This window comes from Scyliorhinus canicula, chromosome 7, assembly GCF_902713615.1.
Source record: "Scyliorhinus canicula chromosome 7, sScyCan1.1, whole genome shotgun sequence".
Lineage (NCBI taxonomy): Eukaryota > Metazoa > Chordata > Chondrichthyes > Carcharhiniformes > Scyliorhinidae > Scyliorhinus > Scyliorhinus canicula.
Window position 1 is genome coordinate 18,877,055 of NC_052152.1, and position 132,399 is coordinate 19,009,453.

Below are 132,399 nucleotides of genomic sequence, written 5' to 3' on the forward strand. Positions count from 1 at the left end.
TTGCGGGGCTCTGGCAGATAGAAAAAGTGGGAATATCAATGACTGAGGTATTCTCCTTCAGTGGGTAATGCTGAAGAATTACCAAACAAGGAGTCCGATGAATAAAGACGCATTAGTGGTCATCTTCCGGGGTTCTATAGACTCTGGGACTGTCCCGGCAGATTGGAGGGTAGCTCACGTCACTCCGATATTCAAAAAGGTAGAGAGAAAGCAAGGGAATTATAGACCAGTAAGCCTAACATCAGTAGTGGGGTAAATGCTTGAATCCATTATCAAGGACCTTACAGCGGAACATTTAGAAAGCAGTGGCAGGATCAGCCAGAGTCAGCATGGATTTATGAAGGAAAAATCATGTTTGATAAATCTGTTGGAACTCTTTGAAGATGGAACCAGTACAGTTGACAAGGGGGAGCCAGTCGATGTGGTATAATTGGACTTACAGAAGGCGTTTGACAAAGTCCCGCACCAGAGATTATTGTACAAAATTAAAGCACATGGGATTGGAGGAAATGTATTGAGGTAGATAGAAAACTGGTTGGTAGCGAGGAAACAAAGGGTCGGGAATAATGGGTCCTTTTCAAATTGGGAGGCAGTAACTAGTGGGATACCACAGGGATCGATGCTGGGATCTCAGCTATTCGCAATCTATATTAATGATTTGGATGAGGGAATAAAATATAACATCTCAAAGTTTGCAGATTATATCAAGTTAGGCGGGAGGGTGAATTGTAATGAGGATGCAGGGATCCTGCAGCATGATCTGGACAGGTTGGGCGAGTGGGAAAATCAATGGCAGATGCAGTATAATTTGGATAAGTGTGAGGTTGTAAATTGGGAGAGGGGAGTGTGCAGCGTGACCACGCGTGCCCGATTGGCGGAGGTTCTCTGGGGACCGGGATTCTCTGTGGGAGCAGCGTCGGACCCAATCGCGGGTCTGACGCCCATTCTCCGCCCTTGTGTCAAGCGCGATTTTGGTGCGGAGGCTCGGGGAATCCCGGCCCGTGTCTTTAAAGCAGGTATTCCTCTGTGCCATTGGTATTTAAGGTGGATTGAGAGCTGAGATGTTTTGTTTTCTTGTTGTTTAAGTGGGAATAAAGATAGCAATTAAGGGTATTATATTCACTGTATTGAGTAGCATTGTTTAAGGGGTTATTGTAAGTTTTTTTCTGGTGTTATTTTTTTTTATAAATTTAGATTACCCAATTATTTTTTCCAATTAAGGGGCAATTTTAGCGTGGCCAATCCACCTACTCTGCACATTTTTGGGTTGTGGGGGCGAAACCCACGCAGACACGGGGAGAATGTGCAAACTCCACACGGACAGTGACCCAGAGCCGGGATCGAACCTGGGACCTCAGCGCCGTGAGGCGGTTGTGCGAACCACTAGGCCACCGTGCTGCCCCTGGTGTTATGTTAAAGACTTTAATACAATGTTAGGAATGAAGTTTGTTCTAACATACCATATCCTTATTTCTTCATGTGTTTGCTCCTGGAGTGAAGTATCCTTTCCTCAGTCTTACAGAATTAATATAAACTATTGGGGGATCCGAGCCACTGTTGCTGACTAATCTGGGACCACAATAGTAGTCAACATGGACCTGGATTCCTGGGCGGCCTGCCCATTCCTAAAGGTGAAGTGTGGCGGATGGAGGCAAGGACTGCTGCATTTGGAAAGGGTGGCACTGTAGCACCAATTCTTCAATGGCTTTATCTATGCCAGGCCACCAGCCGTAGCTGTGGGCCGGCATCTTCACCATTGTCTGCCCTGGGTGGGCTATTATGTAGCACTTGGAGGAGGAGCCCCTTGGCTGGAGGTAGAATGATTACTCATGATCCCTACAGAATTACACCATCCTCAAAGGCCAACTTGGCCTGGCGGGGGAACTATGGCCTTAGTTGCTAACCATCTCTCATTTTTATGTGTGATAAACTGCCCCTATACGATTATTTGATGCATCACATGACGGCACAATTGTTTTTTTTCCAGTCAAAGTATACCAACAGACAACAGAAGACAATAGAACATTACAGCGCAGTACAGGCCCTTCGGCCCTCGATGTTGCGCCGATCTGTGAAACCAATCTAAAGCCCGTCTACACTATTCCATTATCATCCATATGTTTATCCAATGACCATTCAAATGCACTTACTGTTGGCGAGTTCACTACTGTTGCAGGCAGGGTATTCCACACCCTTACTGCTCTCTGAGTAAAGAACCTACCTCTGACATCTGTCCTATATCTATCTCCCCTCAATTTAAAGCTATGTCCCCTCGTGCTAGCCATCACTATCTGAGGAAAAAGGCTCTCACTGTCCACCCTATCTAACCCTCTGATCCTCTAATATGTCTCAATTAAGTCACCTTTTAACCTTCTCTCTAACGAATACAGCCTTAAGTCTCTCCGCCTTTCCTCTTAAGATCTTCCTTCCATACCGGACAGCATCCTGGTAAATCTCCTCTGCGCCCTTTCCAATGCTTCCACATCCTTCCTATAATGCGGCGACCAGAACTGCATGCAATACTCCAAATGCGGCCGCACCAGAGTTTTGTACAGCTGCAACATGACCTCATGGCTCCGAAACTCAATCCCTCTACCAATAAAAGCTAACACACTGTACGTCTTCTTAACAACCTTATCAACCTAGGTGGCAACTTTCAGGGGTCTATGTACATGGACACCGAGATCTCTCTGCTCATCCACACTAGAACAAAGAACAAAGAACAAAGAAAAGTACAGCACAGGAACATCCCGTGCCTACCATGCTGCCCGTCTGAACTAAAATCTTCTATGCTTTCTGGGTCCGTATCCCTCCATTCCCATCCTATTCATGTATTTGTCAAGATGTCCCTTAAATGTCGCTATCGTCCCTGCTTCCACCCCCTCCTCTGGCAGCGAGTTCCAAGCACCCACTACCCTCTGTGTAAAAAACTTGCCTCGTACATCTCTTCTAAACCTTGCCCCTCACACCTTAAACCTATGCCCCTTAGTAATTGACCCCTCTACCCTGGGGAAAAGCCTCTGACTATCCACTCTGTCTATGCCCCTCATAATTTTGTAGACCTCTATCAGGTCGCCCCTCAACCTCCGTCGTTCCAGTGAGAACAAACCGAGTTTATTCAACCGCTCCTTATAGCTAATGCCCTCCATACCAGGCAACACCCTGGTAAATCTCTTCTGCACCCTCTCTAAAGCCTCCACATCCTTCTGGTAGTGTGGCGATCAGAATTGAACACTATACTCCAATTGTGGCCTAACTAAGGTTCTATACAGCTGCAACATGACTTGCCAATTTTTATACTCAATGCCCCAGCCAATGAAGGCAGGCATGCCGTATGCCTTCTTAACTACCTTCTCCACCTGTGTTGCCCCTTTCAGTGACCTGTGGACCTGTACACCACAGGATCTCCTATCTGTCCAACTAACTATGGAGTCCCCAATGACTAATGCTCTACTCCTCTCCCTCCTTCTCTTCTGAGAAAGTGACAGACTCTGTGCCAGAGACCTGTACCCCATGGCTTACCCCTGGTAAGTCATTCCCCCCCACCAGTATCCAAAGCGGTATACTTGTTACTAAGGGGAACGACCACAGGCGATCCCTGCACTGACTGCTTCCTCCCAGCTCCTCCCACCGTCACCCATCTGTCTTCATTCTTCGGAGTACCTACATCCCTGAAGCTTCTATCTGTGACCAGCTCTGCCTCCGGAATGATCCAAAGTTCATCCAGCTCCAGCTCCAGTTCCCTAACGTGGTTTCTGAGGAGCTGGAGATGGGTGCACTTTCCACAGGTGAAATCAGCAGGGACACTGACGGTGTCACTCACCTCAAATATTCTGCAGGAGGAACATTGCACTGCCTTCCCTGCCATCCCCTCTAGATAACTGGCAGATAAAACAAGAAAAAGATAGAGTTTACCTGATATTCACTCAACCCCTTAGGTTAGAGAAGGTGGCTCCTCTCCCGCTTTTAAATCTCCGGCTCCTCTCCCGCTTTTAAATCTCCGGCTCCTCTCCCGCTTTTAAATCTCCGGCTCCTCTCCCGCTTTTAAATATCCGGCTCCTCTCCCACTTTTAAATCTCAGGCTCCTCTTCCGCTTTTAAATCTCCGGCTCCTCTCCCAAAAGGTTTGAAGACCGCAATGCTTGCTTCACAACTCGGAAGGTTTCCTCGTCTGGCTCCCCCATTGCCGCCGTTGATGCTTCTGGAGTAGCTGGTCTAATGGTGCCAATGCTGTGGTTGAATTCAGAATGAAGCTTCCATGATAATTTACCATACCAAGGAAGGGTTTGAGCTCACTGACATTTTTGGGTGCAGGGAATTTGTGCCTTGACCTTTCTCCCAGGGGATGCAATCCCGTCGCATCAATGCAAAGTCCTAGATACGTTATTTCTGGGGCCTGGAAAGTGCAGTTTTCGCATTTGAGGTGGGCCCCGCATCCTGAAATGTCTTTATCACTTCCTCCAGGCTCGGCATGTGTTCCGCAGGGGTAGTGCTGGTGACAAGAATGCCAAGGCAGATCACCACCTTGGAGGAAATTTCCCAGTGTACACCCAGGCTGAAGCGATGCTGAAAGGTGGTTTTGTGCACTGAAAGAAGCTGATGTGTGTATTTATTGTGGCAAGCTTCTGAGCCTCATGGTCAAATTTTAGTTGCAGGTAGGTGTGAATGAGGTCCAATTTTGAATAGGTAAGGTCCCCCACCAGCTTAGTGTAGAGTGTCCTTGATCCGGGGTATCAGTTACCTATCAACCGGGGCCGCCTGATTTATGGTTAATGTACTTATCCCCCTGCTATACTCCCTATAGTTTGGCTCCAACTCGAACTACAAGTTTGCTCATGACATGACCATAGTGGGTTTGGATCTCGAACAACGACGAGTCAGCGTACAGGAGGGAGACAGAGAATCTAGTGGCATGGTGCAACAACAATCTCTCCCTCAGCGCCAGCAAAACTAAGCAGCTAGTTATTGACTTCAGGAAACAAAGTATCGGCTGGAGATTCAGCTTCGATTGAAATGGGAGCAGAGGCCTGGGTGGAGGCTCGATTCGGGGTTGTTGGCAGATTGAGGGTTTTGCAATAGATTGTGGGCTGTGATTAAAGATTGTGTAGAATTGAACCAAAATGGGACGGTGTCAGCGGCCACATTTTGGGAAGCACTAAAAGCGGTGGTCCGGGGTGATGTCATCTTGTGCATGGCACATATGGATAGGGAAAGGAGGGAGGAATATGAATGACGAATGAACGAGAGAGTTGAGATAAATAGGGAGTGCTTGACGGTGCCCACCACGGAGGGATTGGAGAGGAGGAAACAATTTCAGGGGCAATTCAATAGGTTGACAATGGAGAGGGCAGCAAGACAGGCGGTGTAGGGCAAGGGGGGGGTGCACTATGAATACGGGGAGAAGGCGAATCGAATGTTAGCGCATCAGCTATGAAGGCAAGCCTTGTCCAGGGAAATATTGAAGGGAACGACTGAGGCAGGGGATGCGGTGTCGGAGCCAAGAAAGATAAGCAAAGCATTTCGGGATTATTATAAGGAGCTGTACAGGGCGGCCATGGGGGGTGAAGAGGGGGGTCATAGGAAAGTTTTTAGATGAACTGGAGTTTCCACAGTTGGAAGAAGAGAAGAGGCAGTTACTAGAGGAGCCCCTGGGGCTGAGGGAGGTATTGGACAGAATAAGGGGTATGAAGTCGGGGAAGGCCCCGGGGCCTGATGGTTACCCGGTGGAATTCTAACGGGAGTTTGTGACGCACCTGACACCACATCTCTTGCGGGTATTTAATGAGGTGTTGCACAAGGAGGAGCTGCCGGAGACAATGATGCAGGCAACAATCACATTGATACCAAAGAAGGGAAACGGCCTGTTGGAATGTGGGTCGATTAGGCCCATATCTCTGCTGTGAAAGTGCTAGCTAAAGTTGGTGGCGGGAAGGATGGAAGGTTGTGTCCCGGGGGTGGTCGTGGGGGCCAGACAGGTTTTGTAAAGTGCAGGCAGCTTTCTAGTAATATAATGAGGTTGTTAACCATGATCGTGACCCTGTTGGGAGCCCAGATACCAGAAGTAGTGGTGTCCATGGATGCGGAGAAGGCACTTGACCGGGTGGAATGGTGATATCGCCACTCCATCCGGTCAAATGGGCCAAAGTTTGTGGCCTGGGTACGCTTGTTATATGTGGCACCAATGGCGAGTGTGCGGACCAACGACATGGGCTCACAAAACGTTGAACTGCACAGGGGAACAAGGCAGGGGTGCCCGCTGTCGCCGCTGTTGTTTGCGCTAGAGATAGAGCCTCTGGCAATGACTCTTAGGGCGTCAACAGAGGGGTGAGGGATTACGAGGGGATGAAGAAGCATTGGGTATCGCTATACACGGACGACCAACTATTGTATGTTTCGGACCTGCTGCAGACATGGAGAGCACCATGGGCAAGTTGGGGAAGTTTGGGGCGTTCTCGGGATAAAAGCCAACTGCCAGGAAAAGTGACGTGCTCCCAGTAAACGAGTTGGGTCGGCGAGCCAATCTCGGGGGAGTTGCCATTCAAGGATACCAGAGGCAGGTTTAGATACCTGGGGATTCACGTCGCGAGGGAATGGGTGAAGCTACATAAATGGAATCTAACGAAGCTGGTGGAGGAGGCCAGGGAGGATCTGAAGAGGTGGGACACGCTGCACTTGACTGGCAGGGAAGGTCCAAGTGGTGAAGATGAACATTCTGCCGAAAGTTCCTGTTCATATTCCAGACATTCCCGATCTTTCTACCGAAGGCCTCCTTTCAAAACTGGATATGATTATCTCAGACTTTGTGTGGGCAGGGAAGGTGCCAAGGGTTAAGAGGACCCTGTTACAGAGACAGAGGCAGCAGGAAGGGTTGGCATTGCCGAACCTGTGGCATTATTATTGGGCGGCGAGCGTGGAGAAGGTGAGGCGGTGGTGGGAAGGAGAGTGGGCAGAATAGGTTAGGGTGGAGGAAGAATCCTGTAGGGGGTCCAGCTTGAACATTATGGTGTAGGGGGCATTGCCAAGATATTACGTGGAAAGCCCGAAGCTTCCCAGGTGCAGTCCACAGTAAAGGTCTGGAAGCTGAGCAGGTATTTCAGGATAGAGGGGATGTCGGTGTTGGCGCTGCTTTGCGAAATCCATGGTTTCGAGCTGGGGGGATAGATGGTATGGATAGGAAGTGTAGAGAAGTGGTTATGGTTAAGGTGAGGGATCTGTACCTGGAAGAGGGGTTTTCCAGTATCGAGGAACTGAGGAAGAGCGTAGAGCTCCCTAGAGGAAGTGAGTTTAGGCACCTGCAGGTAAGGGACTTCGCACGGAAGGTTTGGAAAGAGTTCCCCAGGTTGCCGAGGTACACCCTGTTGGAGTGACTGCTGCTTCCGGATGTGGAAGGGGATTGGAGATATATACGGGTGGTTAGGAGAGCAGAGAGGTGAGCAGGTGGTGAAGATTAAGGAGAAGTGGGAAGGGGAGGTGGGAGGGGAGATTAACTGGGGAGTATGGAGTGAGGCGCTACGAAGGGTAAATGCAACCTCCTTGTGCGCAAGGATGAGCCTGATACAGTTCAAGGTGGTACACAGGGTACACATGACTCGGGCAAGAATGAGTGGGTTCTTCCAGGGAGTGACAGGCGAGTGTGAGCAGTGTGGGCGGGGGCCAGCGAATCACGCATATATGTTCTGGGGCTGCGAAGAGTTGGAGAGATTCTGGGCGGGTGTGTTCGTGGCGCTAACAAGGATAGTGGGGGAGGAGGTTGACCCGGACCCTTTTGTGGCGATATTTGGGATATCGGAGAGGCCGGAGCTGGAGGGGAGGAAGGCCGACGTTGTGGCCTTTGCCTCTCTGATTGCCCGGCGAAGCATTCTGTTGGAGTGGCTGCCTGGCTGGGGGATTTACATGCCTTTCTTTGCTGGAAAAGATCAATTACGAATTAAGGGGTTCAGCAGAGGTTTCAAGGCAAGGTGGAGTTGCTCGTGGTCATGATTGAGGAGCTGTTCATCGTGGGGCGGGGGGGGCAGGGAGGAGGGGGGATGAAAAAGGGAAAACTTTGTACAAACTGTATAGTTGTGTGTTGGGGAGTTTGCTCTCTGAATTGTTTATGTTTGGTAACTTTTTATATAAGTTTGGAATAAAACTAATTTTTTAAAAAAGGAAGCAAAGTATCGTACACACACCCCTGTCTACACCCATGGGTGGAGATGGTCGACAGTTTTAAATTCCTAAGTGTGCACATCACCAAAAATCTGTCCTGATCCACCCATGTCGAAGCTACGACCAAGAAAGCACAATAGCATCGATACTTCCTCATGAAATAAGGAGTTCGGCATGCGCACATTGACTCTTACCAATTTTTACAAGTACACCATAGAAAGCAACCTATCTGGCTACATCACAGCCTGGTATGGCAACTGTTTGGCCCAAGACTGTAAGGAACTACAGAGAATCGTGAACACAGCCCAGTCTATCACCACTTCCTATCCATTGACTCTGTCTAAACCTCCCGCTGTCTTGGGAAAGCGGGCAGCATAATCAAAGACCCCTCCCACCTGAGTTATTCTCTCTTCCAACCTCTTCCATTGGGCAGAAGATACAAAAGGCTGAGAACACGCACTAACAGGTTCAAAAACAGCTTCTTCCCCGCTGTTACCAGACTCCTGAATGGCCTTATGGACTGAACTGATCTCTTCACACATCTTCTCTACTGAGCAGTACTACATATGCTTCACCCAATGCCTGTGTCGATGTATTTGCATTGTGTATCTATCGTAAGTCCTATGTTATTTTTTTCATGTATGGAACAGTCTGTCTAGACTGTACATAGAACAAGACTTTTCCCTGTAACTCGGTACACATGACAATAAATCAAATCCATCCAATGAATGCTAACATTGCATTTGCCTTCCTAAATGCCGACTGAACAAAGAACAAAGAAAAGTACAGCACAGGAACAGGCCCTTCGGCCCTCCAAGCCTGCGCCGACCATGCTGCCTGTCTCAACTAAGATCTTCTACACTTCCGGGGTCCATATCCTTCTATTCTCATCCTATACATGTATTTGTCAAGATGCCCCTGAAATGTCACTATTGTCCCTGCTTCCACCACTTCGTCCGGCAGCGAGTTCCAGGCACCCACTACCCTCTGTGTGAAAAACTTACCTCGTACATCTCCTCTAAAATTTGCCCCTCGCACCTTAAACCTAGTAATTGACCCCTCTACCCTGGGAGAAAAGCCTCTAACGATCCACTCTGTCTATGCTCCTCATAATTTTGTAGACGTCCATCAGGCAAGCCCTCAACCACCGTCGTTCCAGTGAGAACAAACCAAGTTTATTCAACCTCTCCACATAGCTAATGCCCTCCATACCAGGCAACATCCCAGTAAATCTCTTCTGCACCCTCTCTAAAGCCACCACATCCCTCTGGTAGTGTGGCGACCAGAATTGAACACTATACTCCAAGTGTGGCCTAACTAAGGTTCTATACAGCTGCAACATGACTTGCCAATTTTTATACTCAATGCCCCGGCCAATGAAGGCAAGCATGCCTTATGTCTTCTTGACTACCTTCTCCACCTGTGTTGCCACTTTCAATGACCTGTGGACCTGTACACCAAGATCTCTCTGACTGCCAATACTCTTGAGGGTTCTACCATTCACTGTATATTCCCTACCTGTATTTGACCTTCCAAAATGCATTACTTCTCATGTTAACCTGCATGTTGAAGAGAATCTTGAAATAGGACTCCTATTTGTACTTCTGATTTCTGAAGCATTTCCCCATTTAGAAAATAGTTTATGCCTCTATTTCATAGAATAGAATTTACAGTGCAGAAGGAGGCCATTCGGCCCATCTGAAATGCACCGGCCCTTGGAAAGAGCACCTCACTCCAGCCCATGCCTCCTCAACCCCATCCCCTTAACCCAGTAGCCCCAATTAAACTTTTTGGACACTGAGGGAAATTTAGCACAGCCAATCCACCTAACCCGCACATCTTTGGACTGTGGGAGAAAACCGGAGTACCCGGAGGAAACCCACGCACTCACGGGGAGAACGTGCAGGCTCCACATAGACAGTGACCCAAACCGGGAATCGAACCTGGAACCCTGGAGCTATGAAGCAACTGTGCTAACCACTATGCTACTGTGCTGCCCCAAAGTGCACAACTTCGCATTTTTCCACATTGTATTCCATCTGCCACTTTTTTGCCCACTCTCCTAACCTGTCCAGGTAATTCTGCAGCCTCTCTGCTTCTTCAACACAACCTATCTCTCCACATATCTTTTTACCATCTGCAAACCGAGCAACAATGCCCTCAGTTCCTTCTTCCAGATCATTAATGTATGTCATGAATAGCTATGGCCCCAAAACTGACCCCTGTGTAACACCACTAGTCACCGGCTACCATCCTGAAAAGGACGTCTTTATCCCCACTCTCTGCTTCTGCTGGTCAACCAACCCTCTATCCATGCCAGTAGCTTGCCCCGGACACCATGGGCTCTCATCTTATTTAGCAGCCTCCTGTACGGCACCTTGTCAAAGGCCTTCTGGAAATCCAAATATATCACGTCCATTACTTTGTCTAACTTCCTCGTTACCTCCTCAAAGAACTCTAACAGATTTGTCAAACATGACCTCCCCTTGACGAAGACGTGCTGACACAGTCCTATTTTACCATGCACTTCTGAGTACTCCACAATCTCATCCTTAATAATGGACTCTAAAATCTTACCAATGACCAAAGTCAGGCTCACCGGCCTAGAATTTTATGTCTTCTGCCTTCCTCGCTTGTTAAACAACGGCTAATCCATTTTCCAATCCTCTGGGACCCTCCCTGCCTCCAGTGATTCCTGAAAGATCACCACCAATGCCTCAACAATCTCCTCAGCTATCTCTTTTAGAACCCTGGGGTGTAGTCCATCTGGTCCGGGTGATTTATCCACCTTCAGACCTTTCAGTTTCCCAGCATCTTCTCCTTAGTGATGGCCACTACACTTACCTCTGCCCCCTGACTCTCTTGAAGTTCTGGTTTGCCACTGGCATCTTCTACTGTGAAGACTAATGCAAAGTACCTATTCAATTCCTGTGCCATTTCTTTGTTCCCTATTACTATTACTCCAGTCTCACTGTCCAGTGGTCCAATGTCCATTGTTGTCTCTCTCTTACCTTTAATATATTGAAAAAAAAACTCTTGCAATCTTCTTTTTTATCACTAGCTAACACCACCTTCAGATTTCTACAAAGAGAGGTTAGATAAACTCGGTCTGTTCTCACTGGAACGACGGAGGTTGAGAGGTGACCTGATAGAGGTCTACAAGATTATGAGTGACATAGACAGAGTGGATAGTCAGATGCTCTTTCCTAGGGTAGGAGTGTCAAGTACTAGGGGATATGGGTTTAAAGTGCGTGGGGAGAAGCTTAGAACAGATGTGCGAGGCAAGTTTTTTACACCAAGGGTGGTAAATATATGGAACGCGCTGCCTGTGGAGGTGGTGGGAGCAGGTACTATAGCGGCATTTAAGGGACATCTAGACAAATATATGAGTAGGGTGAGAATGGAAGGATACGGACTCCGTAAGTGCAGATAGTTTTAGTTTAGGCAGGTACCATGGTCAGCACGGGCTTGGAGGGACAAAGGGCCTGTTCCTGTGCTGCATTGTTCTTTGTTCTTTGTAATGTGGAAGGTGAAACCACCTCGCTCCTATTGAATTCAATTTACTCTCTGATGGCGGAGGATATACGCTCACAGAAACCCTTGTCCGCCAGCAACGTGTGTCCAATCTCCACAGGGGTTGCTGAAAGGGGCCCGACTCCAACATCACTTCTACAAACTGGGAACATGATCCGAGCCAACAACCGCTCCCTTCAACCCTGGAAGAAGACACCTGCCCATCATAAAGACGTCAATCCGGGAGTAGACCCGATCGATGTGGAGTGTCGCTCAGAGTTGCGATTGAAACGATCTAAAATGAGTGCGAGCTCCAGACTCTGACCTCAGGACAGCAGCAGATTGGAGCAGCCAGTCAGTAAAAGCTGAAGCTGACACAGCCCAATGATAAAGCTGCCAACGCCTCTCCTGCAGCAGCAAGGACTGTGCCTACCGAGCTGCCTCTCCCATCACAGGGCTGGCTGGCTGGTTTGCGTGTGGTCAACCCGGGAAATAACTGCATTTCACAGGAAACTGAATCTTTGACTCGGTTCTGTTTTGTCCTGAATTGAAACTGAAAGTAAACCAGGCTGCAGCCACTGGCTCCTGTGAGAGAAAGTCACCCCTTGGTGACTATTTTGGGTTTATGGGACTGTCGGTGCTAGAGGATTACCGGAAGGAGGTTTTTAGGGTAATTTCTAAAGTAGTGCACGTGAAACTGGACCCGGGCCTCCAAGTGGCCATATTCGGGGTGTCGGACCAGCCATATTTGGAAACGGATGGGGAGGCAGATGTTGGAGCCTTCGCCTCGTTGATCGCCTAAAGGCGGATCCTGGTGGGATGGAGAGCAGCCTCTCCGCCCTGTGCCCTGGTGTGGGGGTGAAGGTGGGCGCCTTTGCCTTCACCTCGTCAATAGCCCGGAGGGGAGTTCTGCTCGGGAGGAGGTCCCTGGTACCTCCCAGTGACTCGGCCAGGCTGGGTGACCTGATGGGGTTTTTGTATCTTGAGAAGTTCCAAGTTCACCATGACGGGGGTCAGTGGAAGGTTTGTCCACGAGGTGGCAGCCTTTCAGGGAATTAGTCAGTTGTTAGGGGAAGGTTTGATTTTTGTTGTAAGTATTGTTTGTTCATGGGGGCGAGCTTATTTTGCAATGGTTTTGTTTTATTTTACAATGTTATCATGAAAACTTTTCTGAATAAAAATATATATATATTTTTTAAATTGCGATTGTTGTCATGGTCACCATTTACTGAGAGAAGAGTATATTGCACAGCCGACCGTTTCCAGGGAGTTCCAGAAACTTTTTCCAGATGGATACTGCTGCCAAAAAACTTTCTCTCACAGGAGCCACTGGCTGCAGCCTGGTTTACTTTCAGTTTCAATTCAGGACAAAACAGAACCGAGTCAAGGATTCAGTTTCCTGTGAAAAGCAGTTATTTCCCGGGTTGACTACACGCCAGCCAGCCCTGTGATGGGAGAGGCAGCCCGGTAGGCACAGTCCTTGCTGCTGCAGGAGAGGCGTTGGCAGCTTTATCATTGGGCTGTGTGTCAGCTTCAGCTTTTACTGACTGGCTGCTCCAATCTGCTGCTGTCCTGAGGTCAGAGTCTGGAGTTCGCACTCATTTTAGATCGTTTCAATCGCAACTCTGAGCGACACTCCACATTCACTGGACAGATCGAGGCATCTCTTTCTATTCGTCAGGTATGTTGGTCTTAAACCCGACTGAACTGATTCATTTCGATGTGCTTTGTTGTGCAAAACATTCATAATCATTTCAATCCTCTCCCCCACCCCCACCCCCAACTCTGTAAACCCTGTTTTCCGAATGTGAATGTTTACATTTTCATGTCACCTTATTTCCACTCTCTTGTTCCCTTTTAAAACTTTTTTAAAATGTATTTTTTATTCCTTGTCACATTTTCTCCCAAATTTACACCCACCAACAACAAACAATAATCAGTAACAAATATGTCAATCCCCATATCAATAACAATGATCCCACCCTCCCACCAAACCCCAAGCATTAGCCCGCATGTTCACATAAACAAATGACAAAAAGGAATCAGGAATCAGCCACAGTCACCATCAACGCACCCCACCCCCCCCCAACCCCCCAAACTAATGCTCAATGTTATCCAGTTCTTGAAAGTGCATGATGAATAATGCCCATGAATTGTAGAACCCCTCCATCCTTCCCCTCAGTTCAAACTTCACCTTCTCAAGAGTCAAGTATTCCAACAGATCCCCCTGCCACGCCAGGGCACAGGGTGGAGAGGCTGCTCTCCATTCCATCAGGATCCACCTTTGGGCGATCAACGAGGCGAAGGCTACAACAGCAGCAGGGTAGCATGGTGGTTAGCATAAATGCTTCACAGCTCCAGAGTCCCAGGTTCGATTCCCGGCTGGGTCACTGTCTGTGTGGAGTCTGCACGTCCTCCCCCTGTGTGCGTGGGTTTCCTCCGGGTGCTCCGGTTTCCTCCCACAGTCCAAAGATGTGCGGGTTAGGTGGATTGGCCATGCTAAATTGCCCGTAGTGTCCTAAAAAAGTAAGGTTAATGGGGGGGGGGGGTTGTTGGGTTACGGGTATAGGGTGGATACGTGGGTTTGAGTAGGGTGATCATGGCTCGGCACAACATTGAGGGCCGAAGGGCCTGTTCTGTGCTGTACTGTTCTATGTTCTATCTGCCTCTGCACCCGTTTCCAACCCTGGCTGGTCCGACACCCCGAATATGCCCCCCCCCCCCCCCTCGGGGTCCTGGGTCCAGCTCCACGTGCACCACTTTAGAAATTACCCGAAAAACCTCCTTCCAGTAATCCTCCAGCTTTGGACAGGACCGAAACATATGAACGAGATTAGCCCCCCCCCCCCCCCCCCCCCGGGCCAGGTTCACACACATAATCGGCTCATCCTGGCCCTCGTGAGGTGTGCTCTGTATACCACCTTCAGCTGTATCAGCCCCAACCCCGCGCATGAGGTGGAGGCATTCACTCTCCCGAGCACCTCACACCAGAACCCCTCCTCCATACCCTCTCCCAGCTCTTCCTCCCACTTTGCTTTGTTCGCTTCCAGTGGTTCCTTCTCCTCTTCCAAAATAGCTCCGTAAACCACTGACACTACCCCCTTCTCCAGTCCCCCTGTCGTCAGCACCTCCTCCAGCAATGTGGAAGCCGGCTCCACCGGGAAGCTCTGTATCTACTTTCTGGCAAAATCTCGAACCTGCATGTTCCTAAACATTTCCCCCTGCTCCAGCCCATACTTCGCTTCCAGCTCCTTCAGCCCTGCAAACCGACCCCGAAGAAACAAATCTTTTAGTGTCTAAATCCCCCCCACCTCCCATTTCCGAAAATTTCCATCCCACCTCCCTGGCTCAAATCTGTGGTTCCCCCGAATCGGCATTTCCCTTGGCCCTGCCCCCAACCGGAAGTGCTGGTGAAACTGCCTCCAAATTCTCAATGAAGCTATTATTACCTGACTACCTGAGTACTTCCTATCGGGACCGGCGCTGTTGCTAGTGCTTTCAATCCCGACCCCTGCACAAACTCTCCTCCATTCTGGCTCACTGGGAATCAACCCCTCTGACCCAGCACCGCACCTTCTCCACATTCGCCGCCCAGTAGTAGTACATCAGGTTCGGGAGACCCAAACCCCCTACCTGCCTTCCCCTCTGTAGCAGCACCTTTTTAACTCTGGCCACCGTCTCTCCCCATATGAACGACGTAATCCTTCCCTCAATCTCTCTGAAAAAAGCCTTTGGCAGGAAAATCAGCAGGCATTGAAAAATAAACAGAAATCGCGGCAGTACGTTCCTTTTAACCGCCTGTACCCGACCCGCCAGTGACGGAGAGAGACCATCCCACCTTGCCAGCTCAGCTTTCACTCTCCCCACCAAACTAGAAATGTTGTACCTGCGGAGCCTCCCCCACCACTCCCGGGCAACCTGCACCCCCAGGTATCTAAAGTGAGTCCCTGCCCTTTGGAATGGCAGCCCCCCACCCCTGCCCCCACCCCCAGCTGTGACACCACAAAATACTCACTCTTGTCTAGATTTAGTTTGTACCCCGAGAAAGACCCAAACACTCGAAGCAGCTCCAGTATTCCCCCTATCGACACACTCGGTTCCGACACGTATAACAGCAAATCCTCGGCATATAAGGACACCCTATGCTCTATCCCCCCCTGCACTATTCCTTTCCATTCCCCCAAACTTCTTAATGCGATGGCCAACGGCTCAATCGCGAGTGCAAACAGCAGGGGGGACATAGGCCATCCCTGCCTCGTCCCATGGTGGAGAGAAAAGTATCTCGAGCTGATGTTGTCTGTGCGGACACTCGCCCTCGGCTCCTTATATAGTAGCTTTACCCAGTTCACAAATCTTGGTCCAATCCTAAACCGCTCCAGATCTGCCATCAAGTACCCCCATTCTACCCGGTCAAACACTTTCTCAGCATCCAATGCCACAACCACCTCTGTTTCCTTCCCCTCTGCCGGTGCCATAACGACGTTCAATACCCTTCTAACGTTTGAAAAGAGCTGCCTCCCTCTCACGAACCCCGTCTGATCTTCACCTATCACCTTCGGGAGGCACTCCTCCAGCCTACCCACCAGTACCTTCGCCAATACCTTTGCGTCTACATTCAGAAGTGATATGGGCCAATACCACCCACACTCTTTACCTTTTTTTAGCAAATCAATGGAAATCGATGCCTACCGCAAAGTTTGTGGCAACACTCCCTTCCCTATCGCCTCTTCAAATATCCCCACCATCAGGGGTGTCAGTTTATCCTTGAATTTTTTATAATATTCCACTGGAAACCCATCCGGCCCTACCACCTTCCCCGACTGCATCCTTCCAATTGCATCCTTTATCTCCTGCTCCACTATTGCTCCTTCTAATGTAGCCCTGTCCCCCTCCCCTAACCTCGGGTACTCCAACCCATCGAGAAATTCCTGCATCTCACGGTCGCGCCCAGGTGGCTCTGACCTGTATAACCTCTCATAAAATTCCTCAAAAACCTTGTTAATCAGATCCGAGCCACCACCAACTTCCCTGCCCTATCCCTCACTTGCACAATTTCCCTTGCTGCTGCTTCCTTCCTGAGCTGACCTGCTAACATACCTTATCTCTATGTTCGTAAACTGCACCCCTTGCTCGCCTCAGTTGGTGCACCGCCTTCCTGGTAGATAGCCGGTCAAAGCTCGCCTGTAGTTCCTTTCTCTTTTCCAGCTTTGCTGGGTCCCCACCTTCTGCATAACTCCTATCTACCTCCAACATCTCGTCTATTACCCTCTGCTGCTCCAATCTCTCCTCTTTGCCCACCCTGGCCTTAAACAAAATCAGCGCACCCCTCAGCACCCAACCCTTTTAAAACTTGGGTCATTTTCAGGAAAAGTTGTTGTTGACCTTGTTGCTGTTTGACCTGTTGTTCCTGTGAGATCCTGGTGTCCCAGCAGGTCAGTGAGTGCATTTGGTTAATATTGGTTGACATTGAGGGCTCTGTCTTATCTGTCGGTTTTTGACAACGTCGAGATGCCTGTTCAGCTTCCTGCTGCTGGTCAGGATGAGAATTTGAAACCTGAGCCAGAAGCCAATGTGGATCATTGGGGCTGGAAGCTGAATGGAAACCTGGTGGGTGTGTGGACCCGGGCAGCAGAGTTTCAGATGGGTGTCGAATTTAGAAGGTGTGGACTGTGGGAGGATGGCCAGGAGGGCATTGGGACAGTTAAATCTAGAGGTAGCCAGTGTTTGTGAAGCTCTCCACAGCACATGAGCAGAGGGAGGGACCGGTTCCTGTAATGTTACAGAGGTGAAAATAAATAATCTCAGTTGTTTTTTTATATACTGTTTTTACATTTCATGTTACATATCTCAGTTTGGATATTGACCGAGCATAGTATCATAAAAAAGCAATCAGGGTGAAATTAGAATAACAAAAGAGAGATAACACTAAAGAGCAAGAAACACAAAACATGACATGGACATGTCACCAAGGTTGTGAGCAATCATGTCCAGCCTGAGATAGTTGCTGGGAAGATGGCTGGAGTCAGTACAAGGGAATAGAAGCCGTGCTTTAGGTACACAACCCCCGGTTGTCTGCACATGGATTATTATGGGCGGTTCTGGGCACCATGCCTTAAGAAAGTGGTTATCTCGGCTTGGGAGAGAGTAGATTTACCAGGATGATGCCTGGATTCCAAGTGTTAAATTCTGTGGGGCGATACGGGTCTGGGTTCTCCGTCGCGGGTCCACCCCGCTGCCGCCGCTAGCGAGGACGGAAAATCTGGCCGCGCCGTTCTCTGGCAGCGGGATTCTCTACTCCTGCCGCTTGTCAATGAGAATTCCCATGAAAACCACCCCACACTGCCGGGATGCACTGCCACTGTGACCAGAGAATCCCGTCCCCAGCAAATGGCCAGAGAATTCCGGCCATATAAACTGGGGATACATGCCCCTGAACATGACCGGTTAAGGTGTGATTTCATCCAAATTTCCAAGTTATTAAAGGCGAGCAGAAAAGGTAGATAATCAAAGGTATTAATAGGGAGCATGGAGTTTAGGTGTTCCTGTCCCGCAGTGGGGAGTGTTCTGCCTCTGAGCGGGACGCTCCCAGTTCAAACCCAACTCCAGGACTTGGTGGCCATGGAAGGTGAGTTCATCATGTGACCAAACAGGTTGAATTGGTAAATATTCCTCACATGAACCAATGGCAGGCAGTGAAGTCAGTCATGTGATGGAAAATCTAACATCACTATCCATATAGCTCCAGGTTACAACATGCATTTTACAGATGATGTTGCCGTAGCAACTCAGACCCCCTGTGGGAAGGGGAGTCAGTTGTCTGGATCGTCGGCGTGGATTGATGTGTCATCAACGCAGGGTTCAATCCACGTTCCCACTGGGGTGGATTCAGAACCTGTGTCCTTGCCTGGCGGCGATGGAGGTTGTGTGGATTGGACCTGCCTTTGGGCAGAGATCCCAGAAGGAGTACGGAGTCAGGTAACAGGTTGTGATTTATTTAGAAGGACAGAACAGGTTTGCTGAGCGATAATGCACCCACCATGTATCATATATATCAGATGTTCCTACAAATCATTGAAAGGTAAGAAGATCTCCCGGTGCGCTGGTCATAATTTATTCTGTAACCTGGGGGAATGAAACCACCTGGGTCGCTCTGCAGAAAGCTGGCATGGACTTGAGAGTCCAAATAACTTCCTTCTGTGTCCTACGGGCTGCATTTTACAGAGTGCCGCAGACCCCTCACCGCTGGGTAAAAGGTTGGGAGGGAGTCTGTCAACACTTGGAATGGCCGCCCTGCATCAGTTAAGTGGCCAGTGGATTGAGGCTGGACTTTCATTCCTCGGGAACAGGAGGCTCCACCTGGGAGAGCGGCTGCCAATCAGAGGGTGACAGCTCTCTGGTACAAACAGAGACACTCTGAGCAGTGGAAAGTTCAGCTCCTGCGCCGGGGCCTTGATGAGCCATTCAGCACGAGAACAGGACTTGGTGGCTAATTTATGTGTTGTAGCGAGGGGGGGTGCGGTTGGAGAATGAGTGGGTTGGTCGAGGTTAGGGAGGGGGGTCAGGGTTTGATAGACTGTGGGGGTTAGTGGTAGCTCGGGAAACTCAGGATTTGACGGAGCTCTCCAATGGGCACAAGGAAACGTGACAGGCTGGGCACTTGGTGTTGACCTCTGGCCACTGGATAAACCCCAGCGGTGGTGACACAAAGCCGTTAAGTAGGCAGCAGTTATCTGCTTAAGAGCTTCAGTTGCCTGCCTGGTGGCTGGGCAGCCCAACAATCACCCCCGCCTCAGGTAGAATTGTGTGTGGGACGGGCCACTGCTGGACTTAACCTGCTGCCCCGCCTTCAAATCCACCAGCAAAGAGCACGATGTCATACCCTGTGACTCTATAATCAAACCATCAACTTGGAGGAATACATTTCTTGTTCTGTGGAAATCTGTTTTTTAAAACTAATTTTATTGGTTTTTCATTTAATTGTAGCAACATTGCAACATAAAGAAAACACAGTTAAAAGAGAATGAAAAAAGGAAAAACAAAGTAATCAGGAATAAAAACATAGGAACCATATATACAGATATGAGAAATGTTAACATTGGGTCTCCAGTAATCGGTTACCACAGACGTACTGTTTAACTATTTACATGTGGCCCCATTGTATTAAAACATACCAGGGGCTTGTTTGAGGCAACCCTGGTCCGTCCTCTTGTTGTTGCCATGGTCGCCCCCAGGGTTCTCATCCCTTTGGTACCCTTTGGTTCCTCTGCCCTGCTTCCTCTGTGCTCTGGGTGGTGTCTTCCTTCCTCCCTTCTCCTATCCCCCAGCCCCCTCCCCCATTCTCTTCCTCCTTTGTCTGTTTCGATCCCCCCTCCTTGCTCCCCCCTCTTATTGGGTGTTGATCATGAACAGATCCTCAAACAGGTTGGTGAGTTGCTCCCCTGTATTACGGAAGCCTTTCTCCGATCCTCTGATGGTGAACTTTATCTTTTCCAATTGGAGGAATTCCGCTGAATCGACCAGCCAGTCTGCGACCTTGGGTGGCGTCACCGCTGGTCTCCAGCCAAACAGGAGTCTCCGGCGCACGATCAGGGAGGCAAAGGTCAGGGCATCTGCCCCTCTCCCCATAAAGAGTTCTGGCTGCCACTCGCGGGTATGGCTCCACCCTTGCCCCCAAAATCTTGTTCACGGCCTCGAAAAAGGCGGTCCAGTACCTGACAACTCTGGGGCAAGACCAGAACATGTGGGTGTCGTTGGCCGGGCCTCCGTGGCACTGTTCACACCTCCGGAAAGAACCCGCTTCTGGTGACACGCGTCCTGTGCTCACCACCTTTAGCTCCATTAAGCTCTGCCCCTGCGCATGAGGAGGTGGAGTTCGCCCTAAGCAGTGCTTCGATCTGACTCCTCCCCCATCTCCGTGCCCAGTTCTTTCTCCCACTTTTCCCGTGTCTTGCCCAGTGGTGCCCTGACCTCCTCTAGCAGTCGTCCATACATGGCGGCACAGTTGCCTTCCCCCAGCTCGCCTGCTGTCAGCAGTCTGTCCAGTCGGGCATTTCCAGGTCGCTGGGGGAACGTCGCGGTCTTGCAGAGGAAGTTCCCAAGTTGCATGTATCGGAGCTCGTTCCCCTCCCAGGATCTGGAGCTTGTCTGTTAGTTCTCCCAGGACCGCTACTCTGCTGCCTACATAGGGTCCCCCACCGTCAGTACCCTCTCACCCTGCCTCCACGTTTTAAAGGAGGCATCTATCTATTGTTGCTGGGGTGAAATTATTGTTTTTGTGTATGAACACTCTCGTTTAAGAGTTCCTAATTGTCCATTATTGCTGTCTTCCCAGCCCGTTTTTCTGGACTAACTAATTCACGTCCTCCGACGTGTTAAAATAGTGTTCTATGTTGCCGCAGGTTACCCAAAATCTCGCCGGGTACAGTGTGCCAAAATGTTTTTAAATAAAGCTGCCTTGGCCCCATTAAACTCTGCCCAGTGATTGGCCAGGTCGCCTTCAGTGCCCTGCCAGATGCGGATTGTATGTCCCTCCTACCTACATGATCGCTTGCTCCTCACCCCAATCAGCACCTTCTCTTTATCTTGGACCTTATTGAGTTTTGCTATCATCCCTACAGTGCAGAAGGAGGCCATTCACCCATCGAGTCTGCACCGACCCTCTGAAAGAGCACTCCACCCAAGCGTACTTCCCCATCCTCTCCCACTAACCCTTTAACTGTTCCTGGACACTGAGGGCAATTTATCATAGCCAATCCATCTAATCTGCTCTGTGTTGTTGTCAACCTTGCCACCTTGGCCTTGCGCGAGTGGGGCGGTCATTTTGGTCAGTGGCTGCTTTCTTCAGATCCCGCCCCGTCGCTTCCTGCCTCTCCAGTCTCCTCTCCATTCTCTCCGACGCCTCTGATGGGGGCCAGAGCGTTTTAGATGGGCGGCCTCATTGCCGACATGAGGTAGATTCTCGAGTCCCTGTGCTTCATCCACTGCTCCCATCGGCAGGTGGGCTGACATTTGCAATAGCGATCCTGCTTGGTCCGCCGTGCTCTGCTTCCCCCCTTCGCTCTGCGTGTCTCGCTCTGAGGTTTAGTCCTCCACCCCCGACTTTTACTATTACTACTATTGTTCTGCCTCTGGGGCTAGTTCACAGGCATTTCCTTGGATGGTTGTTAGCTTGAGGTGAGGGAGGTGTTGGGGGGGGGGGGGTTGGCATGGCCCCACTGGAAGTATGTGGAAATCTGTTTTCAGTAAATTTTCTAGCAAAACAACAGTGACTATAACTCAAATAAATAATAAGCAGCTGGTTGTTATGAAAGATATAACATGCAAATCCTTCCCCTTGTCTGAGCAGCCGCTGCTGCCAAGTGCTAACATTCTTGCCCTTTGTGCCATGTGTCATGCAGTGAAAGTTTCATTGAAAGGGGAAAAAAAGAAATCCTTCAACACTTGGTTTTAACACGCATGCCGCAATAGCAGAGGAACCTGTCGGCTTGTCAGGGCGAGGCAGCACCACGCCCCGCAGATTTAATTGGGGTTTAATTTGGTGACGTTTAGACCCCAGTGATACAGATGTATGAATACATAGAGGTGCTGTGTTATCAATAGGTCAGTTCCTACCACTTTCGCCTCTGAGTCTGAAGGTTTTAGTTTCAGATGCCACCCCTGAGATTTAATGACAAGAAATCTGAGGTGATTTTCCAGCCCGGTGAGCAATGAGAGGGTGCTGCACTGCCAGACTTACTGGGCTGGATTCTCCGATTTGAAGACTCTGACCCTGGCGTGGAAGCAGTGGCGTTTTACGCCAGGAAAAGCGGCATAAAAGCTGCATCGACCCTCCCGCCTGGTGGGGGCTAGCAGGCACGCAGTGTAAAGCCCTTTGTGTTACCTGCGGACACAGCCGGAGAATTGCCGGATCCCTGGCTGTGCACGGCAGCGGCCGCGCATGCAACATGGTACCGGCCGCGCGTGGACGCAGCCTGCCTAAAACTGCCCCCCTGTAATCAGCCTCGCCACCCCCGGAACACCCCCCACCAGTGCCCTAGCCCCTGCCAAAGCACCCGCTCGCGGAACGGCTCTCCCCCCCCCCCCCCCACCTGTGGCGGCTCTGGACTCAGTCTGCAGCCACCACGCCAGATTCACGAAAATAAAAAGGACAAGTGTACCACGCCGTCGGGAACTCGGCCCATCGGGGGCGGAGCATTGGGGAAGGGCCTCAGGTGACGTCCTGAGGCCGACCCGACAGCACGCGGTTCGAGTACACCATTTTCGAGGGGGGCGGAGCATTGCAAAAGCACCTCCGCCCCCGATTTCGGCACAAACGGGGATTCTCCGGCCGATCGCTGAACGCGATTTTGGCGTCCGCAACCGGAGAATTCCGCCCACTGCCTTTCACCCTGTCTGCCCTCTGTCTGCCCTCTCAGGTGGATGTAAAAGATGAATCTTCCACAGGGTGACAGTCTGTCATTTTGGATTGCTACTTCGTTCACAATGAGAGAGCATTTTTTGCCTGGTGCTCGGTGGCCCTTTTGACAGTAGATTTGCATTTGGATTTGTTTATTGTCACGTGTACTGAGGTATAGTGAAAAGTATTGTTCTGTGTACACTCCGGACAGATCATTTCATACATGGAAAAAAACATAGGGCTTACATAAATACACAATGTAAAAACGCAGACGCAGGCATTGGGTGAAGCATATAAGAATGTAGTGCTACTCAGTGGAGAGGATGTATGGAGAGACCAGATCAGTCCATAAGAGGGTCCTTCAGGAGTCTGGTAACAGCGGGGAAGAAGCTGTTTTGAATTTGTTGGTGGATTTTCTCAGATTTTTGTATCTCCTGCCCAATGGAAGAAGTTGGAAGAGTGAGTAAGCCGGGTGGGAGGGGTCTTTGATTATGATACCCACTTTCCCCAGGCAGTGCAGTGTCAATGGATAGGAGGCGGGTTCGCATGATGGACTGGGCTGTGTTTACGACTCTCTGCAGTTTCTTACGGTCTTGGACTGAGCAGTTGCCATACCAGGCTGAGAGCCACCAGATAGGATGCTTTCTATGGTGCATCTGTAAAAGTTGGTAAGAGTCAATGTGGACATGTCGAATTTCCTTAGTTTCCTCAGGAAAGATAGTCGCTGTTGTGCTTTCTTGGTTGTGGCATTGACGTGGGTGGACCAGGACAGATTTTTGGTGATGTGCACACCTAGGAATTTGAAGCAGTCAACCATCTCCACCTCGGCCCTGTTGATGCAGACAAGGGTGTGTACAGTACTCTGCTTCCTGAAGTCAATTACCAGCTCTTTAGTTTTGCTGACATTGAGGGAGAGATTCTTGTTGTTACACCACCCCACTAGGTTCTCTATCTCCCTCCTGTATTCTGACTCATCGTTGTTCAAGAACTGACCCATTACGGTCGTGTCATCAGCAAACTTGTAGTTGGAGTTGGAAACGTGGAGATGGAGTGCTTGATGCGTGTTATTTAAGTCTTCATTCACTAATACTGAAAAGCTTTGGCACATTGCTTTATTTAATAATAATCTTTATTAGTGTCACAAGTAGACTTACATTAACACCACAATGAAGTTACTGTGAAAATCCCCTAGTCGCCACACTCCGGCGCCTGTTCGGGTAAACAGAGGGAGAATTCAGAATGTCCAATTCACCTAACAAGCACGTCTTTCTGGATTAGTGGGAGGAAACCGGAGCACCCGGAGGAAACCCATGCAGACACGAGGAGAAGTGACCCACTGTGACTATGACCCAAGCCTGGAATTGAACCCGGGTCCCTGGCACTTTGAGGCAGCAGTGCTAATCACACGTGCCGCCTTGCCAGTGTGTTAGTAGATGTGTGTGAGGTAACAGGGTAGATGGCTGGGTGGTAGGTGGCAGAATGAATATGTTGGGGGAGGGGGGGGCGGGGGGGGGTGGGAAAGGGTTGTCAGTGGAGAGCTGGAGGAGATAGAACATAGAACATAGAACAGTACAGCACAGAACAGGCCGTTCGGCCCTCAATGTTGTGCCGAGCCATGATCACCCTATTCAAACCCACGTATCCACCCTATACCCGTAACCCAACAACCCCCCCCCCCCCTTAACCTTACTTTTTTATTAGGACACTACGGGCAATTTAGCATGGCCAATCCACCTAACCCGCACATCTTTGGACTGTGGATGATTCCAGATGCAAGGGAATTTCCCAATGGAAGTTTAAGCTGGATGAGCAATTTCCATTATGCTGGGAGCTCTGATAACGTATATTCTCCAGTGACCTGGAGAGCGGATCTTCTAGAATTCCTGCCATGCAGAAGGCGAACCTTTGGCACATCGGGTCTACGCGACCCTCTGAAAGAGCACCTTACGTAAGCCCACTCCCACGCCCTATCCCTGTAACCCCACCCAACCTGCATATCTTTTGGAGCACTAAGCGGCAATTTATCACGGCCAATCCACCTAACCTGCATGTCATTGGATTGTGGGAGGAAACCGGAGGAAACCCATGCAGACACGGGGAGAACGTGCAGACTCCGCACAGTCACCCGAGGCTGGAATTGAACCCAGGTTCCTGGCGCTGTGCTAACCACTGGGGCACGGTGTTATCATGAAGAACAGCAGCAGAGTGTTCTTCCTGCTGTCCTGGTCAATGTTTCACCGTCAATCCGCATCAGTAAAATGGTTTGCCTGGTGATTATCATATTGCCTATCGCCTGCGAAAGCTTGTTCTGTGTCAATTAGCTGTAAAGTTTGCCATGCTACAGTTGTTAATATTAAAAAGCACTTGATTGGCTGTGAAGGGCTTTGGAGCATCTTGAAGTTGCGAAAGGCGCGCTATAACCCGGGGAGGGAAAAGGGGAGGGAAAAGGGGAGGGAAAAGGGGGGGGGGCCGACAATGACTATGTTTGTTTATTTAATTTTAATATTTTTAAAGTTCTTTTGTTGTTCATTGGGGTTGGGGGGGTGGGGGGATGTGATACATGCGCCGATACGGTCTGGGGGTGTCACAGTTATTATGGGTTATTTTGTTGCATTTCATTGTTTGTCGTTATGTTTTATATTTTCTGTAAAAAATTCCAATAAAAATTATATTAAAAAAAAATATATACTTAACTTCAAGCTGTATTGAATGTAATCTCCAAAGTAATTTCAATCAAGCGAGTGTTTTCGAGAGAGGGAGCCCCAGTCCACTTCCACACCAGCTGAGGCCTGCCAGCGGATCCTGTTGATCACCAGTGGTCAGTGTCTCTGTCTTCGCTATATCTGAGAGCAGCCAATTTAGCACAACATCAGTTGGTAGCATCCCAATCACCGACAGCGAACACTTCGGTATGAACACAGTTTCCCTGCTTTATACATGATAACCTCTGTAACAACACTTCACAAAATGTTCCTGAAAGAGTGATGCTTTTAGTGCCTGAATAATGCAGTGGTATGATTATCCTGTAATCTTTGTCAGACATAATGCCAGCTGAACATAAGTGCACGAAATACAAATAAATAATTTAATTTATATAGCGCACTTCATGACCCCCGGACATCCCAAAATGCTTTTCAACACTTGAGTGCAATCACTGTTCTAATAGAGGAAAGGCGACAGCCAATTTGCACGCAGTAAACTCCCACAGAAAACAGTGTGATAATGACCAGATAATCTGGTTTTTTCTGATGTTGGTTGAGGGATGAATATTGGCCAGGGAACCAGACGTAACTCCCCTGCTCTCTTTCAAAATAGCGCAGTCAGATAAGGCTTCAGTTCAAGATTGCATTCAAAAGATTCACCTTCAACACTGCTCAGTACTGCAATGGAGAGCCAAGCTTGATTTTGACACTCAAATGAGCCTTGAACCCAGGGATTCAAAGGGCTGAGTGCGACCAACTAAGTCATCGTTGCCTCAGAGGCAAAAGACAGCCAAAGCTGACATTGAAGATATGCTGCTTGTGGAGGATACTTCAAACAGCATTACCGGTCCTCCAAGACATAGCTTCATTCTGAGCTGGGTTCATCAGCATGTCACACAGTAATATTGTTCACAACGTTGTAATACCATTCCAGGCAGCAAGGATGATTGTTTATTGGAACATAGGAACGTGAGCCCCTCGCGCCTGTTCTACCATTCAATGAGGCCATTCATGACTGAGTCTTATCTTCGTGTGGGCTCCATGTCATTGTATAAATAGTTACGCGACCCCCGAGCTTTTTTGAGGAATAAAGGGATTAAGGGTTATGGTGTTTGGGCCGGAAAGTGGAGCTGAGTCCACAAAAGATCAGCGATGATCTCATTGAATGGCGGAGCAGGCTCGAGGGGCCAGATAGCCCACTCCTGCTCCTAGTTCTTATGTATATCCTTGTGTGGAAAAAATCGATTATTCTCGGTGTTACGACCCCCCCTACAGGGACAGAGCAGTATAACATACGCTTCCCCTCCGAGAAAATATTGTGAGTTTATTAACAACTCAAGTTTACAAAAGAATCGGGCAGCACGGTGGCCTAGTGGTTAGCACAACCGCCTCACGGCGCTGAGGTCCCAGGTTCGATCCCGGCTCTGGGTCACTGTCCGTGCGGAGTTTGCACATTCTCCCCGTGTCTGCGTGGGTTTCGCCCCCACAACCCAAAAATGTGCAGAGTAGGTGGATTGGCCAGGCTAAATTGCCCCTTAATTGGAAAAAATAATTGGGTAATCTAAATTTAAAAAAAAAAAAAGTTTACAAAAGAATCAGCAACATACCAAAAACAGTCATGGAAATCAGTCAAATGCTAAAAGCATTTACAAGACACCAAAGAAAACCACCAGCTCTCAAGCCAGCACGCACCCAGTACCAGCCCATCAGTCTTTGCATGTTTGCCACCATCCGAACAGATCTTCAGCCACTAGAGCTTGCGAGACGGGGCGCCGACTGGCCACGTATACCAGGGAGCCCTTAGAAATAAAGGGCACCGCCCATGTGCCTGTGGCATACGGAGACCAGTCCGTGTGCCTACCATTGGTGGTAATACAGGGTAATGGGCCCCACCCAATGGGGTGTGATTGGATGGATCACCTACGTTTGGATAGGCAATGCGTGTGCCAGATGTATCCCCGTGGAACGGATGGAGTGCTGTCCACACTTCCTTTTGATTTTCACTGACGGCCTCGGGACCCTCCGCCTGAAGGCATGGGCATTTCATCTGACAATCAGCTACTCAGGTGACTAGGGGGCGGAGCTCCCTCCTAATTGGACGAGCTCCCCACAATATATAAACCCTGTCCTGGAGGCAGTTCGGGGAAGGAGACCCTGCGGGGAGTGTGGAGAGGAGAGTGTAGAGGAGTGACTATGGTGACTAGTATGGAATTAAGTGAGTTGTATCTGTCAGCCTGGTCTCTCATGGGCATCTTTGCCCCTGTCTACAACACTCAGGTTAAAAACCCCGACTGATTGGGCAGCGCGGTAGCACAGTGGGTAGCTCTGTTGCTTCACAGCGCCAGGGTCGCAGATTCAATTGACGCTTGGGGTCACTGTCTGTGTGGATTCTGCACGTTCTCCCCATGTCTGCCTGGGTTTCCTCCGGGTGCTCCGGTTTCCTCCCACAAGTCCCGAAAGTCGTGCTGTTAGATAATTTGGACATTCTGAATTCTCCCTCTGTGTTCCCGAACAGGCGCTGGAATGTGGTGACCAGGGGATTTTCACAGTAACTTCACTGCAGTGTTAATGTCAGCCTACTTGTGACAATAAAGATTAGAATATATAATCCACTACTTTTCGTGGGGAGTGTTCCACACTTTGCACAAAGTAGTGTTTCCTAACTTCTCTTTCTGAATGGCTTGACCCCTTGTCCAAGAGTATTCCACCCACAGGAAGGTTTTCTCACTATCTGCTCCATCAATTCCTATCAGGGGCGCAATTCTCCCCTACCCGGCGGGGCAGGGGGTCCCAGCGTAGCGGAGTGGCACCAACCACTCCGGCGTCAGGCCTCCCCATATGTGCAGAATTCTCCGCACCTTTAGGGGCTAGGCCCGCGCCGGAGTGGTTTCCGCCACACTGACTGGCGCCAAAACCGGTGCCAACGGCATTTGGCACCCGGCGTCGGGGCTGGCCGAAAGGCCTTCACCGTCCCGCGCATGCGCTGGTGCATCAGCGGCCGCTGACGTCACCACCGGTGCATGCGCGGTGGAGGGGGTCTTTTCCGCCTCCGCCATGGTGGAGGCCGTGGCGGTGGCGGAAGAAAAAGAGTGCCCCCACGGCACAGGCCCACCCGCTGATCGGTGGGCCCGATCGCGGGCCAGGCCACCTGGGGGAACCCCCCAGGGTCCGATTGCCCCGCGCTCCTCCCAGGACCCTGGGGGCCCGCTCACGCCGCCAATCCCGCCGCCACCAGAGGTGGTTGAAACCACGTCGGCGGGAGAGGCCTGACAGCAGCGGGACTTCAGCCCATCGCGGGCCGGAGAATCGCCGCGGTGGGCACGCCGATCGGCGGGGCGTGATTCCCGCTCCCGCCGATTACCGGGTGGCGGAGAATTCCGGCCACGGCGGGGGTGGGATTTACGCCGTCCTCGGGCGATTCCCCGACCCTGCAGGGGGTCGGAGAATTCCGCCCCTGAGTCTTAAAACTTTCAATCAGATCACCCCTTACTTTTCTATATGATTTTTAAAAAATACATTGAGTGTACCCAATTCATTTATCCAATTAAGGAGCTATTTAGCATGTTCAATCCACCTACCCTGTACATCTTTGGGTTGTGGGGGCGAAATCCATGCAAACACAGGGGGAATGTGCAAACTCTACACGGACAGTGACCCAGAGCCGGGATCAAACCTGGGACCTCAGCGCCGTGAGACTGCAGTGCTAACCACTGAGCCACCGTGCTGCCATTCCCTTTCTATACCATGATGTTCAATGCAAAATCAACGCTGGACTCTTTGACAACCCCATAAATAATATCTTCTCCACTCTTACCTGCAGTGGTATATTTTCGGTTTTCAATTGACTGTTTAAGTTTGACTATTGAACCAAGTAAATGTCTTGTGAGCTTCTTACCCATTTGGTGATGGTCTTCTGCCACTAAAAACTAATACTGGAACAGAAACCTCCAATAATGTTCACAGATTAACTGCAAGACTTCCATAGAGACTGGAATTTGGTGCCAAGCATGAACTCAACGAAACTCCGGAATAGGAAGTCCCATTCATCAAGACAAAGTGTGGTGACCCCCCAGGTACTGCATACGCAAGAGTGTAAAAGAGAAATTATATTTGGGTACTAATGCTAAACAGACAGGATCACCCTGGCTGCCTGTTACACCCCATCATTACACTCCCCACCTGTTACACTTCCAACCTTAAACTATCTCCACATTCCACGCTCTGTCCGTTACACTCCCCTCCCATTACAATCCCTTCCCATTGCACTCCCTTCCCATTACACCCCCACATGTTACACTGTCTGCTCGGTACATGTAATAAGTAGGAAGTGCAGTGGGCAAGGAGTGTAACAGGGAAGAAACAGTACTGTCCGTTCTGCTCAATGGCGCAAGGTGAATCTTTTCCCGCCATTGTTGGTATTGTTCAAACTTGCTTAATGGCCATTAAAGATCAGGGTAGAATTTTTCAGATTTAAAAAAATCTATGTATTGCAGTGACCTCTGCTGTCTTGTTTTATTTTCCCATTACTGGAATGGTGGCTGGAATCCTCTGCAAAATAAACCCGGAGGTAGGCAGGAAGTTTGGCGTGATTCCCGCTGGTGATGGGACGGCTGAATACGCGCGATCTTCTGCTCCTCAGCTCCTCAGTCGTGCATCAGCGAAGAGCTTGGTTAATTTTATGGTGGGGCAGGAAGGAAGTGGCCGCACCACCATGACCTCAGGGGTCCGAGGTCCTGCCCCTATATTTAAATGGCACCCGGACAGCCATTCGCTCACTGCAGGCCAGGAGCACTGGATAACTCATCCAGGATAGTCCCAAAACACATTCAATCTTCAGCCCTCTGATTAAGCAAATCCTGCCTGCGGATTCTCCTTCAGGCCATCCAGGATTGGTGGAAGGTCCTCTTTCTGATGGATGGGAACAGGAGGCCGCTCCGCCTGAACACACCTGCCTGAGAGGACGTCGCTGGGGTGTATATCACCCATGGGGCCCAAAGATAGACCACCCTGAGGTGCAAGAAGTGGATAAATGATCTGCTGTGCTCTCCCTGGGTAAGAGCACTGGCGTTTCACTGCAACCTCACACTCTCATAAAGGCATCAGGTAGTTTAAGGGTTAGAGTCCATACCGATGTCATATATGACCGGTAGACAGGACATCAGCACCTAATGTGTGGCAGGCACTTTAAGCTCACCATCTCATTGACAAACGGCTTCTTAATCACTTACCAGGGAGAGGGATTAGCAGCTACAATAGGCATTCATGCTGCGGAACTGCACATTCACCCATTGGGATCGCAGTTAATACCTCTCTCTGCAGAACAAGGTTGCCCATAACTAGAGAGAGCGTGAGCAAGGTGAAACCCCAGCAATCTGGACCTTCTCCAGTTTGGAGGAACAGGCCACAGAGCAGACTGGGGATGAGAGAGATCGAGACTGCTTCGGAGATGAGGTCAACCTCCCCAACAACCGAGTGAGGATGCAACCGGTATCCATTGGTAAGATCAGGCTGTTGACTTTCGGTGTCCTTTCATGTAGCCGACTTAGTCAGTCACAAAATCTCTCTTTTCTCTATTGCAGATACTAGTAAGAAAAAGGGCGGGATGTCATTCTGCGCACGCCACAGCCCCAGCCACCATGACACCTCTGGTGCGGAAGCCACCGTATACTCAGCGGATGCTGCGTTTACCCACACCTGCCACTGACACAGATACATGTGCCTCGGTGGGATGGAATTCTGGAGTAGGCTCGGCTTCACAATCTTGTTGACCTCTGACAGACAGGGGTCCACAGCCCAAGGAGGCAGTGACAGCCGGGGCCTCTGCCAATCGCAGGACTGCTGGAGACCAGGTCCTTGCTGAGTCTGAGTCCGCCAACGAGCCTTGGCTCTAACAGACATGTTAGAGATGCAGAGACCGGCAAGGGAATATCAGGCAGAGTTTGTCAGAGGCTGTTCCCAGACAGGACCAATGGATGGAGAAGTCCATCTACGTTCTGTCTGCTGTTGTTGTTCCATTGAAGTCTCCATTAGAAAAGCGCCATTCTCCTCGGAGACTCCGGTCCAGCGGTTTCTGCCGGATCTGTACTCTGACCTGCACGCCATTGCTCCCAGGCTGTATTTCAGCAGTGGCTGGGTGAGAGGGAGAGACAGGGCACCCTGACTTCCCTCCAGGTGGCCTTTCCACTCAAGGAGTCAGTGAGGAGTCACCAATTACCCAAAGGGAGGAGGAATGCCAGCCGGGCAACATGGTACTGAACCAGGCAAGTAAGGATCCAATGGGCATCTTAACTTGATAGCAAGAGGAGCTGGAATGTGATATAGATCATAGAACATAGAACTGTACAGCACAGTACAGGCCCTTTGGCCCACAATGTTGTGCCCAACTAGTCTGAAACTAAGAACAAATCAACCCACTCCCAATCACTCCATATGCCTATCCAATAACCGCTTGAAAGATCCTAAAGTGTCCGACTCCACTACCAGAGCTGGGAGTGCGTTCCGCACCCCAACCACTCTCTGAGTAAAGAACCTACCTCTGACATCCTTCCTATATCTTCCACCATGAACCTTATAGTTATGCCCCCTTGTAACAGCTACATCCACCCGAGGAAAAAGTCGCTGAACTTCCATTCGATCTATCCCTCATCATCTTATACACCTCAATTAAGTCGCATCTCATCCTCCTTCACGCCAATGAGAAAAGCCCTAGCTCCCTCAACCTTTCCTCATAAGACCTATCCTCCAATCCAGGCAGAATCCTGGTAAATCTCCTTTGCACCCTTTCCAATGCTTCCACATCCTTCCTATAATGAGGTGACCTGTGGTCTAACCAAGGTCTTGTACAGTTGCAGAATAACCTCACGGCTCTTAAACTCAATTCCCCTGTTAATAAATGCTGACACACTACAGGCTTTCTTCACGGCTCTATCCACTTGGGTGGCAACTTTCAGAGATCTATGGACATGAACCCCGAGATCTCTCTGCTCCTCCACATTCTTCAGAACCCTGCCATTAACCCTGTAATCCGCAATCAAATTTGTCCTACCAAAATGAATTACCTCACACTTATCATGGTTAAACTCCATCTGCCACTTTTCAGCCCAGCTCTGCATCCTATCAATGTCTCTTTGCAGCCTACACAGCCCTCCACATTATCCACTACTCCACCAATCTTGGTGTCATCAGCAAATTTACTAACCCAACCTTCAACTCCATCATCCAATTCATTGATAAAAATCACAAATAGCAGAGGACCCAGCACTGATCCCTGTGGTACACCGCTGGTGACTGGGCTCCAGGATGAAAATTTACCATCTACCACCACCCTCTGTCTTCTATGTGATCGCCAGTTACTGATCCAATCGGCTAAATTTCCCTCTATGCCACACCTCCTTACTTTCTGCATGAGCCGACCATGGGGCACCTTATCAAACGCCTTACTAAAATCCATGTATACGACAGCAACTGCTCTACCTTCATCTATGTACTTAGTTACCTCCTCAAAGAAAGGACAGCACGGTAGCATAGTGGTTAGCACAGTTGCTTCACAGCTCCAGGGTCCCAGGTTCAAATCCCTGCTTGGGTCACTGTCTGTGTGGAGTCTGCACGTTCTCCCCGTGTGTGCGTGGGTTTCGTCCGGGTGCTCCGGTTTCCTCCCACAGTCCAAAAATGTGCAGGTTAGGTGGATTGGCCATGCTAAATTACCCTTAGGGTCCAAATTGCCCTTAGTGTTGGGTGGGGATAGGGTGGAGGTATGGGCTTGGGTAGGGTACTCTTTCCAAGAGCCAGTGCAGACTTGATGGGCCGAATGGCCTCCTTCTGCACTGTAAATTCTATGAAATACAATCAAACTTGTGAGGCAAGACTTACCCCTCACAAATCCTTACTGACTATCCTGGATTAAGCTGTATCTTTCCAAATGATCAGAAATCCTATCCCTCAGGACCCTTTCCAATAATTTACCTATGTAAGACGTGTGTGTTCATTTTGATGAAGCCTTTTCCTTACCTCCCGGGATCTTTATTTGGATCTATATGGTTCCTTTGCAAGACTTTATGTGCTCCCTGAGTAAAGGCAAAGCAGTCAACTTCATTGCCTGACAGGGCTATCATTGACATTGGATATATAGACAAGGATGGCTTTGGTGAACTGTACGATCTTGAGGGCTGTGCTGCTATAAATACGATGCAAATGCATCTTAAGGTCTTGGCAGAGTCCACGAAGAAAAGAATTACTGGTCAAGGTTTTGCCCTAATATCAAGGTCGTCAAAGACAAAGACTTGTCCGGCTTTCTATGATTGCAGGCTCCAGAGTGGTTGCAATTCACCAAACCATGATCCCGGTGAGGCACTCTCTGTGAGGACAACAGAACCTCAAAACGTTAGTGCATCATCCAGATGTTAACGGATGCTGCTTCCGGATGTGCAAATGGTGACTGAGGGGGTAGTAGCAAGATGTGGCCTCAACACTCTGCATTGAGGTGAGCTGCTGATGGGGTATGCTGCTCCCATGATGCAACTCCCTGTTGCGCCTTCCATCGGTCAATGCCTGGAAGAGGATTATGTGTGGCCTTATTGAGCAGGTGTCAGGCTGATGTGAATCCAGCTGCTTCTAAGCTGCCATGCACTCTGCGTTGGTGAAGAGATGGGTAAAAGTGTGATAATAGGTGGAGTGGTTAAAGGACATGTGAGAAGGGAGTGCTGTTCAGGTTCCATAGCGGCCACATGTTGCCAAGGCTACTCCGTTAACCATGATTTAAGCCCTTCCAAAGATGATCCTATTATTCGGACGTACGATGTGTACTGATATTTCCACAATCATACTGAGAGTATTGACCTCTCGGGAGACTTTCTCGCTGAGATTGAAGGTGATGGGTGTTCCATGCTGCAATGGCTACATAAACTAACAACTGGGAGAATTTCTTTGCAGTTCATTCCTAATGGAATCTTGTAGCTATCAGGTTATCACAGGCACATCTTCTGAGTTTATTAATGATTTAGATGTGGGACACCCAGGTGTTGTTGCACATTCCCCTCTCCCAATCTATAGTCATTCAAAGAATACCCTGCCTTCCCATTTTGCTACAAAAGTGGATAGCCTCACATTTATCCAAATTGCACTGCATCTGCCATGCATTTGCCCACGCACTCAACTGGTCCAAATTACACTAAAGTATCTCTGTATCCTCAGCACAGTTCATCCTCACATCCAGCTTTGTATCATCTGTCATTGCCTCTCCCTTGGATCTATGCTATCTCTAATTTCCGTTGTAAGCCACGGTTTGGCAACCTTTTCCATTTCATTTTTGCGTGAGACAGGAATAAACAATTTATGCAGTTCACCCATGCACTCTTTGAATGTTTCCAATTGCTGATCGGCCGTCATATCTTTAAGTAATATTTCCCAATCCATCATAACCAACTCACGCCATCGTAGTTTCCTTTATTAAGATTCAGGACCCTAGTCTCAAAATCAACTACATCACTCTCCATCTTGATAAAGAATTCTAACATGTTATGGTCGCTCATCCCCAAAGGGGCCTTGTACAACTAGATTGTCAATGATTCTGCTCTCATTACTTAATACCCGGTCTAAGACGGCCTGTTCTCCAGTTGGTTCCTCAACGTATTGGTCCAGAAAACCATCTCGTTATACACTCCAGGAATTCCTCTGCGGTATTGTGACTAATTTGATGTGCCCAATTTATATACAGAATAAAGTCACCCATAATTACAGATGTTCCTTCACCTCATGTATCTCTAATTTCCTGTTTAATGCCATTCCCAACACCATCACTACAGTTTGGGGGTCTATGTGCAAACCACGATTAACATTTCTTTGCCCTTTGGTATTTGTCAACTGGACCCACGCAGATTCCACATTGTCGGAGCTAATATCCTTCCTCACTATTGCATTAATTTCCTCTTTAATCAGCAATGTAATCCCACCGCCCTTTCCTTTTTGTCTGTCCTTTCTAGATACTGAATACCCCTGAATGTCCAGTTCTCATTCCTGGTCACCCTGCAGCCATGTCTCCATAATCCCGACTATATCATACTCGGTTACATCTATTAATTCATCCACTTTACTGCGACTGTTCCATACATTGAGGCACAAAGCCTTAAGGCTTGACATTTTGATATTCCTTATCCTGTTCCCATTATTTTTCACTATGGCCCTGTTAGAATCGGGCCTTTGATTCCTCTGCCTATCGCTTTTCTTATTCCCCTTTCTGTCTTTTTTCCTTAGCCTTGTTTCCACCTCTTCTGACTCCGTGCATGGGTTCCCATCCCCCATTTTAGTTTAAATCTTCCTCAAACCACTCGAGCAAATATTCCCCCTGGGACATTAGTCCCGGTCCTGCCCAGTGTAACAGATCCAGTTTGTACTGGTCCCACCTCCCCCAGATCCGGTCCCAATGTCCCAGGATTCTTAAATCCTCTCCTCCTTGAACCATTTCTTCAGTCACGCATTCATCTGATTTATCCTGCTATTTCTGTTCTGACTAGCATATTGCATTGATAGTAATCCTGAAATCAGTATCTTTGAGGCCCAACTTTTTAACTTACTTCTAATTCCCTCTATTCTGCTTTTAGGACCTCATACTTTTTTCAGATTAAGTCTAAGTGTGAGAAGAAAAAAACAAAACAAAACTCAGAACATGTAGCGCAGAATCCACTCTGGTGAGCCTAGGAATGATTTCTAGAGAACTAATCAGGAGCCAATTTGGAAGTCTGACCTCTGCAGAAGGTTCACCTGGCACTCAATTTAAACACTTAACGGTCGCTAGACTCCGCCCTTCGGACATTGCTCCCATGATTCCCGGCTGCTCCTGGGGTTCCTGTAAAGGTAGGTTCCCGAGCGAGACTAGGCCCAAATCCACACCATGCTCAATTTAAACACTTAACGGTCGCTAGACTCCGCCCTCCGGACATTGCTCCCATGATTCCCGGCTGCTCCTGGGGTTCCTGTAAAGGTAGGCTCCCGAGCGAGACTAGGCCCAAATCCACACCATGCTCAATTTAAACACGTACCAGTCGCTAGACTCTGGCCTCTGGACACTGCTCCCGCGATTCCCGGCTGCTCCTGGGGGTCTTGTAAAGGTAAGTTCCCAAGCGAGACTTGGAGTAGAGTTGAGAGAGAAATCAGGAGGCAAAAAGGGGACGTGAGATTGCTTTGGCAGATAAGGCAAAGGAGAATTCAAAGAGCTTCTACAAATACGTTAAGGGCAAAAGAGTAACAAGGGAGAAGTAGGGCTTCTTAAAGATCTACAAGGTCATCTTTGTGCGCATTCGCAAGAGATGGGTGAGATCCTAAATGAATATTTCTCAGCTGAGAATATTTCTCATGCTGGCTGAGAAAGGCATGGATATTAGGGAACTTGGGGACATAAATAGTGATGTCTTGAGGAGTGTACACATTACAGAGAAGGAGGTGCTGGAAGTCTTAAAGCGCGTCAAGGTAGATAAATCCCCGGGGCTTGATGAAATGCATCCCAGGACGTTGTGCGAGGCTGGGGAGGAAATTACGGGTCCCTGAGCAGAGATATTTGAATCGTCGGCAGCCATACATGCGATGCCTGAAGATTGGAGTGGAGCAAATGTTGTGCTTTTGTTTAAGAAGGGTTGCAGGGAAAAGCCTGGGAACTACAGACCAGTGGTGGGTAAGGTGTTAGACGGTATTCTGAGAGACAGGACCTACAGGCATTTAGAGAGGCAAGGACTGATTGGGGACTGTCAGCATGGCTTTGTGAGTGGAAAATCATGTCTCACAAATTTTGAAGGGGTAACCAAGAAGGTAGATGAGTGCAGTTGACGTTGTCTACATGAACTTTGATGTGGACATTCACCTGAGGAAGGAACAATACTCTGAAAGCTAGTGATTCAAAACAAACCTGTTGGACTTTAACCTGGTGTTGTAAGACTTCTTACTGTACATGGACTTTAGCAAGGCCTTTGACAAGGTACTGCATGCTTGGTTGTTCTATAAGGTTAAATCTCACGGGATCCAGGGTGAGGTAGCGAATTGGATACAAAATTGCCTTGACGACAGAAGACAAAGGGTGGTTGTAGAGAGTTGTTTTTCAAACTGGAGGCCTGTGACCAGCGGTGTGCCTCAGGGAGTGGTGCTGGGTCCACTGTTACTTATTATTTATATTAATGATTTGGATGAGAAGTAGGAGGCATGGTTAGTAAGTTTGCAGATGACTCCAAGATTGTTGGCATAGTGGACAGTGAAGGTTATCTAGGGTTGCAACAGGATCATGGCCAATTGGGCCAGTGGGCCGATGAATGGCAGATGGAGTTTAATTTAGATAAATGTGAGGTGGTACGTCGAATCGGGGCAGGACCTACTAGGTTAATGGTAGGGAGTTGGGGAGAGTTATAGAACAAAGAGATCATGGGGTACAGGTTCATAGCTCCTTGAAAGTGGAGTCACAGGTTGACAGGATGGTGAAGGAGGCAATTGGCATGCTTGGTTTCATTGGTCAGAACATTGTTGGCACGTCTTGCTGAAGTTGTACAAGACATTGATAATTCCACACTTGGAATATTGTATACAGTTCTGGCCACCCTATTATAGGAAGGATATTGTTAAACTAGAAAGTGTGCAGAAGAGATTTACGAGGATGCTACCAGGACTTGATGGTTTGAGTTATAAGGAGAGGTGGATAGGCTGGGACTTTTTTCCCTGGAGCGTAGGAGGCTTAGGGGTGATCTTATAGAGGTCTATAAAATAATGAGGTAGATAGTCAACATCTTTTCCCAAAGTTAGGGGAGTCTAAAACTAGAGGGCATAGGTTTAAGGTAAGAGGGGAGAGATACAAAAGGGTCCGGAGGGGGAATTTCTTCACACAGAGGGTGGTGAGTGTCTGGAATGAGCTGCCAGAGGCAGTAGTAGAGGCGGGTACAATTTTGTCTTTTAAAAAGCATTTAGACAGTTATATGGGAAAGCTGGGGAGAGGGTGATGTGCCAAATGCAGGCAGTTGGGACTAGCTTAGTGGCTAAAACTGGACGGCATGGACGAGTTGGGCCGGAGGGCCTCTTTCTATGCTATAAACATCTATGACTCCATTAGGGAATGCACCTGATTTACATTCAATCTTTTGCACCACATTTTCCTCTTTCTGTGCTACCCAGATTCAGGAGCGGGAAATGTTGGTTCTGTTCCTGCTGGATGGAGGGGGTGAGTGGGATGTGACTTTGCGGATGCCAGTGGCAGACAGCAGTCAGAACAACATCACGTAAATTTGGACTGGATATTTGGGCTGAGGTTTGCTTGATAATCTGTTGGAATGATGACTATTGATGTAGAGCTTTAAAAAAGCTACTTTCTTTCCTCTCCAAGGTGTTTAGAGATATGCTGCAGCCAAACGGTCCAATTCAACCATTCTTGGCACCGGTTGGAACACCTGAAGCCAGTACTGTGATGGAAGCACCGGTTGTTAATGGAGATGATGGTAACTCCAAGGCGTTTGCCTGTCCGAATGGTGTCTGGCTGACCACATTTGGTGCTCTGGAGGAAGAACAGAGAAAAATCTCAGTTAAGGCAAGTGACTTTGTATTGTGAAAGCAATGCAGAAGCTTCAGCCTCCTGCAACCTATCCACCCACCCTGCATCCCCCCCAAGTATCCCCATTCAGCTCTTCGGGTTTAGATTTGAATGAAGATGGTTCCTTGTGGCTTTCTGGTACTCTGCTCAAGTGGGCAGGAAAGAAATGAACGGACGTGCGTTTATATAGCGCCTTTCACAGCGTCAGGATGTCCCAAAGTGCTTTACAGCCAATGAAGAATCCGCAACAACCAATTTGCAGACAGCAAGCTCTGCAGACAGCAATGGAATAACCAGCTAATCAGTTTTTAAATGATTTTGCTTGAGGGATACATAGTGGCTCGCAATCTCCAGTTGGCGGCACGGTAGCACAGTGGTTAGCTCTGTTGCTTCACAGCGCCAAGGACCCAGGTTTGATTCCCGGTTTGGGTCACTGTCTGTGCAGAGTCTGCACGTTCTCCCCGTCTCTGCGTGGGTTTCCTCTGGGCGCTCCGGTTTCCTCCCTCAAGTCCCGAAAGAGGTGCTTGTTAGGTGAATTGGGCATTCTGAATTCTCCCTCAGTGTACCCGAACAGGCGCCTGAGTGTGGCGACCAGGAGATTTTCACAGTAACTTCATTGCAGTGTTAATGGAAACCTACTTGTGACAATAATAAAAGATTATTATTAAGTACTGAGAGAGCAGGCATCTCTTCACGTGGGCAAAGGTAATGGCCGGGATTTTCTGGCACCATGTGGTGGGTCTCGCTGACGGAGATTCAGTGGCCCAGCCAAAGGTCCATTGATTTTGGGTGGCTCCAGACAGTCCCAATGGTGGGCGGAGTCGGTAAACCCTGCCCAAGGTCTAGTTTTCACTTAACACCGAACTGCGGTCAGTTTCATAATGCGACAACAGATTTTTGTTGTTGCAAGCCATCAGACATGAGGGAGGGAGCTGCTTGGACAGGAGCAGATAAAATAATTGGGCTGGGCTCAGAACATCACATCCATCCTTAGACAGCTACTGGTGATCTTCAAGAGAAATACTGACAATGTACTCTCTGGAACACGGAGGTCTTGTGGTAGCATCCCTGCCTCTGAGCCAGAAGCTCCGAGTTCAAGTCCCACCCCAGGGCTTGATGATCAAGGAGGGTGCGTCCATAACGTGGTCAAACAGGTTGAGTGTGTCCCTCCTACAAATCCCTCCGATAAGCCAATGGCACGGGCCAAGAGTGGGAAAGACTCTTGGACAGCCATGCTTGCTGCAGAGTAGGGAGCTTCAAGCTATAAGTCTCTGGTGTCAGATTACCGACCTGTTCTAGGCATAACTAACTATGGAAACAGACAGAATTCTGTCATTGTGCACCACTAAGTGCGGGAAGGAAATTTGAACTCTGTAGCACTGTGGTTCCAGTCTTTGTATTAATGAACGTGTGGACTTGCAATATCTTATTCCTCCTCTGGGAACTCAGTTAAAATTACACTTTGAAAAATATTTTGCATTTATTTATTTGATAGTGTCCTCTCTTTCAGTCAATGGATACTGCGTTTTTCAATGAATACGAAAGTAAGGTGCGACCTTGCATTGATCTCATTGATTCACTGAGAGCACATGGCGTGGAGAAGGACCTGGGGCTTCCCGCCATCGCAGTGATTGGAGACCAGAGTTCCGGGAAGAGCTCAGTCTTGGAGGCACTGTCAGGGGTGTCACTCCCACGGGGCAGCGGTAAGAGAACTTTGTAATCATTGTAACATTATGTAGAATGTCCAGTATATAAAGGGTTAATGTAATATCATAATTGACCACTAGATGAAACTGGGAACAGACCTACATAAAGGACTGACTCTCAGGCTTCTGGGGGAGAATGTAGGAGAGAGAATCGGAGAAAGGAGAGTACAGTTTAAGACAGAGTGAATGGGACAAGTATTAGTGTAGTGTAGATTGTAGTCTAATAGATTATTGCTTGCTAGAGGAGTAAGTGGTATATTAAGTAGTGTAATAAATATTAGCTTTGTTAATGAACTTCTTGTGTGGTCTTTGTGAACACTACGACATCCATCCTGAGTATAAGAAACACAGAAATCACCCCAATCATTACCTGCCCATCCTGCTCACTCTATATCTTTCTTAGTGTATTTTCTTTTCGCCCAATCATCTCTCTATCCTACGATACCATCAAATCAAACACTACCTGTCCATTTTGCAGTGTAGTTTGACAAGATTAGTAAACTAAACCAAGAATCGTGTTTATCCTGTTAATTGGTCCAAATACCCAACACATTACAATTGGGAAGTTAGGACTAAGTCAGTGAACCTTCATCACCCAAATGGGAATAGATTTATAGAACAGTAACGAGGGAAGGCCTTGCTGCAGCCAGAATAGATCACAGAATAGAATCATAGAATGGTTGGAGCATAAAAGAGGCTATTTAGCCCACCATGTTCATGCTGGGTCTCTGCAAGAGCAACTCAGCTCGTCCAACTCTCCCGGCCTTTCCCCATCATTTTCTTTCTCTTCGAGTTATTTTGGATTTCATTTTGAAACCAGGACTTAATCTGCTTCCACCACACTCTCGGGCAAAACATTCCAGATCCTAACCCTTCACTTTTCACTGTACTCGGTACACGTGACAACAAATAAATCCAATCCACTGGGAAAAAATGATAAGACCATAAGACATAGGAGCAGAATTAGGCCACTCGACCTATCGAACTGCTCCGCCATTCAATCATGGCTGATATTTTCTCATCCCCAAATGTTGCAATCCCCGTAGAGACCGCTAACTTAATAAAGAAAAAATAGAACTGCTATTACTGCTGAAATTAGCAAATGTAACTCATCTATTCAAGAAAGGAAGGAGATAGAAAATCGGCCAGATGGCCTAACATCTGCTGGAATCTATTGTTGAGGAGGTTAGAGCAGGGCACCTAGAAAATCTTCATGCAATTAGGCAGAGTCGATGTGCTTTTCGAAAGAGACATCATGGGCGGGATTGTCCTGTCTCGTCCATGACGGGACCCAATACGAATGAGGACAGAAAATTTGGCATTCCAGCCGAAACGCTATTCATTTTCAGTGGCACCAGAAAGTCCCAGCCACAAACGAGGATGGACGATTTCGACCTTAGTGTGATTAATTTATTGAGTTCTATGAGAAAGTAACAAGTAACATGAAAAAGGGGAACCTGTAGATGTGGATTTCCGAAAGACATTTGGTCAGGTTTCACATCAAAGGTTGCAGTGCAAAGTAAGAGCTCACGTCATGGGTACAGGATCGGTTCGCTAACAGGAAGCAGAGTTAATTTTTTTCAAATTGAAAGTACCCGAATCTTTTCTCTTTTAATTAAGGGGCAACTTTAGCGTGGCCACTCCACCTACCCTGCACATCTTTGGGTTGTAGGGGTGAGACCTACGCAGACACGGGGAGAATGTGCAGAGCGATTAGAATTTTTTGAGGTGGTAACGAACAGGGTAGATAAAGGGATGGGCAGCACGGTAGCATGGTGGTTAGCATAAATGCTTCACAGCTCCAGGGTCCCAGGTTCGATTCCCGGCTGGGTCACTGTCTGTGCGGAGTCTGCACGTCCTCCCCGTGTGTGCGTGGGTTTCCTCCGGGTGCTCCGGTTTCCTCCCACAATCCAAAGATGTGCGGGTTAGGTGGATTGGCCATGCTAAATTGCCCGTAGTGTCCTAAAAAGTAAGGTTAAGGGAGGGGTTGTTGGGTTACGGGTATAGGGTGGATACATGGGTTTGAGTAGGGTGATCATGGCTCGGCACAACATCGAGGGCCGAAGGGCCTGTTCTGTGCTGTACTGTTCTATGTTCTATGTTCTATATATTTGGATTTCCAAAAAGTGCTCAATAAGGAAACGCACAAAAGGCTGCTTCATAAGATAAGAGCCCAGGTTGCTGGGGGCAGTATATTAACATAGATAGAGGATTGGATAATTAATACAAAACAGAGACTTGGGATAAGAGGGACGCTTTCAGGAAGGCAACCAGTAACTAGTGGAGTGTCACAGGGATCACTGCTGGGGCCACCATTATTTGCAATAACTATGAATGACTTGGACGAGGGAAGTGAATGTACTATTGCCAAGTTTGTGGAGGACACAAAAATAGGTGGGAAGGCAGATGGTGAGGATGACACCAACAGTCTACAGAGAGATATAGACAGGTTAAGTGAGTGGACAAAAACTTGGCAGATGGAATATAATGTAGGGTTATGCACTTTGTTGGAAGGATTGAGGAGTTGAATATTATAGAAATGGAGAAAGACTGCAGAAAGCTGCAGCACAGAGGGACTGGGGAGTCCTTGTGCATAAATCACAAAAACCTAGCCTGTAAGTTCATCAGGTCATGGGTAAGGCTAATGGAATGTTGGCCTTTATTTCAAAGGGAGTGGAGTACAAAAATCGAGCAGTCTTGCTAAAACTATTCAAGGCGCTTGTTCGACCACACCTGGAATTCTGTGAGCAGTTTTGGCCTCTATATCCAAGGAAAGATATACCAGCATTAGAGACAGTCGAGAGAAGGTTCACGAGGTTGATCCCGGGAATGGAGGCATTTTCTTATGAGAGGTTAAGTAGGTTGGACCTGTAGTCATTGGAGTTTAGAAGAATGAGCGCCGATCTTATTGAGAGATATAGAACTCTCAGGGGGCTTGTCACGGAATGTGTGGGCAGGTTGTTCCTTTTGTGGGAGAGTCTAGGACTAGAGGGCGTAATCTCAGAGTAATAGGTCGCCCATTGAAAGCAGAGATGAGGAGGGATTTCTCCTCTCAGAGAGTAGTGAATCTCTGGAATTCTTTACTGCAGAGGGCTGGAGAGGCTGGATCATTGAGTATGTTCAAGGCTGAGATATACTGATATTAATCAGTAAGGGAATCAAAGGTTATGGGGATAAGGCGGGAATGTGGATTTAAGGATTATAATATCAGATCAGTCATGATCTTATTGAGGTGGAGTAGACTCGATGGGTCGAATGGCCTACTTCTGGTCCTGTGGCTTATGGTCTCATAGTCGGGATAAATAGGTGAATTTCTGGTTAATGAGCAGAGAAACAGTTCAGAGAAGGTTCACTCAACTACTTTCTGGGATGAGGGAGTTATCTTCTGAGGAAGGGGCGTTAAATTGGACCGATACCCATTGGAGTTTAGAGGAATGAGAGGTGATCTTATTGAACCATGTGAGACCCTAAGGGGACTTGACAGGGGGGATGCTGAGAGCATGGGCGGGATTCTCCGACCCCCCGTCGGGTCGGAGAATTGCCAGGGGTCGGCGTGAATCCCGTCCCCGCCGTCCTCCGAATTCTCGGCGGGACCAGACGGCGCGAGTGTCCTCCGCGGTTCTTGGGGGGTGCACGGGGTGATCTGCCCCTGGGAGGTGCCCCCACGGGTGGCCTGGCCCGCGATCGGGGCCACCGATCCGCCGGCGGGCCTGTGCCGGGGAGACACTCTATCCTTCTGCATTGGTGGCTGTAGCGGTCCGCATTTGCCGGTACGGAAATGAAGCCCTCTGCGCATGCGCAGGGATGATGGCAGCACACGCTGGCGCTACTCAGCATGCGCCAACTCGCACCGGCTGGCGGAAGCCCTTTGCCGCCGGTTGCCGTGGCGCCAAGCCCCTTTCCCGCCGGCCGGCGGGGCGCAAACCACTACGGGGCGGGCCCAGCCCCTGAAGGTGCAGAGGATTCCACACCTTTGGGGCGGCCCAACGTCGGAGTGGTTCACGCCATTCCTCGGCGCCGGGGCCCCCCGCCCCACCGGGTAGAGGAGAATCCCGCCCCACGTTTCCACTTGTGGAAGAGACCAGAACCAGAGACCATTTAAAAATAAGGGATTTCCCATTTGAGATGGAGTTGAGGAGATTGATTTTCTCTCGGAGGTGTATTAAACTGTGGGATTTTCTTCCTCAGAGAGCATTGAATATTTCCAGACTGAGTTAGGTAGATTCTTGGTTTACAAGGGAGTCAAAGGAGATAGGAAGGAGTGTGGAGTTGAGGCCACCATGTGATCAGCCATGATCTTATTGAATAGCGGAGCAGGCCTGAGGGGCCGAATGACTTACCTCTGCCCTTAATTTGTATGTTTGTATAGTATAGTATAGTATAGTACTCTGAATATAGTAAACACCATTGTTGCAGGCAACCTGTACTTTAAACTGCAGAACAGAACTTTTTATTTTACTGATCACACAACTAAAAAGCCCACATCACAGCTATACCTTACACTACCTCTCAATCCACTCGTGTTTACAGACCCAGTCCAAAATGATACTTAGTTCCTGAAGGTTTATTTCTATTCTCTTTGCTTCCCAGCCTTGTAACATTTATCCCCAGAATAGTCTTTTCCGAGTGGGGAGGTTCCAGGTGATACTCCCTCGAGCACAAGTGAGGTAAATCTTCCAGCCCCATTTCAAAGCCTCAGTAGTTTGGATCAGAATTTTCCAGCTCCCACCCCTGCAGCAGGTTTGCTTGCGGCGGAGGCAGCTCAGCATTGGCTGTCAGGGGATCTTCCGGTCTCACCGAAGTGTCTTACCCACTATGCCGCCCTGGAAATCCGCGGCAGGGATCAAGTTTGATGGGACAGGACGATCCTGCCAGTGCGTTCCAATCGAGTGCAAGCTTCCTTCAACATTCCTGCGTGGGGAATCAGAGAGAGTTTCTCCCTTCTCTCCCAGATCCAGTTCGATTAACTTTTCTGTGAGGTTTAACATCATCGTAGAAACTCTTTCCCTCAGATAGCCCATTTCCATGGCAACATGAATCCCATGAGCCTTTTATCTAGGTATAAATGCTGATTAGCTATACTTGAGACTCCAAATCTCATTAATCTTGGACAGTTTAAAGTATAACTGTTTGCAAACCAAAATTCTCAAACCTTCCTGGGACTTTGAAAACTATCAGTCTTATCACTGTAATCACATCTGCTACTGCCATTGTCTCCAAATCTGAACATTGTCCAGTCCTTTCCAGCAAAACAACCCACGCCCCCCTTTAATCTTTAACAACCCTGTCTCCCAGGCCTGTTCTTGGGCAGACTTCAGAACTGGTCATATGACACCCTCCTTCATTTCACTCCAAATTAAAGAGACAACCCCAAAAGATAACAATTTTATATGTCTCATATTTGTAACATAAGGGACGGGATTCTCAGACCCGGCGGGGTGTCGGAGAATCACCGGGGGCTGGCGTGAATCCCGCTCCCGCCGTCTCCCGAAGTCTCCGGCACCAGAGATTCGGCGGGGGCAGGAATCGCATCACGCCTATCGCCCCCCCCCCCCCCCCCCCCCCCCCCGGCGATTCTCCGGCCCGCGATGGGCCGAAATCCTGCTGCTGTCATGTCGGTCCTGCTGGCGGGAATCAAACCACCTCCCTTACCGGCGGGACCAGGCGGCGCAGGCGGGCTCCGGGTCCTGGGGGGGGGGGGGGGAGGGGGGAGGGGGGACGGGGTGATCTGGCCCCCGGGGGTGCCCCCACGGTGGCCTGGCCCACGATCGGGGCCCACCGATCGGTGGGCGGGCCTGTGCCATGGGGGCACTCTTTTCCTTCTGCCTTCGCCATAGTCTTCACGATGGCGGAGGCGGAAGTGACCCCATCTCCTGCGCATGCGCGGGGCTGACGTCAGCAACCCCTATCGCTCCGGTGCATGCGCGGACTTCCACCGGCCGGCGAAGTCCCTTCGGCATCGGCTGGCATTGCGCCAAAGGCCGTTCCCGCCGGCCGGCGGGGCGCCAACCACTCCGGCGCGGGCCTAGCCCCTCAATGTTAGGGCTTGGCCCCTAAACTTCGCACCTTTGGTGCGGCCCGACGCCGGAGTGGTTCACGCCACTCCATCCCACCGGGACCCCCCGCCCCGCCGGGTAGGGGAGAATCCCGCCCCATATTTCTCATGTCACCTTTGTTTTTTTCACCCTTGACTTTGAATGCTTTCGTTCTTGAACCTTCGACCAATGGCAACCGTTTCTTGCTATCTTCTCTCTCCAGATTTTACTCACCTCTATTGAATCAACTCTCACCTTTCTCTTTTCTAAAGAGAACAGCCTGAGCTTTTACAGTCCATCTGCATAACTGAAGCCCCTCACTGAGACCAGAACCATTCTTTTCTGCATCCTTTCCAATGCCGTCACATTCTTCTGAAGATGCAGGGCACAATAATCCAGTTGTGACCAAACCAGTGTTTTATTAAGGTTCACTATAAATTCCTTGCTTTTGTACTCCATGCTGTATTCATAAATTCCACAAACCCTATGCCTGATTAACCACTTTCTCAACTGTCAGCTTCAATGATTTCAACTCACCGTCCTGCTCTCATTTCCACATGTCCGTCCTTGGCCTGCTGCAATGTTCCAGTGAAGCCCAGCGCAAACTGGAGGAACAACACCTCATCTTCTGATTCAGCGCGTCACAGCCTTACGGATATAACATTGAGTTCAATAACTTCAGACTGAACTCTCTCCTCCACCTTCACCCCATTTTTATTTCTATCGATTTATTTTCATTTCTTCCATTGATCTGTTTTTCCCTCAATATTGTCCCCTCTCCCTCCCCCACCCCATTTCGGCCATTTGTTCCTAGTTGTCCTTAGACACAATGCTCGCCTTTGTTCCACCATTCACACATTCTAATCTCCTCATGTGTCACTATCAGCACCCCTCTTACCCTTAATCACCCCCATTTACATTCCCTTTGCCTCTTTCTCCACGACATCTTTGTCAATCTCCAGCTATCGCTGGCCCCCAGTGCACTTGGCACCCCCCACAACAGTATAAACCTGACCCTATTATCAGTTCTTTCATCATCCAGGCAGTTCTGGCTTTGATTGTTCCACAATTCCCCTTCATGGGAATATACATCAATGTCCAAACCATCTCTTGTTCAAAAGCAGCCCATTGTCCCGTTAGTGTTTTGCCCAACGATATTTGATTGCCAATTTACCTAGGCCCAATCTATTCTCACACCACTGAAATTGGCACTCCTCATAAATTATTTTATCTGAATTGCACCTTATCCTTTCCTATAGCTATCTCAAACAGTTATGACAATATGATCACTCTTTCTCAAATGTTACCCAATGGATACTTGATTCACTTCTCCAGACCAGCAGTGCCTCCTTCCTCATTGGTCAGAAACATGTTGATTCAGAAAATTCTCCTGAACATAGTTCAAAAACTCTTCATATTACGCTACTACCAGCCCAATCTATGTTACAATAATTTAAAAAACTCATTTTGCCTGCTCTAAAGTTTCTACAACTCTCTGTAATTTCCCTGCAAATCTGTTCCTCTGTATCTTTCCCACTAGTTGCTGGCCTATTATAGAGAATAATAGAGTCATGGAGTTTTACAGCACAAAAGGAGGCCTTTTGGCCCATCACATCTGTGCCGGTCATCAAGCACCTATCTATTCTAATCCCATTTGATTTGTGGATTTGTATGCTATGACGTTTCAAGTGCTCACCTAAATGCTTCTTAGATGTTGGGAGGGTTCCTACTTCTACCACCCCCTCAGGCAGTGAGTTCCAGACTCCCACCATCCTCTGGGTGAAAATGTTTTTCCTCAAATCCCTTCTAAATCACCAGCCCCTTATCTTAGATAACGCCACCTGGTTATTGACTCCTGTACGAAAGGGAAAATTACCCGATCTACAACCCTCATAATGTTGTTCACCTCAATCAGGTCACCCCCTCAGCCTTCTCTGGTCAAGGGAAATACACCCAGCCGACCCAGCCTCTCTTCATAGCTGAAACGCTCCAGCCCAGGCAACATCCTGGTGAATCTCCTTTGCACTCTTTCTAGTACAATCACATCCTTCCCATAATATAACAACCTGAACTGCACACAGTGCTCTAGCTGTGGCCTATTGAGTGTTTTATACAGCTCCATCTTAACTTCCCTGTTTTTATCTATGCCCTGGCTAATAAAGGCAAGTGTCCCATATGCCTTCTTAACCACGTTATCCTGTTGCTTTGAGAGATTTTTCAACATGCAACCCAAGGTCCCTCTGGCCTTCTGCACGTCCTAGCATCCTACCGTTCATTGTGTATTCCTTTGCCTTGCCAGTCCTCCCAAAATGTATAATCTCACACTTTTCAATGTTACATTCCATTTGCTACTGTAGTAGTGTATTGGTACCTCTATTGCTTCTTAACTGTAGCTGAATGGATTTTGCCCTTGACCCACTTTAGGAAATCCTCTCTTTCCTGCACTGTAATATTCTCCCTAATCACCATTGCCACTCCTCATCCTTTCCTTCTTTTCCTGTGTTTCCTGAGCCCCGGGTATACAGGAATATGTTGCATCCAGTTCTGTCCTTTTATGAACCAGGTCTGGGCTATTGCGACAACATAATTGACAGAATTTAATGTAGGCAACAGGGGTCTTGTCCGCTGACTGGACTATTTGCAAGAGACCCATGTTGCCTACTTTCAGGAAGGCCCATCCAATTAAGTGCCAGTCAGACACGTAACTACGTAGCGGGTGGTCTTTCTGTTCCCTGAGTGTAATTCCACCCCCATCCTCTGAGAGCTACTGGCCAATCAGAGGCCGGCAGCTATGCATTACCTGTATGCCCACTGGCTAGATAGTGGCCACTGCCGATAGTGCAGCCAGAGGAAGCTGAGGGTCAAGGGTCGGCGAGGGATCCATGCCAGAGGTGTGCGATGGCAGGAACAGGTTAGTTTAAATAAGTTCAGGAGTCAAGTTCAAGTGTTTACGGAAAGTCATAAAATGGATGGATATGCTGAGAAGGGAAGTAGTTAGAGTTGGTACCTCAACAGAAAATGTGTAGACCTCTATGAGTCGCTTACAATATCTTCAGATATCCTTGAAGTAGAGCTTCATGTGGACCTGAGCACAGAGTGATGAGTAAAACATTGCCCCAACCATTATTCTCACATCCCAATTTTCAGTTCCATTGATCCCATTGGAGTATAACATGCACTTGATGCTGCCATGCAAGAAAATTTCTATTCCATTATTTTCCAGGCAATGGTCTTTCAAGGAATAAGGGAATCCATACTTAAAGTAGATTTCCTTCTGTAACTGGCTCAATTACCTCAACTTTTGCATTTGATAGAGAAGAGAAATACTTACCAGTGATGCTCCTTTAAAGGAAGTAAATTGGGATTGAAGAGAATGCACCGTTGTTTAGAGTGGAAGATTCTGTATGGTAGACTGTTATTTACTGCACTACTTTCTCCTAACAGCACTGCTCCAAAATAATCCCTCCCACAACCCACATGTTGATCTGAATTGATATGTTGTTTTTAGACATCAGTATTGTTTCACTGTGACAGGAATTGTGACAAGGTGCCCACTGGAACTCAAGCTCAAAAAAGTCAATAAGGAGAGTGTTTGGAGAGGAAAGATAAGCTACAAAGAATACTCACGGACACTTAAAAATGCAGCCGAGGTGGAAGGAGAAATTCGTAAAGGTTTGTTCCAATACTTTTTTTGAAATCAGTACAGACGTGCGCTGTAGATTAAAGCTCGATCTCCACGTTGAACACTTTGAGACAGAGAACCTCTCCACCTTTGTGAAAGTGGCTGCAGAGACAAGAATCCAGCTATCCACCCCCCACCCCCCCCCCCCCCAGTTCCAGCCCCTGTAACTTTCACAGGGGGTGGGGAATGGGAGTGGGTTCTACATTGCACGCCCGTCGTTCATGGAGGCAAGTGTTCATGTTAAAGCGCACCTCCCCCAGTCGGGTCAGATTTTCACCCGTGAAATATGCAAAACACGAACTTTAGACTTGGTAGGAAAAATCCCTCTTCGGAGTGGTGGGCTACACTTTCCGCAGCTCGGGTGCTCTTTTGGATATGGTTCCGGGGCACCTTTGGGAGAGGTTAAGTTCCCTTTGGGAAAGCTAAGATATCCTGTGGAATTTTAGTGAAAAATGTGTTTGTGTAAAATGTGTCTAGGCTCATTGGAATGTCAAGTTTACTGGATTTGTCAAGAGCTGGCAAGGGGAGCTGGCAAGATGTCAAGAAATTTAATAATAATCTTTATTAGTGTCACAAGTAGGCTTACATTACCACTGCAATGAAGTTACTGTGAAAATCTCCTAGTCGCCACACTCCGGCGCCTGTTCGGGTACACAGAGGGGGAATTCAGAATGTCCAAGTCGCGTAATAAGCCCGTCTTTCGGGACTTTGTGGGAGGAAACCGGAGTGCAGACTCCGCACAGATAGTGACCCAAGCCAGGAATCGGACCCGGATTGTGGTGATATGCATCACTGTAAATACACAAGGGCTTAATGTAAATACACGTAGACTAGATAGACACTAGAGGGAGCACCAGAGACATGACACACAGACATTCAACCAATAGGTCAGTAAGATAGGACACGACCAATAGGCGTTCACGATGCACACAGAGGGGACACTACCACAGGAGGGCATTACACCAACCCATATAAAAGGACACAGCACACATGATCTTCCTCTTTCCAGTGGAGACACTCAGTGAGTACACGGGGTTGATTTGAAACACATCACACTCACCACCTGGATTGTAGCAGACCGGTTCGTCAGTCTGAGTAGCTATAGCAGGATTAACAGGCGAGTCGAATCCAAGTAGGAGAATTGTTAACAGTTTAATAAATATGTTAAAGCTATCTCCAAGTCTGAACCTTCCTTTGTCAGAGTGCACATCAAAGAAGCAGCTTATGCTACGCTGTATGACTGATTTCACAACCGATTATCGTGTGGTGTCCTTTCTTACAACATCAGCAAATGTTACTTGCTGAGCAAGCTAAACCGCAGACGAAAACGTGTTTTATGAATCATCACCTTTTTCTGTACTATGAAAATCAGGACAAGGGTTTCCTGTGTGGTCTGGGGACTGGTTTAGCTCACTTGGCTTGACAACTGGTTTGTGATGCAGAACAAGGCCAGCAGCATGGGTTCAATTCCCAGACCGACTGTGGTTATTTATGAGGGCCCCACCTTCTCAACCTTGCCCCTAGCCTGAGGTGTGGCGATTCTCAGGTTAAATCACCGCCAGTCAGCTCTCCCCCCTCAAAGGGGAAAACAACCGATGATTATCTATAACTATGGCGACTTTTAGTTTGCTACTGTGCACCTTTCACCTCCTTGTCCTCTCCCACGTCTGGACCTCGTTGGCGGCTGGACGGCTCTCTACGTGGGAGTTCTCCCCCTTACCATCAGAGACCTGAGGTCGAGAATGTTGCATGCAGTCCCTTGCAACTGTAGAATGCATTGATTCACAGTTTCCCAAGATCCATGGGCGGGATTCTCCCGTACCCGGCAGGGCGGGGGGGTCACGGCGGGACGGAGTAGCGGGAACCACTCCGGCGTCGGGCCGGCCCAAAGGTGAGGAATCCTCCGCACCTTCAGGGGTTAGGCCGGCGCCGGAGTGGTTTGCGCCCCGCCGGCCGGCGTGGAAGGCCTTTGGCGTGGGTCCGCGTATGCGTGGGAGCGACGTCAGCGGCTGCTGACTTCATCCCCGCGCATGTGCAGGGGAGGAGTTCACCTTCGCGCCAGCCATCGCGTAGGCTTACACGGCCGGTGCATAGGAATAGAGTGCCCCCACGGCACAGGATAGGTGGGCCCCGATCGCGGGCCAGGCCACCGTGCGGGCACCCCCCGGGGCCAGATCGTAACCCTCCCCCCGAGGCGCCGGTAAGGGACCAATTCTAATTTACTCCAGCGGGACCTGTATAGAAAGGGCGGGACTTCGGCCCATTGTGGGCCGAAGAATCACCGGGGGGGGGGGGGGGGGGTCCGACCAGCGTGGCGCGATTCCCACCCCCCCCCCCCCCCCCAAATCTCCGGCGCCAGAGAATTCGGCAGCCGGTGGGGGCAGGATTCACGTCGCCCCCGCGCCGATTCTCCGAACCGGTGGGGGGTCGGAGAATCCTGCCCCTTGTGTCTTTTGCAACCTTGTGGAGTCTGTGGACCCCACTTTTATAAGTTGTCATAGGCTGGCTGCACCCCATTTTTAATTTAAAAAAAAATCTGTTCCTTTATTTTTGGTTGTACTTTCGCCCGACGCTCCTGAACAGTGGGCACCCAGCACAGAGGGCAATGGAGAATGAGGAGGACCCCAACAAGGGTGGCATGGTGGCACAATGCTTAGCACTGCTGCCTCACAGCTCCAGGGATCTGGGTTCAGTTTCGGCCTCGGGTGACTGTGTGCAGTTTGCACTTTCTCCCCGTGTCTGCGTGGGTTTCCTCCGGGTGCTCCGGTTTCCTCCCACAGCCCAAACATATGTGGGTCAGTTGGATTGACCATGCTAAATTGTCCATTAGTGCCCAAAAGGTTAGGTCGGGTTACGGGGATAGGGTGGAGGCATGGTCTTAAGCAGGGAGCTCTTTTCACGGGCTGGTGCGGACTCAATGGGCCGAATGGCCACCTTCTGCAGTGTAAATTCTGTGATTCTATGATCATGGGCCTGCTTCTGGCCAAACTGACCATTAATACCTGCAGCCACTGGGCAATGTAGGGGATTGTCCACCCCACTGTCAGCCCGCCTTCCGTGGCTATGATTGCTGCTGGGTGTCCCTGGAAAAAGAGCATCTGGAGGCCGTCCATATCCAGTGGGCACCACAGTAACAGAGGTGCTATATCGATGCCTCTTGAGGTTTTAAGTTTCCTTTGAGATTCTGTTTACTTTGATGCACTAGCCCATTGTAGTGCTGCCTGTTAATTTATCCCTCAATTTGTTGAGTTAGTTTATTTGGTAACCCCAAAAGAAGCACACACACACACACACACACAGCCTCCTTGGCGAAAAATACAATGAGTTGGATTCTTCCTCCCCGCCGCCGCAAGTTTGCGGGACAGGCACCATGTAAAGGTCCATTCACATTGGTGGGAATTTCCGGTCGCCAGCCGCGGCCGGAGAATCCCGCCCAATATCCTCGAAACTACTTTAAAAAATAACATCCACCCTCACACTATCAGTCCGCAGTTTGACTGACAGCTCCAAGTGCTTATAAAGTCTTCAAGGTGGGATTATGAATAGAAGTGTTTGCTTTTATAAGGGATTAAAGGAAGGTAAATTTTCAACAGTGTTTTTCTTTTAAAAATAATGAATTCATCAACAGGCATTTGAAAACTTTATTTAGCATCAGCATAGGTCCTGAGGTCTGACCAAGGTGAACACTGGGTGAGGTGGCATGGAGAGTGTAAGGGTGGTTGGTGGGATGCATGGGTTGACTTGAGTTGGCACTAAGTTGGCATTGGGGCTTTCAGGGACTTTGGGTACAAGTGGTAAGTTTTATACGTTGACAAGGAAGGTATGAGAGGCCTTGAGAGTTTGGAACGATGGTGTGGGTTGGCATGGATGAGCCATGGGATTTGGGTGAGGTGGGGTGAAGGGATGTGAGTTATGAGGGCTGGAGGTCTCTTTATTTTTATTCAATCCCTTTTTGGGAATTGTCTGCAGTCTGCCCTCCTAACCCAGGAGTGACCATATACCATACAATAGTGAGGGTTAGTCTGAGGAAGCACATTGGCAAATTCATGTCCCAAATGTAGTTATTACTATCTGATGCTGACCTGGTGATTATGCTCCAATGTGACATCTTTTCAAAGTGTAATTCATGGATAACAAAGCCATTTAAAGGCCAGCGTCTATTCATATGAGAAGGATGTTTCGTATCTAGTTTTAATAATTCAAGAGAATAAATATGACATGATAGCGAATATCTTTACACCTTTGAGAATTGAACACCCATGCACTCTTTATTGGTGAATCCCCCAAATAAATAGCCTTTCTCTAGTTATAGTCAATTGAAATTGGTGCAGCACTGACTGCAGTGTAAGAAAGGATACAGAGAGAAGATAAAAGTTAACAGATTCCTTGTATTCCAGGTGTAGTGATGGGAAGGTGGTAAATATCCTGAAAGAGTGAGATCAAATGGACCTGACAGATCTCCAAATACAAAACATAGTTTTAATGATCTACACACATATAAACAATAACAATCAGGAAAAGATCCATTCAGTCGATCACAATGCTTTGACCGTCACTAAATGTTTAAACAATATATATGCACTTAGCCTTCCTGAAGGACATGCAGTATCCTGGAAAAGGCAAAGGGCCCAGTCAATTTAGGGAAAACACTGCTGAACGATCGTCTTCGGAGAATGACCAGTACCAACTTGTCATAATTATGGAATAGGCGTCCATTGGGTGATCTGTCAGCTTCTTCCACAGGGCCAGTCCACCTCCTAAAAAAAGAAAAGCCTCCTAAGATCCAACCTAGTTCTAGCTTGAAATGGTAACCAGCCCTCACCCCACCCCCACCTTTCCCTCTGTCCCTCACTATCCTATTTGGCTGGAACAAGCTATCCATAAAAACTCAGCCTATACTCGTAATCACAAAGTTCAGTCAAATTATCTTTGTCTACTCATCTCTAAAGTGTAGCGTCCCAGGATTTTGCGATTATCTTCACAAGTAAGATGCTTCAAACTTGCAAGTAGGCTCCTGGCCTCATCATCCCCTTCCAAAAGCTTCAATATCAGCCACCATGTCAAAACTGCACATAGTCTTCTATCTGAGGCCTAATCAAGGCCTCACATCAAGTTCACTTATGAACTGAGATGCGAACAGATCCCGAACAAACATTTGGGCTTTGTAAGAATACCAGATTGCAGCTATCAACTTATATATTGATGCAGAGCTGCATATAACTATTCCACACTTTTGATAAATGCATAAAATATTTAGTGACATCAGTAGGTGCAACCAGTTGGGTGATTGGCTGACAATATGGACGGTACGGTAGCACAGTGGTTAGCACTGCTGCTTCACAGCTCCAGGGTCCCAGGTTCGATTCCCACTTGCTTCACTGTCTGTGCAGAGTCTGCACGTTCTCCCCGTGTCTGTGTGGGTTTCCTCCAGGTGCTCCTGTTTCCTCCCACAAGTCCCAAAAGAAGTGTTTGTTTGGTGAATTGGACATTCTGAATTCTCGCTCTGTGTACCGGAACAGGCGCCGGGGTGTGATGACTAGGGAATTTTCACAGTAACTTCATTGCAGTGTTAATGTAAGCATACTTGTGACAATAATAAGGATTATTATTATAAGTTCAGGCATCAGTTGGATGTACAAAACTGAGGAAGATGTTGCAATAAGCCTCATAAACAATACATTTGAGCCTGATTTCTTGTTAAGCTGTATTAACAGCTCATTGCACAAGATAGTGGGCCTTATCATGATATCTAATCCAGTTACTTCTCATATGTGACATCTTCCCAGCCCAGAATGCAATCGCAGGGGATGGATTGGGAATCAGCCATGAATTAATCAGCCTGGAAATCGAATCCACCAATGTTCCTGATCTGACTCTTATCGACTTGCCAGGAATCGCCAGAGTCGCAGTTGGCAACCAGCCGCTAAATATTGGAGAGCAGGTACAAAGAACTCAATTAATAGGCCACCTTGCTGAACATTAAGACAATAACCTCATTGTCCTTTGTGAAGTCTTGGTATACGTAGATTGCCAACCCAGACCCCATATAACAAGTGTGACCTCACCGTTGTAATTTAATAACATAATGCATTTTGTAAGTTACGATCCTTCACTCAGGTTTGGAGCTTTCTCTGGGCATCAACAATCAAAGACTACCAAATTATTGTTTGCACACAACAAGTTTATTTGGCACTCTAAACATCTTACACTCAATACCACTTATACTCCCGTGCTCACATGAGGTCGCCTAAGCGACAAGAGTCGGAGTGGAGCGAGTGATCAGTTCTCTCCTGATCTCCAAGTAGTTGATCAGACAGCGTTATCCTGAGCTGTCTAGCAATCACCTCGGGGCCCAGTATCATATCCCGCTCAGTGCTTGCTCCCCGCGTGATCACCTCTGGATTGGCCGAACCTTCCTTCTTGAGGTTCAGCGATTGGGGGCGAGTTCTTTGATCTCCAACCCTCACATCATTAACAAGACAAAGAACTCATCTCTGCCGACTTCTTTTTCCGATTGGCAGGCAGTGACTAGTGGGGTACCGCAGGGATCTGTGCTCGGACTCCTACTGTTAACATTACATATTAATGATTTGGCCAAGGGAACTAAATGCATTATCTCCAAATTTGCAGATGATACAAAGTTGGGTGGGAGGGTGAGCTGCGAGGAAGATGCAGAGATGCTTCAACGGGATTTGGACAGGCTGAGTGAGTGGGCATATGCATGGCAGATGCAATATTATGTGGACAAATATGATGTTATCTACTTTGGTAGCAAAAATAGAAAGACATTATTATTTGAATTGTGTAAATTGAAAGGGGTGGATACTCAGCGAGACCTTGGTGTCCTCGTGCATCAGTCGCTGAAAGTAAGCGAGCAGGACCAGCAACCAGTGAAGTGGCAAATGGTATGTTGACCTTCATAGCGAGAGGATGTGAGTATAGGAATAGAGATGTTTTGCTGCAGTTGTATAGGACATTGGTGAGGCCACATCTGGAGTATTGTGTGCAGTTGTGGTGTCCTTACCTGAGGAAGGATGTTCTTGCAATGGAGGGAGTGCAGTGAAGGTTTACCAGGCTGGTTCCTGGCATGGCGGGACTGTCACATGAGAAGAGAGTAAGTCAGTTAGGATGGCCGAAGGGCCTATTCCTCTGCTGTAATTTTCTTTGTTCTTTTATATTCATTGGAGTTTAGAAGAGTGAGAGGGATGTCATAGAAACTTATGAAATTCTAACAGGATTAGACAGGGTAGATTCAGAAAGAATGGGCGGGATTCTCCGCCCCCCACCGCCGGAGATTCGGCGGGGGCGAGAATCATGCCACACCAGTCGGTGGGCCCCCCCCCAGGCGATTCTCCAGCCCGCGATGGGTCGAAGTCCCGCTGCTTCTATGCCGGTCCCGCCGATGTAAGTTGAACCAGGTCCCTTACTGGCGGGACCTGGCGGCACGGGCGGGCTCCAGGGTCCTGGGGAGGGCCGCGGTGCGATCTGGCCCCGTGGCATGTCCCCACGGTGGCCTGGCCCGCGATCGGGGCACACCGATCCGTGGGCGGGCCTGTGTCATGGGGGCACTCTTTTCCTATGCGCCAACCATCAGCCTCCGCCATGGCCGAAGCATAGGTGAACCTCCCCCCCCCTGTGCATGCGCGGGGATGACATCAGCAGCCGCTGACACTCCTGCGCATTCGCGGACTCTCGCCAGCCGGCGGATCCCTTCCGCCCCGGCTGGCATGGTGCCAAAGGCCATCCACACCAGCCGGCAGGGGGCCAACCACTCTGGGGTGGGCCTAGCCCCTAAAGGTGCGGCCCGACGCCGGAGTGGTTCACGCTAAAAAACTGGTTTGGGATGTCCCATTGTTTTACGTAATAGTTAAGAACAAATCTCAGAGAGAGGCCATTCAGCCGCTCCCCGTAACCCTGCACATTCTTACTTTCCAGGTAAGTCTAATTACCTTCTGAATCCCTCGGTTAAACCCGCCCCACCACACTGTCAGACAGTGCATTCCAGACCTTAACCTCTCGCAGCGTGAAAAGGATTTTTCTCTTATGCCAACTACTACCTCTTTTAATAGTTCTCGATCCTTTCACGATTGGGAACAGTTTCTCCCCATCCGCCCTGTCCAACTCCGTCATGACTTTGAATATCTCGCCAAAATTCCCTCTTTTTCTGAAGGAAAATGGTCCCAACTTCTTCAATCTATCTTTGGAACTGAGGTTCCTCACCACTGGATCCATTCTCATTAATCTTTTCTGCACTCTCTCTAATGCCTTCATAGGATGAGGTGCCCTGAACCAGACGCAATATTCTAGTTGAGGCGAAACCAGTTTTTTTAATATACGAGTTTAAAATAACTCACTTGCATTTTTACTTTAGGCCCTGTCATGGGAGTGTCCCTTTAAGAAATGTTTTTGTCTCATCACATGGCTTCAGTGATGTCATTGTGTGGGCGGAGCTGGGCTGTGGATCTGAGTTTTATTTTCGCTTTGCGTTTTTGGACTGGTGTGAACTGCACAGGTTGAAAGAAGTCTCTCTCTTATGTTCATTTTAAAAGCTGCTTCCAAACTGCTTGGTAACTTAAAAGTGATAATTGCTTTCTGGGAGGAATTCAAACCTGTTGTTTGAAAAGGGGAAGAGAGTATCAATAACAAGTCTTATACCAGTAAGAGTGCTGTGTGTTGGAAAAGGGGTTTCTGGTTTTACTTGAATTTTGTTATTGAATTGGAACAGTTAAGGGGGAATTCATTAAGGGTTAAACCTAGATTACTGTAGCTGTGTGGGGTCTTTATGTTTGTAGTTGATAAAAATTCCTACTGTGTGTGTGCATACAAATGTTAGCTAAATTCGTACAATAAAGCTTTTTTTTAATCGAAAGCACCTGAGAACTCTGTTGAATAACAACTGAAAGGCAAGCTCAACTTAGCCAAAATCAATAAAAAGTTACAGGTCAGGTATGAAAAAAATAAAATGAAAATCGCTTATTGTCACAAGTAGGCTTCAAATGAAGTGACTGAAAAGCCCATAGTCCCCCATTCCGGTACCGGTTCGGGGAGGCTGGTACGGGAATTGAACCGTGCTGCTGGCCTGCCTTGGTCTGCTTTAAAAGCCAGCTATTTAGCCCTGTGCTAAGCCAGCCCTTGGTGGACTGCATAATACATTTTGGAATTGTTAAACTCTGGCCCATAACAGCCCCTATTAATGAAGCCCAAGATACCGCGTGTTTTATTGACTGCATACCCAACCTGTCCTGCCTCGTTCAACGCATATGCATTGATACACCAAAGTCTGTCTGCTCCTCCATCCCCTTTAGAGCAGTGTTCTCTATTTTATCGTCGGAAGAATTATCCATTTTTTCAACTAAGATCTCCCTGCATGCTCACCAGGCCCCTCCCCAAGAAAAGGGCTCATGAGGGACTAACCCCACAGACAAGGGGAACACTATCCCCCAACCCCCACAGGCATGTGTATAAATCTCCCCCCTCTTCTCACACACAGGACCTCCGCCGCAAACCCCCATGGTCCTCCCAAACAGGATTCCTTTTGACCTACCCCCTCGTGCAAATTTTTAAATTACACCAACATTTATCAATCTCGTCAAGTCCGTTCAGCTGTTACTTCAAAATGCAAAAATAAATCTTACTGCCTGTAAAAGGAAAATGGCACAAGCTTTGTTGTTCGATGAACATGAAATGGATTGTCAATGGCTTCACCAAACGTGTTTTTTAGTTCTGCAATCATGTGATCTGGTGTGTTTCTTTTCAGATTAAGATCCTCATCAAGTCATTCATTAAGAGACAAGAAACAATTAACCTTGTGGTTGTGCCATGCAACGTTGACATAGCAACCACCGAAGCTCTGAAAATGGCCCAGGAAGTGGACCCTACCGGAGAGAGAACTCTGGGTAATTGCAGATCAGCTAAGGAAAGGGAACTACGAGGCCATTAATTGGCCCCTGCGACAGAGACACATCTTTCTGTTGTGGTGTTGGTAAAATTAAGACACCAAAAGATTGTGAACAGAGTTCATTGTCTGGCCAACGCATCCTGTGCAATGTCTGATCATCTCCCCTCCTAGTTCCCATCTGATATTTATCTAGCTCCTTTCTGGAGAAGTTGGACAATGGGGGCTGTGGCGGAGCAACTGCAGATTCTACCAGCATGAGTGATAAGATGGGCCAAATGGCTTCTTAACCCATAGTCTTGTTGCACGGCCACACTAACAGATATTGATTTGTGCCTCTTCTGGAATTCTAGATATTACTGTCTGGTAATGGGTGTTTGTCTTGGGCGGTCGGGAGAGTTTTACAGAAAGATAACGCATTCCAAGTGGTTCATTGAGGCAGCATGTTTCCACATCAATTGCATGTAGCAAGTGAAAAGAATATATCTTGAACCTGTGGCTCTCCGATTGTTTTGTGAAGATACCTCAAAGAGCAATAGCTGACTAAAGGTGGCAAGCATGAGGCTGATTGTCACAGGTCAAACACCTTGACCCTGACGGTTCGATCTGCGAATGGACTCCCACAAAGGTTTCGGCAGGAGACATGCTCTGGCATATCTTAATCGGGATCATTCACATTATTTAGATCTACATTTTAGTTTGATGTATGTTTTTGCTTTCTATGCACTAACTTGCACTAAGCACTGAAAGGTGGGGCAAAAAGTTAAACACTTACTGCCTCAGGTCCTCAAGCTGACACAAACCATTGTAAGTGTTAGAGACTAAAAGGCAGCACCACTTTCCTCTCTGCACCGAAATCCCCCCTCACCAAATTCCCACTCTCACCAAATTCCCATTAAGTGAATTCCCACTCTCAGCTAGTTCTCACTCTCAGCTAGTTCCCACTCTCAGTGAATTCCCACTCTCATCGAATTCCCACTCTCAGCTAATTCCCACTCTCAGTGAATTTCCATTCTCAGTGTATTCCCACTCAGTGAATTCCCACTCAGCGAATTCCCTCTCTCAGCGAATTCCCACTCTCAGCGAATTCCCACTCTCAGCAAATTCCCACTCGGCGAATTCCCTCTCTCAGCGAATTCCCACTCTCAGCGAATTCCCACTCTCAGCGAATTCCCTCTCTCAGCAAATTCCCACTCTCAGTGAATTCCCTCTCTCAGTGAATTCCCTCTCTCAGTGAATTCCCACTCGCAGTGAATTCCTAGTCTCAGTGAATTCCCACTCTCATCGAATTCCCACTCTCAGCGAATTCCAACTCAGCTAATTCCCACTCTCAGCGAATTCCCACTCAGCGAATTCCCACTCTCAGTGAATTCCCACTCTCAGCGAATTCCCACTCTCAGTGAATTCCCACTCACAGAATTCCCATTCTCAGCGAATTCCCACTCTCAGCGAATTCCCACTCTCAGTGAATTCCCACTCTCAGCTAGTTCCGACTCAGCGAATTCCCACTCAGAGAATTCCCACTCAGCGAATTGCCACTCTCATCGAATTCCCAGTCAGCGAATTCCTATTCAGTGAATTCCCACTCAGCGAATTCCCACTCATCGAATTCCGACTCAGTGAATTCCCACTCAACGAATTCCCACTCAGCGAATTCCCACTCAGCGAATTTGCACTCTCAGCGAATTTGCACTCTCAGCAAATTCCCACTCTCAGCAAATTCCGTCTCTCAGCGAATTCCCACTCAGCGAATTCCCACTCTCAGCGAATTCCCACTCTCAGCGAATTCCCACTCTCAGCGAATTCCCTCTCTCAGCGAATTCCCTCTCTCAGCGAATTCCCTCTCTCAGTGAATTCCCACTCTCAGTGAATTCCCACTCTCAGCGAATTCCCACTCTCAGCTAATTCCCACTCTCAGCTAATTCCCACTCTCAGTGAATTCCCACTCTCAGCGAATTCCCACTCAGCGAATTCCCACTCGCAGTGAATTCCCACTCGCAGTGAATTCCCACTCAGCGAATTCCCACTCTCAGGTAATGCCCACTCTCAGCTAATTCCCACTCAGCGAATTCCCACTCTCAGCGAATTCCCTCTCTTAGCGAATTCCCTCTCTTAGCGAATTCCCACTCTCAGCAAATTCCCACTCTCAGCGAATTCCCAGTCAGCGAATTCCCAGTCAGCGAATTCCCACTCTCAGCGAATTCCCACTCTCAGCGAATTCCCACTCTCAGCGACTTCCCACTCTCAGCAAATTCCCACTCAGTGATTTCCCACTCTCAGCGAATTCAATGCAATTTTGAACTGTTTGAAAAGAAATGGCACAACCGAGTCAATTTATTTTGCCGCCTTTTTAAACCTGAAGGCATTTTAACGAAACCTGACCTGGTCGATAAAGGAACAGAGACGAATGTGGTCGACATTGTACGAAACATAGTAGTGGAGCTGAGGAAAGGTTACATGATTGTCAAGTGCCGTGGGCAAAAGGACATCAATGACAAATTGACATTGGATGATGCAATCAGAAAAGAGAAGGCATTTTTTGAAGACCATGAACAGTTTAGGTAATGTGTGAAGACTTTCATCCAATTCATTTCCTCTCATTTTCTTTTCTAACTCTTCAACATTTTCCCCAGACTTACATATGACCCATTTCCCTGCATGTTCTGTTTTTATTTAAGTATTTTAATATGTATCCAAACATCTGCACAGATTTAGCCAAAGATCGCATATTTGTTGTTGGTGAAGTGTGCTAATTATATACTTTGAAGCAAGTGTTCAGAGTATTCGAAAAGTATTATCACCAATAATCGGTGGATTGACAATGAGGCACATGCAATTTAAACATTTCCATATGGCCATTAAGGTGCATCATGCATTGAATTTGGAAGCATTCCATCTCGAGAACCTTTCATTATTCATTGCAATATTCATTTCAAACTGTTCATCAGATTATTAGTCAGACTAATGATAGAAAACGGCACTTGCAGTTTTCATTTCTACTATCAAACAAAATTTGGTGTTGAGTCACATCCTGAAACATCGGGATGAATGAGAAATGAGGAGGAATTTCTTCAGCCAGAGAGTGGTGAATCTGTGGAACTCTTTGCCGCAGGAGGCTGTGGAGGCCAAATCACTGAGTGTCTTTAAGACAGATAGATAGGTTCTTGATTAATAAGGAGATCAGGGGTTATGGGGAGAAGGCAGGAGAATGGAGATGAGAAAATATCAGCCATGATTGAATGGCAGAGCAGACTCGATGGGCCTAGTTCTGCTTCTGTGTCTTATGGTCTTCCCAGCCCCATGGGGAGACAGCTCTGGAGGCAGGACGTTGGAGGGGGGGGGGGGGGGGGGGGGGGGGGGGAGCATGGAAATTCTGATGAAATCACATTGGACCGACTCCGTGACATATTCCTGCATCCGTGCACTTTTCCTGGAGGAAGGCATTCAGCCTTCTTGGCAGCTATAGGTAACTAACTAGGCAACTTAATAGAGCAATCAATCCCTTTTCTGCCAACAGATTGACGTTTTCCTGATGGCACAGGGTCCCCCGCTGTGTCAAGATCACAACAATATGGGGGGAGGTCAGAGGAATGAAACATTTGAGGCCGTTTACTAATCTGTCAGCAGTAAGGTGTAATGCTCAGGTCTCCCCAGGCAGGAGGTATGCCATTGCAGCTACTGCATGAAGACTGATATATCCATTTAAGTTCTGCCTGATACAATGTCGGCCGCTTCCCTACTCTGTGGTGATGCTGCCACTCCTGCTACTGGCCCCTCAGCAACACCAACTCTGCAAAAAGAGACCAACAGCCAGCACTGAACAAACCTCCGGTGCTGGAATCCAGTCCCCATCGAAAACTGGACAGGACTCCAGTTGCCGTCAAGGCCACTTCCGAGGTCACAACGCAAAATTGAGGACAACATTGGGATTGTGACCTGAACTATTCAGCTCATTTTAGGACAATATGACCAAAAGTTTGGTCAGTAGGTTTTAAGGAACATCTTCAAATGGGAAGGACAGGCCAGAGGTTGGCAATGATGGAGCGATTAAAATTTGAGATGCGCCAGCGACCAGAATGTAAGGAATGCAGTCAGAGGGTTATCAGAGATCGGGAGGGATGACGCCATGGAGGAATTTGAAAACAACGATACCTGTTATAATATTTTCATAAATTCTGTTTCCTCGATTAAGCGTTTTGTTGTATGCTCACAAAGCAACAATCCCAACATACTGGTATTTTTTTTGAATTTACTATTTAGGCAGCTTCTGGATGAGGGGAAGGCTAGCATCCCGTGTTTAGCTAGTAGACTAACAACGGAACTTGTCAATCACATCATCGTAAGTTATGTTTTGTTATACGATCTATATTCTTTGTGATATCTGGATTGTCATGTTTCCTCTTTCTTACCCAGGGTTCAGAGGGGGGGACTCTTACAAGTTAGTATTCCCAGAGAGGGTTTTGTTTGATTCAAGCATTTTTTTGAGATTCCATGGGATTTTCCACATAATATCATACTAGGAGTTCTGACCTCCAGGCACGAGATCCCAGAATGCAGCACATGGGGGAAAACCTTCTGCTGGAGCATTCATTTTCAAAATCTATTTCCTGGGCTATGAACATAAGTTGAATACAAGGGAACACAATTTAATAGTGAAAACGTTCAGAAGTGAAAGGGGACTTTTTCATTGAAAGACAAGCTGAGGAATAAGTTACGAGGAAAGGCCATCAAATGAGACACTATAAATGGAAGCAAATTGTCAGCTGAGGCTTTGTGGTAGCACTATTTCTGTTGAGTTTTATAGATCAGATCAGCCATGATCTAATTGAATGGCGGAGCAGACTGGATGGACCAAGTGGCTGACTTCGGCTCTACGTCTTATGGTTTTACAAGTCCAAAGGTTGTCGTTCCAAGGCCCACTTCAGACATTTGAGCGCAAAAAATCTCGGATGCCGTTCTGAGGAAGTGATCGCTGTTGAAGGCGCCATCTTCTCAGTTATTACTGAGGTTCTGTCTGCCCATTTAGATAAGCATTAAAGATTCCGTGGTTGTATTCCGGAGATGAGCTGGAGTCTTCTGCCCGTACAGACTATCCCAACAGATTATCATGTGGCCCGTTGTGGGGCCTTGTCCTACGCAGTGATCCTGCCGCATCCCCACAATTGTAACAGTGGCTAGACTTCAAAAATTCTTCGCCGGCTTTCTAGATACTTTGAGGTTTTCCTCAGGTCGCGATAGGTAAATCTTTCCTTCGTATTTCTTTGTGGACAAGGGTTTGAGTGATCTGGAAAGGAAAGTCGGTCAATGGGGGTAAGGTCTACATGCTTAATCAACTTGCCCTGTTACTAAAAATGTTCTGATTTGTCTTTGCAAGAGGTCACTGCCGCAGTTAAGGAAGGATGTTGAAATGAAGCTGAGCAACACAATGCAACATCTGAAAAGCTACAGCAGCGGAGTCCCCATCGCTTACGATGAGAAGGTGATGTTTATGATCGAGGTAAGGCCATTTCAACAACTGAATTTAAATTCTATTTTACGTAACATTATCGCCCGTCCTCAGTGGACAAGTGAAGTTGAATTCACTGGAGTAGAGAGTCGTGCAGTGTGTTAAATGGGTTCCTGCGGTTGGTGTTACAATCGAAGGGCAATTTTGTTCACAATAAGTGTTCACTCGTCAAGCTCCAGTTCATTTCACTCCCGGGCCTGATTTGAAACAGGCCAATGAATTGATCAAAAGCAAGTGGATTCCTCAGATTGAGACCAGGGTTTGACTTGCCAGCCTGGAATTGCTCCCACCTTCCTCCCACTCCCACTTCAACCACAAACAATCAGTCGATTGGATACGGAAATCACTGTCGAGAGAGTGCACAGCAGAACATCCAACCTGAAAAGCAACTGCTGGAGGGGAATGAAAGATTGTTCCTTTCTCGACCTTAACTTGCCTTGACTTTCCAATTTGAGCTATTTTTTTAGAATGATTGGGTGAGCACCGTTAGCTATCAATGCCGGCGTTAAATCCAGGTCTGAGAACCAGTTCCTTACACAGGAGCAGCCAATACAATGAAATTACAGGCAAGCAGGTGAAATTGACAGGCAGGAAGAGACCAAGTTGCCCCTCAGCTCCGTCCCATGTACCTGATCACTGGAACATCAAGACAGAGTTTGTTTCAAAACAGGAGAAAGCTTTAAAAGTTTATAAGCTTGCAGAAAAAGCCCCCCACCCAAAGTCGTAAAAGTGTGGGAAAATTAAAGATAGAATAAACCCACACCTCGCAATTCAGAGGGAAATGTAAGAAAACAGCCATGGACATAAAATTACAAGAGACCCCAGAGAGAGGCTAACCCTGCCAAGGGCAACAAGAGACCCCAGAGAGAGGCTAACCCTGCCAAGGGCAACAAGAGACCCCAGAGAGAGGCTAACCCAGCCAAGGGCAACAAGAGACCCCAGAGAGAGGCTAACCCTGCCAAGGGCAACAAGAGACCCCAGAGAGAGGCTAACCCTGCCAAGGGCAACAAGAGACCCCAGAGAGAGGCTAACCCTGCCAAGGGCAACAAGAGACCCCAGAGAGAGGCTAACCCTGCCAAGGGCAACAAGAGACCCCAGAGAGAGGCTAACCCTGCCAAGGGCAACAAGAGACCTCAGAGAGAGGCTAACCCTGCCAAGGGCAACAAGAGACCCCAGAGAGAGGCTAACCCTGCCAAGGGCAACAAGAGACCCCAGAGAGAGGCTAACTCTGCCAAGGGCAACAAGAGACCCCAGAGAGAGGCTAACCCTGCCAAGGGCAACAAGAGACCTTAGCGCAGCAGAAGTCACTCGAGGTGACTCTACTTAATTACAGGAAACTTCAAGATGAAGGCAGCAAACTTCGCAAAGTAAAGGGAAACCTGTTGAACAACCTTTCCTGCTGGAAGAATCTCAACGGACAAAAGTTATCCTTCCAGAAAATGATGAAGAGAAGGAAAATGAATTTAACATCACTCTGAGCAAACTGACAAAGCGGTTGGCAGAGAAAGTTCGGTATTCCAGGAGGAAGGCGGTGGGTTACCAGGATCGGATGGAGAGCTGAAGGAACAGCTGAATGGCAAAGAGGAGGCACTGAAAGGAAAAACCCTAAACTTTCCAAACTGTGAGTGGATAACGAAGCACAATTACAGAACTGAAACAAGTCAACTCTTCACAGGGACAGACCTGGCAAACAGCCAAACCAAAATGAAGGAAAAGGACAAAGTTCTGTTGCGGAGAGAAAGAAAAGACAGAAATAAGAAAGAAATCAGACACTGAAGCGCAGGGCTAATTCGCTGGCTTTGAAAGCAGACCAAGGCAGGCCAGCAGGGCGGGTTCAATTCCCGTACCAGCCTCCCCAAACAGGCGCCGGAATGTGGCGACTAGGGGCTTTTCACAGTAACTTCATTTGAAGCCTACTTGTGACAATAAGCGATTTTCATATTGTTACATTCTGTAGACGGGAGGAAGGCTTTCTTTAAAGAAGAAAGGGGAATGTTGTGTTATACGCCTGCATGCATTGTAACGCAAACGTGCTCAGCAGAGGAAGGGTTAAAATAGGACAGGAGAATAGCACTGACCACGGTATGATGTATAGAATCACATGGTAAGGCACTCTGGGGAGACAACAGTCTCGATAGCATACTCTGAAGGCAGCGGGCAAGGAGCCAACAGTTATATGCATGACCAACCTTTGGATCTGCAAATAGTTAAAGACTACCAATAAAGGGTTCATGTTTAAACATACATGTCTCAAAGTCTCATCGGCAAGATACCTGTGGCAGTCACCACTGTTGTATTATATTGTATATACTGCACTGCATACGAGGGTATTACAGTAAGACCCCTGTACTACAGGTACGGGGGTAGATCCCTGCCTGCTGGCTCCGCCCAGTAGGCGGAGTATAAATATGTGCGCTCTCCGAACTGCAGCCATTTTGGAAGCAGCTGTAGGAGGCCGCACATCTCTGTGTAATAAAGCCACGATTACTCTCTACTCTCGTCTCGTCGTAATTGATAGTGCATCAATACCCTTATTACAACAGCTAGGATGATGGAAGCATAGGCGTTTAGAAATTGCTAAATGAAGAAAGGCCTGGATGCATCTCAATTGCCTGAGTCCATTCTGGCAGTCAAACAGAACAATAACAATGCAGTTGTCATTTAATTGTAGTAATCAATTAATTTGCAGCAGATCCAGACATGACCTGAGAAAAACCTCAGTGGTGTCGAGCTTTAGGATTCATATGAAGTGAGATGTAAGACTGGATGCGATAGTGGAATTTTGCCAGCGAGGGAGGGGATATTTTAAAGACAGTTTCCTTGGGAGTTTGAGTGGGCAGATGGAGTTGATTATACATGGTCTGTGGTCGCAAAAAAGCTTTATGGGATAATGGTTATTCCTTGTATGACGTTTTCCTGTGTTTTCACAATGGTAATTTTCCAATATTTCAATTGATTGCAGAAAATCAATAAGTTCTGCGATCATACAAGAAGCTTGACCACTGGGGAAGAGCCTCAGAATATCTTAAGTGGGAAGAGGTACATCACCAAAGTACGAAAAGAGTTTACAGATTGGAATTCATTTCTGGACAAGAATATATCAAACTGTGAGTATGAATCATTTGAGCTACCTTTTTAAATTAGACTGCTGGCTGGGGAATGATTGATAGTATGTGTCATAATCTGCACCGCACTGGATTTACAGGGTGGGAGCAATTATATTTCTCATGATCCTTGTGGAATACGGTCTTCTCCGCTAAAGGTGCGACGGGAGCTTAATGGCCATTATATATAAGGTCAACCAGTTCGGTACTGACCTGCTCAGACCCGGTTGGGTACTACCAGGAGCAGTGTAACAAAACCTTGTAAATAAACCTTTGTTTCTGTTGAATATAACTTGGTGTGAACTCCCCGTGTCTTCCTGAAAGTCTTGCAGTGTGATCTAGATTTCTGACTGAGGGTACATCTTGAGGAGACTTGGGGACATCCTGAGGGATACAAATTTTCATGTAAATCTGTGTCATGCTCAGTTGTTATTCTGCTCATGTGTTCACGCACTTGCTAATCTAAACCAATAAGTCATCTCTGGAATAAGAGAAAAGAGACAGAGAATGGAGTAAAGACATTCTTTGACCCAAACTGTCCCAAATCCACAGGTAAAATGCCAGAAAAGGACCAGAAAGCCTCCAGACAAATTGATACATTTTCGTCCCGCCCTGCAATTTTGCCCCCGCTCTTCCTATTTCAAAAATGTGGTAGTCTCCAACGATGATCTTGAGTAATCATCTTTTTTTTTTAACAAACAATTTTATTGAGGTAGTTTTTGGCTTTGTAAACAGTTACAGACATCAACAGAAAGAAAGCAAAAAAGGCAAAAATGTGCTAACATCCATGTACTTTCAATACTTCAATCGTAACATACTGCACAAGCCCGCTCCTCTCCCACCGGTACTACCCGTCATTTTGTCCCTCCTACTCTACTCTACTCTTACCCCCCCCCCCCCCCCCCCCCCCCCTGCTGATGCTCACTCTCCCACAAAGAAGTCAATAAATGGTTGCCACCTCCGGGCGAACCCCTGTACAGATCCCCTCAAGGCGAACTTAATTTTATCCATACCCAGGAAACTCGACATGTCCGCAAGCCACAACTCAGTCTTCGGGGGCTTTGAGTCCCACCAAGCCAATAGTATTCATCGCCGGGCTATCAGGGAAGCAAAGGCCAAAACATCGGCCTCTTTCTTCCCCTGGACTCCCGGGTCTTCCGAAACCCCAAACATTGCCACCCCTGGACCCATCGCCACCCTTGTTTTTAGCACCCGGGACATGACGCCCGCAAATCCCTCCCAGTACCCCCTAAGCTTAGGGCATGCCCAAAACATGTGAACGTGGTTTGCCGGTCCTCCTGCGCACCTAGCGCATTTGTCCTCTATCCCAAAGAATTTGCTCATCTGAGCCACCGTCATATGGGCCCGGTGAAAGACCTTAAATTGAATCAGCCCGAGCCTGGCACATGTCGCGGTCGAATTTACCCTACTCAGGGCCTCTGCCCACAGCCCGTCCTCCATTTTCCCGCCTAGCTGCTCCTCCCATTTAAGTTTCAGTTCCTCCGTCTGGGACCCTTCCTCCCTCATGAGCACCTTATAAATACCAGAGACTCTACCCTCCCCTTCTTCCCCCCTAGAGACTATTCTGTCTTGGATCCCCATTGGCGGGAGGCGTGGGAAAGATGGGACCTGTCTACGAACAAAGTCCCGCAACTGTAGGTACCTAAAATCATTTCCCCTTACCAGACCAAATTTCTCCTCCAAGCTCCTCAAACTTGCAAAGCTCCCTTCCAGGAACATATCCCCCATCCTTCCCGCCCCTGCTCGCCGCCATACTTGAAACCCCCCATCCATACTCCCGGGGGCAAACCGATGGTTGTCGCAGATTGGCACCCAAACCGACGCCCCCGTCTCCCCTACATGCCTCCTCCACTGGCCCCATATCCGCAGGGTCACCACCACTACCGGGCTGGTGGAGTACTTGGCCGGCGGCAGCGGTAGAGGAGCCGTGACCAGGGCTGCCAAGCTGGAGCCCCTGCACGAAACCCGCCTCCACCCGCTCCCAGATAGACCCCATACCCACCATCCACTTCCTTATCATAGCGATATTGGCCGCCCAGTAATAATTAATCAGACTCAGCAAAGCCAGCCCTCCCTCGCTGTGGTTCCTCTCCAGCATCGCCTTCTTCACCCGCGGGGATTTTACCGCCCAGACAAAGCTCATGATCATCCTGTTAACTCTTTTGAAGAAGGACTGTGGGACAAAGATCTGGAGGCACTGAAAAACAAACAGAAATCTAGGGAGGATTGTCATCTTTACAGTCTGCACCCTCCCTGCCAGCGACAGCGGGAGTGCATCCCATCTCCGAAACTCTCCCTTCATTTGCTCCACCACCCTGGCCAAATTTAACTTGTGCAGCCTGCCCCAGTCTCGTGCCACCTGGATTCTCAAATACCGGAAATTTTCCTCAACCAGCCTAAATGGTAGCCCTCTCAATCTGTTCTCCTGGCCCCTTGCCTGTACCACAAACATTTCACTCTTGGCCGTATTTAATTTGTATCCTGAGAACTGGCCGAACTTCCTCAACATTCCCAGTACAGTAGTCCCCCTTTATAACGCGGGTGTTGGGGTCCAAGACCCCCACCGCGTTGTAACCGAGCCGCGGATATCCACGATGGGGGTTTTAAATTTATTTAAAAATCTATGCTAGCGCTTCCCATTGAGAGTCTACGGGGGGAGGGGGGAGAGGTCAGACCCCCGTAGACTCACAATGGGAAGCGCTAGCATAGATTTTTAAATAAATTTAAAACCCCCATCGTGGATCCAATTAAAATTTCAGCGGCCGGCTCACTTTGATCCGGAGAGAAGCTGCTCTCACTGAAAGAATCAGCCGGCCGCTGAAATTGACACTGCCCGCTGCTCTCTCCCTCCAATCCAACTTTTAAGTTTTAATGTTTCTGATTGGAGGGAGAGAGCAGCCGGCAGTGTCAATTTCTTTTTTTTTCCCTCCGGCTTGCCCCCTCTCCCCCCACATCCTCCAACTAGACCCCTCTCCCCCCACACCCTCCGGCTCGCCCCCTCTCTCCCCCCCAACACCCTCCGGCTCGCCCCCTCTCCCCCCACACCCTCCGGTTCGCCCCCACATCCTCCAACTAGACCACTCTCCCCCCCACACCCTCCGGCTCGCCCCCTCTCCCCCAACACCCACTGGGCTCTGTCTCCTCCTCTCCCCCAACACCCACTGGGCTCTGTCTCCACCTCTCCCCTCCACCCCCACCCCACCCACCTCACCCCACCCACCTCACACCCTCCGGCTCGCCCCCTCCCCCCCCCTCTCCTCCCCCGTCCCCCAACACCCGCAGGGCCCTCCTCTCTCCCCCAACACCCGCAGGGGCGTCTCCCCCACACCCGCAGGGGGGTCTCCCCCACACCCGCAGGGGGGTCTCCCCCACACCCGCAGGGGGGTCCCCCCCACACCCGCAGGGGGGTCCCCCCACACCCGCCCCCCCTCCTCTCCCCCCCAACACCCGCCCCCCCTCCTCTCCCCCCCCAACACCCGCCCCCCCTCCTCTCCCCCCCAACACCCGCCCCTCCTCCTCTCCCCCCAACACCCGCCCCCCCTCCTCTCCCCCCCAACACCCGCCCCCCCCTCCTCTCCCCCCCAACACCCGCCCCCCCCTCCTCTCCCCCAACACCCGCCCCCCTCCTCTCCCCCCCAACACCCGCCCCCCCTCCTCTCCCCCCCAACACCCGCCCCCCCCTCCTCTCCCCCCCAACACCCGCCCCCCCTCCTCTCCCCCCCCAACAACCGCCCCCCCTCCTCTCCCCCCCAACACCCGCCCCCCCTCTTCTCCCCCCCAACACCCGCCCCCCTCTTCTCCCCCCAACACCCGCCCCCCCTCTTCTCCCCCCAACACCCGCCCCCCCTCTTCTCCCCCCCCCACCCCCCCCCCCCCTCTTCTCCCCCCCCAACACCCGCCCCCCCTCTTCTCCCCCCCAACACCCGCCCCCCCTCTTCTCCCCCCCCAACACCCGCCCCCCTCTTCTCCCCCCCCAACACCCGCCCCCCTCTTCTCCCCCCCAAACACCCGCCCCCCTCTTCTCCCCCCCAACACCCGCCCCCCTCTTCTCCCCCCCACACCCGCCCCCCCTCTTCTCCCCCCCCCAACACCCGCCCCCCCTCAACACCCGCCCCCCCTCTTCTCCCCCCCCCAACACCCGCCCTCCCTCTTCTCCCCCCAACACCCGCCCCCCTCTTCTCCCCCCCAACACCCGCCCCCCCTCTTCTCCCCCCCAACACCCGCCCCCCCTCTTCTCCCCCCCAACACCCGCCCCCCCTCTTCTCCCCCCCAACACCCGCCCCCCCTCTTCTCCCCCCAACACCCGCCCCCCCTCTTCTCCCCCCCCAACACCCCCCCCCCTGTTCTCTCCCCCCCCAACACCCGCCCCCCCTCTTCTCCCCCCCCAACACCCGCCCCCCTCTTCTCCCCCCCCCAACACCCGCCCCCCCTCTTCTCCCCCTCCAACACCCGCTCCCCCAACACCCGCCCCCCCAACACCCTCCCCCCCAACACCCGCCCCCCCTCTTCTCCCCTCGCCAACACCCACCCCCCCCTCGGCAGTGTCAATTTCAGCGGCCAGCTGATTGCTTCAGTGAGAGAGCAGCTTCCCTCTCTGGATCAAAGTGAGCCGGCCGCTGAAATTGACACTGCCCGCTGCTCTCTCCCTCCAATCAGAAACATTAAAACTTAAAAGTTGGATTGGAGGGAGAGAGCAGCGGGCAGTGTCAATTTCAGCGGCCGGCTGATTATTTCAGTGAGAGCAGCTTCCCTCTCCGGAGCCGGCCGCTGAAATTGACACAACTGACAGTTGGGGTCCATCAGCCCCCCCGCGGTATATCGCGAACCGCGGTATTGCGGAGCGCGGTATAACGGGGGACTACTGTATACTTCCCATCCCGGCCACTGGGTCCGACACGTACAGGAGCAGGTCGTCTGCATAAAGAGAAACCCTATGTTCTAATCCGCCCCTCACCATCCCCTTCCATCCCTTTGCGGCTCTCAGCGCAATCGCCAGCGGCTCTATGGCCAGCGCAAACAGCAGCGGGGAGAGCCGGCAGCCCTGTCTGGTCCCTCAGTACAGCCTAAAGTACTCCGACACTTCTCTGTTAGTCCTGACGCTGGCCCCCGAGGCCTGATATAATAATTTGATCCAATCCACCAGTCCCTCCCCGAACCCAAACCGTCCGAGCACCTCCCATAGATAGTCCCACTCCACCCGGTCAAAGGCCTTCTCGGCGTCCATCGCCACCACTACCTCCACCTCCCTGCCCACTAGATCACATTAAGTAATCTTCTCAGGTTGGCCGCCAGCTGTCTACCTTTCACGAACCCAGTTTGGTCCTCCCCAATCACCCCCGGTACGCATCCCTCCATTCTAACCGCCAGTACCTTTGCCAGGAGCTTGGCGTCAACATTAATCAGGGAGATTGGCCTGTAGGACCCACACGCCTCCGGGTTTTACCCCGCTTCACTATCGGTGATATAGTGCCTTGCGACATTGTCGGCGGCTGGGTCCCTCTGTCCCTTGTCTCATTGAAAACCCTCACCAAGACCGGGCCCACCAGCTCAGAAAACTTCCTATAGAACTCTACTGGGTATCCATCCAGTCCCGGGGCTTTCCCCGACTGCATGGCCTTTAGGCCCTCCAATACCTCCTCCACTCTAATCGGGGCCCCCGGCTCATCCACTAGCCCCTTCCTGTCGGCTGTTTAGCTCTCCAGGGGTCCACTGCCCCCATTTGCTCCATAAACCCTTTCAGCTCCCTTGCCATTGCTGGGAGTCTACCCGTTCTGGGACACGACCGATCCAAAGCCGGGTCAAGGACCATGTTAAAGCGCCCCCCCCCCCCCCCCCCCCCCCCACCCCCCCACCTGACTCCCTTGACTAGCCAATCTGCTAGCCCGGTGACTCAACACTCCGGCGCCTTCCTGTCTCATTCCCATTGTTTCCCCGTCCTCCTCCCCACTCCCCGGCGCCCCATCCCCCTCTCCAACCCACTGGAGCAAACTCACTGGCACAGGAAGGCATGGGCATCAACAAAACAAACAAAAAAAAACAAAAAACCCCCCCCCAACCCACATCTTTGGCCCCCCTTGCTGACCGGCCCCTCTTCGTTACCGTGCCGGCTCCAGTGTTCTCCGCGAGCTGCACAAAAAGTACAAATCCACCCAAAAAGGAAAAAACAGAAAAAAGAGGAAAAAACACAAACATAAGAGAAAAAAAAACCCCAAACCAATGTCCATGAACAAAGGAAAGAGTCCCAAATGTTCCGCTCTTGAGTAATCATCTAATGGGTTAACATGCAGCAGCATTCTCCCACTGCCATTGCCTAGCAACTAAGGTTACCAACATTCCAGCATTCTCCTGGATTCTCCAGCATTGGAAGGTTAATTCCCTAGACACTGATGTGAACAATCCAGGAGCAAGATCGAAGGAGCATTGAAAGGATTCGCACCTGAAAATGGGAGCAGAAAGCTTTTAGCCTCAGGCACTAAACTAGCACGGAGTCAGTGGGAAGGCCAAGAATTCACACAACAACAAAATAATAATGATATAATCTTCATTAGTGTCACAAGTAGGCTTGCATTAACACTGCAATGAAGTTACTGTAAAAATCCCCTAGTCGCCACATTCAGGTACACAGCGGTGCCTGTTCGGGTACACAGAGGGAGAATTCCGAATGTCCAATTTGCCTGACAAGCACGTCTTTCAGGACTTGTGGGAGGAAATCGGAGCACCCGGAGGAAACGCACGCAGCTACGGGGAGACTCTGCATAGGCAGTGACCCAAGCCGGGAATCGAGCCCAGGTCCCTGGCGGCGTGAAGCAACAGTGCTAACCACTGCGGCAGAAGAATAGATTTTGTGAGTTAGTCAAGCAATAGATTCTATCTCACTGGTATCAGATAATTAAGAACACTGCGCAATGGCATTCCTCAATACACAACATTGAAAACTATTTTCTTACAGTTAGCAATTTATCAGTCAATCAAGTCACAACATTTCAGTCTGAGAGTACAAATCAGTATAGCTCGGTGATAATGCCTTTCCCATGTCTGGGTTAGGAGGTTGTTAGATTCAGTAATACTGTCGAAGGTGCTGTCTGTTGGGTCAGGTGTTAAATCAATGGCCGATCGAGTTCAGGTGGATGGAGAAGATCCCATGTTGTTCTGTGATTACCCCGAATTCCGGTGGCGCGATGTAAGGGTAGACAGCACGGGGTGGCTCCTGCTGGGGAACTACAGCGGAATTCTCCGTCAGCGGGATCCTCCGGTTCGCCGGCTGCGCACCCACTCCCACGGGTTTCCCGACGGCATGGGGTGGGAACGGGGAACTCCATTGGCTGGCTGCAGAAATGGAAAATACCGCTGCCGGCAGGGATCTGTCACGCCGCAAATCGCGGTTGGCGGACCGGACAATTCCACCCGTTTCTCTTGGCTCCACGAGTCGTTGACTCCTTGGTTACGCAGGAAGGTTTTAAACAATATAATTTTATTCAAGGCATTTTCAATTTATATACAAAACACAGGTAACTTATCTTTATGCACTTGCCATAATTCAACACAAACCCCTCCAACCGTGTTAATACGCCACATGCTCCACTTTATACTTATTTTTTTTTTAATATAAATTTAGAGTACCCAATTATTTTTTCCAATTAAGGGGCAATTTAGCCTGGCCAATCCACCTACTCTGCACATTTTTGGGTTGTGGGGACGAAACCCACGCAAACACGGGGAGAATGTGCAAACTCCACACGGACAGTGACCCAGAGCCGGGATCGAACCTGGGACCTCAGCGCCATGAGGCGGTTGTGCTAACCACTAGGCCACCATGCTGCCCACCACTTTATACTTATAACATCAGACAATGATATGCCTGAAAAAAACTCCCCCTGCACCCCGCCCCCCAAGGTCACCCAAATCGCCACAAATGCTCGTCCCCCAATCACTCCATGAACCTCAACAATTCCTTTGCCAATGTCGACACCTTCATTGGCTTGAGGCATGACCCATCTAGCATAGGATCTAGAACCGAGTTAAAATCCATCCCCACCCCCCCATTAATCAACCAATGCAAGCCTTGGTCCAGAATATTTGCCTGCCAACACCCACTTCATAAAATCCACATCACCCCAGTTGCGGGCATGGACATTCACAAACACCACGGGCACCCCCTGCAATCTCCACTCACCATGACATGTCTACCTCCTGAGTCCCCCACTATACCAGCCACCGAGTAAACCACCCTCATACAAATTATCACCGCAAGCCCCCTCGCTTTCATATCCAACCCAAATAGAACACTTGCCCCACCCAACCCTTCCTCAACCTCATATGATCTTTCACCCTTGGGTGCAACCGCCTTCAAGCTCATTAAATGAGCGAAAACATGGGACCTTTTGATTGGTCCATTCAGACCCCTAACATTTCAATCACAAGACCGCCACCCTCCGCCCCCAAAACTCCCCCAGGCCCCTGTCTCGCACATCACCCAGGTTGCCTCAAGATGGTCGTTGCCATGCCCTTCCAGCCATCTCGTCCAACAATGGACCTTCGACGTCAGCGACTCCCCCACCCCCACTCCAAACAAAGAAAGTCCCCCCGCCCCCCCCCCCCCCCCAGCCCAAGCCCAAAACAAAGAAACCAGATAAACCAACCCCACCCCTCCCCCCGCCCCCACATAACCCACCATAGCTCTTCCCTCCACTTTACTTCCATTAACTAGCAAACCTGCTGGCGGCATGGTAGCGCAATGGTTAGCACGTTTATTATCACATTATCACGGCACCTAAGATCCGGGTTCGATCCCTGCCCCGGGTCACAGTCCGTGTGGAGTTTGCACATTCTCCCCACGTCTGAACCCTCCACGACCCAAAGATGTGCAGGGTAGGTGGATTGGCGCCATGCAAAATTTCCCCTTAATTAGAACTTTAAAAAAAAACTATCCTGTGATTTTTTGCGTTTCCTTTGCTCCTGTTTGTGTTGATTATTACAAAACAAACTCCAACGAACATATTTAAAAAAAACACTTGTCCCTTACCCAACACCACCGAAACACTCTATTTGGTTATTTATCTCATTGCTGTTTCGGCTTCGGGTGACTGTCTCTGTGGAGTCTGCACTTTCTCCCCGTGTCTGCTATGGGTTTCCTCCGGGTGCTGTGGTATCCTCCCACAGTCCAAAGATGTGCAAGTTAGGTGGATTGGCCAGGCTAATTTGCCACTTAGTGTCCAAAGATATGCAGGTTAGGTCAGGTTACGGTGATAGGGCGGGGGAGTGGGCTTAGGAACGGTGCTCCTTCTTTCGGAGGGTTGGTGCGGTCTCAATGGGCCGAATGGCCTCCTTCTGCATTGTAAGAATTCTACAGTTCTGTGCCTTGAAGTTTTACAGTTATTTTTCTCCTTTGGTTTTATTAGTCCGGTATTTCCTGCGTAATGAAGTTCTATCTTTTGAGGAATCTTACCGTGGAAGGGAACTGCCTGGATTTGTCAACTACAAAACATTCGAATCACTTGTAAAGAATGAGATTGCCAAGTTGGAAGAACCAGCCATTCAGAAACTGACAAACATCACAGGTACCTGACTTCCTTAATTAAAATGTGGACCTCTATATTTTAAGATGACTGAGTCAATACAGTGACAAGAATATTCATAAAGGGGACCAGACAAATCTTCACTGTAACTCCTCATCAAGGAACCATCTAGAATTCAGTCATATCCATAGGAGTTAATGGTACCTAACTTTAACATAACTTTTTAAAAAAAGTGGGCAGCACGGTAGCATGGTGGTTAGCATAAATGCTTCACAGCTCCAGGGTCCCAGGTTCGATTCCCGGTTGGGTCACTGTCTGTGCGGAGTCTGCACGTCCTCCCCGTGTGTGCGTGGGTTTCCTCCGGGTGCTCCGGTTTCCTCCCACAGTCCAAAAGATGTGCGGGTTAGGTGGATTGGCCATGCTAAATTGCCCGTAGTGTCCTAAAAAGTAGGGTTGGAGGGGTTGTTGGGTTGCGGGTATAGGGTGGATACGTGGGTTTGAGTGGGGTGATCATTGCTCGGCGCAGCATCGAGGGCCGAAGGGCCTGTTCTGTGCTGTACTGTTCTATAGCAAACTACGCTTACATCACCCGGCTCAGATTAGATTAGAATTTATGCAATCAACCTTCTATCAGAATCCACACTCGCTACTGAATAAATTAGTTGCCTTTTTTTTGTTATTCTTTCACAGGCTGTGGGCTTCACTGGCTAGGCCAGCATTTATTGCCCACTCCTAAAAAATAAATAAAAAAATAATAAAATAACTGGTAAGGTATTATGCACAAACCCAATAAAAAACATTTACAAAAAAAAATATTGCCCACTCCTAATTCTCTTGAGAAGCTGTTGGTGAACCAACTTCTTGAACAACTGCAGTCCATGTGGTGCAGGTACACCCATAGTGCTGTTAGGAAGGGGCTTCCAGGAATTTGAAAGTACTGAGAGAATCATAGAATCTGCAGTGCAGAAGGAGGCAATTTGGCCCATCGAGTCTGCACTGGCCCTTGGAAAGAGCACTCTACCAAAGCTCAAACCTCCACCCTATCCCCATAACCCCATCTAACCTTTTTTTTGGGGACACTAAGGGCAATTGAGCATTGCCAATCCACCTAACCTGCACATCTTTGGACTGTGGGAGGAAACTGGAGCGCCCGGAGGAAACATGCAGATTCTGCATAGACAGTGACCCAAGTCAGAAATCGAACCTGGGGCCCTGGAGCTGTAAAGCAACTGTGCTAACCACTGTGATGCAGTAGTCAGAGTGAAGGATCGGTGGTATATTCCAAGTCAGGATGTCCTGGTTTTCCATTGTCAATTCTCCAGACTCTCTTGTCAATAAGACAAATGCTAGGGTGGCATGTGGCGCAGTGGTTAGCACTGGGACTATGGTGCTGAGGACCCGGGTTTGAATCCCGGCCCTGGGTTGCTGTCCGTGTGGAGTTTGCACATTCTCCCTGTGCCTGCGTGGGCTTCATCCCCTCAACCCAAAGATGTGCAGGTTAAGTGGGTTGGCCATGTTAAATTGCCCCTTAATTGGGAAAAAAAAATTGGGTACTCTAAATTTATATATAAAAAAAGACAACTGCTCACTTTGTCAACTAGTTTGATTTTTAAAAATATTCAGAAAAAAGCTTCCTATTTGTTTTTATATCTCTGGCTGGTTTACTCTAATTTTCCCGTCCTTATTCATCCTTTTGCCATCCTTCGCCGTTCCTTATATTCTGCCGAATCTTTTGATCAGCTGCTCCCTATCCATCCTGTGCATGCCCCTCGTAATCTTATACACCTCCATCAGGTCACCCCTCAGTCTTCTCTGCTCCAGCAAAAACAACCCCAGCCTATCCAACCTCTCCTCATAACTTAAATGTTCCATCCCAGGCAACATCCTGTTGAATGGCCTCTGCACCCACTCCAGTGCAATCACATCCTTCCTAGAATGTGGTGACCAGATGTAGTAATCCACTGGAGGCAGGAGTTCCGTCACCACACCAATATTTATTTACAATAACGATATTACAGGAGCAGCTACAAACAGTGCTGCTAACAGTCCAGTCAACCTAAGACTGCTCACAAAGCCTACACAGGTGCTTATATGGGCCCCCGCAATGAGCTATCATTGAGGGAGCTCATACTCCAATTGGCCAACCAATAATGCCAATTGGAGTTCATTACCCCCCCCCCCCCCCCCAAAGTCCGAGGAATTCCTGCCAGCTGGCATTCCTCTGAGCTTCTTCCTGCTCCTCATGTCTGGGTCTGTCACCTCTGTGTCGTCCGCCGGGTCGTTCTCCGAAGTGGGCGGGGTGTACCTTATAGGTGCCCGTCTTTTCCTTGACGACCTCCTTGGAAGTTGTTCTTCCTCCTCCTTGGGGAGAGGTGTCGCGGTGGCCTCGTCGAACGTGTCCATCTCCGACTCTGACGATTGGATAACGGGGTCTGGAGATTCTTTCCGTCTGGGCTATCCCAACTTGAGGCGGTCCTGCTTCGCCTGCCTCCAGGTGTGGTTCCGCTGCCCTTATTTGGTCTAGGTGTTTCTTAAGCACTTTACCTCCTATCGAAACCTCAAAGGATATGGGCCCTGTTTGGGACTCTACCGTGCCTTTGACCCACGTTGGTCCATTCCCATAATTCTTGACCCAAACCGGTGCCCCCACCTGGAATTGTCTCTGCTGCCGACTATTATCATGCCCCCTGCGTTGGGCCTCCTGTTGCTTCTCCACTTTCCCCGTTAAATTTGGGAAAAGGAGACTCAGCCTCGTTCGCAGCTGCCTTCCCATTAAGAGTTCAGCTGGCGGTATGCCCGTTGTGGAATGCGGTGTGGTCCTGTAATCAAACAGCCAGCGGGAGAGCTTTGTGTCTATTGACGCTGCCGGCTGCTTCTTGAGTCCCGCTTTAAGTGTCTGGACTGCTCTCTCTGCCAGGCCGTTGGTCGCTGGATGGTAAGGGGCCATTTTGATGTGACGGACTCCGTTTTCCTTCAGGAATTTTCCAAATTCCCCACTTGTGAATGCCGTTCCGTTGTCCGACACCAATACCTCTGGAAGCCCATGTGTTGCAAACGAGGCCCTGAGTTTTTCAATTGTCGATGCTGTGCTTGCCGCGTTTACCCGGTGGACGTCCAACCATTTGGAGTGGGCGTCCAGTATCACCAAAAACATTGAGCCCATGAAAGGGCCGGCGTGGTCAATATGCAGGCGGGTTCACTGTCTGCCTGGTCATTCCCATGGGTGCAATGGCGCCGCTGGTGGCACTCTTTGCCCCTGTTGGCACTCCTGGCACCGACGTACCAAGGCTGCTATGTCTGTGTCCAAACCTGGCCACCATCGAGCTAGCATCTTCATTTTAGACACCCCTGGGTGTCCGTGATGTAACTCGGTTAAGATTGCCTGACGGCCCTGAGCTGGGACGATTACCCGGGCTCCCCATAATAGGATACCGTCTTCTATGGTTATTTGGTCCCTTCTGCTCCAGTATGGGTGCATCTGGGGCTCCACTGGTCTTTCCAGTTCCCCTGTTAGCGGTACATGCTTCATCTTGGCTAAAACTGGGTCTTTTTGCGTCCATCGAATATGTTGTGCGTCTACTGGTAGGGTGTCCAAAAAATTTAGAGTCATTACTGTCTCCTCTACTTTTGGTATTTGCGGCGGAGTGTCCGGGAGGGGAAGTCTGCTCAAAGCATCTGCATGTGCTACTCGCGTTCCCGGTCTGTGCTCCAGAACGTATCTATACGCCGCCAGTTATAACGGCCAGCGTTGGATTCTAGCTGATGCAATCGGGGGTATTGACTTGTCTTCTTTTAATAACCCTAATAACGGCTTATGGTCCGTCACTATGGTGAATTTCCGCCCGTACAGATACTGGTGAAATTTTTTTACTGCGAATATCACCGCCAGTCCTTCCTTCTCGATTTGGGCGTACTTCCTCTCAGCCATCGCCAAGGTCCTCGAAGCATAGGCTATTGGCCGTTCTTCCCCATTCCTTCCTCTATGGGCTAAGACGGCTCCTACCCCGTAGGGGGATGCATCACAAGTGACCACCAACTCCTTCCTTGGGTCATAATGCTCTAGGACATTTTCGGATGACAGCTGTTCCTTAATGTCCCCAAATGCTCGGTTTTGGCGGGCGGGCCATTTCCATTCTTGCCCCTTTCTTAGTAGCTGGTGGAGGGGTTCTAGGATGGACGCCCTATTTTCAATAAATTTTCCATAATAGGTTACCAACCCTAGAAATGATCGTAACTCCTGGACCGTGGTGGGAGCTGGGGCTTCTTTTATTGCCCTTACTCTGTCTTCTAATGGGTGTAAGCCTGACTCGCACACTTTATATCCCAGGTACGTCACTTGTGGGGCCAGAAAAACACACTTTTCCCTTTTTAGCCGCACGCCTGCCTTTGCGAAATGCCTGAGCACTTCCTCCAGGTTCCTTAAGTTTTCCCTGTTTGTCTTACCCGTGATTAAGACATTGTCCAAATAAATCGCCACCTGCGGTAGTCCCTGCAGAATATTTTCCATCGTACGCTGGAATATAGCGCAGGCTGATGACACTCCGAAAGGTAGCCTAGTATAACGAAAAAGGCCCTTCAGGGTATTGATCGTAGCAAACTTCTGGGAGCCCTTGTCCAGTTTTAACTGCAGGTAGGCATGGCTCATGTCCAGTTTCATGAACAAAAGCCCACCTGCCAATTTGGCATATAGGTCGTCTATTTTAGGGATTGGGTATTTGTCCAGCAGTGCGTATTTGTTTACCGTCTGTTTGAAATCTCCACAGAGACGTGTCGAGCCGTCTGGCTTCAAAATTGGTACCACCGGCGCTGCCCATTCCGAGAACTGTACTGGTCTGATAATGCCGTCGTGCCGTAACCTTTCTATTTCATCATCTACTTTCTTCCTTAATGCAAAAGGTACTGGCCTGGCCTTACAAAATTTCGGAAGGGCTTCTGGGTCTACATGCAAAGTTGCTTTGGCGCCTATGATTTCCCCCAAACCTTCCTGGAAGACCTCCGGGTATTTTTGGAGTACTCCACTCAACTGCCCGCTTCCACTCTGGAAACTTTTCATCCAATCTAATTTTAGGTCTTTCAGCCAGTTTCGTCCAATTAAGCGCGGTACGGAGCCCTCTACTATCGTCAACGGTAATCTGGGCAATTGTTTCTCATATTCCACGGGTACATGAGTCGTGCCTAGAACTTCCAGGGGTTCCCCCGTGTAGGTTTTAAGTTTCGTCGATGTTTTTGTTAGGGTTAGTGGCTGGAGTCCATCTTTGATTTTTCTAAATGCTGCCACTCCCATTACTGATACGGCCGCACCCGTGTCTATTTCCATTATTATCGGCCGCCCGTTCACCCGTGGGGTAATCTTAATGAGTTCTGCTTTTTTCGTTGCAAAATTATATAATTGTTCCCCTTCGGAGGAGGATGGGGCATCTAGGTTGTGTACTTCCCTGCATCCCCACCTGCTATTCCTCTTTTGCCACCTCCTTCTAGGGTTTCTGTCGCTGTTACCCACTCTGTCTGGTGCCAGAAACGGTCCTTCTCTGTTGGGGGAGCCTCAGCCGGTACTTCCCTCTGTCTCCAGTTAGTCCTGGCAGACGTGGGGGCAGTTCTGGGGTTTTCCTTTTTCTCTTTATTCCTCAGGCTTTTCCTGAGAGTGGCTATCTGGTAGATGGACCCGTTGTGGTAGTCCCTCTCACAGGTATCTACCTCCATTGGCGTGCCCTGTAGTTCCTGCGCCCCACTTGCTGCCTTTTCTAGGGACAGTGCGAGCTGTAACGCCTGCCTGCAGTCTAGCTCCGTTTCCGCCAACAGGCGTTTCTGTATTGTGAGGTTGTTTATACCACACACTAACCGGTCCCAAAGCATTTCATTTAGCGTCGGGCCGAATTCACATTTGTCCGCCAGCCTTCTCAGGCGGGTCAAGCAATTTGTGACTGACTCCCTGTCTTCCCACTTCGCTGTGTAGAATCTGCAACTACGTAAAATGAGGGGTGGTTTTGGGTCGTGGTGCTCTTTCACCAATTCCGTTAATTCTTGGAAAGTTTTCGTGTCCGGCGCATCGGGATAAGTCAGACTACGTATAATGGCGAAAGCTGAGGGTCCACACGCCAACAGCAGGATAAGCCGTCTCCTTTCGTCCGTCAGTATGTCATTTGCCCGGAAGAAGTAATACATTCTCTCCACATGCTGGGACCAGTCCTCAATAGTCGGGTCGAATGCCTCTAAAGTCCCAAAAAACAGCATTTTTAAAATGGCAAGGCTTACCCTCCGAGTGCGGCAGCTGGTCTCCGCAAAATTCTTAGTTTACCTCGTCGCCACTGTAGTAATCCATGGGAGGCAGGAGTTCTGTCACCACACCAATATTTATTTACAATAACGATATTACAGGAGCAGCTACAAACAGTGCTGCTAGCAGTCCAGTCAACTTAAGACTGGCTCACAAAGCCTACAAAGGTGCTTATATGGGCCCCCTCAATGAGCTATCATTGAGGGAGCTCATACTCCAATTGGCCAACCAATAAAGCCAATTGGAGTTCATTACACTAGAATTGCACACAGTACCCCAGCTGTGGCCTTATCAATGTTTAATACAGCTCCAAAATGGCCTCTTTGCTGTTGTAAACCATGCCTCGATTGATAAAGGCAAGTATCCCATATGCCTTTTTCACCACCCTATTAACCTGTCCTTCTGCCTTCAGAGATCTATGGACAAACACACTGAGGTGTGTTCTTCGGAACTTCCCAGTGTCAAACCATTCATTGAATACTTCCTTGTCACATTACTCCTTCCAGAGTGCATATCTTCACACTTTTCAGGGTTAAATTCCAACTGCCACCTCCCATTTGACCATCTCGTCTATATCTTCCTGTAACCCAAGACACTCAATCTCACTGTTAGCCACCCGGCCAATCTTTGTGTCATCTGCAAACCTATTAATATAGTCATATATGCTGTTTATATAAATGACAAACAATAGAGCACAGATCCTTGTGGTACGCCACTGGATACTGGCTTCCAGGCACTGAAGAACCGCCTGTCATCACCCTCCATCTCCTTCAGCTAAGCCAATTTTGGATCCACTGGATCAAGTTACCCTGTATCCCATGTGCATTTGTCTTCTTTAAAAGTCTCCCATGTGGGACCTTGTCTAAGGCTTTGCCGAAATCCATGTAAACCGCATCAACTGCACTACCCTCATCTACACACCTGGTCACATACTCAAAAAATGTAATCAGATTTGTTTGGCATGACCTCGCTCTGACAAAGCCATGCTGATTATTCCTAATCAAAACTTGCCTCTCCAGGTGGAGATAGATTCTTTCCTTCCGAATTTTCTCCAACATCTCATAAAAAGTTGCATTATAATAGAATACCCCTTTATTCCCCCTTCAGCAGAACAATTACACACAGGGGTTAGGATTGGTACAAATTATAAAGTATACCTTAAGCATTAATGGTCTCGCCAATACATAAAAGTACCTTTTAAGCACACAATATGAATGTGGTCAAATACACACATCGTTCTGAACCCAAGTTGGTGTCTGCGGATTTCACCTCGGAATCCACCCCCCCCCCCCCCCCCCCCCCCCCCCCCCCCCCCATTGTTGTTACGGGTGCCACGGCGGCACAGTGGTTAGCACTGCGGCCTCACAGCTCCAGAGACCCGAGCTTGATTCTGACCTTGGGTGACTGTGTGGAGTTTGCATTTTCTCCCCGTGTCTGTAGGGGTTTACTCCAGGTGCTCCGGTTTCCTCCCACAGCCCAAAGATGTGCAGGGTGGGTAGATTGGCCGTGCAAAATTATCCCTTAGTATCCAGGGATGTGTAGGTTTGGTTAAGGGGTTATTGGGATAGGGTGGTAAGTAGGCTTGATGGAGTCCTCTTTCAGATTGTCGGTGCAGACTCGATGGGCTGAATGGCCGTCTTCTGCACTGTAGGAATTCTGTGAACACACTTTAAAATCTTCCTTCATAAATATGCTTTCCCTTAGCATTTTGCATTGTGAAATCCAGACCAGGTTTTCCAAATAAACTGTTGGTAAAAAAGCTTCCACTCCACGTTTACCAGAAAACCCAGTCTAGGATTTCACACCAACTCTTTTAAGATTTTTTTGTCTTCACTGCTTTTAGACAAACTCCGAGACCCAGTTACCGATTTCCATAGTTATTTCAATTCAACTTCCATAGACTAGTAAAATCTTACAAACATGAAAATCACTTCAGATATCTTTCTGGCATCTCAACCTCCTTCTCAGCTCGAGCAGTGTTTACTGGACAGTGCTCTTTTCTTTAACTTCAGACTTCTTGGAAACCCTTTTAATTACTCTGGTTTACTTAACTAGGTGTACTTCGGATATCTGCATTTGTTTTCTTTTTTAAAAATTTAGAGTGCCCAATTAATTTTTTCCAATAAAGGGGCAATTTAGCATGGCCAATCTAGCTACCCTGCACATCTTTGGGTTGTGGGGGTGAAACCCAGGCAAACACGGGGAGAATGTGCAAACTCCACACGGACAGTGACCCAGAGCCGGATCGAATCTGGGACCTCGGCGCCGTGAGGCAGCAGTGCTAACCACTGCACCATCGTGCTGCCCTTGCACTTGTTTTCTTAACCATTAATCCATGGTATGGCTTTTCTGCCAGCAAAGCTGAGATGTTCTCTCTCTGGCCTTAGAAGTTAACTGATTCCAGCAGAGCTATGAGAGATGCCTTCTCTTTAACTACCCTTGTCCAACTTCAATCAAGTCAGCTAAACTAAAACTTAAACACTTCTCTACTGTGCAAAGCCCCAGTTGCGAAGCAACAATCACATTTATGCCTTTTATTTATTCTTCACTCTGCAGCCCTCTCTAAGCACAACAGAAACACAGTTGGAACTTAACCAAACCTCACACATACAAACCTTTGTCCAGCATGAATCTAACTATAGGCTTTATCTCTCCAGGCACTGAAACATTAAATTAAATACTTAAAACAATACTTTATTTCTAAGTTTTCCCAATACGAATCTACTTCCCTTAAAACCACCTTTGTTCTCCTAACACAGAGTTAATGTTTCAAGTCCATATGACCCTTCACCTGGTTTCCTGAACTTAGTTGAGCCATCTCTATTGTGCCAATACCATCAGTAACGAACAGAGCCACTCCTCCACTTTTTTCATAGCTTCTTGACGTTCCTAAATGTAATGTACCTTTCAATATTCCGGTCGCAATCCATGTTCTCCTGCAGTCATGTTCCTGTAGTTACCAGCAAATCGTACTTTGAATCATAAAATTCCTGTAGTGGAGAAAGAGGCCATTCGGCCCATTGGGTCTGCACTAACCCTCCGAAAGAGCACTCTACCCTGGTCCACTGCGCGTGCAGCTCCATCCCCAAAACTTAGGCTGCACATCCCTGGACACCAAGGGCAATTTATCACGGCCAATCCACCTAACCCGCACATCTTTGGACTGTGGGAGGAAACCGGAGCACCTGGAGGAAACCACGCAGACACGGGGAAAACGTGCAGACTCCGCACAGACACTCACTCAAGGTGGTAATCGAGGTGGCGCTGTGAGGTAGCAGTGCTAACCACTGTGCCACCCTATTTATTTATTTCTATGCTAGCTCTCAGATAGTCTGTTTTGTTTTGAATGCTTCATGCATTCAGAGACAGAGCCTTTATTTTTATCCTTTTATTTTTATTTATAACTTCTAGTCTCATGCGTTGATTTAATGTTAGACTTTACTCGCCATCCTTTCCAGAGATCCAAAGCATCCAGGTATCGTTCCCCTTCCCTGATGTGCCACAGTGTCTGCAGCCCAGCCTCCAGCTCAATAACTCAGAGCCAAAGTTCCTGCAGCTACACACACTTACTGCAGATGTGTTTGCCCTGGATGACAGATTTAGACTGGATACTTCTACCCCGCCCACGGCAAGATCGCCACGGGCGTGACACAGGCTGTGTAAAGGCCCACTGACCTCCGACCTCCAACTTGCCGGGCGGTAACGGCCGGAGAATCCCTTCTGTTTTTATTGAAGCTCAGCTGGATTCTCCGTCGGCGGGATTCTCCGTTTCTCCGGCAGCGCACACGGCCCACGGATTTCCACACGGCATGGGAGTGCCCGCCATGGGAAACCCCATTGGGCCGGCTGACGGGAAGGAGAATCCCGTTGCCGGCGGGGGCGCGGACGGAAGATCCCGCCCGTTATGTCTCGGTCTGACTACGGAGGCCTTTACTGAACAGCAAGCTTCCAAAAAAGGGGGAACTTTCCCTGATTTGTGTTTATAAAGACCATGAATGAGATAATTTTTTTTAAATTAAGAAAAACTAAAAATGAAACTCATACTGGATAACCGGCTTTGAGCGGAAGATGTGATTTTGTCTCCGATTTCCTGTTGCAGAAATTACAAGAACTGCTTTTATTGTTATTGCCGAGCAACATTTCAGCGCCTTTTGCAACATTTTGAAAGCTGCCAAGGTACAGTACAAACGTATCATTATAACAAGACATTGACATGAGGTTTGACTATTTGTAGCCAATGATTGAGGTTTTACCAGTGGCAAACTATTTATTGCTAACTTATTAATTTTTTTTTGTACATATGAACATGGGTAGACCGGACAGCCCTTTGAGCCTGCCCATTATTCAATCCCAAAGTGGGTGATCTCAACCTCCATATCCCTTGGTATTCTGAGGTGGAAATGTTCATCTCAAAAATCTCAGATGACCCAGCACCCAACAGTGTTATGGGGAGAAATTTCCAAGTTTCAACCTCTGACCTTCCACTGCAAATGCAAATGCTGGCAATCGGAAATAAAAGCAGAAAATGGTCGGCAGTCAGGCAGCGCCTTGTGGAGAGACGTTGTGTGGAGAGAGAAACAGAGTTAATGCTTCAGTTCGAGATGACCTTTCACCAGTTATCTAAACCTGAAGAGTCTGTTTCTCTCCACAGATCTCCACAGTTCTATCACCTCTCAAGTGACAACGTGCTTCCAGCTTCCCCTCAGAAATGGCCACGTTCCAGTGTTAACGTCGCTGTGGATCTTCCCAGCAGCAATTATATGTCCACACCCTCAAATCACTTTATTATTATAAACCCTCAAACAGATCAGCCCTCAATATTCTGTGCTCAAATGAATATCGACGTTTGTACTCCCCAACCTCATAATTCAATCTACAAAGTCTCGGTATCATTTTGGTGAATCTGCATTGTACCTGTTCCAAGGCCAATAGATCTTTTAGGAGTTGCAATGCCCAAACTGAGTGAGATCATCCAGATGAGGTCTGATAAATCTCTGCAGAAATAAAGCATTAACCCTTCCCCATTTGTAGTCTAACCACATTGAGGTTAAAGCCAATGGTCCATTTGTCTTTCTGATTACCCTTTTATTTGTTATTTACAGCACACGAGGGGCCCATCGTGTCTGCACCGGCTCCCAAAAGAGCAACCTAGATAGTCCCATTCCCCAGTCTGTAGCCCTCTCAATCCATCACGTATCCAGCTCTCTTTTGAAACCTCCTGTTGAATCCACCTCCACCACTCTGCCAGGCAGCGCATTCCAAAACCCCAACAACTCTCTGAATAAAGAGGTTTCTCCTCATCTCACTCCTCGTTCTCTTGCTGACCATTTATAAATTGTGACCCCTCGTCACTGACATACCAACGAGTGGAAAGAGAATATCCTTTTTTACCCTGTCAAATTTGTTCGTAATTTTGAACAGCTTATTAAGGTCACCTCTTAATCTACACTACTCCAAGGAGAACAAGCCCAATTTCCCCAATCTTTCTGTGTATCTAAAATTCCTCACTCCTGGTATCATTCTAGTAAATCTCCTTTGCACTATCTCCGGGGTTTTAACATCCCTCCTTAAATAAGGCGCCCAGAACTGAACACAATGCTCCAAATGTGGTCTGACCAATGATTGGTGGAGGTAACTTAGCATGGCCAATCCACCTAACCTGTACATCTTTGGGTTGTGGGGGTGAAACCCACGCAGACACGGGGAGAATGTGCAAACTCCCCACAGACAGTGACCCGGGACCGGGATGAAACCTGGATCCTCAGTGCCGCAGGCAGCAGTGCGAATCACTGCATCACTGTGCTGTCCCTCTGTTCATAAACCAAAGAATGCTATAAGCCTTCTTTACAACCGGTTCAACCTGCCTGGCCACCTTCAGAGAATTATGCACTTGAACCCCAAGGTCCCTTTGCTCCTGTACTCCCCTCAAAGTTGTAGCATTGAGTCTATATTGTTCCTCCATGTTTATTCCACCAAACTGCACTGCCTCACATTTCGCTGCATTGACGTTCATCTGCCAGGTGTCTGCCCATTTGGCCATCTGAAGTCGCTCAGCATCATCCTCACAATTCACTATTCTCCCTAGCTTAGTATCACCTTCAAATTTAGAGATTTTGCCCTCAACACCCACTTCTAAATCATTTATATAAATCAGGAAAGGCAAGGATTCCAACACTGAACCCTGGGGAACATCACTTTCAACTCATCTCCTGTCTGAAAAATGCCCATCTATACCCACCCTCTGTTTCTGATCTCTTAGCCACCTTCTAATCCTTGCTGCTAAGGACCCATCAATCCCAAACAATTTTAATTTGTTAACTACCCTGCCGTGTGGCACCGTATCTACTGCTTTCTGAAAGTTCAAATATACAACATCCATGGCACTACCTTCACCTACTGCCTTTATCACCTCGTCAAATAAACTTGGCCCTTGACAAACCATGTTGACTGTTGAGTATTAACTTATTATTCTCTTTTTTTTTAAATAATTTTTATTAGAATGTTTTACAGAAAATATAACAACTAACAATGAAATGCAACAAAATAACCCCATAATAACTGTAACACCCCCCAGACCGTATCAACGCATGTATCACATCCCCCCCACCCCCCCCCCAACCCCAATGAACAACAAAAAAAACTTAAAATTAAATTAAAATTAAATAAACAAACATAGTCATCGTCCACCCCTCCCCCCACTTTCCCTCCCCCTTCCCCCCCCCCCCCCCCCCCCCCCCCGGGTTGCTGCTGCTACTGTCCCAGTACCCTATCGTTGAGCCAGAAAGTCGAGGAAAGGTTGCCACCGCCTAAAGAACCCTTGTACCGAACCTCTCAGGGCCAATTTGACCCTCTCTAGCTTGATAAAACCCGCCATGTCGTTGATCCAGGTCTCCACGCTTGGGGGCCTCGAATCCTTCCATTGTAGCAAGATCCTTCGCCGGGCTACTAGGGACGCAAAGGCCAGCACACCAGCCTCTTTCGCCTCCTGCACTCCCGGCTCCACCCCAACCCCAAAAATCGCGAGTCCCCATCCTGGCTTGACCCTGGATCCCACCACCCTCGACACCGTCCTCGCCACCCCCTTCCAGAACTCCTCCAGTGCCGGGCATGCCCAGAACATATGGGCATGGTTCGGTGGACTCCCCGAACACCTGACACACCTGTCTTCTCCCCCAAAGAACCTACTCATCCTAGACCCGGACATGTGGGCCCGGTGCATCACCTTGAATTGGATGAGGCTAAGCCGCGCACATGAGGAGGAAGAATTAACCCTCTCCAGGGCATCAGCCCATGTCCCGTCTTCGATCTGTTCCCCCAGTTCCCCCTCCCACTTAGCTTTCAGCTCCTCTACTGACGCCTCCTCCACCTCCTGCATAACCTTGTAGATATCAGATATCTTCCCCTCTCCGACCCAGACCCCCGAAAACACCCTGTCACTCACCCCCCTCGGGGGAAGCGAAGGGAATTCCTCCACCTGCTGTCTAGCAACTGCCTTTACCTGCAGATACCTGAACATGTTCCCGGGGGGAGCCCAAATTTCTCCTCCAACTCCCCCAGGCTCGCAAACCTCCCATCAATAAACAGGTCCCTCAGCTGTCTGATGCCCGCTCTGTGCCATCCCTGGAACCCCCCCATCAATGTTCCCCGGGACGAACCGATGGTTTCCCCCTTAACGGAGCCTCCATCGAGCCCCCCACTTCTCCCCTATGTCGCCTCCACTGCCCCCAAATCTTGAGGGTAGCCGCCACCACCGGGCTCGTGGTATACCTCGTGGGAGGGAGCGGCCACGGCGCCGTTACCAGGGCCCCCAGGCTTGTATCTCCACAGGACGCCCTCCCCATCCGTTTCCATGCTGCCCCCTCCCCCTCCATCACCCACTTGCGCACCATCGACACATTGGCCGCCCAATAATACCCCGAGAGATTGGGTAACGCCAGCCCCCCCCCATCTCTACCCCGCTCCAAGAAGACCCTCTTCACCCTCGGGGTCCCATGCGCCCAAACAAAGCTCATGATGCTGCTAGTCACCCTTCTAAAAAAGGCCCTAGATCTGCTCCACCAGCCTGGTAAAATTAAGCTTATGGAGAGTCCCCCAACTCCTGGCCACCTGCACCCCCAGGTATCTGAAACTCTTCACTGCCCTCTTAAACGGGAGCCTCCCAATTCCCTCCTCTTGATCACCCGGGTGTACTACAAATACCTCGCTCTTGCCTAAATTTAACTTATAGCCCGAGAAGCCCCCAAATTCCGCCAACAGCTCCATCACCCCCGGCATTCCCCCTTCTGGGTCCGCCACATACAACAGCAGGTCGTCCGCATACAGCGATACCCGATGTTCCTCCCCACCCCGCACCAGACCCCTCCATCTCCCTGACTCATTCAACGCCATAGCCAGAGGTTCAATCGCCAATGCAAAGAGCAAGGGGGACAGGGGGCACCCCTGCCTGGTCCCACGGTAGAGCCTAAAGTACTCCGATCTCCTCCCATTGGTAACTACACTCGCCATCGGAGCCGCGTAGAGCAGCCTCACCCATTTGATGAATCCCTCCCCGAATCCGAACCGCTCCAGCACCTCCCACAGGTACCCCCACTCAACTCTATCAAACGCGTTCTCTGCATCCAGCGCCACCACTACCTCCGCCTCCCCCTCCACTGCCGGCATCATAATAACATTTAGCAATCTCCGCACGTTCGTGTTGAGCTGCCGTCCCTTGACAAATCCTGTCTGATCCTCGTGTATCACCCCTGGCACACAATCCTCTATCCTGGTGGCCAAGATCTTCGCCAGTAACTTAGCGTCAACATTGAGGAGCGAGATAGGCCTGTATGATCCACACTGCAAGGGGTCCTTATCCCGCTTCAGGATCAGAGAGATCAGTGCCCGCGACATTGTCGGGGGCAAAGCCCCCCCCCTCCCATGCGTCATTGAAGGCTCGCACCAACAGGGGGCCCACCAGCTCGCACCAAGGCCCCGGCGCCTTACCTGACTGCATTTGTCCAATCCCCCTGACTAGCTCCTCCAACTCTATTGGCACCCCCAACCCCTCTACCAGCTCCTCATGAACCTTTGGGAAACATAGCCTGTTCATGAAGCTCTCCATCCCCCCTCTCCCCACCGGAGGTTCCGACCGGTACAGTTCCTCGTAGAAGTCCCTAAAGACCCCATTTACTTCTGTCCCTTTCTGCACTACATTCCCACCCCTATCCGTCACTCCACCAATTTCCCTAGCCGCATCCCGCCTAAGGAGCTGATGCGCCAACATCCTGCTCGCCTTCTCCCCATACTCATATACCGCGCCCTGCGCCCTCCTCCACTGTGTCTCCGCCTTTCTGGTGGTCAACAAGTCAAATTTGGCCTGCAAACTACGCCGTTCCCCCAGCAATCCCTCCTCCGGTGCCTCCGCATATCTCCTGTCCACATCTGGGAGCTCCCCCACCAGTCCCTCCCTCTCCTTCCTCTCCCTCCTTTCCCTATGGGCCCGGATGGAGATCAGCTCCCCCCGGATCACTGCTTTCAGAGCCTCCCAGACCATCCCCACCCGGACCTCCCCCGTGCCGTTGATATCAAGATATCCCCACATCCAGGCGCCAGAGCGGGCGCTGGTCCCGCGCCTCCCCCATCTCCAGATCAACCCAGTGCGGAGCATGGTCTGAAATTGCTATGGCCGAATACTCGGCATCCTGCACCTTCGGGATCAATCCCCTGCTCAGGACGAAAAAATCTATTCGGGAATAAACCCTATGGACATGAGAGAAAAAGGAATATTCCCGCGCTCTCGGTCTTCCAAACCTCCAGGGATCCACCCCTCCCATCTGGTCCATAAACCCCCTCAGCACTTTGGCTGCCGCCGGTCTCCTACCCGTCCTTGAACTGGACAGGTCCAGTGGGGGATCCAGTACTGTGTTAAAGTCTCCCCGCATGATCAGGCCCCCTGCCTCCAGGTCCGGAATACGGCCCAACAAGCGCCTCATGAAGCCAGCATCATCCCAATTCGGGGCATATACATTAACCAGCACCACCTTCTCTCCCTGCAGCCTACCCTTCACCATAATATATCTGCCCTCCTTGTCCGACACCACCTCAGCCGCCTCGAACGCCACCCTCTTCCCCACCAGAATCGCCACCCCCCGGTTCTTCGCGTCTAATCCTGAGTGAAAAACCTGCCCCACCCACCCCTTCCTCAGACGGACCTGGTCCGCCACCTTCAAGTGGGTCTCCTGGAGCATAGCCACGTCCGCCTTCAGCCCCTTCAGATGAGAAAATACCCTAGTTCTCTTAACCGGCCCATTCAGCCCCCTCACGTTCCAGGTAATCAGCCGGATCAGAGGGCAACCCGCCCCCCTCCCCCGCCGGCTAGCCATAGCTTATCGACTGCTCGCCCCAGGCCAGCGCGCCCCGCCCGACCCGTTCCTCATGGCGATAACGCCTCTCCCCTACCCCCCCCGGCCCACACCAGCTCCTTCCTGGCCATTCCAGCAGCAACCCGGTATCCCCCCCCCCCCCTCCCCACCCCCAGGCTCGGACCCCTCCTAGCCGCGACTCACCCTCCATGGTACTTCCGTGAGTCAGATGACTTCTGCTGACCCCGGCAGCTCCCTCCAAAACCCATCCCCTCCCGGCATGGGGTCATCCCCTCTTGGCACCGCTTCAGCGCGGGAAAGAAAACCAGTAGAGGCCACGCCCCCACCGCCAGCTCCGCCCCCCCACCCCGCAGCGCGGGGAACTAGAGGAAAGCCCGCGCTTTCATACTGCCACACCCCACCCTTCTGACGCAGCTCCCCAAAATCCAGTTTCACCCCAACCCCCAGCCCCGTACAGAAGAGAACATACAAAACACAAACCCCCAACATTCCCCACATACCCCACAACCATACCCAACAGACAGACCCACCCGGAAACAGAGCAGAAAGAAAACCAGCATAAAAAACACGTGTCAAAATTGCAGAACATCAACAGCAAAAAAAAAACCAGCAACAGCCACAGTGTGCCCCCAGACCCTAGTTCGAGTCCAGCTTCTCCAAGCGGTCTTGCCACTTTTGTGGAGTGCCTCGTGCAACTCCACTTTCCCACAAGGACCACGGCCTCCTCCTCCCGCTCAGCGGCCTGCTGCTGCAACTCCCAAATGGACACCTCCTGGGTCGCCTGGGTCTCAAGCAGCCTGTTGGTAGTCGCATTCAGGGAGTCCAGCAACTCAGCCTTCAGCTCCGCAAAACAGCGCAGGAGAGAAGCTTGCTGCTCCTGCTCCCACTTCCACCAGTCCTCGGGTGTTCCGCCGGCCGCCATTTTGTCCTTCTTCCCCCGCTTTTCTTGTGGAGCTGCTGCAGCTTTTTCCTTTGCCCCACTCCGGGTGAGCACCATAAATTATGGGGAATGCTCCTCTAGACACCTTCCCCCACCGGGATTCGTCGAGACAGCGCCGTTTGGGGCCCTCAAATCGGCCCAAAAGTCCTTAAGTAGCGGGAGCTGCCGAACGTGCGGCTTAGCTCCGCATAGCCGCAACCGGAAGTCTCAACTTATTATTCTCTAAGTGTATATTTATCTCAACCCGTATTATGGCCTCCATCAGTTTTCCCACTATTGATGTCAAGCTGACAGGTCTGTAGTTTCCTGGGTTAACCTTTGCCCCTTTCTTAAACAGCGGCGTCACATTTGCAATCCTCCAGTCCCCCGGGACTAATCCTGTGTTCAGAGAGGTCTGCCAATGGCTCTGCAATATGCTCCCTTACCTCTCTCAGCAATCCAGGATGCATCCCACCTGAGCTTAGCGGCTTCTCTACCTGCCAGCCTTTATCGCACCTTTTCTTTATCTTTTGTAAATTTCTTGCAATGGCCAGCATTCATCGCCTGTCCCTAAATGCCCCTTGAGAAGGTGGTGGTGAACCATCTTCATGAACCGCTGCAGTCCATGTGGTGTAGGTGCAGCCACAGTGCTGTTAGGGAGGGAGTTGCAAGATTCTGACTCAGCGACATTGAAGGAATGGCGATATAGTTCCGAGTCAGGATGGTGTGTGATTGAGGGGGGATGCTGGGGGTGGAGGTGTTCCCATGTATCTGCTCCCCTGGTCCTTCCAGGTGGCAATGTTTGTGGGTTTGGAAGCTGCTGCCTAAGGAGCCTTGGTGACTTGTTGCAGTGCAGCTTGGAGGTAAACACAGCAGATCTGAAATGCCAATTATGCAGAGAGTGAATGTTTAAAATTGTTAGAGTTTTGTTCATCCATTCTGTCTGTGTCCCTGTTAAACTTTCTACTCCCAACCACACAATGTTTTGGGATTCATCACTTTGTGTCATCCACAAACTGGGATTTAAAAAACCCTCTCCCTTCTTTCGTCTCAGTCACAGATGTGTCTGGAGAAAAGCTGAGGCCCCTGTATGTAGGAAGCATCCTGGGCCAGATCTTCCAGCTGTTCGTACCAGCGGGATCTTCCAGTCCCAACGACGGTGCATCCCCAGCAGGTTTCCCAGCAGCGTAGGGTGGATTCAATGGGAAATCCTGTTGACAAGGGCGGGACTGGAAGATCCCATTGGCAGGCGGCCTCCCACTGCAGAGAAACACACTGCGGAGAGGCCAGAGAATCTCGCCCCACTGGTCACATCCCCGTGACTCCACCTAACCTTCAGACACTAAGGGCGGAATTCTCCGCTCGCCACGCTGGGTGGGAGAATCGCGGGAGGTCCCGTCCCCCCCCCCTGTTTTTCACGGCCCGGATGGGCCGAGCGGCCAGCCATTCGCGACCGGTTCACGACGGCAGCAACCATACCTGGTCGCTGCCATCGTGAACATGGCATGAGTACCACGACCGTGCTCGGGACGGGACAGGCCCGCGATCGGTGCCCACCGATCGTCAGGCCCGGGTCTCAAAGGGACGCACTCTTTCCCCTCCGCCGCCCTGCAAGATCAAACCGCCACGTTTTGTGGGGCGGCGAAGGGGAAGGCGGCAACCGCACATGCGCGGGTTTGCCATCATCCGTCGTGACGTCAACCGCGCATGCACGGCTGACGTCATTAGGTGCGTCGGCCGCATCATTCTCGGCCCGCTGGGCCTTGTCGGGCCTAGAGGCCGAGATTCATGGCACGGCCCTCCTAGCCCCCCGGCGGGGGGAGAATAGGGGGCCAAGAGCGGCCTCCGACGCCGTCGTGAGCCTCTCCGGGTTTCGCGTCGGGCCTGGCAGAGATTTCCGCCTTAAGGGGAAATGTGGAATGGCCAATCCACCTAACCTGCACATCTTTGCACTGTGGAAGGAAACCAGAGCACCCGGAGGAAACCCACGCACACACGGGGAGAACATGCAGATTCCACACAGTCACCCGAGGCCGGAATCGAACCCGAGTCCCCAGCCCTGTGAGGCAACAGTGCTAACCGCTGTGCCCCCTCCTGCCACGAATGCATTCCCTTTCTCACTACTCTAAGCCTCTTACAACCAAACCATTTCCCCACCAATTGCAAAACCTAACATCCACTTGCAGTTTATTTTTAGAAGTAGATTAAATGGGCTGAGATCAAAACATGAGATCAAATGCCCTATTTCCTGCCCTTAAATATTCTTACCTGGACAGAACACGAGCTTTACCGAGCAAACACCTTTTCTTGTTCCTCATCTCCTTGTGGGGAAGCGGATTTAGGTCTGACTGCACATTGTCTCTGTGTACAGATCAAAATTGAGTCCATCAGCCGACAAGAAGAGAGTGAAGCAGAGAAGATGCTGCAGGCGCAGTTCAAGATTGAAAGCATGGTCTACTCCCAGGACAGCATCTACAGCCAGCACTTAAGTACAGTGAAAGACGAGGAACCGATTTTGGCAAAATCCAGCAAACCGATATTTGGTACAAATGCCAGCATCCAGGAAATGTCATACCACGTACACACGTACTACAAGGTAAACATGCCATCAGGTTAACCAGAGCATGTGGATTAACTCTCTGCATTTTGTACTGTTAATGCCTGCCAATCAGTTGGTTTCCTATCTCGTGTCATTAAAGTGATCGACAGAAGAAGCAGTAAAGGAACGAATCACATAATTTACAGTGCAGAAGAAAGTCATTCAGCCCATCGACTCTGCACAGGTCCCTTGGCACCCTACTCCAGCCCACGTCTCCACCCCTTCCACTTAATCCAATAACCCCACCTAACCTTTTGGACAGTTATCATGTCCAATCCACCTAACCTGCAGTTCTTTGGACTGTGGGAGGAAACCGGAGCACCCGGAGGGAACCCACGCAGACACGGGGAGAACGTGCAGACTCCACACAGACAGTCACCCGAAACCGGAATTGAACCCTGGAGCTGTGAGGCAGCAGTGCTGACCACTGTGCCACCGTGCCACCCTCATTGAAACGTTGGCTCATACCTTCCGGGCTTCTGGCAACTGGAGGGTACCCAAAGATGCGCTGGGGACACCACCCCTGATCCCCTCCGGACGTCCCCACCAATTGCCCGGGAAATTCAGAGCTCCATTGGGCAATTGCCTTGCTATTGGAACCATTCAGAAGTGCAATTTAAATTGCAAATATTGAATGGTTCTGACTGTCTTACAGTAATAATTACCCAGAGAAAGGGTTAGAAGAATTAAAACCATTTCTAACTTCTGGGTAACTATAGTACTGACCCTCCCCCCGCCACTTGGTACTACCCAACCCTCTCTGACCCTGCCCCCCCCCCACCTCCGCAGGATTCCCCCCGAATACCTGAATCACCCACTGACCACCACCACAGCCAGCCCCCTCCCCCACAACTGACCACCCAACAAACCCCAACTGACCACCCGACCCCCCCCCTCCCGAAAACCCAACCCTTCCCATTGACCAACCAACACTTCCACTGACCACCTGACCCGCACCTCATAGATCACCCAAACTCTTCCAACTGACACCCCCACTGGTTACCCACCCCTCCCACTGACAACCAAACCCCCTGAGCACCCAACTACCCCCTCACTGGCCATCTAATACCCGCCGGAACACTCAACCCCTGACCTCCCGACTGACTCTACACTGAGCCCGCCTCTGCTGACCACTCGACCCCCCCCCCCCCCCCCCCCCCCCCCCCCAACATGCCACCCCTCACCAACCTCCTGCCCTTTACCTTCCAAACCCATCTTTTTCCAGGCTTGAATGTGGTTGGACCTTTAAGCTTACCAGCTGGTGACAGCGGCAGCACGGTAGCATGGTGGTTAGCATAAATGCTTCACAGCTCCAGGGTCCCAGGTTCGGTTCCCGGCTGGGTCACTGTCTGTGTGGAGTCTGCACGTCCTCCCCGTGTCTGCGTGGGTTTCCTCCGGGTGCTCTGGTTTCCTCCCACAGTCCAAAGATGTGTGGGTTAGGTGGATTGGCCATGCTAAATTGCCCGTAGTGTCCTAAAAAAGTAAGGTTGGGGGGGGGGGGGGGTTGTTGGGTTACGGGTACAGGGTGGATACGTGGGTTTGAGTAGGGTGATCATTGCTCGGCACAACATCGAGGGCTGAAGGGCCTGTTCTGTGCTGTACTGTTCTATGTTCTATATAAAAGGGGGCTTGACATCTTTGCCTCTGACTCCACAGGCCTTGAGTAAAGGCCTCAGGAGTGCTTTGCCCGACACAGTTTTTGCCCGGCCTGAGTCGGACGGTCAGGCAAGAAAGGATGGCCTGGATTCCACGGCAGGAAATCAGCAGTGGAGTGGCAATCTGACCCAGGATGCCACTCCACGGAAGTTCAGCCCCAAATCATTTTACACCATAAACTGTGGTGGTTTAAAAGCAGCTGCCAAAAGGGTGATTGAAACAGATTCAATGCTAACCTTTAAAAGAATTGGATAGTTGAAGGGAAAAAAAAAATACCTTGTCTATGCTGAAAGAACATGGGACTAGGGATCAAATAGAAAACGTAACCAAGAACCAGCACAGGATGATGGGCTGAATGGACTTTTTCAGTATTGTATCACTTGTGCAGGGTTCACTGGTTAGGACAGCATTTATTGCTGATCTTTAATTTGTCTTGAGAAGGTGGTGGTGAATCATCTCCGCAGAGTAGACCATTTCAGAGTGAACTGCATTGCTAATGGTCTGCAGTCGCGTAAGACTAAGGACAGCAAATGCCCTTCCTGAAATGACACATTTGAGCCAGGTGAGTTTTTAATTCCAGGTTTAATTAATCAATTGAATGTAAATGCCCCAACTGCCATCTTGGAGTTAGAACTCATGGGTGGAATCTAATGGCCACTTTGCGCTGGACACGAGTCGGAGCGAGCCGGTTCGATCGCGGGAGAGTCCAAAATTGGGAACCGGGCTGTGTGCCAATGGGTTTCTGATCAAACCGGCCCGCTCCCGTTGGCGAGATCCGGATCCTGGCCTGGCATGGCGAGATACCAATAATCACCAATTAGGGCCTATCTCCACCCCATTAATGGGAAGGACTCGCGATGTAACGCCCTCCCCAGTGAGTGGTCACACGGGCGCCCTTTAGCACACCTATGTAAAAACGTAAAGCTGACAAAATGGCCGCTGTGGGGATCAGAGGAGGTGAGCAGCCATCTTGGAAATCGGGCAATCAGCCCAGGGGCACCGGGGCTGCTGCCAATGTGCGCGAGGTGGGGGGCACCCAGGGGATGATGGGAGCGCGTCGGGGGGTGGGGACGGCCGCCATCAGTGAGGGGGACACCCCTGGGCTGGGGAGCGAAGGGCTCAGCGCCTGCGGGTCCAACATATCACCGCCCCCCGGATCATATATACCTATAACAGGGGCAACTCCATCTTCTGCTTGTCCGCCCCACCGAACACCCCCAGGATAGAGTCCTGTCTGTGATAAAATGGCCCAGGCCATTGTAACCCCACTGACCACTGCAGCCTCTGGCCACGCAGCTGAAGGCTATCGCTAATAGGGAATTGGCAATGTTAGTGATGTGTGCATTTCATAGCTGCTAAGTGGACTCCCGTGGGTAGACGTGCCATGTCGCAAGTGAGTGTTGCTGCCTGGCATTCCGATCAGACTGTGAGGCCCGGACACTTTGCCTAAACACTGGAGACATCAATACCGTAGAGGCAGCAGCCAACAATCAAACACCCAGGAGCTGGGTCTCAGCACTGGGAACATCCCGTGACCAGAGGGTGGGTGTGTGGATCATGGGAGGGGGCAACCTGAGCCCGGTCCATGTACTGTTCCCAGTGGGTGACTGGGGTCTCGTGCCCAAGGGCCCTGCTGGGGCTGCACATGCACGGCGGGTCCACCAGCACAACCGACTGATTGGACGGCACCCTGAGAGATGGCAGGGAATGAAAGGGTGGCGGAGGCTTGGGGGACTTGAGGGTACTGGGGTAGAATCCCTAACTGATTGTCAGTCTCTCATCCTCCTCAATTCCATACAGATATCTCAGTATGGATGATATTGTGGACCCAGCAGCAGCTCCCCTCATGGTGACAGAGGCAGTAGGCGGCCAGACGCCCGAGAAGGCGGCAGCAGCAGCGTCAACAGAGGCTCGAGACGGCAGCTCGTGTGCAGGAGCCTGCCCCAACCCTGAGGCCCTGGCCGCCCATTAGCCAGGGAGGGACCCAAAAGGGGGATGCTGGCGATGACCCAAGGCGTATTGGCATCACTGAGAGTTTGAAGGGATCATAGAATCCCGACAGTACAGAAGGAGGCCATTTGGCCCATTGAGTCTGCATCTGCCCTTGGAAAGAGCATCCTACTTAAGCCCACACCACCATCCCTTCCACTTAACCCAGTAACCCACCCAAACATTTGAACACTAAGGGGCAATTTTGCATGGCCAATCCACCTAACCTTTGCACCCGGAGGAAACTCACGCAGACACGGGGAGAACGCGCAAACTCCACACTGACAGTTCCCCGAGGGCGGAATTGAACCCGGGTTCCTGGAGCAGTGAGGCAGCAGTGCTAACCACTGTGCCATCCAAATCCAAATAATGGACAGCATTATAACGGATAGCCTCCACATCAACACATAAAGGTGCGGCACCTGCGCCATGCCGTGCGGACTTGGCACCACATGGAGGAGGAGGCTACCCACTCCCGGTGGCCGTCAACACAGCCCTCAACCCTGAAGCCTCGGGTTCATTCCAGGGCTCGAGAGGGGACTTGCAGATCCCAACCACATCCCAGAAATGCATCCCGGAAGTCCCGGATTTGCCCACACAGCTGACCACATAAACTTTGACCTCAATGAAGCCCATCAAAATGACCGGGCAGCAGGATTCTCCGCCAATGCTGGGCTGACCCAGGTACAGGGGGGGTAACAGATGGGTCACATGTCGCCTTCATTAACAGGAATGGGTACCACTCCCTGAACATTCACCTTGTGTGTGACCATCACATGAAGATCACGCAGGTGTGTGCACACTTCCCAGGGAATGTGCACGGCAGCTACATCCTGGGGCTTTTGGACATCCCGAGATCTTCGAGGGACACCCCAGGGTGGCCGGTTGGCTGTTGGGGGATAAGGGAACCGCTTCTCATCACCCTCCTGCCTTGGATCCTCAGTGACCCAGCAGGTTATCATCACCCTCCTGTCTTGTATATTGACGCACTGACAGTGCCGACACAGGCCTATCACCCGGGAATGATCTGACATAGACCCTGAGAGGTGGAACAGGGCCTGGGGGGGGGGGGGGGGGGGGGGGGGTCCTGGTTAATGGTACCAATACAGACACCAGTGACCGATATGGAGACCTGATATAGCAAGGCCAATATGGCCACCCGTGCTGTCTTTGAGTGGTGCATTGGACTGCTTAAAATGCAGTTCTGATAGCTCGACCACTCTGGTGGTGCCCGTCAGTACACCCCCGATGTGGTGGTCTGCTGTGCCCTCCACAACTGGCGCAACAGCGGGATGATGTTCTGGAAGTGGAGGAGGAGGAATATGCGGCCTTGTCAGAGGAGGAGGACCAGGAGGAGCCGGACCAGGAGGGGCTGGGGGGACGGTCCCAGGAAGGACCCATGGGAGCAGCTGGAGGATGGAGGACAGATGGCAGCAGTGAGGGTCCGGCATGCTCAGCATTCCAGGGAGGCGCTCAACCTCGGTCGCTTCCCATGGGACATTGCTTCATCCATCATCTCCTCCCCTCTCCCCATTCCATCCCACCCACTGTCTCCCCAGGCTTGTGTCATTCCCAGGCTTGTGTCGGCACTGTCAGTGCGTCAATATACAAGGCAGGCGGGTGATGGTAACCTGCTGTGATCTGAGCTCTCGTGCTCGTCAATCTATGCCGTAGTCTGACTCCTGTCTGTCTACTGACAGCGCGCTCACACCCATCATCTTGATATGGTATGCCAGGTTTGGGGGGGGGGGGGGGGTGCCCGCCTAGGTCGAGGAACACCATGCCCATGGGCCTGGGACTGGCGGAGGGCACAGAGGGGAGGAGGATACAGGCAGACCCTCCATGCGGAATAGGGTGACAGACATGTCTCAGGTGTAACTTGTTTTAGAGGCGTACAATCGTGACTCAAACTGTCCCCCGGTACCGATGGTGCCTCCCCCCCTCCCCCGTCAGTGGCGTCTCAGTGATCCTCAATCTTCTTAGCCCTGCATGCTCTTAGTGTGTCACCCAGGCTGCACAACAGAGGTGGAGGCAGCCCGCTGTTTACCGCACCCTGTGGCCTTTGATGCCCTGGCGGGTATCTTCTGGAGGGCCTGGGGACGGTGGGCCCTGGCTAACTTGCCAGCGGCACATGACTTGCCGTAGTCAGGAGGTCAGCGGTGGGGGGGGGGACTCAGGAGAGCTAGCTTGATGTGCATCAGCAACTGTGCAGTGCTTACCAGATTGTGCCGCGGAAGCCTGTCCACTACCTTCGCCCACCGAGGTGTGTGTCTCTGCGCCGATGGGGTTGGGGATGATAGCTGTAACGCCTTGATGATGGCATCCTCAGAGCTCTCCTCGGGGTGTTCTCCTGGGAGGGCCAGCACCATCAAACGGACATCCTGCAGGAAAATAGACATGTGGTCAGTGGGAGGGAAGGATCACTATGTTTGGCATGAACAACACACGTGTCATTGGTCATCTCTGAGGCACAGACCAATCTCAACGTCGGTGATCGATCTGTCCTTGGCCACCTCCGCGATCTCCAGGGGGCGAACTCTGATTGCCAGCACCCCACTGCCCGCCAGGGCCCTTTCGTGCCTGTTATGGGCCAACTTCTCTTACAGGGACCAAGAGAGGGCATCGTGAGCCGCATGCTTCATACATCGTGGGTGTGAGGGGGCTAGGATGGGGGACGGGCGTGGGCAGCGCTGCTGGAGATGGGTTGGGCACACAAGGTGTACTGGGGCACAGGTGCGCTAGTGTGCTGAGGGGGTGGGGTGGCGCAGTACCAACCGCAGGGTCATTGGGTGGAGGGGTGGTGACTAGAGGTGGCAGGTGGGTCCGGTGCCAGCGGGCTGAGGCCAATTCACCCGTGCAGCCCGGTGGAGGTTGCGGCGCTGGGTGGCAGTCCTCCTGTGACACTCCCCGTGCTGACGTCTGTGGACACTCCTCCCAGGTGGAACTGGCTGCCCTGTGACTGACCCTCCGACCCCCTCGAGGAAACAGGATATCCTGTCTGGACTCCACCGCATCCGCCAGTCTGGCCAGGTCAGCATCTCCGAATCAAGAACAACGAAGAACAAAGAAAAGTACAGCACAGGAACAGAACTGTGGTGTAGGTCTCCTTGGTGACATGACTGTGCCCCGTCTGGGGTTTGTTCTGCCGGATCGGCTTAAGTACTACCCCCCACCTTGTTAGCGGAGAGCTGCGGGGTGCAGTCTAGGCAATTCAGCTGGCGGGATTGCCGACGTGAAACCCGTGGGGCATCAATATCGGCCCTAATTTGTGTCAGAAACCAGGAGCATTCTCGACAGCTGTCAGGAAACACCCAGCAAATCCAGCTCACTTAGAAACATTTCTAAGATCGCGCTCCATATCTCCACACCATCAGATCGGACCTCCAGATTTATCGTCTGATAACACAACCACTTGGCCACATTCAGCCTTTGCCACGGTTTTTCGATTAGTTGGGTAAATTCGGTGAAACACAAGTGGGGCAGAGCTAATGTATAACTCTCAACCTTCATTTTTGGTCTCCAATTCTAGATTGCTTCCGGTCGGCTGGCTGACCAGATTCCTCTGGTGGTATCCTATCATATCATGAAGCAATTCACTGATAAGCTGCAGGCCGAGATGCTCAAACTCATCCAAGACAGAGACCGCATCGATGAATATCTGTATGAAGACCAAGATACTAAGAGGAAGAGAGAAGGCCTTCAAAGCAGAATAGATCGGCTGAAAAAAGCCCAAAAGATATTGCTGGAATATGCTTAAGTGCTTATTGGATGCAGATGAACAACTAGTTGAACTTGATGTGTTGTTTTTGCTTGCCTATTTTTCTATCCTTCATTTATTCGTGTATGAGCTTTGACCATCCGTTACAACAAAATATTCAACTGAGCTGGAAGAACATTGGTATCTTCCTCAATCAAGGTCCACACACATACACCACCTTACGCCAGGAGTCACAGGGAAGACATCGGGTGAGTCAACCCGGATGGATTTACTCTCCCCAACCTTGTAGCAGCTCTGAGTGTCACCCTGACCGAAATCAGTTAACGTGGACAAGTCCATGGACTGAACCCTGGAATTCCCTTGTCCACATGACTCCGCTTCCCTCTCAGGACAGAGAACTGGGTGATCAGGAGTCCTTTAACTTGTCTTTGAGACATCTTATTGGAATCTCTTTCCTTCAGCCGCCAAACGCTTCACTTGAAGTAGGCAGAAATGCAATCCGATAATTTCACAAGAGTACAGCTAGTGGGGAGAAAGGAAACTTAACAAAAATATATTTTTATTAAAGCATTTACATATACATTAAACACAACCAAAACCAGAATAGGAACAAACAGGAAATCCCAAAACAAATAAATAACACCCAGCCACCCCACCCTCGCTGCCGTTCCCCTGCACCCATCCTGCCTCCCCCATTTTAACCCTTTTATTCCCCCACCCCCTCCCCTCTGCTGACATCTTAACTGGCCTTGAAGAAGTTGATAAATGGATTCCATCTCCAGGCAAACGCATCCACTAACCCTCTCAAGGTGAACTGTTTTCCAGTCTGAGGAACTTCGCCAGGCCGTTCACCCACACTCCCGGTTTCAGTGGCTCCGAGTCCCTCTACTCCAACAAAATCCATTTCCGGGCTACCAGGGAGCCAAAGGCCAAACCGTCGGCCTCTCCCGTCCCCGGGTCTCCCGCCAATCCGAATCTCGTCACTTCTCGACTCAGGGTCACCTTCACTTTCAGCACCTCGGACATAACATCCGCAAACACCTGCCAGAACCCCTTCAGCTCCGTACATGCCCAAAACACGTGATCATGTTTCGCAAGTCTCCCTGTGCACCGTCCACACCTGTGTTCCAACCCCTCAAAGAACCTGCTCATCCTGGCTACCGTCATATGCATCCTTTGCACGACCTTGAATTGAATAAGGCTAAGCCTAACACACGAGGGAGATGGGTTCACCCTCCTCAAATCCTTCTCCCTCAACCCAGCCTAGGAAAGGAGACTCTTCCCATGCACTTAGATAATCTATGCTTCTGAATTTCCCGTAGTGTGCCTGAGTGGATAAGCTATTTAGTAATGATAGGATGTTAGTCAATGTAACACACAGTATGTTAACTTTCGAAGACTGAACTGTATTTTTCTAAAATGGCCAGTTCTATTTATGTGCAGGGACCTGTCCTCTGCAGGCAAAATGAACATGTCCAGGCAATACACCGTTTTTTGGAATTAAACAAAAGAATTGAATACATGTCTCCTGGTGTCTGTACTTTTGGAAAAGAATGATCAAAACTTAACTCAGAACATTTTGCAGACTAAGATTGATCGATTTATGTCAGGTATGAGCATCGTTGCTCTGAAAGGCAGATACATAGACTTCGAGTATGGATTAGATGGGGCTAGTTTAGCACAGTGGGCTAAATAACTGGCTTGTAAGGCCAGCGTGGGTTCAATTCCCATACCAGCCTCCCCGAACAGGCGCCGGAATGTGGCGACTAGAGGCTTTTTCACAGTAACTTCATTTGAAACCTACCTGTGACAATAAGCCATTTTCATTTTCATTTCATTCTTCATGGCGATGCTTCAACCAATCAGAGTCAACCGCCAAAGAATCAGCATCCTTTTCTCGTGCAGTATTTGAAATTTGGCATTCTTGCACCTGTCCTGGTGAGCGCTACATGAAAAGCTTGGACAATGTTTATTTTTTGGCAGTATTTCAAGACAAGCTGCTAATCGATGGTTGGCTACTCCCTGGGGCCAAAAGAACCCAGTATCAAATGGCTGTCTTTCTCTGTCCACTTAAATACTGTAACTTGCAAAATGCAAAGCGTGACTTCTATTGGATGCAATATTTATCACTGTCAACAATAAGCCCTGCACTGTGCTTTTGGAAAAGAATGATTAACTCAGAACCTTTTGCAGACTAAAATTGATAGATTTTTGTCAGGTAGCGGCATCATTGCTCTGAAAGGCAGATAAATGGAGTTCGCGTAAGGATCATCCATGATCTTAAAGAATGGCAGAATAGGCTGAAGGGTTCAATGGCCTACTCCTGTTCCCCCATCAAACAACTTCCATTTACTCACCAACCTTAAGTGTCTAAAATGTCCCGGATCACTTTACAGGAGCATAATCAAACAACAATGGCCACCAAGCCAAAGAAGGTATAGGTTTACCAACAATGCTGCTGAGGTGTTACGGGATTTTGACCCAGCGACAGTGAAGGAAAGGCAAAATATTTCTAAGTCAGGTGAGTGTGTGACTTGGAGGGGAATTTGCAGGTGGTGGGATTCTGAAGCATCTACTGCCCCTGTCCGTCTAGATGGCAGAGGTCACGGTTTAGAAGGGGATGTCAAAGGAGCCTTGGTGAGTTGCTGCAGTGCATCGTGTAGATGGTACACACGGCTGCTACTGTGCATCGACTGGAGAGAGCCTCCTCTTGCCCACTGCCCCACCACTACTTTCCCCCATTGGTTGCCTGACCCATTCGCACAAATCCCTGGCTTCCATTTGGAAACAATACTGCTTTTTTTTTCATTGTCTGATTGGATGATTCTTGTCAGTCAGTCTAACAGCCTTCCTGCTGGGCGACACAGAGAGAATCTCACTCCCCACGTTGTTACAACTGATCAACTTGAAATGTTTTTTTTTAAAACCACAATCATTTTTGGCCTCCCCCTGAAATTGATCTTCAATCTCAAAGGACCTGTAGGATCGGTAAACCTGAAGGAATATTTCCTTCCTTGAAATAAGTTTTTGTGACAATTGATGATGTTGCAGGAGAATATGGGGGACCATGTTTTTATATATTTATATTTATTCACACGTCCGTTCACATTTGGTTTAATCAGGAGATAAATGTATAAAAGCAAGTCAGACCTCAGGGTTAATTCATACATCCACCAAGCAGCAATCAGCGCCGGCCACCTACATCCACAATGGCAAAGTCTGAAAGACCCGTTTGAATTAGCAAAACCATCAGGGAAACTGCACTAACCACAAACAGGCTCCTGGAAAATCCAGGAAAGATCATTATCTCCGGACAAATACACAGAGGAGGCCGTTGACGCCACATCACAGCTGAGAACAATCCTTTGACATGTTAAATGGGGCCAGGAATCTTCCGGATATGCAATTATCAGGGCTGTTTCAAACAATGTCTGTATTTAACTAGATTATGCGAACCTACCAGCATTCAGTAAAACGAATCGATACGTTAAAATCAAATTTCGCTCCGTTTTTCCAGCTGTCTGCACTCAGTAAAACAATTAACATATCAATCCGGAAGTTTACGACATCGGACAGTATATCTGGCCATTGCAATGTACAGTCGGGGAAAGACACTGACTCACAGGAGCCCGCAGAGCTCAGGCCCGAGCAGCTGTAACTCAAACATGAATGTGAAATAATGACTTTTCCTAATAGCTCAACACAGTCTCCAGGACTCACCTTTAACACCCTCCAACAGTCTACTTGGACCGCAGCAAGGCTTTTGATAAGGTCCCTAATGGGAGACTGATAGTTAGGGTAAGAGCCCAGGGGATCCAAGGAAATTTGGCGAATTGGATCCAGAATTGGCTGAGTGGAAGGAAGATGGTCAAGGAGTTTTTTTCTGACTGCATGTTTGTGTCCAGTGGGGTCCCATAGGGACCAGCATGTCTCATCTGTAGGGAGAGAAAAGAGCTAATGTTTTGAGTCCAGATGACCCTTTGTCAAAGCTAAAATACAGAGAAAGTAGGAAATATTTATACTGTGGAGTCAGAATGAAAGATGAGTCATAGCCACAGAAACCCAGGAAACGGGGTGCTAAAAGCCACAGAAATCACGGGGAGAGAGTGCTAATGGCAGTCCCCAGAGTGAACAAAAGGTGTGAAAGGCCAAACAGCAGAGAAACCTGTCATGATATGCACTCATGCACATAATGAGATACAGACAGGCAGTGACAGACACCCAGTACAGCCAATCAACACACTGGACAGAACACAACCAATCACTATACAGAACACTAGAGGGGGGTTTCCCACTATAAAACACACGAGGCAGCAGCACTCTGCCTTTTTCCACTGGTGACAACTGTAGTGACAGTCAGGGTGTAGATATCAGTTAGCACCTTCTACACGTGGCTCAGAGCTAGTCTGGTCTAGTTAGTTATAGTTAGCACAGTAAGAAGTCTTACAACACCAGGTTAAAGTCCAACAGGTGGATTTTAACCTGGTGTAAGACTTCTTACTGTGCTCACCCCAGTCCAACGTCGGCATCTCCACATCATAGTTAGCACACTTAGAGTGGTAGAGCGTCAACCCACAGCAATCTGTGTGCACTGTTACAGAAGTTCAATAAATCGTATTGAACCAACGTCTAAGTTTGGTGACTGCTTTCCAGCACAACTGCATCCAGTTGCAGTCCGTGTTACCCCAGGGCGAATAACACGACAAAACTAATGTTAGTTTCTCTGTATTATAGTTTTGTATCACTTTCTCTGTATTATAGCCATGATGTGGAGATGCCGGCGTTGGACTGCGGTGAGCACAGTAAGAAGTCTTACAACACCAGGTTAAAGTCCAACAGGTTTGTTTCAAACATGAGCTTTCGGAGCACTGCTCATTCACCTGAGGAAGGAGCTGCACTCCGAAAGCTCATGTTTGAAACAAACCTGTTGGACTTTAATCTGGTGTTGTAAGACTTCTTTCTGTATTATAGCTTTGACAAAGGGGTCACCTGGACTTTAAACGTTAGCTCTTTTCTCTCCCTACAGATGCTGCCAGACCTGCTGAGATTTCCCAGCATTTTCTCTTTTGTTTCATATGAAATGAAATTATGAAATGAAAATCGCTTATTGTCACAAGTGGGCTTCAATGAAGTTACTGTGAAAAGCCCCTAGTCACCACATTCCGGAACCTGTTCGGGGAGGCTTGTACGGGAATTGAACCCGCGCTGCTGACCTGCCTGGGTCTGCTTTAAAAGCCAGCGATTTAGCCCAGTGTGCTAAACCAGCCCCTATATTCCAGAGTCCACAGTAATTTGCTTTTATCCACAGGGATCAGAGTTGGGGCTCTTGCTGTTTGTCGTTTATATAAACGATTGAGACTTGAATGTAGGATGGTTGACCAGCAAATTCGCAGATGATATGAAAATTGGTGGGGTGGTAAACAGTGGGGAGGATAGCCTTAGATTACAGGCGGATATAGACGGGTTGGTCAAGATAGGCTGATCAGTGGAATAAGTGTGAGGTGATGCACTTGGGCTGGACAAACAAGGCAAGGGAATGCATGATAAACAGCAGGACCCTGGGAAGCACCGAGGATCAGAGGAGCCTTGGTCTGCATGTATACCCGTCCCTTAAGGTAGCAGCGCAGGTACACACAGTGGTTAAGAAGGCATATGGTATCCTTGTCTTTAATAACCGAGTATGGAGTTTAAGAGCACAGAGGATTTGCTCAGAGATAGGAAACGTTGGTTAGGGCACAGCAAGAGTGTTGTGTGCAGCTTTGGAATTTATAGGAGGGATGTGATAGAACTGGACAGGGTGCAGAGGAGATTTACCAGGCTGTTGCCTGGACTGAAGGGTTTGGATTTGGATTTGGATTTGTTTATTGTCACGTGTACCGAGGTACAGTGAAAAGTACTTTTCTGCAAGCAGCTCAACAGATCATTAAGTACATGAAAAGAAAAGGAAATAAAAGAAAATGCACAATAGGGCAACACAAGGTACACAATGTAACTCGATAACACCGGCATCGGGTGAAGCATACAGGGTGTAGTGTTAATGAGGTCAGTCCATAAGAGGGTCGTTTAGGAGTCTGGTAACAGCAGGGAAGAAGCTGTTTTTGAGTCTGTTCGTGAATGTTCTCAGATTTTTGTATCTCCTGCCCGTTGGGAGTTTTAATTATGAAGAGAGATTACTTACTGCGGAATCTGGAATCTGAAACCAACGAGAAAATGCTGGAAAATCTCAGCAGGTCTGGCAGCATCTGTAGGGAGAAGAAAAGAGCTAATGTTTCGAGTCCGATGACCCTTTGTCAAAGCTAAAAGGCAGAGAAAGTGGAAAATATTTATACTATGGAATGAATGAAAGATGAGTCACAGCCACAGAAACCCAGTGAAACGGGGTGCTAATGGCCACAGAAACCAAGGGAAAGAGTGTTAATGGCAGTCCCCAGAGAGAACAAAAGATGTGAAAGGCCAAACAGCAGAGAAACTAACATCAGAGGGTAAACTGTGTCAGATGTAAATGCAGAGGGAAGGGAAGGGGGAAGCAAAGGAGAGAAAGGGTAAGGAATGGTGGATAAGATGGGGGGGGGGGGGGGGGATAAATGTATATAAAGAAAGACAAGAAAGAAAGAAATGGTAAAAGACAGTTAAAATGAAATGGGCCAAAAACAAATGGGCCGAGGAGGCCATCGCCTCCGTCACCACCACGATTCTAACCGCCTCCTTCATGACCTTCGTTAGGAAGGACCTCCCTCCGTGTCCTGGTGATCAGGGCGAGGCTGATGCTCGGGTCAACGGTCTCCCCCTATCTTGGGCCACCAGCGTGTCCTCGCCTCGTGGGCCTGCCAGTTCGTCCGCTCATTGTTCGTGACCCTTTCCGCCACTTCTGCAATCTCTTCGGCCTCTTGAACCCCCGTTCGCTGGGGTTTTTTCCAGGTTGTTCCTTTTCCCCCGTTGGGGTTGTTTTGTTATTGATTTTTCGGGCAAATTTGTCTAAAAGGGGGCGAAATTCTCCGACCCCCCGCAGGGTCGGAGAATCACCCGGGGCCGCCGAAAATCCCGCCCCCACCATGGCAGAAATTCTCCGCCACCCGGGAATTGGCGGGGGCGGGAATCGCGCCACATTGAGCAGCGAGGCCCCCTGCGGCGATTCTCCGGCCCGTGATGGGCCGAAGTCCCGTCGCTGGGAGGCCTCTCCTGCCGCTGAGGTTTGAACCACCTCTGGTGGTGGCGGGATCGGCGGCGCGAGCGGGCCCCCAGGGTGCTGGGGGGGCACGGTGCGATCGGACACTGGGGGTTTCCCCCACAGTGGCCGGCCCGCGATCGGGGCCTGCCGATCGGAGGGCAGGCCAGTGCCGTGGGGGCACTCTTTCTCTTCCGCCGCTGCCATGGCCGAGGCAGATGAGAATCACCCAGCGCGCATGCGCCGGTGGTGACGCCAGCGGCAGCTGCCGCTGACGTCACCACCGGCGCATGCGCGAACCTGCGAAACCCTTTCGGCCAACCCCGGCGCCGGGCGGCGGGCCTGAAAGGCCGCTGGTGCCGGTGTTCGCGGCAGTCGACGTGGTGCCAACCGCTCCGGCGCGGGCCTAGACCCCAAAGGTGCGGAGAATTCCGCACCTTTGGGGAGGCCCGACGCCGGAGTGGTTGGCGCCACTTCCCTACGCCGGGACCCCCCGCCCCGCCGGGTGGGGGAGAATCCCACCCCTGATGTGCGCCCGCTCAGCACATCACCATCACCGGAAGTCAATTCGGAGTTTATATGGGCGGGTAAGGTAGCCCAGGGCAGGAGGGTGTTTTGGAGAGGGCCAAGCGGAGAGGGGTTGGCGCTGTCGAGCTTGTTGAGTTATTACTGGGCCTCGGCGAATGCTGAAAAGGTCAGGGGGTGGGCTGTGGAGGATGGGTCAGTGTGGGGGCGAATGGAGGAGTCCCCGTGTAGAGGGATGAGCTTGAGGTCACTGTTACTGGCGCCTCCTCCATTCTCGCCAGCCAGCCATCACTCAGAGTGTGGAATCGGTTCAGGTAACGTTTCAAGATGGAGGGGATGTCATTGTGGGAGCCGATCTGTGGCAGTCATAGGTTTACCCTGGCAGGGCTAGATTCTATGTTCAGGGTGTGGGAGCAGGTGGGGATAGCGATTTTTAGGGTCCTGTCCGTGGGGAGTAGGTTTGCGGAGTTGGAGGAGAAGTTGCCGAATGGTAATGGGTTTCGGCACTTGCAAGTCAGGGATTTCGTGAGGATGGATTGGGCCACGTTTCTGAGGGTTGCCACGCCCTATGTTGAAGAAAAAACTCTGTATGAAGACACGATGGGGGAGGTTTGTGATTTTGGACATCTACGGGGAGAGGTCCTTGGTGGAGGATAAAAAGCGGAAGTGGGAGGAGGGGTTGGATGGGGTAGCTGAGACGGGGTTATGGAGTAAGGCCCTGCGAAAGATAAATTCGACCTCCTCGTGTGCGAGGCTAAGCCTCAGTCAGTTTAAAATGGCGCACAGAGAGCAAACGGCAGTGTCGGGGATGAGTCGTTTTTGTCCAGGGGTAGAGGATAGATGCGGACGGTGTTCGAGGACCTGGCGAATCAAGGGGGGCCACTCATGCACCCACTCACTAGCCGAGGTTGCCCGTCACTGGCCCAGGATTGACTGAATTACTGGAGAGTACTTTGGGGATGCCTGTTCCTCTCCGTTTCATTGGGCCCAACCGTTTGCCTCACATTGAGCAACTGTGAAAAGCAGTGTCCAGAAGGAGTGAGGCCCTATCCCAGTGGGATGAGGGACAGTGAGAGTGAGGACTTAAAGTTGCGAACAACAAAAGGTTTTAATAAGTTGACAAGTGTAGTTGTGCGAACTGACTTTGACTCACAACTATCAGTGCCTAACTTCACCCATGCCCACTATGTGTCCCTACAACCACTTCACCTTGCGAGCACTCCCACCACATATAGGTTTATTCCGAGGATGCACAGCAGAAGTGGGGTGGAGGCAGCCTGCTGCCTTCTGTGCCTTGTTGCCTGAGATATCCTTGGTGGGCGTCATCCGGAGGGTCAGACCCTGGAAAACCCTGGCCGAATCTTGGGTGGCACTGATGTTGTTATGGCAGCCTGTTCTGTCCGCTGCCCCTGAGAAGTGCCGGAATCAGGAAGGGGGGATTCAGAAGGCCTGATCACTCCCTGGATTTCCTGGGTAGAAGGTCCCACTCCAGAGCTTCCTCCTCCCCTCCGGGTGCTCTCGGGTCCCTGGGTTACACCTGGGACAGACAGTCAGCTGGAGTGAGCTCCAGAAGCCTCAATATCATCTGGCACAGCCAGCGTTGAGGCCTGCTAGCATCTGCACCATGGTGGTGAACCCCTCAGCAATGGTCCTCTGTGTCTGTGCCATGGTCTCAAAGTCCTCAGCCATGGTCCTCAGGGACTGATCCATGCTTTGGAGTTCTTGACTCTGACTCTCGTTCCAGGCCTCCCACTGTGACTGTTGCCCTTGCAGTGTTGGCTTGGGTGCCACGCAACATCGGCACCATCTCCTGTGACTGAAGGCTTTGGGGTACCTCCACCCAGCCCCAGTGTCACAGGGATGCCACTAACAACCCCTCCCGACTTACCTTTGCATCACCGGCAGCTGAGGGATGAACGTGTCCAGAGACACGGCATCTGGCTGGGGCACAGCAGAGTCCAGGTATCCAGCAGATAACCGGCCGTCTGATCCCTGGGGCGCTCCTGCAGTGTGGGGCTCACCAGAAAGTGACCCCGAGGCCTGTCTGCTAAGGTAGCCCACCGAGGTGCTCATCTTTGCGATGGTGGACGGTGCGGTGATAACCGTGACGCATCATCCGTGTCCCCCGAGATCTCCTCCGAGGTGCTGTTAAGGGTGGCTGGGGGGGGGGGGGAGGTGCGTCACTGATTGTGGATGGGCCAGTTTCTTCGGTGTTGTTCATGCAAGGCAAGGGACATGATATCATCTCCTGGAGGGACACATAAAGGAATAGTGTTAGCTGCGTGCCTGTCGGGTCAGAGGTCGAGGACAGCTGGCATGTGTGGGCACTGCGCTTCAGCAGGGAGATGTTAAGGGCAGCACGGTAGCATTGTGGATAGCACAATTGCTTCACAGCTCCAGGGTCCCAGGTTCGATTCCGGCTTAGGTCACTGTCTGCGCAGGGCCTGCACGTCCTCCCCGTGTGTGCGTGGGTTTCCTCCGGGTGCTCCGGTTTCCTCCCACAGTCCAAAGATGTGCAGGTTTAGGGGATTGGCCATGATAAATTGCCCTTGGTGTCCAAAATTGCTCTTAGTGTTGGGTGAGGTTACTGGGTTATGGGAATAGGGTGGAGGTGTTGACCTTGGGTTGGGTGCTCTTTCCAAGAGCCGGTGCAGACCCGATGGGCCGAATGGCCTCCTTCTGCATTGTAAATTCTATGATATCTATTTTCTGATGAAAGGTGCCGTGGGGCTTTTTGAGAATGATGCTGGGAGGCCGGGTGCTGGTCACCCGTGAGGTGTTGGAAAGCGGGTTCAAGGCGATATACCGGGGGATTGACGTAAGGGTTGATTTTCAATGGGAGACAGGGGGAAACTTACCTTTGCAGGTTGTAGCAGGTCATTCAGCATTTCTGTTCATTGGGTAGATTGTGGCCCAACTCTCCTCGGTGGCATTGAGCAATCGAGTCAAGGCCCAACCCGAAAATCTGGGAGCTGGTCTTGTAGCTGCCGACCTCCTGGTTTGAATGAGACTGAACTCTGTGCAGCTGGTTAAATGCCAAGCCCCCGTGATTGAAGTGACCCCCTGGGCAGGAGAATCAGATGCTTTGCGCCTCAAGGTGCAGTGTTTTTCATGTGGAGAAAGGTTTTTTCCCCCCCAAGTGCCTAAATATCGTGATCCAGGTTGAACCGTCGGTGCGCGTGGGGTTCATACTGATTGCTGCGCCAAAAATTACACTTTGCCATTTTCCGGAAGATTCTGCCCTGTGCCTGACACCCTTTGAGGAGTTTATTTTGGAGTCTTTTATCTCTTTGAAGGTGATCCAGAAATTTGCTCCATTGGCTGGTCCACTGTTACTCCCTTGAAAACTGATCATTCCAGACGAAAGGTCAGCTGGCGGGCCTCGGTTTCAGCTGTGGCACAGATCGGATCGCTGAGGGTTCAGGTTCCACTTGGCGGGCTGAATTTTCCAGCCCTTCCCGTCAACGAGATCTTCCGGTTCTGGTGGGCGGGTTCCCTGGGGTGGGACAGGCAAACCACGCGAAATACCGTAGACATCCCCGGGACCGGAAGATTCTGCCAGGGGCGGGCCCCGCAGAAACTCTTACCCAGAAAACTAAATGGAAAATCTGGGTCCACGCCTGCTGTGTTGAAGGGATGCTAGACTGTTGAAGATGCAGTCTTTTGGATATATCACCACAGTGAGGCCAAGTCTTCCCACCTCAGGTGGGCATAAAAGCTCCTGTAGCAATCTTTCAAAGAAGAACTGGGGAGTTCCAGCCAATGTTTGTCCCTCAACCAACTTCCCGAGAGCTGAATATCTGGTCACTGATCCCGTTGTTTGTGGGAGCTTTCTGTGCGTCAATCAGTTGTTTAATTAACGGATTGCTCTCCATGGACGAGAAGTTTGGGAGGAGTTGATAGAATCCCTGCAGTGCAGAAGCAGGGACATATGGCCCATTGAGTCTTGCACTGACCCTCTGAAAGAGTGCCCTACTTAGGGCTGCGCTCCCACCCTATCCCCATAACCCAGTAACCCCACCTAACCTTTGGGACACAAAGGTGCAATTTAGCATGGCCAATCCACCTAACCTGCGCATCTTTGGACTGTGAGAGAAAACCGGAGCACCCGGAAGAAACCCATGCAGGCACTGGGACAATGGGCAAATTTCACCCAAGATCGGAATTGAGTCTGGGCCCAAGGTGCCGTGAGGCAGCAGCGCTAACCACTGTTCCACCGTGCCGTGGTGGCCTTTAAAATCGTGAGGAGTCAGGATAGAGTAGATAGAACACAAGAACATAAGAACTAGGAGCAGGAGTAGGCCATCTGGCCTCTCGAGCCTGCTCCACCATTCAATGAGATCATAGAACATAGAACATTACAGTGCAGTACAGGCCCTTCGGCCCACGATGTTGCACCGTCCTGTGAAACCCTTCTAAAGTCCCTCTACACTATTCCCTTATCGTCCACATGCCTATCCAATGACCATTTGAATGCGTTTAGTGTTGGCGAGTCCACTACTGTTGCAGGCAGGGCATTCCACGCCCTTACTACTCTCTGAGTAAAGAACCTACCTCTGACATCTGTCCTATATCTATCTCCCCTCAATTTAAAGCTCTGCCCCCTCGTGCTGGACATCACCATCCGAGGAAAAAGGCTCTCAATGTCCACCCTATCTAATCCTCTGATTATCTTGTATGCCTCAATTAAGTCCCCTCTTAATCTTCTTCTCTCTAACGAAAGCAGCCTCAAGTCCTTCAGCCTTTCCTCGTATGATCTTCCCTCCATACCAGGCAACATTCTTGTAAATCTCCTCTGTACCCTTTCCAATGCTTCCACATCCTTCCTATAATGTGGCGACCAGAACTGCACACAATACTCCAAATGTGGCCGCACCAGAGTTTTGTACAACTGCAACATGACCTCATGGCTCCGAAACTCAATTCCTCTACCAATAAAAGCTAACACACCGTACGCCTTCTTAACAACCCTCTCAACCTGGGTGGCAACTTTCAGGGATCTATGGACATGGACACCGAGATCTCTCTGCTCATCCACACTACCAAGAATCTTACCATTAGCCCAGTACTCGGCCTTCCTGTTATTCCTTCCAAAATGAATCACCTCACACTTTTCTGCATTAAACTCCATTTGCCACCTGTCAGCCCAGCTCTGCAGCTTATCTATGTCCCTCTGTAACTTGTAACATCCTTCTGCACTGTCCACAACTCCACCAACTTTAGTGTCATCTGCAAATTTACTCACCCATCCTTCTACGCCCTCCTCCAGGTCATTTATAAAAATGACAAACAGCAACAGCCCCAAAACAGATCCTTGTGGCACACCACTAGTAACTGGACACCAGTCAGAGCATTTCCCATCAACCACCACTCTTTGTCTTCTATCAGCTAGCCAATTTCTGATCCAAACTGCTAAATCACCTTGAATCTCTGTATTTTCTGCAATAGCCTACCGTGGGGAACCTTATCAAACGCTTTACTGAAATCCATATACACCACATCAACTGCTTTACCCTCATCCACCTGTTTGGTCACCTTCTCGAAGAACTCAATGAGGTTTGTGAGGCACGACCTACCCTTCACAAAACCATGTTGACCATCTCTAATCAAATTATTCCTTTCCAGATGATTATACATCCTATCTCTTATAAACCTTTCCAAGACTTTTCCCACAACAGAAGTAAGGCTCACTGGTCTATAGTTACCGGGGTTATCTCTACCCCCCTTCTTGTACAAGGGGACAACATTTGTTATCCTCCAGTCCTCTGGCACTATTCCTGTAGACAAAAATGACTTAAAGTTCAAAGCCAAAGGCTGAGCAATCTCCACCCTAGCTTCCCAGAGAATCCTAGGATAAATCCCATCCGGCCCAGGGGACTTATTTATTTTCACACTTCCCAGAATCGCTACCTCCTCCTTATGAACCTCAAGCCCTTCTAGTCTAGTTGCCTGTATCACAGTATTCTCCTCGACAACTTTGTCTTTTTCCTGTGTGAATACTGACAAAAAATATTCATTTAGCACCTCTCCTATCTCCTCAGACTCTATGCACAACTTCCCACTACTGTCCTTGACTGGCCCTACTCTTACCTTAGTCATTCTTTTATTCCTGACATACCTATAGAAAGCTTTAGGGTTATCCTTGATCCTACCTGCCAAAGACTTCTCATGTCCTCGCCAGGCTCTTCTTAGCTCCCTCTTTAGAGCCTTCCTAGCTAACTTGTAACTCTCAAGCGACCCAACTGAACCATCACGTCTCATCTTCACATAAGCCTCCTTCTTCCTCTTGACAAGTGTTTCAACTGCTTTAGTAACCCATGGTTCCCTCACTCGACCACTTCCTCCCTGTCTAACAGGTACATACTTATCAAGGACACGCAGTAGCTGTACCTTGAACATGCTCCACATTTCCATTGTGTCCATCCCCTGCAGTTTTCCTCTCCAGGCGATGCATCCTAAGTCTTGCCTCATCGCATCATAATTGCCTTTCCCCCAGCAATAACTGGCTGATCTTTTGTGGACTCAGCTCCACTTTCCGGCCCGAACACCATAATTCTTAATCCCTTTATTCTTCAAAAAACTATCTATCTTTACCTTAAAAATATTTAATGAAGGAGCCTCAACTGCTTCACTGGGCAAGGAATTCCATAGATTCACAACCCTTTGGGTGAAGAAGTTCCTCCTAAACTTAGTCCTAAATCTACTTCCCCTTATTTTGAGGCTATGTCCCCTAGTTCTGCTTTCACCCGCCAGTGGAAACAACCTGCCTGCATCTATCCTATCTATTCCCTTCATAATTTTATATGTTTCTACAAGATCCCCTCTCATCCTTCTAAATTCCAACGAGTACAGTCCCAGTCTACTCAACCTCTCCTCGTAATCCAACCCCTTCAGCTCTGGGATTAACCTAGTGAATCTTCTCTGCACACCCTCCAGTGCCAGTATGTCCTTTCTCATGTAAGGGGACCAAAACTGAACGCAATACTCCAGGTGTGGCCTCACTAACACCTTATACAATTGCAGCATAACCTCCCTAGTCTTAAACTCCATCCCTCTAGCAATGAAGGACAAAATTCCATTTGCCTTCTTAATCACCTGTTGCAGCTGTAAACCAACTTTCTGTGACTCATGCACTAGCACACCCAGGTCTCTCTGCACAGCGGCATGCTTTAATATTTTATCATTTAAATAATAATCCCGTTTGCTGTTATTCCTACCAAAATGGAGGAACTGTTCCCACTTTCTTTCCCAGTTTGTCGATTGCCGTTTGTCGGGAGGCCATCGCCTCCGTCACCACCACGATTCTAACCGCCTCCTTCATGACCTTTGTTAGGAAGGTCCTCCCTCCGTCTCCTGGTGATCAGAGCGAGGCTGATGCTCGGGTCAACGGTCTCCCCCTATCTTGGGCCACCAGGGTGTCCTCGCCTCGTGGGCCCGCCAGTTCGTCCGCTCATTGTTCGTGACCCTTTCCGCCACTTCTGCAATCTCTTCGGCCTCTTGAACCCCCGTTCGCTGGGGTTTTTTCCAGGTTGTTCCTTTTCCCCCGTTGGGGTTGTTTTGTTATTGATTTTTCGGGCAAATTTGTCTAAAAGGGGGCGAAATTCTCCGACCCCACGCAGGGTCGGAGAATCGCCCGGGGCCGCCGAAAATCCCGCCCCCGCCATGGCAGAAATTCTCCGCCACCCGGGAATTGGCGGGGGCAGGAATCACGCCACATCGAGCAGCGAGGCCCCCTGTGGCGATTCTCCGGCCCGCGATGGGCCGAAGTCCCGCCGCTGGGAGGCTTCTCCCGGCGCTGAGGTTTGAACCACCTTTGGTGGCGGCGGGATCGGTGGTGCGAGCCACTCCCCTACGCCGGGACCCCCCCGCCCCGCCGGGTGGGGGAGAATCCCACCCCTGATGTGCGCCCGCTCAGCACATCACCATCACCGGAAGTCAATTCGGAGTTTATATGGGCGGGTAAGGTAGCCCAGGGCAGGAGGGTGTTTTGGAGAGGGCCAGGCGGAGAGGGGTTGGCGCTGTCGAGCTTGTTGAGTTATTACTGGGCCTCGGCGAATGCTGAAAAGGTCAGGGGGTGGGCTGTGGAGGATGGGTCAGTGTGGGGGTGAATGGAGGAGTCCCCATGTAGAGGGATGAGCTTGAGGTCACTGTTACTGGCGCCTCCTCCATTCTCGCCAGCCAGCCATCGCTCAGAGTGTGGAATCGGTTCAGGTAACGTTTCAAGATGGAGGGGATGTCATTGTGGGAGCCGATCTGTGGCAGTTATAGGTTTACCCTGGCAGGGCTAGATTCTATGTTCAGGGTGTGGGAGCAGGTGGGGATAGCGATTTTTAGGGTCCTGCATGTGGGGAGTAGGTTTGCGGAGTTGGAGGAGAAGTTGCCGAATGGTAATGGGTTTCGGCACTTGCAAGTTAGGGATTTCGTGAGGATGGATTGGGCCACGTTTCTGAGGGTTGCCACGCCCTATGTTGAAGAAAAAACTCTGTATGAAGACACGATGGGGGAGGGTGTGATTTTGGACATCTACGGGGAGAGGTCCTTGGTGGAGGATAAAAAGCGGAAGTGGGAGGAGGGGTTGGATGGGGTAGCTGAGACGGGGTTATGGAGTAAGGCCCTGCGAAAGATAAATTCGACCTCCTCGTGTGCGAGGCTAAGCCTCAGTCAGTTTAAAATGGCGCACAGAGCGCAAACGGCAGTGTCGGGGATGAGTCGTTTTTGTCCAGGGGTAGAGGATAAATGCGGACGGTGTTCGAGGACCTGGCGAATCAAGGGGGGCCACTCATGCACCCACTCACTAGCCGAGGTTGCCCGTCACTGGTCCAGGATTGACTGAATTACTGGAGAGTACTTTGGGGATGCCTGTTCCTCTCCGTTTCATTGGGCCCAACCGTTTGCCTCACATTGAGCAACTGTGAAAAGCAGTGTCCAGAAGGAGTGAGGCCCTATCCCAGTGGGATGAGGGACAGTGAGAGTGAGGACTTAAAGTTGCGAACAACAAAAGGTTTTAATAAGTTGACAAGTGTAGTTGTGCGAACTGACTTTGACTCACAACTATCAGTGCCTAACTTCACCCATGCCCACTATGTGTCCCTACAACCACTTCACCTTGCGAGCACTCCCACCACATATAGGTTTATTCCGAGGATGCACAGCAGAAGTGGGGTGGAGGCAGCCTGCTGCCTTCTGTGCCTTGTTGCCTGAGACATCCTTGGTGGGCGTCATCCGGAGGGTCAGACCCTGGAAGACCCTGGCCGAATCTTGGGTGGCACTGATGTTGTTGCGGCAGCCTGTTCTGTCCGCTGCCCCTGAGAAGTGCCGGAATCAGGAAGGGGGGATTCAGAAGGCCTGATCACTCCCTGGATTTCCTGGGTAGAAGGTCCCACTCCAGAGCTTCCTCCTCCCCTCCGGGTGCTCTCGGGTCCCTGGGTTACACCTGGGACAGACAGTCAGCTGGAGTGAGCTCCAGAAGCCTCAATATCATCTGGCACAGCCAGCGTTGAGGCCTGCTAGCATCTGCACCATGGTGGTGAACCCCTCAGCAATGGTCCTCTGTGTCTGTGCCATGGTCTCAAAGTCCTCAGCCATGGTCCTCAGGGACTGATCCATGCTTTGGAGTTCTTGACTCTGACTCTCGTTCCAGGCCTCCCACTGTGACTGTTGCCCTTGCAGTGTTGGCTTGGGTGCCACGCAACATCGGCACCATCTCCTGTGACTGAAGGCTTTGGGGTACCTCCACCCAGCCCCAGTGTCACAGGGATGCCACTAACAACCCCTCCCGACTTACCTTTGCATCACCGGCAGCTGAGGGATGAACGTGTCCAGAGACACGGCATCTGGCTGGGGCACAGCAGAGTCCAGGTACCCAGCAGATAACCGGCCGTCTGATCCCTGGGGCGCTCCTGCAGTGTGGGGCTCACCAGAAAGTGACCCCGAGGCCTGTCTGCTGAGGTAGCCCACCGAGGTGCTCATCTTTGCGATGGTGGACGGTGCGGTGATAACCGTGACGCATCATCCGTGTCCCCCGAGATCTCCTCCGAGGTGCTGTTAAGGGTGGCTGGGGGGGGGGGGGGGGGAGGTGCGTCACTGATTGTGGATGGGCCAGTTTCTTCGGTGTTGTTCATGCAAGGCAAGGGACATGATATCATCTCCTGGAGGGACACATAAAGGAATAGTGTTAGCCGCGTGCCTGTCGGGTCAGAGGTCGAGGACAGCTGGCATGTGTGGGCACTGCGCTTAAGCAGGGAGATGTTAAGGGCAGCACGGTAGCATTGTGGATAGCACAATTGCTTCACAGCTCCAGGGTCCCAGGTTCGATTCCGGCTTAGGTCACTGTTTGCGCGGGGTCTGCGCGTCCTCCCCGTGTGTGCGTGGGTTTCCTCCGGGTGCTCCGGTTTCCTCCCACAGTCCAAAGATGTGCAGGTTTAGTGGATTGGCCATGATAAATTGCCCTTGGTGTCCAAAATTGCTCTTAGTGTTGGGTGAGGTTACTGGGTTATGGGGATAGGGTGGAGGTGTGGACCTTGGGTTGGGTGCTCTTTCCAAGAGCCGGTGCAGACCCGATGGGCCGAATGGCCTCCTTCTGCATTGTAAATTCTATGATATCTATGTTCTGATGAAAGGTGCCGTGGGGCTTTTTGAGAATGATGCTGGGAGGCCGGGTGCTGGTCACCCGTGAGGTGTTGGAAAGCGGGTTCAAGGCGATATACCGGGGGATTGACGTAAGGGTTGATTTTCAATGGGAGACAGGGGGAAACTTACCTTTGCAGGTTGCAGCAGGTCATTCAGCATTTCTGTTCATTGGGTAGATTGTGGCCCAACTCTCCTCGATGGCATTGAGCAATCGAGTCAAGACCCAACCCGAAAATCTGGGAGCTGGTCTTGTAGCTGCCGACCTCCTGGTTTGAATGGGACTGAACTCTATGCAGCTGGTTAAATGCCAAGCCCCCGTGATTGAAGTGATCCCCTGGGCAGGAGAATCAGATGCTTTGCGCCTCAAGGTGCAGTGTTTTTCATGTGGAGAAAGGTTTTTTCCCCCCCAAGTGCCTAAATAAAAGTGCCTAAAGGGGCTGGTTTAGCTCACTCGGCTAAACCGCTGGCTTTTAAAGCAGACTAAGCAGGCCAGCAGCACGGTTCGATTCCCGTACCAGCCTCCCCGGACAGGCGCCGGAATGTGGCGACTAGGGGCTTTTCACAGTAACTTCATTGAAGCCTACTCGTGACAATAAGCAATTTTCATTTCATTTTTCATATCGTGATCCAGGTTGAACCGTCGGTGCGCGTGGGGTTCATACTGATTGCTGCGCCAAAAATTACACTTTGCCATTTTCCGAAAGATTCTGCCCTGTGTCTGACACCCTTTGAGGAGTTTATTTTGGAGTCTTTTATCTCTTTGAAGGTGATCCAGAAATTTGCTCCATTGGCTGGTCCACTGTTACTCCCTTGAAAACTGATCATTCCAGACGAAAGGTCAGCTGGCAGGCCTCGGTTTCAGCTGTGGCACAGATCGGATCGCTGAGGGTTCAGGTGCCACTTGGCGGGCTGAATTTTCCAGCCCTTCCCGTCAACGAGATCTTCCGGTTCTAGTGGGCGGGTTCCCTGGGGTGGGACAGGCGAACCACGCGAAATACCGTAGACATCCCCGGGACCGGAAGATTCTGCCAGGGGCGGGCCCCGCAGAAACTCTTACCCAGAAAACTAAATGGAAAATCTGGGTCCACGCCTGCTGTGTTGAAGGGATGCTAGACTGTTGAAGATGCAGTCTTTTGGATATATCACCACAGTGAGGCCAAGTCTTCCCTCTCAGGTGGGCATAAAAGCTCCTGTAGCAATCTTTCAAAGAAGAACTGGGGAGTTCCAGCCAATGTTTGTCCCTCAACCAACTTCCCAAGAGCTGAATATCTGGTCACTGATCCCGTTGTTTGTGGGAGCTTTCTGTGCGTCAATCAGTTGTTTAATTAACGGATTGCTCTCCATGGACGAGAAGTTTGGGAGGAGTTGATAGAATCCCTGCAGTGCAGAAGCAGGGACATATGGCCCATTGAGTCTTGCACTGACCCTCTGAAAGAGTGCCCTACTTAGGGCTGCGCTCCCACCCTATCCCCGTAACCCAGTAACCCCACCTAACCTTTGGGACACGAAGGTGCAATTTAGCATGGCCAATCCACCTAACCTGCGCATCTTTGGACTGTGAGAGAAAACCGGAGCACCCGGAAGAAACCCATGCAGACACTGGGACAATGGGCAAATTTCACCCAAGATCGGAATTGAGTCTGGGCCCAAGGTGCCGTGAGGCAGCAGCGCTAACCACTGTTCTACCGTGCCGCGGTGGCCTTTAAAATCGTGAGGAGTCAGGATAGAGTAGATAGAACACAAGAACATAAGAACTAGGAGCAGGAGTAGGCCATCTGGCCTCTCGAGCCTGCTCCACCATTCAATGAGATCATAGAACATAGAACATTACAGTGCAGTACAGGCCCTTCGACCCACGATGTTGCACCGTCCTGTGAAACCCTTCTAAAGTCCCTCTACACTATTCCCTTATCGTCCACATGCCTATCCAATGACCATTTGAATGCGTTTAGTGTTGGCGAGTCCACTACTGTTGCAGGCAGGGCATTCCACGCCCTTACTACTCTCTGAGTAAAGAACCTACCTCTGACATCTGTCCTATATCTATCTCCCCTCAATTTAAAGCTATGCCCCCTCATGCTGGACATCACCATCCGAGGAAAAAGGCTCTCAATGTCCACCCTATCTAGTCCTCTGATTATCTTGTATGCCTCAATTAAGTCCCCTCTTAATCTTCTTCTCTCTAACAAAAACAGCCTCAAGTCCTTCAGCCTTTCCTCGTATGATCTTCCCTCCATACCAGGCAACATTCTTGTAAATCTCCTCTGTACCCTTTCCAATGCTTCCACATCCTTCCTATAATGTGGCGACCAGAACTGCACACAATACTCCAAATGTGGCCGCACCAGAGTTTTGTACAACTGCAACATGACCTCATGGCTCCGAAACTCAATTCCTCTACCAATAAAAGCTAACACACCGTACGCCTTCTTAACAACCCTCTCAACCTGGGTGGCAACTTTCAGGGATCTATGGACATGGACACCGAGATCTCTCTGCTCATCCACACTACCAAGAATCTTACCATTAGCCCAGTACTCGGCCTTCCTGTTATTCCTTCCAAAATGAATCACCTCACACTTTTCTGCATTAAACTCCATTTGCCACCTGTCAGCCCAGCTCTGCAGCTTATCTATGTCCCTCTGTAACTTGTAACATCCTTCTGCACTGTCCACAACTCCACCAACTTTAGTGTCATCTGCAAATTTACTCACCCATCCTTCTACGCCCTCCTCCAGGTCATTTATAAAAATGACAAACAGCAACAGCCCCAAAACAGATCCTTGTGGCACACCACTAGTAACTGGACACCAGTCAGAGCATTTCCCATCAACCACCACTCTTTGTCTTCTATCAGCTAGTCAATTTCTGATCCAAACTGCTAAATCACCTTGAATCTCTGTATTTTCTGCAATAGCCTACCGTGGGGAACCTTATCAAACGCTTTACTGAAATCCATATACACCACATCAACTGCTTTACCCTCATCCACCTGTTTGGTCACCTTCTCGAAGAACTCAATGAGGTTTGTGAGGCACGACCTACCCTTCACAAAACCATGTTGACCATCTCTAATCAAATTATTCCTTTCCAGATGATTATACATCCTATCTCTTATAAACCTTTCCAAGGCTTTTCCCACAACAGAAGTAAGGCTCACTGGTCTATAGTTACCGGGGTTATCTCTACTCCCCTTCTTGTACAAGGGGACAACATTTGCTATCCTCCAGTCCTCTGGCACTATTCCTGTAGACAAAAATGACTTAAAGATCAAAGGCAAAGGCTGAGCAATCTCCTCCCTAGCTTCCCAGAGAATCCTAGGATAAATCCCATCCGGCCCAGGGGACTTATCTATTTTCACACTTTCCAGAATCGCTACCTCCTCCTTATGAACCTCAAGCCCTTCTAGTCTAGTAGCCTGTATCTCAGTATTCTCCTCGACAATTTTGTCTTTTTCCTGTGTGAATACTGACGAAAAATATTCATTTAGCACCTCTCCTATCTCCTCGGACTCTACGCACAACTTCCCACTACTGTCCTTGGCTGGCCCTACTCTTACCTTAGTCATTCTTTTATTCCTGACATACCTATAGAAAGCTTTAGGGTTATCCTTGATCCTACCTGCCAAAGACTTCTCATGTCCTCGCCTGGCTCTTCTTAGCTCCCTCTTTAGAGCCTTCCTAGCTAACTTGTAACTCTCAAGCGACCCAACTGAACCATCACGTCTCATCTTCACATAAGCCTCCTTCTTCCTCTTGACAAGTGTTTCAACTGCTTTAGTAACCCATGGTTCCCTCACTCGACCACTTCCTCCCTGTCTAACAGGTACATACTTATCAAGGAGACGCAGTAGCTGTTCCTTGAACATGCTCCACATTTCCATTGTGTCCATCCCCTGCAGTTTTCCTCTCCAGGCGATGCATCCTAAGTCTTGCCTCATCGCATCATAATTGCCTTTCCCCCAGCAATAACTGGCTGATCTTTTGTGGATTCAGCTCCACTTTCCGGCCCGAACACCATAACTCTTAATCCCTTTATTCTTCAAAAAACGATCTATCTTTACCTTAAAAATATTTAATGAAGGAGCCTCAACTGCTTCACTGGGCAAGAAATTCCCTAGATTCACAACCCTTTGGGTGAAGAAGTTCCTCCTAAACTTAGTCCTAAATCTACTTCCCCTTATTTTGAGGCTATGCTCCCTAGTTCTACTTTCACCCGCCAGTGGAAACAACCTGCCCGCATCTATCCTATCTATTCCCTTCATAATTTTATATGTTTCTACAAGATCCCCTCTCATCCTTCTAAATTCCAACGAGTACAGTCCCAGTCTACTCAACCTCTCCTCGTACTCCAACCCCTTCAGCTCTGGGATTAACCTAGTGAATCTCCTCTGCACACCCTCCAGTGCCAGTATGTCCTTTCTCAAGTAAGGAGACCAAAACTGAACACAATACTCCAGGTGTGGCCGCACTAACACCTTATACAATTGCAGCATAACCTCCCTAGTCTTAAACTCCATCCCTCTAGCAATGAAGGACAAAATTCCATTTGCCTTCTTAATCACCTGTTGCAGCTGTAAACCAACTTTCTGTGACTCATGCACTAGCACACCCAGATCTCTCTGCACAGCGGCATGCTTTAATATTTTATCATTTAAATAATAATCCCGTTTGCTGTTATTCCTACCAAAATGGAGGAACTGTTCCCATTTTATGGAAGTGCCACGAACCGGAGGGCAGCAAAGAGCGTTGAAGGCTGGCAGATCCATCGACGATATAAGAGAAAAAGTTTCCAAGAGAAAAAGTGGTTAGGATCTGGAATGCAGTGCCCGACAGATGGAGACATGTTGTTCAAAAATAGCATGAGATAATTATCTGAGAAAATGATCTAAAATAAAATCGCAGGTTACAGGGAAAGGGCAGGTGTATGTGAACAGGTGAGTTTCTCTTGCAGAGAGCCAGCACAGACGCAAAGGGGCCGAATGACCTTTAGAGGTGTAACCATTTTATCATTTTATTCTATCGTTCTTCGTGTCTTCCAAAGCAAGAGGATTAGTATTACATTGCACAAGCAGACAGCATCGGGAGATGGTGGTGCTGTGGTAATATCGCTGGGTTCAAGTCCCACCATGGTAGCTGCTGGGATTTGAATTCAATTAATAAAATCTGGTGTCATCAATTGTCACAAAACACTCATCTCAAGGTTGTGTTCCACCTGCCGACACATAACTCCAGGCCCACAGCAATGTGATTGGCTTTCAACTGCCCTCTGAAAAGGCCCAGCAAGCTGTTCAGTTCAAGGGTGACGAGGGATGGGTAAGAAATGCTGGCCTTGATGGAATTAACAAAAAAAGAAGTCTGCTCCAGCTTTGCCGATCCTACAGGTCCGTTGAGATCGAAGATCAATTTCCAGGAGCAGGTCAAAAATAATTGTTGTTTCAAAAAAAAAAAACACATTTCAGGTTCTCAAGTTGATCAGTTGTAACAACGTGGGGAGGGAGATTCTCTCTGTGTCACCCAGCAGGAAGGCTGTTAGACTGACTGACAAGAATCATCCAATTAGACGATGAAAAAAAAGTCTTGTTTCCAAATGGTGTGGGAAGCCAGGGATTTGTGCGAATGGAAGGGTCAGGCAACCAATGGGGGAAAGTGGGGGGGGCGGGTGAGTGGGCAGGAGGCTGTACGATGGAACCTCTCTTGATGTGTTGGGCAGGCTGGGTCGATGTGGACTGCGTTTGATGCAGTGTAGCGAGAGACAGACTTCCAACACTTGATGAGATGCAACACGATTTTATTTAACATCCAAACTATGATACATGTTCAACTGTGGGTTGACACTATGCTGACTTGACTGGAGACCTGATGCTAGCCTGACCAGACTTACTAGCTACTGCATGGTGTTTGCACTGGCTAGCTCACGAGCTCTGACTGTCTCAGAGGCTGGGTCCCGAGAGAGCGGGAAAACTAGTGCCCTCTGGCTTTATAGTGGTCGTGTTCTGTCTGGTGATTGGCTGCTGTGTCATGTTTGCTCACTGGTCATCCTGTGTGTCAATCACTGCCTGTCTGCACTCCATTATATACATGAATGTCTATTATGACATCTCTGATAACATCCAGCCAGATTTGACTCGAGGCAGCACAATGCAACGGGAAGGCTTCCTTCTATGTTGTATATGTTTTTGAATTGTTCTGTTTGCTGAGAAGGCTTTTAAATATCTGTAACCAAGTTCATAATCCCGACACCGCCTTCAACACTCACTCCCTCCACCGTCAATGCACAGTAACAGCCGTGTGTACCAGCTACACGATGCACTGCAGCAACTCACCAAGGCTCCTTTGACATCACCTTCTAAACCATGATCTCTACCATCTAGGACAAGGGCAGCAGATGCTTCAGAATACCACCACCTGCAAATTCCCCTCCAAGCCACACACTCACCTGACTTAGAATCATTTCAGCACAGTAGCACAATAGGGCAGCATGGTAGCACAAGTGGTTAGCACTGTGGCTTCACAACGCCAGGTTCCCAGGTTCGATTCCCCTCTGGGTCACTGTCTGTGCGTGGGTTTCCTCCGGGTGCTCCGGTTTCCTCCCACAGTCCAAAGACGTGCAGGTTAGGTGGATTGGCCATCCTAAATTGCCCTTAGTGTCCAAACAAAAAAGGTTAGGAGGGGCTATTGAGTTACTGGGATAGGGTGGAAGTGAGGGTTGAAGTGGGTTGGTGCAGATGCGATGGGCCAAATGGCCTTCTTCTGCACTGTATGTTCTATTTCACCGTTCCTTCAGTGTTGTTGGGTTAAAATCCCGCTACACGTCAGCAGCACTGTTAGCAAACCTATACCAAGTGGACAACAGTGTTCAAGGAGATTCCTCACCACCATCACCTTCTGAAGGGCAACTGGGGATGGGCAATAAATGCTGACCTAGCCAATGATGCCTGCATTCCGTGAACAAGTAAAATAAAAATTTGTTTTGCCCTCCATCTCCCTCCCTCCTTTAAGACTCCGCTAGAAAGTTGGGTGTCTCTCTCTTCGGCTAAGCGGCCATTGTTGTCTTATTATGCTCCTGCAAAGTGATCTGGGACATTTTAGACATTTGAAGTGAAATGAAAATCACTTATTGTCACAAGCAGGCTTCAAATGAAGTTACTGTGAAAAGCCCCTAGTTGCCACATTCCGGCACCTGTTCGGGGCGGCTGGTGTGGGAATTGAACTGTGCTGCTGGCCTGCCTTGGTCTGCTTTAAAAGCCAGCGATTTGGCCCTGTGCTAATGAGTAAATGGAAGCTGTTTGATGGGGGAACAGGAGTAGGCCATTGACCCTCTCCAGCCTATTCTGCCGTGCTGTTAGATTATTGATGATCCATATTGGAACTCCATGGGCGGGATTCGCCGTTCGCCAGCGGGGCAGGTGGTACCGGCGCCGAGGAGTGGTGTGAACCACTCCGGTGTCGGGGCTAGGCCGGTGCCGGAGTGTTTGGCACCACGCCAACCAGTGCCGAAGGGCCTCCACCAGCCGGCGCGAGTTGCCGCATTCGTGGGAGCCCCAGCGTGTTCTGCCGCATGCGCCGAACCGCTGGTGTGATCCCAGCGCATGCGCAGGTTGTTTCTTCTCCGCGCCGGCCATCGCGGAGGTTCACAGCGGCCGCGCGCGGAGGGAAAGAGTGCCCCCATGGCACAGGCCTGCCCACGGATTGGTGGGCCCCGATCGCGGGCCAGGCCACCATGGAGGCCCCCCCCCACTGGGGCCATAACCCCCCCGAGAACTCCGCAGTCCGCCCGCAGAGCCAGGTC

At 49.8% G+C, this 132,399-nt stretch overlaps 1 protein-coding gene across 4 annotated transcripts; it reads left to right on the forward strand.

Annotated features, from left to right (window-relative positions):
• Nucleotides 1-13,048: 13,048 nt before the first annotated feature.
• On the forward strand, nucleotides 13,049-107,811 carry LOC119968763 (interferon-induced GTP-binding protein Mx3-like). Of its 4 annotated transcripts, none has more exons than XM_038801459.1 (15): nucleotides 13,049-13,341; nucleotides 29,721-29,830; nucleotides 39,106-39,306; nucleotides 40,820-41,012; nucleotides 50,585-50,722; nucleotides 56,519-56,673; nucleotides 60,490-60,628; nucleotides 62,990-63,188; nucleotides 64,888-64,966; nucleotides 66,002-66,124; nucleotides 69,096-69,240; nucleotides 78,657-78,815; nucleotides 89,147-89,223; nucleotides 98,699-98,923; nucleotides 106,101-107,811. In XM_038801459.1, the coding sequence occupies exons 2-15, from the start codon at nucleotides 29,765-29,767 to the stop codon at nucleotides 106,326-106,328; spliced, it is 2,127 nt and encodes a 708-aa protein (XP_038657387.1). In that variant the 5' UTR covers nucleotides 13,049-13,341; nucleotides 29,721-29,764; the 3' UTR covers nucleotides 106,329-107,811. The 4 variants fall into 4 exon arrangements, with proteins under 4 accessions (XP_038657387.1, XP_038657391.1, XP_038657388.1 ...); XM_038801460.1 differs by lacking the exon at nucleotides 13,049-13,341 and adding an exon at nucleotides 23,487-23,514; XM_038801463.1 differs by lacking the exon at nucleotides 29,721-29,830 and having other exon boundaries at nucleotides 13,051-13,341.
• Nucleotides 107,812-132,399: the final 24,588 nt, after the last annotated feature.

Bases quoted from the DNA above. Each gene is read 5' to 3' on its own strand.
- LOC119968763 (XM_038801459.1), top strand. From the start codon at position 29,765: ATGAACTCAACGAAACTCCGGAATAGGAAGTCCCATTCATCAAGACAA. The intron at 78,816-89,146 runs GTACCTGACTTC...TTCCTGTTGCAG, and splicing joins GAAACTGACAAACATCACAG to AAATTACAAGAACTGCTTTT. The intron at 98,924-106,100 runs GTAAACATGCCA...CTCCAATTCTAG, and splicing joins ACGTACACACGTACTACAAG to ATTGCTTCCGGTCGGCTGGC.